This window comes from Panthera pardus, unplaced genomic scaffold (assembly GCF_024362965.1).
Source record: "Panthera pardus isolate Hobbes unplaced genomic scaffold, ASM2436296v1 HiC_scaffold_10, whole genome shotgun sequence".
Taxonomy (NCBI): Eukaryota; Metazoa; Chordata; class Mammalia; order Carnivora; family Felidae; genus Panthera; species Panthera pardus.
In genome coordinates, this window is record NW_026526655.1 from 10,999,824 (window position 1) to 11,139,264 (window position 139,441).

The window sequence follows — 139,441 nt, forward strand, 5'->3', positions numbered from 1 at the left end:
TTGGCACGTGAAATGGCCCTGACCACTTGTTAGCCAGTATAAACACGTGATTTGGGGTTCTAAGTAAGAAGGCACTGGCGATGTCATCTAGGTTCTGGACTTCAGCAACTGAGACAGCTTGAACTGGCTTGTTACCATGGCAGCATTGCCACATTGCCTCTAGTGGGTGATGGCTGGAGCAAGAGTTGAAGAGTTAACCAAAGAGGCTGTGCAAGGAGCCAACCCATCCCTGTTCTCTGGCAGTTTTTCCTCTCACCTCCGTGTCTCTTGAGCTGTATATTTTTCCACCCTCAACTGAGATCCCCAAACATTCCCTCAGGACATTTTCTGAGCTGCCTTCAACTCTTGATGTCCCTGCATGTGGCGTTTTCTTGCCCCGCATGAGCACACGGGTTGGTGATACGTAAGCACACTCTTTCCTGGGGCACGGAGCCCTGTCTTTCAGAATGTCAAGGGCAATATTGTCATCATCAGAGCCCTTCTGATTGATGAATAAATAACCTACAAAATTCAATGAATTTATTCCTGGAAGAAAATGAATTTTCCCAACTCGGCATGGAGGTTTTGGCAAACCCTTGAGCTGGAGGATAGTGACATCTGCTAATGAGCGTCTGACACAAGTCCAAGCATAGCCAACTTCCAATGATCCTGAAAATAGAGGACAGCCTTGTCCAGAGTCTCCCTGGTGTTAATTAGCCAACATTTTACTAATGATTTCTCCCTCGTGTTCCTTGTTCAAGTCCTTGTAATCCATTTGAATGGGAAAAAGTTATGGACCCAATTTTGTAGGTAAGGAAATTAAGATTCAAAATGGTGAAGGGACCTAATTAAAGTATCAAGAATAAGAAGAAAAGTAGCAACAAAAACCACTGACATTTATTGACCACTCACTCTACATATGCCAAGGAGTATTTTAAGGGCTTTATATGTTAAATTATTTAATCTCCACAACAGCCCAATGAGGTAGGTTTTATTGTTATGATTTTATTATCAAAGAATCTGGAACATGGAAAAAGTAAATAGCTTTCTTAAAGTCACAGAACTAGAAATGGGATTCATTTTAAATTGGTATAAATTGGAGGCACAAGAAGTGAGAGAGGTCAAAGGGTAGACCACACCGAGGGAAAAAGAAGCAGACTCACAAACCACTGATCATCTTTCATCAGTTCAATCATGTATTTTCTCAACTACACCATCACTCTCCCAAAACAGAGGAAGAACAATGAACAGAACTCTGTGTTTCTTTGACAACAATGAGGTGAGGGCTGGGAAAATGGAGTTGATGACTATTTACAAGGCTGAGATACCTGTTCGAGAATACCTCCACACGGGGATACTTCTAGATCATTCACAATAGCTGACTCCAGGCAGTACTCCATGTGAATGCAAAATGGAAATTTATCCTCAATCTGGGCAAATACTAGGTTACAAAGGTGTTTTCCAAAACTTTAAAATCACAATAAAATCTTCTTCACCAAGAGAAAAAAAAATGTTTGGCTTCTCTCATGATGCTTTTAGAAGCATTTTTCAAATGTTGTATTATATTTAACCTTTTAAAAGGTTACATTATATTAAACATTCTTAACCAATAATGAATGCTGTACCATTTATCTGTTCAAAAGGAAAGTTAAACAGCCAGCTAAAGGGCAGAATCGTTCAATGGAAGACAGAGGAAGTGCACGCCAGCCAAGTATCCAGAATGGAAAGAATAAACATCTCAGACACACTGGGAGGTGAATTTTAAATTCTGTTTTTGGAGCTTGACTCCAGGAGACAGCAAGAAAAAAAAGAAAGAATTGAATGGAGGATATTTTCAAAGTAACAAATTGCCGACATTCAGTCATGATGAGTCTGGGAGGTAGCCCAGTGGGAAGAGGGTAAGGATGATTAAGTGACCACAGCGCACAAGCCTGTTTGTCACCAGTTATATCCTGGAAGTGACACCTGTCCTTTCCCTATCTGGGCATGAGTGACTCCCACTGCCTGTGGAGAATGGAGGAGTCTCTCTCGGCATGGAGAAGCCCAAAGGAAATTGGCCAACACTACCCAGGGCCACAAAGGTCGTTGCCACGATGGAAGCAGATGATTATTACATATGGTGGCCCCCATGTAGTAGAGTCTGGGTGGCCTCAACGGCAGCATCCTGTCTCCCTTTCCTCCTCACCTGGTTTTCCGTAGATGTCCACCTAACTCACGTGATGCAGGAGATACCGATTCCATCTCAGCGACGAATACAGGCTGGACAAAGCCCATCCCAACAGAGCCCAGCCTTCTCATATTGGAATACTTATCTGTTCTGGGTGGGCATTTGCTCAAACTGAAGGGAAGGAATTATACAGAGGGCTCTCTTTCTCTCTCTCACTCCAACCGCCAACAAAAATTAAACAGCAAAGCATTACCCTGGCTGCTTTTAGCAGGCAACTTGCAAATGTAAATGGCTTAATCATCTGAATTGCGTGAAGCAAACAAAAACATAGTGAATTTTTAAATGTAACTATTAGGCCACCTGTGTTTGCCCCAATTTCTCTTTGCCACCCAATCATGCATCCAGGGCAGACGCCATAGTTGGCGGGTGCTTTTATGACTAAAATCTCCAGCCAGTCTAATTCCATTTACAGCCTGGTTCTTATATGCGATCTAAAAGCTCTTGTTCCCTTTCTGCTAAGCACCAGTCAGGCTGTGGCCTGAGGAGCTTGAAATGGGAAGAGGGACAGTGTCTGCTATTTTTGTCCTCTCTTCCCTGCCTTTTCTGGTTCTATCTTTCTCAGTGTTGGGCACTGGGAGGAGGGAAAGGAAACAGAGCCAATGTTTCTTTCTCTGTCTGGAAGAGCAACAGCAATCCTCTACTGATGGTGATTGCTTCTCTAGTTAGTACCATCCCCTTGGCAATGCCCCCCCTCCCTTGAAGCAGGAGCCCAAACATCTGTTCTCCCCGTGGGATAGGGTGTGAGTGTTTTGGAGGGCCCTGCGGGATCTTCTCTGAAGAGGGAGACACAACTCCAGCTTTGCCTCCTCTTTCTGCAGCCCGATGACCCACCCCCGTCCAAGTCTGGTTCCCAATACCTAACAGACAACTCTCTTGAACAGAGCACCAGCAAAACAACTAAAGCACAGTTACCTACCGCAATGCCCAGAGTAAGCTAAGGCAAAAAAAAAAAAAAAAAAAACAGTAAGAATCTTGTCTGCCCCAAATCTGTCCCCCTTCCCCCCTCTCTTCTAGGCTGTACCTTCTCTCTAGAATTTTGTTCTCCGCTCGGATGTGCTTCGAGTAAGATAATCAAGGCTGCTGTCTAAACGGGCAGCCAAACAAAAGAGTAAACAAGCCAGAATCCCTTGCTGAAGGGATGATTTTGCTGTTTCCTCTGATTTCAAGAAGAGGAAGGGAAAAAACGCCCTCTGCCCAAGGAGAAGGAGAAAGGCAGAGGGTCCTATTAGTCATGCAGCTGGGAGCAAATGATAATGACTGAAATGGCTTAAGATGTACAGATCTGAAGCCGTGTTCTTCCCATTTCTAGAGGCCAGTTTCGGCCAGAGAAACGGGGACAACCAAGAGAGAGGATTTCAAAACTGGACAGATAAGTAGCAGATGTGTGTTTCTTTCCTTTTCTCTCCCTTCCCTTCTATACCATCCTGTTGGAGTTTGAAATCAAGAAAGCAGCACCAGCCACATAATTTGCAGGTCTCATGCAAAGTAAAAACACAGCTCCCCTTGCTCAAAACATTATTAAGAATTTCAAGAGGGCGAGAGCAGAGCATTAAACCAAGCACGAGGCTTTTCTACGTGTGCTGTAGAAAGGCCCTGTGTGCTGCCCAGGTTGCATAACCCAGTGGGTCCAGAAGGCAGAGCATCAAGCCAAAGAGGACTATTCTTGAGTCTTAATCTCTCATGAAGTGTACCTTGTTCGGCTTTGGACTTGCTGGGGAGCCATCCCCTCACCTCTTCTTTCTTTTTCCTCTCTCCTTTGTGGAATGGGAATGTCTATTTTATGTCTGTCCCACCATTGTATTCTGGAAGCACAGAAATCCTCTGGTTTCGCAGGTTCACAACTGGAGAGGACTTGGCCTCAAGATGAATCTTTCCTGGAGTCTCACCCACATCTGATTTAGATCACATTTAGCTGGGACTTTGGATTTTAGGCTTTAGAGTTGATGGTGAAACGAGTTAAGACTTTGGAGGCTCTTGGGATGGAATGAATGTAACTTTGATGTGAGAAGTACATAGATTGCAGGGGTGGGGGACTAGTGCCGAATCCTAAGGACTGAATATTTGTGTCCCCTCGAAATTCATATGTTGGAGCCTTAATTCCCCAGAATGAAGGTTATGTGGAGGCAGGGTCTTTGGGAGTTATTAGGTCATGAGGGTGGATCTCTCATGAATGAGATTAGTACTCTTAAAAGAAGAGACATGAGAAAGATTATTTCTCTCTCTCTCTCTCTCTCTCTCTCTCTCCTTTCTCTGACATGTGAGTGTATAACAAGAAGATGGCCATCTGCAAACCAAGAGGCACACTCTCAGCAGATGCCAGATCTGCTGACGCCTTGATATCTGTCTTCCCAGCCTCCAGAAACACTGAGAAACAAATGTTTGTTGTTTAAGCCCCTAGTCATGGTATTCTGTTATATCTGCCCGAACTGAGGCAACTCCAGAGAACCTCAATGGCCCCCTCTGCCTTTCTGTGATCACACACACGTTCTGAGACAGAGAGACAGTACTGGACAGGAACAGAGTTACAGTGAGAAAGCTGGAGGGGTCTGTTAAGAAATAATGACTTTGAGGTTCCACGTGACCTGTGCTGTAAAGCACAGATCAAATTTGAAAAGCGGAATTGGAAGACATGTTGGAAAATATTTCTAAGCAAAAAGAAGAGTGTAGGCAATGGGATGGGTCTCAAAGCCAAGGTGGTATGGGATGCAGAACACAGAAAATGGGAGGATTTATTGATTTGAAAGCGGCTGGAGCCAAAACATAGAAGTCCTTGAACTACGATGGAGGGTTTGTTCAAGAAACATGGTGTTTCAGGTACATTCATTTTGAAAGTAGGTTACTTGTGTTTTGCATTATTCCACTATTTTGAATCTAGACAAGCTATTGCTGTCATTCCGGATACATGGAGTAGCTTAAAATATAATGTGGGTTCTGTGATTCAAGTTGTACTTTAGTAAGTTGGAGACTTCTGGTAATGTCTGCTTTATTCACAATACGAAAGAGCAACAGCCAGAGGAGTGAAGATTTGAGATAAAGGAATCTAGCCTTGCGTCTCACAGATATCTGTGTATCTCTGGGCACATCATTAAGATTTCTGAACCTCAGTTTATTCATCTGTAAGATGAGAATCAGTATACCTTCTGTACAGGGGTGTTGTAAGTATTTGGTTTAACAACATTTGCGAATGTGTTTTGTAAACAGCAAGGATCTATCCAAGGTATAACGTCAATGTAATTCCTGAATTTCTGGCTCTATTTTGGTAAGGTCGTCCCGACTGAAGCTTGCTTGAAAAATGACATAGAAGTCTGCAGAGGTAGAATTAAAACAGGCTGAAGCATTTATAAATCTAGTTTTCATCTGGTCGAAGCATACTTGGCATGCAATCACCTCAAGGGAAGCTCTCAAGTGTCAGGTTCATAGACCCATGAACAGAGCCTGTAATTGAGTGTAGTCAACATAGCTTGAAGCAGCATTGCTAGGAACTTGGAGAACATAAGATTTTTTAAAGGAAACTTTTATGTGACATTTCTGCATTTTCACTTCCTTGTTCTCTATATTTTCCCAGTCCTCCATCTCAGCTCCATAAGAATATACAACTTAATATTTTGAAATGAGCGTTGAGAGTGAGACATGTATTTAATCAACTTTCAGTGTGACATAATTATGGTCTGGCCCTTGTGGTTTAGTGGGCACCAACTTAAATGTTATTTACTCTAAAGTTGCTTGCCATTTCCCCACAAATGATCCATGACCTTGAAGACCCTTGCATAAGCTGTTTACTCTGCCTGGAATATATATTCACCTACCATGGACACTTGATAGTGGCTCTTCCAGTATGTGTTTGTCCCATCCCAATGACTCCTAACTTCCACCCTGCTTCTTAAAGGGAAACTAGCACCTTCCCAGACTCCAGAGGATTGCACATGACCTAGGCCAAACCAGTCATGACTTTCTATTTCCTTGGCCACAGTGGTTGATTTAGGGTTGGAAATATGACGGAGCCTAGAGAGGGAAGCAAAGGTTTACGGAATCTTGTGTTCTAACAAAATAGACCTGTCGGGATAAGTGGGCTGATTTTTTAATTTATTTTTATTTTTTTCATTTTTCTAACTTGTTCACTAAGCGTTTGTGGCAATTACACATGGTTTCCTCATACACATAATTGAGGTTTCTTGAAACCACAATTTATTCCTTTCTAAACATGGTAAAGATGATTCTGACCATCTTTCTAAGCAGTTTGGTTAATAATGAAGTTCAGCAAACAAGAAATTGATTAAATATCTCTTCAAAGACTTCTCTTGGAATCTTTCTTTGGAATGAAGTGTGCTTAATCCTGGAATCTCTTCTCTAGAAACCGGGAGTGCTATAAATCTATTATAATAGGTGCCCAATAAAGTGCCCTGGAAATAATATCAAACCAACTCGATTGAGTCATTGCAATAACCCATGTCCCTGGTTTGTAACCAGATTTTTAGTTTTGGAAGGTGAATTTTTTTTTAAGTGGCTACAAGTTAATTGACACTCCTCCAACTGGGCCATGTTCCCTGCACTTGAATCTCAATAGAGTTTTGACATTTTTGTACAGCAGTGTTTGGTGTAAGTGATGCTATGTGACTTCTAAGGCTAGGTAATTAAATGCTATTTAGATTCTGCTCTTGACTACTCACTGTGAGGGAATCCAGCCACCATATAAAAATCAGACTAGCCTGAAATTACCTTGCTGGAGAGAACAAGTGTAGACATTCTTGCTGACGATCCCAGTGATCTGGGCTCCACATCATCCAGCCCAGGCACACATACAATGAAGCAGAGACAAACCATCCCTGCTGTGTACGATCTAGATTCCTAACCTATAGAATTCTTTTAACATAATAAAATTGCTATGTGCCACTGAGTGTTTTGTTATACTGCATAGTACCGGGGAATTTGCCTCCATTCCTTCAAGGATGAACTGAAGGTTTTTCTTGGATGTGTTTTAGCTACTATGTATGAAAATACCATTTTTTAAATTATATTTAGGACGTAATAAATTTCTTGAATCTGTGATTGGTGTCTGAAACAGTTCCTGAAAATCCTCAGCCATCACTGTTTCTGTACCATTCAGTCTTATCCTTCTTTCCTTATCTCCCCATCTCATTAAACATGTTAGACCTTGACACTGTGTCTTCTGTTTCTCACACACTTTTCGGGTGTCCCTTCATGCTATGTAATTTCTTCTGACCTACCTTTCAGCTTAAAAATTCTGTCTTCAGACAAGTCTTCTGCTAAACCCATTCATTGTGTTTAAAGTTCTGGGGTTTTTAAAATCTGTTATGTCACTTTTATAGTTTCCTATTCCCTCCAGATATTTCCAGGTTTCATTTAAAAAAAACAAGTATTTCCTTGTACATAATAAATATAATTGTTTTATGGTTTATGTCTGATGATTCCTAGATCTGAAGTCACGTTGGATCTATTGCTATTGTCTATGGATCACACTTACGTCATCTCGGTTCTTTGTGCACCTTCTGCCTTTGGTAGCGTACTGAATATTTTGCTTGAAAACTATTTGTATAGATAATTTTAGGCCTATCATAATGAAGCCTTCTTCTATGGAGGATTTTTGCTCACCTGTGCAAACAGATGGCTGAGACATCTTTCAGAATTGGCCCATCTGAAGCATAAATTCAGGAAATGGTAGATTAATAGACATCATAGGTTCTCAAACCCTACAATGCATACAAATCAGCTGATATCATGTTCAATGGTGGCACTGTCAACAGGAATACCAATTCTCACCCAGTAGGTCTAGGGCAAGGTCCAGAATTCTGCTGATATCATGTTCAATGGTGGCACTGTCAACAGGAATACCAATTCTCACCCAGTAGGTCTAGGGCAAGGTCCAGAATTCTGCATTTTAACAAGCTCCCAGGTGATAGATATGCTAAACTTTGAATAACGTGTGTAAAGCTAGATGGAAATATTGAGTGGGAGTTGGGAAGATGACAGCTCATGATAGAATACATCCCAGGCACAACTTCTAAACAATATGCTACTCCAAATCAAATGTGTTTGGACCTTTTCTTGACAACATACTAGACATACAGCAACTGAGAGATTGAAGCACGTCTGAGAGGACCTGATACAGTGGTACTCCCAGTATGACTCTGATTTCAACAGAGATGATTTGCAAGAGAGAGAGGCTTATGGGTTAGACTGGAATGATGATAGAGAATAGTATATCTGCCCCCAACACCGCTTCCCATGATTGGGTATCTAAGGCCTGTGGAAGACGGGTCTGCAGATGAAAGCTGAGGGAACCAATTTCTTGGGAAACTATGTAAGACACAGGGATATAAGTAGGAGGTCATTTAACATCATCTGGGAAACTAACCTGTGGCCTCTCCTCAGTGTAACTGGTACCAAGTAGGCAGATTTGTCGGGTGGGTAGTTCCCCTCAAGTTCAAGGACATATTCAAGGCAGTCCGGGACAAAATACCTTAAGCAAATTCACCTGGAAAGAAATACTTCCAGGATATGTATATATGTGTGTATATACATACATACACACTTTTTAGCATCTAAAGACCATACACATTAAATGTCTACATAAAGGGTAATTCTTAATTAATGGAGGTGTACTGGAAAGTTGGCAAGATTTTTAATAAGCAGAACTTTTAGGGTTCAAATCCATGCTCTGTCATCACTGGTGGGGTCACTTTGGGCTGGTTACTTAGCTTCTTACATTCAGGAAGTTTGTGAAGCTTAAAAGTGACACCCATTACAAATCACTTGGTGCATATTAGGTCTTTAATGGTAAATGTAAATATCTTTACTTTTCCCTTTCCTCAATAGCAATAACTTACAAAATACATCTAAATCCCAAGTCACAGCCTTATCCACGTAGGACTGTGATGTAAGAAGATCTAGAATATTTGAACAAGAGATGCCCTGGAAATCAGCATCACTATTGCATAAGAATTCAAAGCAATGGAAATAGAAGACTTCTCCTCACTCCTTTTTCAGAAAACCAATGCACCAGGCAGGAAACAATGATTTATTTGGTCACACCATTTCAGAGTTAAGGGAAACAGACGTGGAATAATTAGCTAATAAATTTCATTCTTATTTAATAACCAAGGGAAAAGATCATTCTTCCATATCCTCAAAGCAGGTCATTCTTGGATTCTCTTAATAAAAATGTGGTAAGCATAATTGATCAAAAAGTTTTATTATTTAGAGAAGACATAAATACCAAACTATGAATATAATTATCCCCTATATTCTCACTCTGACCCGTTCAGACATATTTATTAATAATCACTTGTAGAAACAAAATCCACAGAACAGATCTTCCTAGAACAATAGTGCATTTACTTATCTCAACACTACCACATGCTGACACTTGTCCAGCTTTCCTGGAAATAATTATTCAGCATCAATATGCTAAGTTTAAAATCAGAATCTAATTTAAATACTGATAAGTACACTTGCAAATTAACCTCCCGCAAAATGTTCTCAATTACCAAAACTCTGAACTCAGAGAATATTTTTTATATTGGAAATTGTTAAAGTGGGCTTAGGAAAAAAATACATTTTATAACAGATACTCAGTCGTGCTTAGGGGAAAAAAAAAACACATATTTTATAACAGATGTTCAGTTGAGCATGCAAACACTGACGGCTCCACCATTTCCACATAGGAAGTGCAGTTACGGGGAAAAAATCTTATCTTACAGTGAAAACATACTGATTTTATAGATCATTTGTGTTTAGTTAAAAGGGTTTTGGGTAACGGTGGGAGCGTTCCAGCCCCTCAAGCCCCTTGCCATGCCAGGCCTGCAAATATATTTTCTTTCATGGAAAACAACAGGCCCTTTTGAAGAAACCTGGCCTATAGATGTTTCAACTCTCATCAGCTATGCCCGTAAAAAAGGAAAATACGTTAGAGTCGAAGCCTGACATTTGAGGGTCCTTTTCTGGTAATAAATAGAATTGTGATCGGTTTGTATGTGCCTCACAGTTCAGATCTCAACATGAACACCAAGAGAGAAAATCTGAGGATTGTTAGGCTCAAGCAAAAGCAGTATGGAAATGTTAACTTTCACAACCCCACATAAAATATCCTTTAAGGGCCCTGTAAGAATAGCTTAATCCTTTGACTATGGATTTAGCTGCCTGACAGAGTTAATTTGAATGCCACTTTAATTGTTAAACGAATACCTAAGCATCACTGTACTCAGGCATCCTGGGAACACCAAAACTAAGCCCAAGGACCCCAGAAAATCACTCTTGTATACCAAAAACTATAATACCCAAAGACTAGGAGTTCTTTTTTACCTACTTTTCTTCTTTTATTGTAGCCAATGAGATCTTTCTCTCTCTTTTATCATGTTCAATTTTATAATTACATGAAGTATTTGTTTGCCTGTGTGCACGTGTCTGTATACAAGTTTGATATTTCCTATAAAAAAATGTTAGTTCTTGGTACAAAATGACCCACGCCGGGGCACCTGGGTGGCTCAGTCGGTGAAGCGTCCCACTTTGGCTCAGGTCATGATCTTGCAGTGCGTGAGTTCGAGCCCCGGGTCGGGCTCTGTGCTGACAACTCAGAGCCTGGAGCCTGCTTCGGATTCTGTGTCTCCCTCTGTCTCTGCCCCTCCCAGCTCTCCATCTCTCTCTCTCTCCCTCTCTCTCTCTCTCTCTCTCTCTCTCTTTCTCTCTCTCTTTCTCAGATAAATAAATGCTAAAAAAAATTGAAAGACAAAACAAAACAAAAATGGCCCATGCAGAAGCATAAACAGCAGTTCATGAAAACATTTCTTCAAGCTGGAGACTTTAATCAGAAGACCCAAGCACAAAAGAACAATCTTCTACTGGGCCTCTGTGATGGCTCATTGGTCAGACCAGGCTGTATCTAAAATCCTGTTATTTATCTGTCTTCATTATTTTAAAACTAAAGACTTTAACCCAGATAAAATTATATCTTTCCTGCTGGCTGATCTTTTAGTAATATACACAAGCGACTGAGGATTTATCAAAAGAGATTGCTAAAGGAATTTAGAGCAGCTTCCTTTAAGAAATGCATTTCCTCACGATAACACATTTGTCATTGTGTTTGGACAAAGTTAAGTATTTAAATTATATTTAAAAATAAAAACTTCATATTTGTCAGACTAGGTCTCTGAAAAAACAAGCACCTCAGGCTAAAAATTTCTTTGAATCTACACTAAGCTTCTCTTTGACAAAACTTCCAAATTAATTAAATCAAAAAGACACGAGCAAGGCCAAAAAACAGTCAGGAAGCCCAAATGCAAATATCACCTACGATGCTTCATTGGTCTTGCCTTAATTTGCTTTTGTGTGGTGCCATTTTAGAAATGGCAAAACTAATTTATGCAAAAAAAAAAATCAAGTTTATGCAGCAAATCGGAAAAGTTAATAAGTACTTCAATCTTCCTTTTCTGTGACTAGGTGTTAAAAAATTCTCTCAAGGTAAAACAGGTTAAGGTTCAAATAGGCAGTAAATGAACTTGGCAATCGCTCCACAAATATTTGAGCATCTCCCACACAAAAACAGTGGGTAATAGTCGCAAGCCCTCGGACTACCTGGAGGTTGGCAGCCCCATGGCTCAAGACAAACTAGAGTCAGTCTACCCATAAAATGTAAGCCTCCCAAGCCAGACAAAGAAAAGGTTATCCAGAATCCAGAATACTGTTATCCAGCTTGACCTTGGCCTCTGCCTTGACTTGGCTACAGAATAACTATCATAAATCCACCTGACTGTGTTATTCAGAACTGACATCTTCAATATCTATCCTCTCCAATATGGTAGCCACTAGTCATTTATGGCTATTGAGTATTTGAAATGTGGACAATGTAACTGAGGGAGTGAAGTTTTGATTTTGCTTATTAATTTGAAGTTAATAATAAAGATTCATAGCGGGATTAATGAATTTAGTTAAAACTTGGACATATGTAATTTTGAAACAGATGCTTTTGCTTCAAGGCCAAATCAATTCCTCTAACAAAGATGAACCGGGTCTGTCAATGTGGGTGGTCTATGAGAGGAAAACGATTATTTGGTATTCAGTTTAGTTATTGGGCAACTTTCAAATATGGTTGGAAAATTTAGGTATGCGAGCCTAACTCTTCAATGGGAAATTTTATGAAATCTAAATCCAGAGCAAGTATTTCCAATGAAAATTTAACGTCTGGATAAAGATGTGTCTTCCCCAATGCTTCTCTGCTATAGAAATGTTCCCATTTTCCTTTGTCCTGGGGAGATGTTCATGGAAAGTTCACCCTCTGGGAGTCTGTTGGTGAACCTCTCTAACCAGTTGGCTACATCTCTCACAGGAAGGGCTAGGAAGTGCAGAAGCGTGCAGGTACTAGAAAGATCCTGGAGAGGCCCTGACTACAGGCCTTTTCAGGCAAGCCTCAAATCTTCAGATCTGGGATGTGCGGTGACAGGGCTGACCAGGGAGATGTATCTGACTAGAGAAGTGATCCTGGTTCTCCACAGAACCTAGTCAGGTTCATTGCAAATCGACTTTTTATGGGGGGGTTTCTAAAAGGTCTCTTGCCTTTCTGTTTGGTCTAAAAGAGAAAGTCTGAAGAGACGAAGGTCAGGTATCGCAGGGAGCTTCTCTTCACTGATGATGTCACTGCAGTTGGCGTCACAAAGATCTCATGGTGCCAGGTATCTGTTCTTCCACTCCCAGGATCCATGGGTTTGGGGAGCTGTAGACTACAGAGCTAGCGGGCTGAGAAACACCCGCCTGGAGAGGGAAAAAGTAGATCCGCTACCTACACGTACACAAAATCACACACAACATCTAAAAGAGAAGAAGATGAGGATGTGAATTCGCTGAATATCTAGTAAGCTCTTACGATGTGCCAGTTATTGGGCTAAATGCAGAGATATTAAAGCAAATCAACTAGATCTCACTAATGAGCTATCCAGAGAGAACACCTGCCCCGAACAGTTGCCTAGACCCATTGCAGAGTTTGCCTAAGTGAGAAATAAATTGCTGTCTATTAACCTCCTGAGAACTGAGGGTCTTTTTGGCTTGTTTGTTTGTAATTGCAGCTTAACCTTATCTATCCTAATTGATGATTAACTAACACACGGGACTTGCCCGTGATAGGTGTACAATCCAGGGAGGTAACTTCAGTGATCTCAGTGGCTGCGATAAGCCCACATATTTTGAGCTAAAATAATTATTTGTTTCTAATTTATGTAAGTATTTACTTCCAAGGATGATGAAAAGCTTATTTCAATATCAAAACAAGTATAAAGGTGGACAACTAGAATATTCAAGTTCGTTAGAACAGCTGTTATCAACTCTATGTGTTAGAATTACCTAGGGGTACCTGGGTGGCTCAGTCGGTTAAGCATCTGACTTCGGCTCAGGTCATGATCTCACGGTTCGTGAGTTCGAGCCCCGTGTTGGGCTCTGTGCTGACCTGACCGCCTGAAGCCTGCTTCAGATTCTGTCTCCCTCTCTCTCTGCTTGTCCCCCACTCACGCTCTCTCTCTCCTTCAAAAATAAATAAACATTAAAATTTGTTTTAATCAAACAAAGAATTACCTAGAAATGCCTTTCCAAAATGCCAATGCCAAAGCTAAGCCCCAGAGATTTCAATTTAATTGGTCCATATTAGGGTTTAGGCATTAGTATCTTTCATCAAGATTTCTGGTTTGAGACTCAGTGGATTTGATACTTGCATTAAACTCCTGGAATAAATTAGGTCTCTTACATCTTAAAATTGTACATTAAATTTAACTTTAAACTTCCAGCAGAGGAAAATAGAGAACCTTTTCTCCTTCCTGAAACTTATCATGATATTTTCGAATTATTTCTTTTTTTTTTAAGTTTATTTATTTATCTTGAAAGAGAGAGAGAGAGCACATGAGCAGGGGAGGGGCAGAGAGAGAGAGAGAGAGAGAGAGAGAATCCCAAGCAGGCTCTGCACTGTCAGGGCAGAGCCTGATGAGGGGCTCAAACTCATGGACCGTGAGATCATGACGTGAGCTGAAATCAAGAGTCAGACACTTAGCTGACTGAGCCACCCAGTCACCCCCGAGTGATTTCTTTAATGTTTTCCCCTGCAATGGTCAGTTTTATCTGCCAACTTAGGCCACAGTCCTCAGTTATTCAATCAAACACTTGCTATGAAGGTTGCTATCATGGTATTTGGTAGAGGTGATCAAAGTTCATAATCGGCTAACTTGAAGTAAGGAATGCTATCTTACATATGAATGGACCTGATTGAACAAGATGAAAGATCCTAAGAGGAGAACCAAGCCTTCTGGGGAGAAATTCTACCCATGGGCAGCAGCTCCAGCTTGGGTCTGAGAGTTTCGCCCAGCTCATCCTGATGGCCTGCCCTGAGCCTTTCAGACACTTCTTGTGATCCCTCAAATCCTGTGAGCCTCACAATAAATCTCTTAATATATATCTCCTACCAATTCTATTTCTCTGACTGAAGGTTAATTAATACATGCCAACTTCCATTAGACGGTATACTCTGAAGGCAGAGGTATCTGTGTTCTTCATTATGAATCCCAATAGCTAGCAACATGCATGGTCCATAACAGGCACCAATGAACACTTGCCAAATGACTGAGTGAATGAATGAACCAGATGGGGAATGAACCAGATGGGGAAAAAGCATGCAATATAAAGGGTGGGCCATAAAAGCACCATAAATGCTATGCAATTCATCATAAGGAGAAAGCATCCAGCCATGGTGACGAGGGAAGATTTCCACCATGAGCTGAAGTTGCAGGATGGAGAATTAGGGACCAAAAGTGTAGAGACTGGAAACGGCATTCTCAGATACATTGTATAAGCTGGCTGAGACAAGCTAGATGAGACAAAGAATTCATAAGAGCAAATAGAAGAAAGTAAGTTGGGAAGGTTCAATCAAGACCAGATTTTTCATGATGGAATGTAGCCAGTGGTGGCTCGCTCTCTCTCTCTCTCTCTCTTTCTCTCCTCCCTCTGTCTCAAACATTCAAAAACCTTTCTCTGAATGCATTTCACTTGCAGGCTAAAGTCAGGAAGAACAAAAAAGTTAAACTCTTCTGGAAAAGAAAGATGTGGAGGACGGAATTCTCACTCACCGGCATGGATGTCTCTAAGAAACCTCTAAAGAACAGCTAATGTGCCATAAAACATGTATTGAAAATCAGTGCCGAAGTAACAGGCCATGTCAATATTAGTTCACTCATTTAACCAGTCAGTCAATCATTGTTTGGGGCATTCTGCCACATTCTGGAGAAGCTCTGGGTGAAAAGAGGGTCCCTCCTGGTGGTGGGACCAGCATGAAAGGCAATGATGACTCTCCTGAGGTCCTGACAGGTGGCCTTCTAGGGCTCTGAGGTTTATTCCAAAGACAATCAGTCCCTGAGAGAGGAGAGGGAGTTTTGTAAAAACCACAAATAGGTGCTGACAAGGTTTTTTCCGACCTCATCTCTCCTCCGTGAAGTTGTGCCAGAGCCCTGGGGGAGAGGAGGCAGAAATGAACTACTCCATCATGAAAGTGTCGGAAGCCGGGGGGGAGGGGTGGGGGTGGGGGGGTAAGGCTGCTTCGTAGCCCGCACGACAAACCGCCGCACAGAGTGTCAGTGCCAGAAGCATCATCTTGACTCAAGTGGAACATCCTCTAAAAATGGAATGTGAGAGAATGCCACCTTTCAGGAGAGGGAAAGGTGAGGGTCATTGTGGACAGAGACAGGGTATTTGTCACCTCACCTAGATCCTGTCTTAGAAGAAAAGGGAAGACTGACAAATCCCAAGTGGCCCAGAGAGAATTCAGTCTACTTGCTTGGTTCATTCTGCGATGCAGACTTTCCATTTCCCCCCGACTTTCTCATTTCCAATGCCCTAGACTCCTTCTAGCCAGGGATCTTCTCATGACCCAGAAGGACTTCTGGGTTTTCTAAAAGACTCTTGTGCTGGAGGTTAGTCTCCCCATATTCTCTCTCTGCGAACTGCACTACCCCTACCTCACGGCCAACCAACAGAGCTGTTCTCCCTGGCACTCTCGATTTTGCTGCTGTCCTTTTGTCCTGGTCTCTCAGTAAACCCCAGGCCAGAGCCACGTGCAGGACATGCCTTCTCCACACCTGTGCTGTGCCACCAAACACCTTGGGAGAGAATCCCACAATCTCAGTACGATGCCTACACACATCCGTGGTCCCGACTGGCTCAACCTTTGGTGCCTGCCCATCAGCCTTTTGGATTTCCTTCAGTGACTATTGGGAGAAAAAAAAAAAAAAGGCAACCTTCCTCTCAGTCTCTAAGCACCAAATTCTCAGCAGACAGCCCTACAGAAACCAAGGTCATCAGGCATTTATCAGCCAGCTCTTGGTGTTGCTACTTCCTTGACATCAAGGCAAAAACAAAACCACTCCATTATCATGTCCAAACACAGCCAGAGTATTAGCATTGTTTAAGCACAAAAATGACCAAACATCCCCCTCTCCTGGCTTGTATGAGTGGTGCCTGTTCCCTCACCAATTACATAAAATTTACCAGTTGCAAAAAAATCTGAGTATATCCAATCACAGAATTGCACCCGCTTTCTGAGAGCAACCTGGAGTAAAGAGCAAAGTCCCTAAACACTCCCCCAAGAACCTAACACAGTTCCAAACCCTGTAATAAATCCTTTCCAAAATTCCCTTTGTGAGAGGCTCCATGATTCCTCAGGTGAGTACATTCTTTCCTCCAAGGAGCAATCTACCCAATCTGTCCTTTGTCAGGAGGACACTGATATTACTAAATAGGAGTTTTGTTATCACTGTCGTTAGGTTCTGTGCTAAACATGTGTTATTCTTTTAATCCTTTGATGACAGTGACAATTTTGCCCACTGAAGATATGGAAACACTAAGACTGAAAGGATTTGATGGGGCACCTGGGTGGCGCACCCTGTTAAGCATCCGACTCTTGTTTTTAGCTCAGGTCATGCTCTCACTGTTGGTGAGTTCTAGCTCTGCATCAGGATCCGCACTGACAGTGCAGAGCCTGCTTGGGATTCTCTGCCTCCCTCTCGCTTTGCCCCTCCCCTACTCGTGTTGTCTCTGTCTCTTTCAAAATAAATAGATAAACTTAAAAAAAAGAAAGAAAGAAAGAAGGAAAAGACTGAATGGAATTGAAAAGCCCTCTGCGTCACAGATCCAGCATGATGGGTAGAGGGATTCAGGAATCTGGCTCGAGCTCATGCTTTGCATGTTTTAGAAACAACAACCCACAAAATTAGGAAAATTACCTTCTTCCCCACATCCTCCCATCCAGAGTCAGAACATGAACTCTTTTTTTCTTTCAACATCAACCTTCTGTCTGTTCTTTGACCACCTCTTCTGTCTCCTTTAACACCAGGTTCCAGCAAGTTTCAGTTTCCTTCTAACTCTGCAACCTTCCTTTTGCCACTCGAACAATTTTATCAGTCTGAAATCAGGCATAAGCTTCATTCATTCTAAAACAAACGATTGCCTCTGATGACCGATGGCCCCTTCAACTTTTTCACCTCCAGCCCAAGTTCTTGAAACCCAGTCCATATTCTTAAGAATAACATACCTTAAAATTATAAAATAGACATGCACAAAGGGAATTTGGGATGAAGATCTTTCCCACCTTGGAGGGGTAAGGATGGGTGGGGGGGATCAAAGAAGAGGTCAAGGAAAAAATGATATCTGGGGTCAAGTGTAAAGCATGGGGTGGGGGGTTGTCCAGCTGCAGATACAAGAAAATGAGTTTTAGGGTAGATAGGTGCCCCCCACCAAATTCGTATGTTGAAAATTAACCCCCAGTGTGATAGCATTAGGAGGTGGGGCTTTGGGGAGCTAACTAGGTCGTGAAGGTAGAACTCACATGAATGGGATTATATGCCCTCATGGAACCCCAGAGAGCTCCCTTGTGTCATCACCATGCGAGGACACAGCAAGAAAATGGCCATCTATGAACCAAGAAGCAGGCTCTCACCAAACACTGCATCCGCTGGTGCCTTGATCTTGGATCTTCCAGCCTCTAAAACTGTGAGAAATAAATTTCTGGTGTTTGTAAGCCACACCCCCCAAGTCTGTGACATTATTTTGTAATAGCCAAGTGGACTAAAACAGGTAACAGTAAAATCACAGAGGGAGGAAGGTCTGGCATGTATCTGAGACCTGATGAGTGGTCTAGTTATCTACTGTATTAGTCAGCTCAGGCCGCCATAACAAAACACCACAAACTGGATGGCTTAAGCCACAGAAATGGGTTTCTCACAGTTCTGGAGCCTGGAAGTCGAAGATCAAGCTTTTGACAGGTTTGGCTTCTCCTTGAGCTTCTCTCCTTGACTTGGCCATCTTGCTTTGTCTTCACATGGTCTTTTCTCTGTGCGTGTGCATCCCAGTGTCTCCTCGAGTGTACAAATTTCCCCTTTAGACACCAGTCAGATTGGATTTGGGACCATCTTAGAGACCTTAACATAATCACCTCTTTAAAGGCCTTATCTCTAGATATAATTACACTCTGATTGCATTCTGAAGTGGATTAGGATTTCAACATAAGAATTTTGGAAAGATACAATTTATCCCATAACATCTTGGATATCAGAGAGCAAGAAAGACTAGGGCAGAAATTAGGTTAGGACCAGTTCCCCGATACCTTAGAACGTAAGAACGGGAGATTTGAGCCTCTTCTTTAAACAGTGAACTGTATGAACACCTGACATGACATCACTTCATTAGACTGTTCAAAACTGAAGGTGAAACTTGCGAAGATGATTCATGTACTAATTATCTATATAGGTTATAATGTATATTTTGCAGGAACTGACTTCCCTCCAAAGAGACTTGTTCCCAGATATATATGTTCATACTCTTCTATTTTTATCCTCCTTCTCAAACCAAGTCTAAAAGACCCTTGGGATATTTAAAAGACTGTCTGAAACAAAATGTTTACTTTCCGCCAATGCTTAAAAAGTTTTTGTGATTAATACTTGTAAGCATTAGCTCAAATGCTTAAGAAAGCAGCTGATGCTATTCTAAATATAGGCCACCTGCTTTTCCCAAGGGAGTCAGTAAACTCTGAGTGGCTAGAGAGAAGCACATTTAGGAAGGGAGGGTTCTGGCATTCAGAAAGGCAGAGAAGCACCCACAAGGGCAGTTCATGCAAGATCGTCATTGTCCCCATCACCCAAGTCAACACCGATTGCAACCCTGAGATGGCGCATTCTTAATGGAGTAACGCAAGGTCAAGGACACTTCTTACCTGCCAGCTATCCCACAGCCTTTGAGTTGGTTTTTCCTTGTGTGTATTATCTCATTTCAGTCTATTATTATATTCGTACTTTATAGATGAGGAAACAAACCCAAGAAGGTCAAATGACTTACGCATAATAATAAAATGATGAGGTGAGCCCTGTCTCATTCCAGAGGGCACACTCTGTGGCACACACCGTGTTAAGTGCGAGTTCTCTGCCAATGATCAAGGTCAAGATACCATCAGCCATTTTTGGAAGCCTGCCGTCTGCCTTCTGCAAGAGGAGGGCACCAGGCCACAATAATGGGCGTGGGCCGTGATCAAGGATCCGTCTGAGAACAAACACGGACATAAAATCTCTCACCTTGCACGTATACAGCAATACAGCAGGGTGACCCACACGAAATTACTTTTTGGAGATCAACATTTGTCAACATTGGCAACTGCGCATGACTCAACCTAGCTGATTATTCATGGTAATAACCCAAGAGTTAATAACTGTAACAGTTACTCTACTCCCTGTCGGAGATTTTCTGACCTAGAAAATAATTGCGCGTGTCCCTTTGCCTCAGGCACACCTGGGAAACAAGTCTTCTCCGGCGTGGGGAAAAACACCCAGTGTCATCTCCCCCTGCGGGAGTGTATATTCCTCCGGGAAAACGGGAAAACCACTTCTACCTGGAGCCGAAATTCAGCCATTCCTCCTTGAACTGCTATTTCCATAATTAAAGAGGAGAATGAGTCCAATACTAGCAACTGGCAGTGTTTAGGATGAAGAAAAACACTAAAACTAGGAACCACATCACAAAAGATTCAAAGGGGATTATTGCATGTTTGGCATTGAGTCCAAACCCGACACGTTGCCCATCACACGCCGGAGGTGACGACGGGAGAGTGTGCTCACTCTCACTGAAGGGACACTGGCTCCTTTGATCGACCAGTGTGAGTAATTAAAATCCAAATCTGGGGGCATTTGTCAACTCCTCCGACACATGCAAATCACTGACATTTTAATAGGCACATGAGAGCATCCTGGGGACTATTTCCACCTTTAAGATATTTCTGAGAAGTGTTTGATAAATCCCCTCTAATTTCCCTAATAAGAACATCTCCTCGAGCACTAAGAGGAGGGTTTCAGGAAGAATTTTGAAATTCCACTTAATTAATGGCATTTGCATCTTCTTCCTCTTCAACCGTGATTTCCGTGGCTGTGCAGGCTGGACAAGGCTTTACCTAAAACACAGCTTTGCAAAAGGGGAAAAATATAGAAACTCTGGGCTGATTCAGAGCTCTAGAGACAACGTGTGTGTTAAGCTGAACCGAAATTTTATTCACATACCTGAATCCGTGAGAACTCATGAGAGATGAGCCCTCAAGATATCCCTTCCTTATTAATTTCCTAGGAGAAGGTGAATTAGAAGGCTTTGTCTATTGCAGACAGGCCCCAAACCATCATGAATTAATAAGAAAATTCGCCTTGAATGTGCAAATTCTTTCTCAACTCTTAAATCCTTTAAATCCAAATCATTGAAGCAGCATCTACGAATAATATTAGCTTCCCCATTAATTGAATGTTTACATTGTATCAGTCTCATTATGTCTCTATTAATTTAATTTATTTAACGCTCACAAACTTGCCCATACTATTGCTAGTCCTCTCTTAAAGATGAGAAAACTGAGCTAAGGGGTGTTTGAATTCTCAAAGTCCCACATCTAAGAAGTGGTTGAACATGGTATTGAGACGGGAATTCTGATTCCTGAATTCATGTTTTTAATTACCAAAATGCTGTCCTTCATAAGAAACTGGCTGTCACAGCAGCCATCCCTCACCAAATAACGAATATAGTATGACAGTTTGAGGGCGATAAAGCATTCCCATTTATTCCAGGAAATAGCCACCACGGGGGGGGGGGGGGGGGAGAACCCTTTGCCCATAACATTGAGCAATCCTTCTTTTGAAATGTCCCCAAGCTATCTGTGTGCCCCCTTGAAACCAACTAAGGACTGCCTAAAATACCCGAAGACCAATTAGGAAGTTACCAGTTTGCATTCCCACCAAAAGTGCAAAGGTGTTCCCAAAGCGCCCATCCTAATAGAACACTCGTCAGAGACTCGGTGTTTCATGTTTTTACTCCATGAAACTGACTCTCCGTTGAACAGTTAAACTCCCGCTGGAAGGAAAGTGACAGCACCTGGCTCTCCCTCCCACAAGTTTTATGAATAAGCATCCGTTGTTAATTTAGTCTCAGACTTACTCTTGTCCTTCATAGCCCAACACAAACCAATTTGACCCTTTTGATTTATGGCCATGTTAACATACTGAAGTTCAAAGTATTCACAATTCTTAGACTCTCACCCAGTGAAATTACAGTAAACTTTATTAAAACATAAAAGGAATCGATGTTACACTCTGATCAGGTATTACCATTAAAAGACGTAAATGAAGGTTGGATTCCTTGACAGATTGATTGTGTTGTTTTAAAATGATTAATAGAGGGACCTAGAGGGAAAAAAAAAGAACTGTCTCCCATTCACCCTACTGGTCTAAGTCCTCATAGATAGAAAAATATCTCTACACTGCATCAAGATGTGTCGTTTGCCCCAGAGACGCCAGGATGGCCCTAAGCGTAAACCACACCAAAATCTGAGCATGGTTATATATCCCCACATAACCCTGATCTTTAAAGGACAGAGAATAAAAAGTTTACTCTTTTTACTCTCCATTTGTAGCTATTAGAAGCAACAATTCATCTGCCAAAAGATAAACACTGCCACCTGCTGAGACAAGAGAATAAAGGCAGGCAACCTTATGCACTTTCAAAACAGCAACATTTTCTACTTTTTCATTAGTGAGAAGGAACATTAATTACTTCCTTAAGATCTCACAGTCCCAAGAAAATAGTCGCAAAGGCAACTTTGTTCGGAGAGACGCATCCAACATTTCCCAGAAGGTAGAATGAATAGCAGTTCTGGTCTTCGTTGTATTTACAGCTTCCAGACAGCTTTTCTGAGATTTCCACCTCTTGCATTCTCATAAACTCGTTTGTCAGATCTAGTAATGAAACTGAAATTCCAAACTCAAGAGGAAATTTAGGAGTAGAGAGAAACTGATGGTTTTACCTTAATGTGCAGAATTTAAGGACCCCTGTGACACACACACACACACACACACACACACACACAACTTTATCATTTCCTCTCCATGTTTTAAGCCGATATCCTTTCTGAGGATTTCTTATAAAAACCAGAGTATTTCAGAGGGAAGGAGAAAAAGGTGGTGGAGGTGGCTAGTAAAAAGGAGTAGAAGACTGAAAGCTATAAAAACCCCCTGGTGGAATCTTCCAGATGTTACAATGAATAGAGGCCTGTAAAATTCCACCGTGTTCACCCTAAAAGAACAGGGCAATCCTAAAAGTAACATTCCCAAACACAGACTACTCTCATATAACCAAACCAAAGTCCGAAAGTATCAAAACATGAATTGTCATCAGAAGACATTTTGAAGGCTTCTGGATCTTGTAACTTCCAAAGCACAAAAACCAACTGAATACTCTCTTTCTGGGCCAGATTTTATGCAATAATAAGAAAGTGTTTTTCCCATCATGATTCAATCATTTCATCCTTTAGGTTTTATATCAAAGTATACTTCTCCACAATATACTTTTATTTCTAAAAAAAAATAAAAATGAAATTCCCGAAATTACATAGCCTTTTCACCAAAAAAACCTAATCAAGTTCTTTGCACCTAGTGTCTCAGAGACAATAAGTAATTGTTGAAAGATATAATCCAGCTATGACTATGTCTAAAGAATTAATACCCATGTCTTTACTGAGTATGTCTTTTTCTTCATGAGGTCAAGGTGTGAATTTCCTTTAAACAATATGCCTCTGACAGGCAAAAAAAAAACAAACAAACAAACAAAAAAACAAACAAAAAAACAAAAACAAAAAAACAAAACAAAACAAAACAAAAACACCCAAGTATACCATGCTGTGAAAACCAAGAAAATTAACAACTTAACTACTTGCAAAAGACTGGACCTAGATTGAACATTTGATATACTTTTATTGAGGTGAAATTCATATAACATAAAATGAACCATTTTAATGTGAACAATTCACCCTAAAATAAAACTCTGCTCCTGTAAACCAGGTGCTGTCCATTTCTCCTTACCCCCGATCTGTGGCAAAACCACCAATCTACATTCTGTCTTTATGGATTTACCTATTCTGGATACAGCAAATAAATGGGATTACCCAATATATGATCTTTTGTATCTGGATTCTCTTACTTACAGCATAATGTTTTCAACAGAGGTTTACCTACATTGTAGCGTATATCAATACTTCATTTTTATGGCTGAATAATATTGTGTTGTATAGATATACCACAACGTGTTTATCCATACACCCGTTGGTAAGACAGTTAAGCGGTTGTGAATAGTGCTGCCATGAATATGAGGGTACATCATGTTTATGTACCATTTTTCATTTTGGGGGGTAGGGAGCATATATACCTAGGAGTGCAATTGTTGGGTCATATGGTAATTTTATGTTTAGTCTTTTGAGGAATCTCAATATTGATGTTTAAATCATGAAAAATAACAACATAAAAGATGGCGCTTGCCAAAAGCAGAGGTGAATCAAGTCACAACCAACCATAATTGAATCTAGTTGGGCTCAGGGATCCCACCAGAATGAGTACAGCTGTGGAGAGGACACTTTTCTGTGCTAGAATCTTTACTCCCTTTAACCGTATAGGTGGACCTGGGCCATATTTAAGAATGATAAACTCATTCCAATGTAAGGGAAAGGAAAGAAATATATGTGAATCATAACCTGTCACTGGCTTATTGTGTTAGTAAGTCAAAAATCAGTACTTTGGATATCACAGACTGCATTTAAAAATGAGGTCCTTTGTGGGGCACCCGGGTGGCTCTGTCAGTTAAGTGTCCAACTTCAGCTCAGCTCATAATCTCAGTCTGTGAGTTCGAGTCCCGCGTTGGGTTCTGTGCTGACAGCTCAGAGCCTGGAGCCTGCTTCGGATTCTGTGTCTCCCTCTCTCTGCCCCTCCCCCCTCACGCTCTGTCTCTCTCACTCTCAAGAATAAAAAACATTAAAAAAAAAAAAAAAAAAAAGAATCTGAGCCCTTGCTCTTGTCTACTTCCAGAAGCTTTTATTTTTAATTTTCATCTGGTATCTGTAATGTTTGGCATAAACATTTCTACTCTGTTACGATATGATTGCTAGGAGAAATGTGAATTTAGGATTCCCAGGCCACAGGAAATTGGGACCCTGCTACTAAATAACTGAATGCCTAATAAAGGTCCAAACTCAAACTTGTATTAATTGGAAAAAAGAACCAGGCTTCATCATGTTTATTTTTAAAAAGTTATTCAGGGGGTGCATGGGTGGCTCAGTAGCTTCAACGTCTGACTCTTGACTTTGGCTCAGGTCATGATCTCAGTTTGTGAGTTCAAGCCCCACATTGGGCTCTGTGCTGACAGTGCAGAGGCTGCTTGGGACTCTCTCTCTCTCTGCCCCTCCTCTGCTCTCTCTCTCTCAAAATAAATAAATAAACATTTAAAAAATGAAAAGTTATATAGAGGATTCAAAGGAAATCCAAACAATTTTTAAAAAGTACATGCTAGGGGCGCCTGGGTGGCTCAGTCGGTTAAGCGTCCGACTTCAGCTCAGGACATGATCTCGCGGTCCGTGAGTTCGAGCCCCGCGTCGGGCTCTGGGCTGATGGCTCAGAGCCTGGAGCCTGCTTCCATTCTGTGTCTCCCTCTCTCTCTGCCCCTCCCCCGTTCATGCTCTGTCTCTCTCTGTCTCAAAAATAAATAAACGTTAACAAAAAAATTTTTTTTTAAAAATAAAAAGTACATGCTAGTATGTGAAACACACACTAACCATGTTGGAAAAACTCAGGCAACACACCATTATTTGAGGCCTCTCTTGGCCATATATAGATACACACACACACACATATATGATAATAAATGTATATATGTACATATATATGTATATATACGTCTGTGTGTGTGTGTGTGTGTGTATGTATACATTATAGCCTTTCTAGGCTGTGAGTTCATGTCTGGCTACTCCCTGGCCAAATGATCTTGGGCAAGCCACCCTCCCTCTCCTAAATTATGTGTTATCAATTCTAAATTTGGGCTCCAATAATTCCTACTTCATTCCTCTTTATCGAATGAACTGAGTTATGTAAAAGTCTTGTAAACCGTAAAACATATAAATATTTGGAGGATTATTTTTCTGTTCATTTTAGAAAGCAATAATCTGATAGAGCAAAAGGAAGCCAAGATAATTAACGAGAAGATTGTCTCAGTTTCTAGTACAGAGGTGATGAGATTACATATTACAGATAAAAATGGCACTAAGACTGGATAGCTAGAATTGTTGTTGTTTTTTTTAATTGAGGCAAGTGTTTATGATATGGTGGGCAGATAGAGAAAATAAAGAGAAAAAAGGCAAGATGGTTCCATCAGTGGCAGGAATAGAACTGCTAAGATGTTAGGGCAAATGAAAGTCATAGAAAGGGAAGTAAGAAGTTTTCTTTCTGGAGTTGATGAGATTAAAAAGATGGCAAGACACCTAAACCAAGAAAACATGTCAGGCATCTAGCAACAAGGAAGGATACACAGGACAAGTCAACAATAGGAAACAAAAGGGAAAGCCCTCAAACCCTGAGTCCTTGGGTCCTCTTGCCACTAAATAACCAATTTTGGGGGGGTGCACCTGGGTGGCCGAGTCAGGTAAGCATCTGACTTCAGCTCAGGGCATGATCTCACGGCTCAAGGGTTCAAGCCCCGCCTCTGGCTCTGTGCTGACAGCTCAGAGCCTGGAGCCTACTTCAGATTCTGTGTCTCCCTCTCTCTCTCTCTGCCCCTCCCACACTTATGCTCTGTCTGTCTGTCTGTCTCTCTCTCAAAAATAAACATTAAAATTAAAAAACATTTTTTAAATGTTTTTTTATTTATTTTTGACAGAGAGAGAGAGAGACAGAGAGACAGAGACAGAGAGACAGAGCATGAGCAGGGGAGGGGCAGAGAGAGAGGGGGACACAGAATCGGAAGTAGGCTCCAGCTCCGAGCTGTCAGCACAGAGCCCAACGTGGGACTCGAACTCACAGACCGTGAGATCATGACCTGAGCCAAAGTCGGACCGTCAACTGACTGAGCCACACAGGCGCCCCCCCTTTTTAAAATTTTTTTAAATGTTTATTTATTTATTTTTGACAGAGAACATTAAAATTTTTTTAAACAACCAACTTTGGAAATGACTTTGTTTTAATTGTGCATTTTGCTACTTGCCACGAAAATCATCCTAATCAAGATAACCGTGAAGTTGAACAAAAAAAATGAAATAATCTTGGTAAGATAACTAAAAAGATTATAGAAATTTTGAGCCAGTTTTTACAATTCTTTGTGTTTGAGAAGGAACACGTCTTTAATTATAGTAATTGCTTTTTCTTGTCATTACAAATTCCCCCCCTTTGGAGACCCACCAAGGTAAATTGTTTGAAGAATAACCACAGCTGTGGGGAGACAGGAGATAAGCCACTTGTAATTTGAAAGATTATGGATGTGTTTTTAAATCGCTATGTAAAAGTTGGGCGTATAAAAAGCAGTGTTTAGTTCAAAAAGCATTTATTTTGTCTCTAAATCAGGCATTATGCTAAACCATGAGCTACTGCAGTTTTAGACAGGAGTCGTTAGAAAAGAGATTTCATTTTTATGAGAATGATTCGCTTTCCTAAAATCCTATATTAAATCTGAATATATGAAGATGGGTTAGACATTAATCATTTATACTGATGATCACCTCACATCTCAGCGCTTCTGTCCAAGAGAGAAATCTTAACAGGACAATGATCCCAGGGCTCTTAAATTTTAATTGATAAAAATTTGAGTTCTATTTCTCCCCAGGATCCCTATAATACATTAAAGTGAGTTATGTTTCAACTATCACTTCTGAGTAAATAATGCTATGTTCTTTCCTGAGAAATACGCTCATGTATCAAAGATACTTTTTTTAAGGTGACTGCTAAGTCACTGTTTAAAAGAGTAATAGAAAATATTCATCATGCTTGCCAGATATTCCCAATCCTCAAAACAAGAATGATTATTATCACCATTGTCTAACTGAGGAAACTGAGGCAGCGTGGTGGGGGTAATGGTCCAACAATTCAAAGTTGAAATCAGAGTATTATGGCCAGGCAGGGGCGCCTGGGTGGCTCGGTTGGTTGAGTGTCCAACTCTTGACTTTGGCTCAGGTCATGATCTCATGGTTGTGAGATCGAGCCCTGCGTCCGGCTCCACACTGAGTGTGGAGCCTGCTTGGGATTCTGTCTCTCCCCTCTCTCGCTGCCCCTCCCCCCTCAAAATAAATAAATAAACATTAAAAAAGAGGAAGAACATACGTCCAGGCAATTTGACTCCAGACTCCACACACACTTCACTTCCTGTCTACAACACTCCAGATGAAAATTAAGTGAGTATATTATCGCTTCTCTTATGATCTTCAGTGTCCAAACATTTTTTTTAAGTAGTTTTAAAAATACTGCTGGAAGAAGTAAAACTTCCAGTTATTAAATAAGTCACAGAGATGAAAAGGACAGCATAAGGAATATAGTAAATACGGTTGTAGTAACATGTGGTGACAGCCAGTGACGACACTTCTGGAGGTGAGCACTGGGGAATGTATAGAATTGTGGAATCGCTATGTTGTTCATCTCAAAGTAACGCCACATTGTATGCCAACTATACTTCGATAATAAAAAATACTACTGGAAACCTTAATAAATATTCTATGAAGAAAGATTGCCTCAACACATAAAAATTAGAGGAGCCTTTTCTGACCAAGGGCTTCCTACAGCTAAATAGGTCAGTGAGACGTAGAATGACCTCCATGACCATACAATGGCTCTCTCTATTGAATGACGTAACAAAACAGTATTGCGACTTTCCCTAAAGCCATCAGAGTCAGAGGAAGAGCCAATGGCAGCTTCTTCTTCCTGGGTTCGTAAGAAGTAGCTAAGTTTTGGCCCAGGTTTTTCTAATCCGAGTTCTCCTTGGCTTCACCATCTCTGAAGGTCCTCCTTCCAGCAGCTGCACTGAAGTTTTTGTTTATGTTGTTCTGCTTTTGTTTTCTTTTTCTTCTTGGGTTCTGGACATCCGTGGATGATCTGAGGGGTAATTCTCAGCCCAAACCTTCCCACGGATACATCTGATACTCTTCTCCCATAAGTGTTCATTTAAGCACGGAGTATAATGGACGTGATGTCTTTGGTAGATTATCTAACTTGAGTGTGACTCACCCTCCTCATTTTCAGATCAGGACCGTCACCTGCTCGGAAACGGTTGGCTGGAGGGTTGCAGGGATGATGTGTGAGGTGGGTGGGCAGTGTCTGGCGGGCGACACCCTCAGCCACACTGACCACTCTTGTTATTATTAAGAAAATGACTCCATGAGACTCTCATGTGTTCTCCTGCTCCGGATTCAAGCATCAGTGGTTCTACCTTGTGCTTTATCTTTTAACAGTAACTTTTAATATGCATTAAGGCACGTTTACATAGAAAAACCTTTTTAAAAAAATAGCTTTCAGTATTTCAGCAGTAATCAGGTTGGTGTTGGATGAATTTTCCTGGTATCCCAGTTGCTTTCCATCCAGATTTTTTAATTCATTCATCTGAATGTCTATCCTGTTTAACATTTTTTTAAGAAAAACCTGCCCATATATTTTACATCCACTATGAACTCAATTCATATTTTCTATTAAGTGATATCCATTTTGCCTTCCTTATATGCGACCTTATTTTTATCAGTGTAGGTTGGCAGCTTCTTTTCTGGGGGGAGGAAGCATAGATACACTTTTGAATATGAGGGAAGATTAAGTTTCCATTCCAATTTTGCCTCTCATTCCTAGCTGCACAAAGTAAAATCACAAAATAAGTAATACAACTTCTAGTTAATTTCCAAACATACATGTCCTCCTAAAAACGTGGGAATGCAAACTGGTGCAGCCACGATGCAGGATGGACTTTCCTCAAAAAATTAAAAATAGAACCATATGATTCAGTAATTCCACTTCTGGATATTTCCTGAAGAAAATGAAAACTCTAACTGGAAAAGATCTATGCACCCCCATGTTCCCTGCAACATTACTTACAATAACCAAGATATGGAAACAACCTCAGCGTCCATCACTGGATGAATAGACTAAAAAATGTGGTATATAAATACAATGGCATAGTACTCAGCCATAGAAAAGAAGGAAGTCTTGTCATTTGCAACAATATAGATGGACCTTGAGGGCATTTCGCTAAGTGAAATAAGTCAGACAGAGAAAGACAAATATCATATGATCTCACTCTATGTGGGACCTTAAAAGAAAACCAAAACAGAAAACAAACGAACAAACAAACAAAAAACCACTGAGCTCATAGACACAGAGAACAGATTGGTGGTTTATGCCTTTATACCAATGCAGGGCGTTGGGGAGTGGGCAAAATTGGTAAAGGCTGTCAAAAGGTACAAACTTCCAGTTAAAAATAAATAACCCCTGAACGTGTAATATACAGCATGGTGACAACAGTCAATAATACTGTATTGTATATTTGAAAGTTGCTAAGACAGGGACTACCTGGGTGGCTCAGTCAGTTAAGCGTCCGACTTCAGCTCAGGTCATGATCTCGCAGTCTGTGAGTTCGAGCCCCACGTCGGGCTCTGGGCCGACAGCTCGGAGCCTGGAGCCTACTTGGGATTCTGTGTCTCCCTCTCTCTCTGCCCCTCCCCCACTCATTTTCTGTCTCTCTCGCTCTCTCAAAAATAAATAAACGTTAAAAAATGTTTCAAAAAAGCTGCTAAGACAGTAGATCTTAAAAGTTCTCATCACAAGAGACACATACATCATACATATAGATGGATAATTCATTCACAACTGCTTCCAAAACCTTTATTCAACAGATTTTATAAGAGCTTTCAAAGGAGAATCTGAGACACACTGTGAAATCACTCTGATTTCCTTTATCACTATCATGATGCTACTAAAAATAAAAACAAAGATCCAATCACCAGTGACATTGGCCACACATTGTGGTCTCTCCTACCATTTCCATCAAATACTATGAAGACGTGATGTAAGTTTATTAGTTTTAACGGTCATATCTGTGAAGCTAAGGACAGCATGTAGTTGACTTGCGGAAGAAGAGATGTGAAACATGAAAATAGCTTGCTTGACAACTGTGAAGCTCTACCTTCACCTCCATCACAGGCAAATCCGCTCACCAACCGGCTCTCTTCCGTCAACGCCATATCCTACACGTATTATCCTTGCTACCTAACGAAACAAATTGCACAAAGTTATTTTTCCTTGATTTCATTCACTAACTCTCTCTTTTTACAAATTAACATCTTCTGGGTCATTGACAATTATCAATACACTCAATGTGTCCAGTCGTGGAGCCTTTGAGCAGCTCGGGCATTTGGGGAGTGAAAAAAATTTTTTTAAATGATTCCTGTCAGTCACAAATTGGGCAAGTCTGTGTCCTACTCACAGGAGCGAAATTCACAGCATCTCGGAATTGGCCAAGACGAGAATGGAGCCACCCCAGGCATCCCCTCTGCTTATCCTCTCTGCTCTCCCCTCAAACGATGCCATCAAATGGAAAAACAGTGAACTTGAACACCCAGATGTGTTTCTCTTTCCCATACCTGTAATGATTATGTTGCCTTTATAGTTGAAAGCACACGAAAAGATCTCATCAGTGTGCCCCTCAAGAACCTGGAGACACTGACCAGTCTGAGCATCCCAGATTCTTGCTGTTTTATCAGTGCTGCCCGTTAGAAGACGATTCCCTTGGGGGTTGAAAGAAATCTACAAGACAGAAAGGAAAAAGGATCACAGGTTTGTGTAATATGATTCCCGACATATTTTTCACCAGCAAAAAGAGGACATTACTAAGCACCTGTCATCTTCCTAGCCTGGCATTTATTCTTACATAGAATAGTTCCTTCCTAATGGGAAAAAATATTGCGGGGATTAATACTTGATTATTATTAACACATAATAATGCTTCTAGACAGAAGAAATTAACTGGCTACACCCCCCCCCACCACCACCACACACAACAATTCTAAGGATAAAGACCAAAGCTCTCTTCTAATTTGAGTATTCCCCACCTAGCCTCTTTCCAAAGTCTTTCTAGGCAAACCAAGAGAGCCCTGGTGTGGATGAGGACACAAGTCAGGCTGCTTCAAATCCAACCCCCCATGTCATCCCCATAACCCAACTTTCTGTAAGCAAAAGTATACAGATCCTCCTTCAACCTGGCCACAGAATGAGTGAATGCCGTGCCTACAGGCAGGGACTTTCATTCTACTGCCACTCAAAGCAAAGCACATTGCATAAACCTGTGCTTAGTGCCTCCTATGTGCCAAGTGTTGTCAAACGTATCTGAGCAGCTGTCGAAGGAAATGGTCAGTTCACTATTCCTTTGGGCACCATGCTTCTAAGCCTCTCTAAATCATCATAACACAATGATTTGGGTCACATCCTCCAGGGCTAAAAATTTGATGAGGGAAAGGCTCAAGGCCATGGCTTTTTTTTTTTTTTTTTGTCCTTATGTCCCCAGTACAACGCCTAGCACAGTGGAAGCTATCAAAAAGCTTTTTGCTATCAAAAAGCCCACACAGTGGGCTCCTGGGTGGCTCAGTTGGTTAAGCATTGGACTCTTGATTACGGCTCAGGTCATGATCTCACTGTTTGTAAGTTTGAGCCCACATGGAGCTACATGCTGACCATGTGGAGCCTACTTGGGATTCTCTCTCTCTCTCTCTCTCTCTCTGTTCCTCCCCCGTTTGTGCTCTCTCTCTTTCTCTCTCTTTTAAAATATATAAGCCTAAAATGCAATAATACAGAGTTTGAGAACTCTTCATATTCACACATACGCAAAAACATGTGCACTTGTTGAGTAGGACACATCGTGCATGTCAAGTTATTAGACCAGCCACTCAGAAGCACAGTCTGGGCTCTCTTCCCAGGCTGTCTCCCACATCCACACTTCCCTCTCTCCCTTCCTGCCCATCCCCCCAGCCTATGGAGAAGATGTGCTCTGCGTGGCCTTAGAGACCAACCCTGAAAGACAGGAGCTCCTGAGCTCCGGGCCACCAGCAGCAGGTATGGGGGAAGGGGGGCGTGGGTTGGTGGGGAGCACCACAGGGACAGTTCCAGGGTCTAGGGGCAGCCTTCCAGGACCTGAAGCCATCAAAATGATACTTTGAAAGGAAGGAGCAAATCTGATCTCAGGTACAAGACCAAAGAACTGGGCTGAACTGGGTGGCAGTGGAGGGTCCCCATGTCCAGATCTTTCCAAAATTGTCACAGGACATGGCTAAACTTCAGGTCACTGATTGGAAGTCTCTGCTCTGTGAATCACGTATGGGTGAAGCTTATACAAAATCCTAAGCTACAGCTCTGAAGTTTCAAAACAGGTCATTTTAAACTCTACTAAGTATTGGGGCACCTGGGTGGCTCAGTCAGTTAAGCATCTGACTTTGGCTCAGGTCACGATCTCGCAGTCTATGGGTTCGAGCCCTGCGTTGGGCTCCCTGCTGACAGCTCAGAGCCTGGAGCCTGCTTCGGATTCTGTGTCTCCCTCTCTCTCTGCCCCTCCCCACCTCACGCTCTGTCTCTCTCGCTCAAAAATAAATAAACATTTAAAAAAAATTTAAACTGTGAAGTATTAAATATTTCCCGGACGCACTTTCTCAATTGCATTGAATTCACAGCACACTTGATACTTGCTGAACAGCATGTTATTGTGCATAATATACACCTGCGTGTCAGCCAAGACCGAGAAAAGTACTTCACAAGTTTCTTAAATGGCTTTAATAAGTATCGTCCGCTAACTCGATCCTTTGCTGACGGCTGAGAAAAAACGCTGTCTTAAACTGTCTTAAAGATTTTAGGAATCATTTATTATGCTGAGTTTGAGGTCACACTTAAAAATACCGTTTTTATGATTTCTAGAAAGAGTAGGATAATTGGACAAACCCTAGTGCCAACAGACCACTATGCATTCGATTCTTTTTAACTAAAGAAACTGCTCCAGATGAGAAGGCAACTCACCTTTGAAATTTCACCTTCGTGGCCTTCCAATCTGGCAATGCATTTCCTTGTGGCTGCACTGAAAACCCTTGCCGTTCCTTTTTGAAAGAGTGGAGATACATATGAATTCATGTGCAATACAGAACTTTGAACCATGTGCTTTGAATTATGTAAATATCTATCCTTCTGACATACAGGCTCTGTGTGTTTGTCTCCCTTCCTGCGGCGAGGGCCACCACCTGAAACTGTCCGTGCAAGCTGGTGCCACCGCGGGAGAAGAGGGGGAAGAGGGTGCGTCTATAGTCCTGAGCTTACTAGAAGAAACAATGGGTTCCAAGGTCGAAAAGGCAGGGAAGGAATCCAGAAAGAAGATCTTAAAGAGAAAGGGGAGAATCAAAACAAGTTTTGAGAAGTTGGGGATGAAATAAGCCACCAGACCAGCACCACACACCAAAAAGCGTGTAAGGGCACAGAAGGTTCAGGAGGCCTTCTTGAAAAGGAACAACAGCCACTACTTGCTGGGCAAAGAATAGGCATTAGGGATGCCTTTCTGCAGAAAGAGCTAGTAGAATGGTTTGTTCCCAGATGTTCTCCAGTGCCCAGAAGTGCCAAGCTCCCAGTAGACACCCATTAAGTGGATACAGGATAGGTGGGTGGATGGATGGATAGATGGGTGGGTGAATGGATGGGTGGGTGGAAGGAAGGAAGGGAGGAAGGAAGGAAGGAAGGAAGGAAGGAAGGAAGGAAGGAAGGGGGGAGGGAGAGGTATATACATTTCTTTAGAATTAAGGAGTGGAGGAGTTAAACAAGTGTAGAAGGAGAAAAACAGCAGTAGTAAAATTATCAGAAAAAAGTTAAAATTTATCTAGCCAGGTGAAGGCTGCTCTCTTATTGCAATTATAACTTTACACAGAGGCAAAATTAGTGCAATTAAAACATTAGATAGAAGCAAAATTAGCAAAGATAACAAATTTTGGTTACTTAATTTTCATTCAGAGAAGAACAAAATATCTTAGTAAATTTTGTACTTGCCCTTCTGACAATGTCAACTTCAGGAAGGAGTAGATGAAAAGTGCTATTGTACAATCAATATGACTAAAAATATAAAACTTGCTACTTGGACATTCCAAAAACCTTCAAGTGACCAACGTGTTTTAAGAATGTGTTAATACAACAAAAGTGAATATTCTACATAGAGTCATTCTCGAAATTTCTCAGAAGCATTTTAAACCCAGGCAAGACAGAAATAATATAGTCTGAAACTATGATTTTAAAAAGACAGAAATATGAATAGGACACCAAAAAATAATTCAGTCTTGAGAACGATTCCAATGAGGAAGAAAAAGGTGATATATATACACACAGATGTAGCTGCACAGGTAACTAACCCAGTTGAATGGATCCAATTTTAAGAAGGGGGTGTGGGGCAGGAACCAGAGATTAAGTAAACAAGATTTCCTAAGCATCAAGACTTCTTAGAAGGTACACAATGGGAAGAGGCTCACAACACACGCCAAAAGAGAAGAAGAAGATTTTTTTTTGAAGCAACGTCTTGTTGAACAGGGAAAGAATGGAATCACTGCTAGGGGGGCTTAACAGATGGTAGAGAAAACAAAAGGAGAAGAATTGAACGCGCAGTTCATTCTTACCCATCCCTCAGCATCCTGATCTCCAGACCCGGCTTGTTTCTGCCCCCCTAGTGCTGACAAAGTCCTGACATGCTTCCTAATCTGCCATTCTCTATAATTTAACATTCTTTATAATCTAACATTCTCTATATCCTCACATTCTATGTAAAACACATGTATGGTATTCTTCCTTGTCTCCCCCTCCACAGTACAGCTCCATGAGGGAAGGGATTCCTCTCTCTTCTGCTCATTGATCTAGCCCATGCTCCTAAAACGATTCCTGGCACAAAGTAGGTACCCTCTCTACTTGTGTCGAATGGATTTTTTTGTATAAGTGAGAATGGTATTTAAAATGAAAAGGGTAGATTAATTACAGTTAAGGGATGATTTTTAAAAAGCCAAGCTCTGTGATAAGATGAAAAAGTAAGTGGTTACTTTGAAAAAGTAGAACTCTCAAATTCAGGGTGTTTATAATTCCAGAGCATAGAAAGAACTTTATGTATGATCAAAGGATCACCTTTGAAAAGTCCTAGTGAGTAAGAGAATAAGCATGCAAATGTAATTTTTAAAAAGGAGACACAGGTGGCATAAAGACTGTGTAATTAAAATGAATCACTGGCAAAACTCTGCAAGTCATTGTAACACAAAAGATACGCGACTGCTTAACAGTATGTTAGCCACAAGGAGCAAATGCAGGAAAACTAAGAACAAATCACGCCCCCCCCCAAAAAGCCTTCCATCTTTGCTAGAATTCCTGAAATGGCTGTTAAGAAGTTTACATGGACATGACGTAGAGTCCCCTGGAGTCACGAAGGAATTGGACATGATAAAACATCATATGTGAATATCAAAGAGATGCCTTAGACACAGTGGAGGCTTATGCGTGTTGACATGGTGATGACACAATCATAGCACAGCATGCTACGCATTCATGGGAGCATGACACAGACGTAGTGTCCTATGTGGCCATCACAGAGACGAGGCAGACCTAGTATAGCATGATGTATGCTTGTCCAAAGAGATTAAAACACACAGCGTAGCAACATATGGGGTCATCAACAGGTGGCAAGATATATTGGAGCATCATACATGGTGGTCATCATGGACATGACACATACTGTCACACTTAGCATCACACTTAGCTGTCTAGGAGATGATGCAAAATAGCATAGCGCTCCCCATGGTTATCAAGGAGATGATATAAACACAGTATAGGATATCCAGCATATACCCTTACGAGGTTGTCAAAGACCCGAAGAATGGCAGAGCATTATGTATGTATTGAAACATTCTGGGGTAATCGCACACCCTATGATCCAGAGTGTGGCATCTCATGTTTTTGTCAAGGATAGGATGCAGACGTCAAGAAGCATCATTCACTGTCTTCAGGGAGTTTATCCCTGGTATAGCATCATCCATGGCTCTCGGGAGGTGGGGAAGTCACAATGTAGCATCGTATACAGTAGGTTAAAAGATGATACAGGCAGAGTGTAGCATGATTATCAAAGACACGATGCAGACATGTCATACTGTGGGATTTGCAAGAAGAGAAGTCTTCAGGCAGAAGACACAAGCATGCTGTATGTCACACATGCTGTTATTGGGCCAAACTGCGGTCCCCACAAAACTCATATGTTGAATTTCCAACCCACCGTGCCTCAGAAGTTGACTTACTTGGAGATTGGGTCTTTTTATTTTATTTCTTTTTAATTTTTAAATGCTTATTTATTTTTAAGAGAGAGACAGACAAAGTACGAGCCGGGGAGGGGGAGAGAGAGAGGGACACACAGAATCCGAAGCAGGCTCCAGGCTCTGAACTGTCAACACAGAGCCTGACTCGGGGCTCAAACCCACCAACCACGAGATCGTGACCTTAGCCGAAGTCGGACGTTTAACCAACTGAGACACCCAGGTGCCCCAAGATTGGGTCTTTAAAGAAGAGATGAGATTAACATGAGGTCCTTAGAGTGTGCCCTAACCCAATATAGCCAGTGCCCTTATAAGAAAAAGAGATTAGGACACAGACACGTGCAAAGGGAAGACCATGTGAAGACACAGGGAGAAAACTGCCATCTGCAGGCCTCAGAAGAAACCAACGCTGCCAGCACCTTGATCTTGAACCTGTAGCTTCCAGAATTGTGAGAAGAGAAATGTCTGTCTTTTAAGCCACTCAGTCTGTTGTACTCTGTTATGGCAGCCCTGGCAAACGAATACAGTTATCAAAGAGGTAATGCAGTTACAGGATGCCATCATGTGGGCTGGCCACAGACAGTGCAGGGTCGTGCGCGGTGGGCAAGATGACACAGATATCTCACAGCACCATACGTGATTGTCAGGAGATTCCTTATAATAGAGCATCACGCATGACTGTTAAGAAATATGCAAACAGAGTCTATAGCTTCATTCGCTGGCCAAGACATGATGAGACACAGCATGGCTTCGTACGTGGTCGTCAAGGAGATGACCGGAAATGGTGTAGCATCACCCTGGCTGTCAGGGAAGTGATGCAAATACGGCGTGGTGTCGTACATTATCAGGGAGAGGACACACAGTGCGGTGTCGTATGTGGTCATCAGAGGGACGATATAGGCACAACTTGTGTCATATGTGGATATAATAGGCTCGCCACAGACATATTGTAATGTCATAGGTGTTGATCAGGAATACAAGACACATAAATTTCAACATCACAAATAATAGACAGAAAAGTAACACAGAAATAACGCATCACCATATCCTGTTTTCCAAACGACACAGACATAGTGTGGCGTCATACATGATCATCACAGACATAATACAGAAATAGTTTAGTCGCATGGTGCAGGGTTGTTAAAGGGGTGATGTAGTAATCGTAGAGCATGACACATACTTGTACAGGGGGTTTCACATAATGTAGCATGGTTTTCTAGGATATGGTGCATATATCATGTAGCATCATGCACAGTCATCAAGGAATCTCTCCTAGTATAGACATTATACATGATTATCAAGAAAATGATATAGCTTTATATGTTGCTAGGAAGAACATGAGACATAGTAGAACATCATACATGTGTTTTAGGAGATAACACAGAAACAGCACAACACCTTACTTGATTGTCAGGGAGATGATGTAATTATCAGGGTATGACACACAGTGTAGCATTATATCTGGTTGCCAGGGAGATGATGCAATCAGAGTGTACCATCATTAAGGGAGGGTAGCGAGCACTTAAGCATCACATAACGTTATTGATTGTTGACACAGAGTAACGTTATACGAGCCTACCATTGAGATGACAGGCACTAGGGCATCACACGTAGCACTCAAGATGACACAAAAGGTATAGCCTGAGGAGCAGATTTCAAAAACACAATCCAGACATGATGTGGAATCATGTCGTTTTGTAAATGAGGTGAAGCAGACATAGCAGACCTTGAAGACATGTTTGCCGAGGTGATGAGGTAGAAATATTACAGCGTCGCACATAAATTTCTAGGAAGTGGTGAAGATATGGCAGAGGATCATACATGGTTATAAGTGATTAGATGAAGGTATAGTGTAGTATCATACAAGATTTTAAAGAGAATGACAAGGACTGTAAATTAAAACATAGCGGTCGGGTATATGATATAGACACAAGATAGCATCATACGTGGTCATTAGAGGGATAATGTGGACTTATGTGGCTCCCTTCATGGTCATCAGGTGGATGATATGGACACAGTGTAGCATCACATTTGGTCTCCAGGGAGATGACAGTTCAGCATCATACTTGGCTACCAAGGTGAGGTCTCTCATGGAACAGCATTGCATATGGTTACCCAGGAGATTAGGTAGACTTTGGATAGCACCGCACCAGCTTGCCAAGGAGATGAGGCAGATAAGAGTGCAGCGTCCAGTGTGGTCTTTAAATGATAACAAAGTCATGGTGTAACTTAAAACGTAATCCTCAGGTCTACGGTGCGGACACAATGTAGCATCGTAGGTGGCTATTAAAAGAATTATGCACACGTGGTGCAGCTGCATACGTGGTCATCAGCTGGATAACACAGGTGTGGGGTAGCATGACCTGCAGTCTTCAGGAAGATGACACAGTGTAGCATCATACTTTATTATCAGAGTGATGACTCAAAGAAGAGCATCACACATGGTTGTGTGATGTCATGAGATGACATAGACTTAGTATAGCGTCACGTATGCTGGCCAAGGAGATGGTGCAGATGTGTCATCACATGCAGCTGTCAAGGACGTGATGTGGACATAATGACAGGGTTGCCAGCAAATGTGCAGAAGTCGTGGAGTCTCTTACATGCTTGTCAGGAATACATAGTTATGAGGGTGACCTGTTGTTTAGTATAATAAATTACCACCCAAGACAGAGTGTATTCATAATGTTGTAATACCGATGTTTGTCAATGAGGGGGGACAGATGTCACATAGCATGATATGCAGCTTTCAGTGACATGTCAAAGACATGGTGTAACTTCATATTTATTTGTCAGCAAGGTGAGTTCATGGTAACCATACATGGTTATCAAGGAGAGGATACCTCCTAGGCAGCAATCAAGGAGATGATGGAGTGAAATGGAATATCGTGCATGGTTTTTAAGAAAATGTGAGTATGGTGTGTTATCATTTACGGCCATCAGGAGGGGATGTGGTATAATGTAGGGTCTTACTTGGTGACCCAGGGCTGGAGTAGACATACCCTGTAACTTGTGTCCTGGAGGGATGAGATGGACATAATAATATGCACGGTCAACAGGAAGATGACAGAGATGTATTGTAGCATCATATGTGGTCTTCAATGAGTTGAGGCACGCACAGTTTTCCACCAGTCCACGGTTACCAATAAGATGATGCAGATACAGTGTAGACTCATCAATGGTAAGGGAGAAGATGACGTATAGCACAGCATCATGTGTGTTCGTCACAAAAGTGCGCTATACATAATGGAGCAGCACGTGTGGATACAGGAGATAATACAGACTTATTATAGCTCTGTGGATGGTGGTCAAGTTGATGAGGTCAACACAGTGTAGCATAATGCAGGATTAGGGAGATAATCCAGGATATACCACCATCCACAGTCATCAAGGAGGTGTGAAGACCGAGTATAACACCAGACGTGGTTGCCAAGGAGGTGACGCAGATATCGTGACATGGTTACCAAGAATACCATACGGACATAGATACCAACATCACAGAGATGAGGCACATGTGGTTTGTACCACAGCTGGTCATCAGGTAGATGACCTATAGTGTAGAATTATACATGTTTCTCAAACAAAGCATAAATCCCCCCCCCCATAAATTAAATGTATGAACCGATGACCTACCATCGGCTGAAGCAGTAGCAATAAGTTTTCCAGTGTAATCAAAACAGCTGTCTAGTATTTCATCATCATGGCCTGTTAATGTTGCCACATATTTTCCATTTGCAGCGTCCCACAGCTACAAGTAAAAAAAAAAAGAGAGACGACTATGATAACTTCCTGTCTGAAGTGCAAAAACAGCAAGTAGTAGTCTTGATGACATGCGTACGGCTGGCTAAATAACTGGGCCAAGATCATGTGTATCATTTTCACATGTTCTGTTAATTCTATCTGGATTCATGACAAGAGACCACAGCCAACCAACTAACAAGGCACACTTTGGACCAGGAGAAGATCAGAGACAGACATTTAGGATGGGTAGTACAAATCTGCCACGATAGTAGGAAAAATCTCAAAGTGCCTGCTCCGCTGACTGGAGAGGAAGTGTCCTCTTTTCATAAGAAGGTCATAAAATGATAAGGAGCTTGATCTAAAACTGTAACGCCAGCACATGAAAAGTACACTAAGGTTATAATACATTGGATGTGTAATCAAATAATAATTCCAGAGCATAAGCTCTTAGCAAAAGAAAGTTAAAGGCAGGGAGACGTGGTGCTGAGCCTCATTGAGACTGCCTCTAATCAAAGTTCAACAAATGAACAGAGAGAATAAAGAAAAATAACATGCCTTTTATTTTTTTTTAAAGATCTTGTAATAATTAACATTGTTTGATCTGATTCAATTAACATTGTTTTACTACATAGTTTCTTTAAACTCGGGAGATCAGAAACAACATTTAAAAATGCCAACTATCCTCTCTGTCTCAAAAATAAATAAAACATTAAAAAAATTTTTTTAAAAAGGGGGCGCCTGGGTGGCTCAGTCAGTTAAGCGTCTGACTTCAGCTCAGGTCATGATCTCGCAGTTTGTGAGTTCAAGCCCCGCGTCGGGCTCTGTACTGACAGCTCACAGCCTGGAGCCTGCTTCGGATTCTGTGTCTCCCTCTCTCTCTGCCCCTTCCCTGCTCCTGCTCTGTCTCTCTCTGTCTCAAAAATAAATAAAACATTTAAAAAAAATTTTTAATGCCAACTATCATTTATAAATTAATATCTTAATTTTACAGTACCTTTGAGATTTGTTAATGTTGCAGGGAATGTCTGACACAGTAAAAGCAGGCACACAAGAACTGTAAAGCAAAGGTGTTTCTTGAGCTCACCATGCAGGTTTTGTCCATAGAGCCGGTTAATATCAGAGAGCAATCCCAGTTGAATAAAGCACTGCTAATCTCAGCACAATGCCCAACTAGGGTATACACCTTCCTGCAGAATGGAAAGGATGCATGCTGGTGAACGATGCCACACGTCAGGATATGTGCCCAAATAATGATGTCTAGCCCCCTGTGGGTGTAAGAATCTAAACTTTGGTTTTTACAAAATAACACCTTTGATGACCAAACAATGATGGCTTTACTATAGCTCAAAAAGAGTCAACTAGGCTACTCATTTCATTTCAGCAGAAATATACCAAAACTTTAAGCACTCAAAGATGGCAACGTTACTTAAGACAAGACCTCAGAAAGCCATGGGTAAAAAATAATAAAGATCGTCTGAAATTCTGGAAGCGGGATGAGCGGACCCCCTGGTAGTTCAGAAACTTCCCCTCGAGTGTCTGAAGGGCCCCTCCTTTTCTCTCATTTCTTGTTGTATCCATCTTGATTGCTACCCCTGATAATTAGCCCCCTTATCAAGATGCAGACAGGTCCAAGGTAGAGCTTTATAGAACAAATAGTCTAATTTAGTTAACATCTTAGCAACTAGAACCAAAAATAATTAGGGAGGAAATTGAAGTTCGTGGACTAAATTAAGTAGGGGAAATTAGCCATGATTTTATTTACTCCTGATACCCATGCCTACCGTAATGACAAGCCACTGAAATTTGATTACATAGTATACAGAATGAGTAACAGCCATACACCCAGGCTACTGTTAACATTCTCCTTGTACGTTGCTGTGTGGCATTATTTGCTCAGAATTCTAAGAAAATACACATGTTTTATGGATCGGAAATACCATTAAATAATGAATTAATTTATTTGTGGTGTGTCCTATTCCTATAGAATCCAAAGCACACTTAATAGATATAAGATTAAACTAATGAACGGCAAAGATTGTCTTCTTAACCCTCTGATTTAGGTGTTAAAAATTTTTTTAATGTTTTCTTATTTTATTTTTGAGAGAGAGAGAGAGAGCATGAGCAGGGGTAGGGCAGAGAGGGAGACAGAATCCGAAGCAGGCTCCAGGCTCTGACAGCTCAGAGCCTGATGTGGGGCTCGAACCACGAACCATGAGATCGTGACCTGAGCCGAAGTTGTACGCTTAACCGACAGAGCCACCCAGGCGCCCCACAGGTTTTAATATTCCTAAAGACACAGAATACCTTCCAGTTTCAGCTTCCCACACTGCAACTGTATGATCAAAAGACCCTGTGATGATTCTGTTTCCCGAGGTGTTAAAGGACAAAGAGATGATTTCAGCCGAATGTCCCTAGAAAGAGAGTGGATACTGTCATGCACACCTGTGGAAAAACTCTCCCTACAAATGCACAATATCCTAGTTGATAAGAAAATGCTAGAAAAGGCAAAACTCTATAGGGGGAAAAAAGATTAGTGGTTGACTGGGGGTGGCAATAGGGAGAGATTGCAAATGGGCACAGGTTTCCTTCCGGGGAAATGTTTGAAAACTAGAGTTTGGGGAAAGTGGCACTTGACTAAATTTTTCTCAAAGTTGACTTACACACTTAAATCAAGTCAATTTTACATAGTACGGCCGTTTGTTTGTTTTTTTAAATGTTTGTTTCTGTTTGAATAGACAGGGCGAGAGCATGATTTGGGAAATCAGAGGGCTTTTTTCACATTGTCTTAAAAACACTTTTAGAAGAGCTGTATGCAGGGAGCCTGCGTGGCTCAGTGGGTTAGGCATCTGACTCTTGATCTCAGCTCAGGTCATGATCTCACGGTTTGTGAAATCGAGCCCCGTGTTGGGCTCTGCACTGACAGTGTGGAGCCTGCTTGGGATTCTCTGTCTCCCTCCCTCTCTACCTCTCCTTCAAGCTCTCTTGCATACACACACACACACACACTCTCTCTCTCTCTCTCTCTCTCTCTCTCTCTCTCTCTCAAAAAATAAACTTAAAATGATTATAAAAAAAATAAAAGGGCTGTGCGCTTTATGGGTTAACAATAGGCAAGTTTGTGAAATAAAGTTAATAACTTAAAGAAAGGATATTCTTGGGGCACCGGGGTGGCTTGGTCGGTTAAGTGTCTGACTTCAGCTCAGGTCGTGATCTCGCAGTTCACGAGTCTGAGCCCCACATCAGGTTCTGTGCTGACAGCTCGGAGCCTGGAGCCTGCTTGGGATTGTGTGTCTCCCTCTCTCTCTACCCCTCCCTCACTCATTCTCTCTCTCTCTCTATCTCTCAGAAATAAACATTGAAAAAAAATTAAAGGATATTCTTATGATGACTTAACATCAAAAGGTTAATAAATATCTGGCCTTTGGCCTGACTTTCACCTGGTCCCTGTCTACGGTTGATGCATCAGACGTCCTGAGACAATCCGAAGAAGCCCTTCTCTGCAGCAGATTCTACTCTGCAGTGTCTCCCTTGTTTCTCTAATTATTGTAGCAAATTAACATGTATTACTTTTTTAAGTAGCGGAAAGGTTCATTTACAAATCAAATTTCTGGTTGATCCCGAATGGCAAAAAACTAAATGTGGCTGAACATTGCAATTCCGAACACACGAAACGAATGTGTTCTCTGGCGGCAGGCAGGTGTAGGTGTGCAGGGACAGATGCGTCCTTCGAGGACTGTCAGGCATGTGTCTGAAAGTGGAGGTAATGCAGAGGCAGCCGCCCTCGGACAGGATGAGAACGAAGAGCGAAAGAGGATGCTTACGCTAATTAAGGCTGGCACTCTGAATCCCTCGGCGTTAGTTAAAAAGGGTGCTTTTTCTCTCTCCGGGCCATTTTGTCACTTTCTTGGAAAAAGCTCTCCTAGGAGAGGGGTCCTGTGTTTAATGTCCGTTTATAATTTGGAAGGATAAGACTTGGGTTTTCCAGCTAGCAGTTCCCACTGATTGGCACAGAGAATCACCCTATTTTTGTACGGGGGTGTGGGCTGCGGTGGGGAGAAGCAGAGGCGGCCGGCAAGTGCTGGACGCCTCGTGGCAGTGGACAGAGGCCCCTGTGGGGACAGGCAGCACCGGGGCTATGGGCGGTGCCCTGTGGCCTTGCTCCTCTTTCCACTGGCCCCTTGTCATTTCAGACTTTGTAACACAGAAGGCTTCTAAGACTGGAGGGGGTGGGGAGTGGTGGAGGACGGAGCGAGCAGTCATCCGTTTAAGGAATCTTCTGGCAAGTTCTCCACTTCCGCCCCTTCCAGAAAGTGCCAGCCTCCTCCTACTTGGCTTTAAGCCAGGAAGACGGCGGTGGCTTTAAGTCACAGCTGGTATGCTTTAGAGACTAAAGCCAGTCACAGGAAAGAGCCCACGTGGCTTCCCCAGCTCTCCCATCAAAGCCTTTTGGAAGAGCCAGCAAGCCAACCGGGACACTCTTTTCACTGCAGAGTCTGAAAGCCCAAGAGGTCAGTTTGCAATAAACACAAAAATAGAAACAAACTCAAATGATAGGCCGGTGCTAAAGGGCGGCGAATGAAAATGCAAGGCTCCGGAGGCTGTCGGCATTTTGAACGTACCGTCAGAGTGAGCGCTTCCTCTCCGTTCTGAATGTCCCACAGTTTGGCTGTTGTGTCCATGCTGCCAGTGGCCACGAGGGTGCTTTGAGGATTGAATGACAAACACACCTGAATTACAGGAAGTGGAAGAGATTTGAGAGAGAGAAGAGTTTTACGCCGCCGTCAATTTTGCATAGAAAAGCTTCGGGAAGCAACCACCTTGGATTCAGCCTAATTCTTTGTAAACCACGCAGTGAAACATCAGGTCCGGGTGGCCTGCCTTGTGCCGGTTCAATCCCGAAGCACTCTCCTCTTGGGAAGAAGCTTCCTGCTCTCCCACGGCACCCGGCTCAGGATTTCAGGGGCACTGGCGTCCCTCCCCGCTTCCAGACCACAGAACACGAACAAAAGCGAACCCATCTCCTTCGAGATGAGATTCGTGTTTTCTGGCTTCCGGCTTCCTGGGTGTTAACTTCACAGTCCTTTCAACCCTCCCCCTCACTCACCAAGGACTTTGGCTACTGGATTTTAGTCTCAAGTCCAAGTCCTACGCGGCCTTCCTGTGAGGCACCAGTCCAGTACCCCAGACCCGTGACCCTGCTCTCCCTTTCATAATCACTCCCATGGCCACACCCTGGACTTTGACATCACTTCCCCTAGAAAATTCACTACCAATACATCAATCCCGAGTTACAATTTCCCAGGACTTCCGCTTCCTTCCTCACCAAGCCATCCCCAGGACATTTTCCATCTCATTCAGACCCCTGCCTTTTCCCGGGCCCTCATCCCCCACTCAGCTGACACCCTGAGAACATGGCTCCTGCCAGTATCCTCGATACCTTCACTCCCTGTCTTTCCACTGCACCATCCCTAAGACTCCCACCAACCGTAGCAACTGCCATTGCGTTCACTCGCTTGCCCTCCGTCACCACTCAGCTTCAGAAAACTGCACAGCAGGTTATGGCGTTGCTCGTTCGTGCCTTCTGTCCTCAGCTGTGTGCTCAGCACCCTTCCCGTCGTGAACGTGCCTCTGCCTCAGTACGTTGTCCCTTTCCCCACTCTTGTCCCCGGTCTGTTTCACCCCTCCTCCACAGATAGCCTGGCCTCCTACTATTTCCCTGAGAAAACTCATCTATGGGGAGGGGGGGACTTCCTCACCTGGGCCTCTCCTCCCTTCCATCCGTCTCAGGTGCAGAGGGATCCCTTCACCCTTCTGAGACACCCTCTTGCCCACATACCTAGGAGCCACGTGCCCACTGATTTTTCCCTCCTTCTGGACTAGATCCCTCCTAGTGGCCTAGAAACATGCTTGAGCTTTTCCCACATAAAAACAAACCCTCCCTTGACTCTATGTGCCGACTACTTTTTCCCTTTCACCACCAAATCCCTGACTGCCCATCCCCCACTCTTCAACTCTGCTGGAACCACTTTGGTTAAAGGGCCCATCCAATGGCTCTGTCGGTCATCCCACTTAACCTCCTTGACATCTGCAGTGTTGACCCCTTTCTTCTCCATATTTTCTTCCCTCTTGGCAGCCATGACCCTGCTCTGCTTTTCTTCTTTTGCTTCCTATCTGTTTTTTGTATCTTTCGGAGGGTTCTTCTCTTCCCCATCTGCTCAAGATGCCATCGCACTTCTCCCCGTACTGACCCTTTTCCTTTCAGAAATTTCACTTCCTCAGTGGAAGTGCTGCCACCCTAATACCACTGACTCACCCACATATCCGTGTCTCCTGCCCAGACTTTGCCACTCAATTCAGGCCCAAGGGGCCTCCGATGGACACCACGCGGGCAGCTTGGACCAATCAGTCTAAGACACGTGGGTCATATGAACACAGAGCTGCTTTTCCTTCTGTATAGAGAATTGGTGAACGGTACTGCCATTGTCTGAAATCAGGGAATCTCTCGAGGGGCCCTTTTTTCCTTCAGGTCTCACACCTACTTGCTGACCCAGTCCTACTCCTCCACCACCTACGCCTCTGTCATTTCTGCTTGGAAACAAGATGCCCGACCGGCCCCTACTTCCCATCATGCTGCACACTGCCAAAAGAATGATCTTCCCAAAGACTCAAAGTGACCACGCGATCCCCCAGCTTAAGAGTCCCAACAGCACGGCACCATCCACAGGATGAAGCCCTAATTCCTTAGTATAGCATAGGAATCAAAACTACGGGCCACTTCGATCATGCTCACCATGCGATGTGGCTCTGAATGGGTTGCAGGTGCCAAGATAAGGTGCCTCGAATCCAGGCAGCTGGGCAGCACAAGGGGTCCTCAGCCAGCACCCCTGCCCATGGGCAGAAGGCAGCTCCCCTCCGTGCGTTGCATGGCCACGTTGGCATATTCCGTGTATATCACCCCAGGGTGAGGCTGGGAGGCGCTGCTCTGGCCACACAGAGTCACCCGAGTTCAAAAGCACCCACCACCGTTGCACACCTCCTCTGGGCGTGCTGCTTCCTCGTCCTGAGTACACGTGCAAAGTCTCTCCTCAGCACCCCCCTACTGGGTGCTCCCCTCTGTGACCACACTAAACTCCCCACGAACTTCTAGCACACCCACAAAGCATCTTTGAACTTATTTGTTGGTGCCTCTACTCCCTCTACTAAAGTACAAAATCCCTGCAGGACAAGATCTATGTGTGATTCTATTTGGCATGCCAAACACGTAGGTCAGGGCTCGACACGCAGCCAATATTTAGTAAATATTTATTGGATTAATGTTGTTGACTATGAAAAAATCAATGTTTTCCTAGGAACCACATATTAAAAAAAAAACTTTTTCAAAGTTCCAAGGGAGTGTGAGAATGAGGATTATGTCTTTTTTATAACTTTGGGTAAATTACGTACTCTATGCCTCAGCATCTTGGACTGTAAAAGGGGGAAATATCTAGCCCTTAGGGTTGTTATGAGATGCAACTAAGCTAATATATGTGAAGGGCTTAGGACAGCGCTTTGTGCGCACTGAGTGCAATTAACGAGTCGGTTATAGTTTTTCGCTGCATTATCCCCCAGTGTCTAGCAAAGTATTAAACATAGCATGAGCCCTTATTGGATGAGTACACCATGAGTTTGAAGGATAAATATAAATAAATTTTACTCCTAAAATAAGCAGCTTGTTTATTTTTAAAAGCTATCATTTGTTCCATAGGGTGCCAATTATCTCACTAATTGTTATAAGCTGTAACACGGAATTGGCCAAGGTCAAGGCCTCCCAATAGTGAAAGCTATTTAGAGTATCAAACTATTTATGCAAATTTGAATTCTAACGATATCTGGGAAACAATCAGCCTAAATATATCCCGTGATATTATATATATATATAATATATATATAATATATATATATATTATATATATTTTTTAAAAAGGTACTTTAAAAGCTATGTTAAGAATTTTATCAACTCCCATCAAGTCAATCCTTCAAAAGCAAGTCAATGAAAAAGAAGAAGTCAGGTTGGATATTGCACTTAAATGTTTATCATATTACACATCTAATTGGTCAATGCAGGATGCAGGTTATTGAACGACATCTTTAATATATAAACACTCGAATAGCTTGTAATTTACATAAATGTCACCATATGAAATAAATGTAAACTAAAAATACTGGATAGAATTATAAAATTAATCATGAAGGTAGAGCCACCACTTTTATATAATGGACTCCTAAAAAGAAATAGTAATGATGTGTTGACATAGGTCCATCAATTGTAACAAAGGTACCATTTTGGTGGGGGATGTTCATAAAGGGACATGCTTGGTTTTGGGGGGACGGGAGGGAATATATGGGAAATCTCTGTACCTTCCACTCAGTCTTGTTGTGAATATAAAACTCCTGTAAAAAATAAAGTCTATTAAAAAAGAGAGAAAGAGAAAAGCGAAGAAGAAGAAGAAGAAGAAGAAGAAGAAGAAGAAGAAGAAGGAGAAGGAAAACAAGAACATAAAAAATATAACAAAATAAATATACTCACTATTTCTGCTGTATGACCTCTAAAGGTATGGTAACATTTTCCCGTTTCTACACTCCATAGCTTACAAGTCTTATCAAAGGATCCAGTGGCAATTTTGTCACTAAAATTTAAAACAAATGTAGATTTTGAAAACAAATTCAAACACACTATATGAGACACTGAATTAAGACAAGACATTAATACGTAGGTCTGTATCTACTCAGAAATTTACCTCGTTTTTAAAACAACAAACAATCTTATGTTTGTTTCGGTGGATAAAAATTTTAAGGTCTAATTTTTCAATAATATAAGATTATGCATTTAATTTAAAATGTTTTACATTGAAAGTATAAATTTATGTTTGGGATTACAATCAGTTTTTAAACTAGCACAATGAATATGGTAAATTTTTTAGTTTAGAAAACTCCTACCAAATGGAAATTAAAAATGTATGAGAGGCAGGAAACGGAAAAATTCTATTAGATCTACTGACAAGGATAACATTGAATTTAAAGGAAGAAAAATGAAAAGGTATAAATCCAATGAACCACATGGCTAGATGAGTTTTTGAGAATTTAGTGTCTCCTTGGGAAAATAATATTGCTAATATTCCCATTGTCAGCTCTTTGGTGAAGGAAGACGGTTTTCGGAGGAAATATGGTGAGACCTCAGTCCCTTTCAAACAAGAGGCTTTCCATGTACACTGCAGAGCAGGGTTACTATCGACACCAGACAGATAAGAGTAGGTTGGCCCGCTTAACCTTTGACCATGGAACTAAACCTTTTCCTTTACCATTGATCCCTGTCTTTTATAGCAACTAATTAAAATGCTTCACCCAACGGGGTCACCGGTTATACTGCAAGCTCATTGTTCAAGACCCTTATTGGGTCCAAATATATATCTTAAGGCAAATTCTATGTGCTTGGCACAGTCATAGGATTTATATTTTATCCAAACTAACATTAATGCCCTGTATCTCTCCTTCGCTCTCAGGCCACCCACATAAGTATTTCTGTGGTCTCTGATACTAAAGGAGTCAGGTCCTTTCTGTCCATGCTCCATGCTCCAGGGACAGACTGTTCTGGAGAACACCCACCCACCCAACTCGAGCTTCCTAACACTCAAGGCTGGTTGTCAACCCAAAGTCTGCACTAACCCCCCCCCCCATATGGTCTGAGCGTTTCTCATCAGCTGCTGATGTCCAACTTCTGTTCAGATACGCTGAGAGCACTGTGTGCTCTTTGTCGGCTTCTTCCCTCCACTTTCCAGCCCTCCTCCCCCTCAGACATATTGTCTCAAGTTGCTGCTGTTTCTCTCTCAGTTCCTGTTGGATCACACACTGCTCTCTACACCCATTCACCACTACATTATAAAAGATAACACTGATTTCATAGTTTTGAGAATTACTTTATAGAATCAAAGCTTACTTCTGACCCAATGTATAAAACATGTAAGAACTAACCTGGTTCTTCTATCTCTATCTCTGTCTTTCTGTCTCTCTGTCTCTCTGTCTCTGTCTCTGTCTCTCTCTCTCTCTCTCTCACACACACACACACACACACACACACACACACACACCGTCTCATTCTTTGGTGGCGATCTTGAATCTTGAACTCACTCTGCTGAAACCCCAGTGCCCCAAAGTGCTGTGAAAAAGGTTGCTTTAATCCATACATAAATCATCAGACTATGTAATTGGACAAGCGAGTTTTTTGTCAGGGGGTCTTGGTAGAATCCAATAGAAAGGCCAAAAGATGAAGAGTTCCTCCCCTCTCTATCCCCCCAAAACTTTGTTCTAAGATAGATATGCAAAAATATCCTGTCTTGTAAGTATAATATTATAGGATATTATATTATATCATGCAGAACATACTGTTAAAGTCCTTTAAATAACACTGCAAGTAAAGTAGGAATTATAGTAGAGGTAAAGCATTATCATTTATAATGTCAATTAAATCTCTCTCCCACAGGTTGGTGCAATAAGGCATTATAAAAACTATCATTCTCTACAATGCAAAACTGCATACATCAAAGTTAAGTTTTGGGTAATGTAATTGGAATACTTAATCATTTTAATGTACCAATTAAGTTTGATTGTGCCATCACAATTGATATGATTTAAACTGTGTTACATCTTAGAAAGATATAATGACATTAGCAACCTACATATCAAGTTTTTAACATATATGGTATAAAATTTCTACTTTAAGTGGATCAGATTTTGATAGGATTCCCTTTATCACCCCTGCCACTACCCTAGACTGTTCTCATCATCCCATGAATGTATCTTTTTATCTGCCTCCTAATTAAATTCCTTGCCTCCTGTTTCATCCCAATCCAAACCCTCCGACCCCTTCTCTCTGCCAGAACAGCCCTCCCAAAATGGCACTTGCATTGCGTCCCTCCTCTGTACACAAAGCCTTCATGACAACTCAGTCGTCCAGAACAGAGTTCAAACTACGCAGAACGCTCTGACCTCACCCACTTCTGATTCTCACCAGGAAACATCCACTAGAGAGCCAGGGGCACTGGGGGAGCCGGGCAAAGCCCCACCTAGGCCGTGGAGCTGCAGGGTGCCCTCCCCCAGGGTGCCCTCCCGCCTCCTTTATTTTCCACCTCCAAGCTTCTGCTGGAGCTACACATCATCCTCACAACCTCCACCAAGAGAAATCCCACTGGCCTCTCTCTTCTAACTTTCAAGCCATTTACTGTTGTGTTCTAGTCATCATACCACTATCATAAAAGAGACATATTTACTGAGACAGCTTAGTGAATGGAAAAAGTCACAGTGGTCAGTCATGAAAAAAGACACACATTAAAAACTTTTACTCAAATACGCAAGGCAAAGGCTTTTTCTTTGGCTACCTGGAGCTCATTATCTGCCTTACAGAAATCATATCCGACCTCTACAAGTTCCAATTTGAGAATTTAGACACACTTGTAGGACCATCTGAGTACAAAGATAGTTCGAAATGTTTCCATGCATTTTCTAATGTTTACACTGACCTCACCTACAACTTCACTCACTAGCAATTTTTCAAAGATTTACCTTAGCTACGTTTTCACGAAAAAATAACAGCTTTCTTTTCACATGCATATTTCATTAGTTTAAGCACTATTTAATTCAATTCGATCATTAAAGTTGAAACCACAACAAACATAAGCAGATTTATGGACAAATACAAGTAACTCATGGTAGACTTAGACCTAACCGATGGGAAGAAAAGCTGAGCACACCAGTGGATGGCCCCGTTTCTGCAAATATCCAGGGAGCCTTGGGTACCAGCAGTACGTCATGCAGAAGGAGAGCTAGAGAGAACATTGGTTCATCTGTTGAATCAGTTAACTAGAGGCTGGTTTAAAAATGCTATTATAGGGGCGCCTGGGTGGCTTGGTCGGTTAAGCGTCTGACTTCGGCTCAGGTCATGATCTCATGGTCCGTGAGTTCAAGCCCCGCGTCGGGCTCTGTGCTGACAGCTCAGAGCCTGGAGCCTGTTTCGGATTCTGTGTCTCCCTCTCTCTGACCCTCCCCCGTTCATGCTCTGTCTCTCTCTGTCTCAAAAATAAATAAACGTTAAAAAAAATTTTTTTTAAATGCTATTATATCTTGTGCTGTTATCTAGAATGCTACTGGATCCATTTTTTTTTTTTTTCAGCTAAGACTGTAAATTAACTTCTGAACAAGGTAAACCATGCTCTGGGGGTATGTCACATTCTCCAGAAGCCAGTGCTCTAAACATCAATAGGACATAAGTGCCTGTCAGAGAACTCCCAGGGGACAGGACTCAGCCCTGCTTGAACTTGGGACTTCAGCTCGCCTCTTAACTACCCCGTGATTTTGAGAAAGGTCCTTGAACTTTATATACTTTATGTGAGAAAAAGAAGACCTATCCCCAAACTCCTTTAAGCACCGAAAGGGGTATTTAAAAAGCTTTCAAAGCACACATCCAGGCACTTGGAAATTTTAGTTCTCTTTTTCTTTTCACCCCCCAAAAAACAGAGGAAGACATGAATAAATGGAGAGAAAATAAAGGATTTAATGCATTAATGAGGAAGAAGTGAATGACTGAATGTCTGTTTACCCATACGGATTGTTGAATGCTATGGCATAAACCACATTCCGGTGGCCCTCCAGGGTATGAAGCTCCTCTCCAGATGCAGTATCCCAAAGTTTACACGTCCGATCATAGCTTCCTGTAATAAAGCTAACACGCGGGAGACAAATAGATCACAAAGTGACAACAGCAGCGTGTTAATAAAGACCTCGTTTTTTTACCTACAAGATTATAACCCCATTTATCTTGCTCTTCTTTTTTTTAATCTTTCTTTATTTTTGAGAGAGAGAGCAACAGAGCATGAGCAGGGGAGGGGCAGAGAGAGAGGGAGACACAGAACCCGAAGCAGGCTCCAGGCTCTGAGCTGTCAGCACAGAGCCCAAGGCGGGGCTCGAACTCACAAACCATGAGATCACGACCTGAGCTGAAGTCGGATGCTTAACCAAGACTGAGCCACCCAGGTGCCCCTATCTTGCTTTTTACAAAATGAAATCGTGTATGGAGAACCATTAAATTGGGAACAATAGCTACATCCTTTTATTAGGAACTTTTTTAATTTTATCCCTAAACCAAAAAGGAGCCACTAAATCAAATTAAGAGTAATCCTGCCAATAATCATTCTTATAAATAATTATGAACTAAATAATATTAATCAGCAACATTTTCTGAAATTCTAACATATCTCAATAAACAGTATCGTTCTTCCCATTGGTCAGCCCATAAAATCTTAGCATCATCTTTGGTTCCTCTAATCCCCTCATATACCACACACAATCTATTAGTAAATTCTGTGAGCCCAATCTCAAAATACACCCCTAGTGTGGCTGCATTTCACCAGGTTCCATTGCCTCCGTCTCTTGCCTAAACAATGAAACCATCTTCTAATAGATCTTGGCTCACACATGGTCCTTACTCCTTATGAGTCTATCTTCCACACCAAAACTGGAGGTTTTTGTTTTTGTTTTAACTTCCCTCCAATGGCTTCCTAACAATCTAGAGGAAAATTCAAACTTTTGCTCATGGCCCACAAGACCAACAGCACTGGCTGTCTCTGGGACCTCAACTTGACCCCAAAGCACACCCTGAGCAGGCACATTCACCTCTTTGCTAGTCTTTCTTCTACCCATCTGGTTTACTGCCATCATCCCCAGGACCTGGAACGTGACTGGCAAACTAGTAAGTGTCAGTGAATATTTACTGAAGATTAGCAATCCTCTTACATGACCATTCTTCTACAGGAATAATTTGTACGTTGGCCTCTCATATGTAGTTTTTTATTTTAGAGAGAAAGAGCACATGCAAGTTGGGGGGGGGGGAGAGAGAGAGAGAGAGGGAGAATCTCAAGCAGGCTCCATGTTCAGCATGGAGCCCAATGAAGGGCTCGATCTCACGACCCTGAGATGACGAGCCAAAATCAAGAGTTGACCACACTGAAACAACTGAGTCACCTATGCACCCCTTGACCTCTAATATTTTAAAGTTAAAAATACTATCTTAGTTATTCCTTAAATATTCCATTAGGAAAGCTACTTCCCCAACACAGAAAAAAAAAGTGCACAGAAGTAAAAAGCTGGTCTGCAATAAAAAAGAATGAAATCTGGCCATTTGCGACAATGTGGATGGAACCAGAGTATATTATACTAAGTGAAAAAAAGTCAGTCAGAGAAAGACAAGTATCAGATGATTTCCCTCATATGTCGAATTTAGGAAACACAACAGATGAACATAAGGGAAGAGAAGGAACAGTAAGATAAAAACAGAGGGAAGTAAACCCTAAGAGACTCTTAAATACAGAGAACAAACTGAGAGTGGATGGAGGAAGGGAGGTGGGGTAGGGTTAGGGGTAGGGTTAGGGTTAGGGTTCGCTAAGTGAGTGATGGGCATTAAGCAGGGCACTTGTGATGAGCACTGGGTGTTATACAGAAGTGATGCATCATTGAGTTCTACTCTCGAAACCAATACTGCACTGTATGCTAACTTAAATTTGAATAAATTAATTGAAACAAATAAATTAAATCAAGAAGTAAATTAATAAATAAAATTAAAAAAAAACAGTCTGAGTGTCAAGTGGTAACGATAAAAGGTAAACAGATACATGATAAATTCTGACAAGGAAACTCAACCAAACAAAAGGGTTGACAAGGCAGAGTACCTTTGACTCTTCTCCAGACACTTCCTCTTAGCTTTTCAGGGATGTAAACTGGCACAGTCGTGATGGAATATAGGATGGTGGGTCCCCCAAAAAATTAAAAATAAAACTACCGTATGATCCCACAATCTCACTTCTGGGTGTATATAAAAAAAATGAAATCAGGGGCGCCTGGGTGCCTCGGTCGGTTGAGCGTCCGACTTCGGCTCAGGTCATGATCTCGCGGTCCGTGAGTTCGAGCCCCGCGTTGGGCTCTGTGCTGACGGCTCAGAGCCTGGAGCCTGTTTCAGATTCTGTGTCTCCCTCTCTCTCTGCTCCTCCCCCGTTCATGCTCTGTCTCTCTCTGTCTCAAAAATAAATAAACGTTAAAAAAAAAAAAGAAATCAGGGTCCCATAGATGTATCTGCACTGCCATGTTCTTTGCAGCGCTGTTCACAATAGCCAAAACACTGAAACAACAAATATCCATCAGGGAATGAATGTCATACTCTTTAGCCATGAGAAAGAAAGAAACTCTGCCACTTGCAAAAACATGGACGAACTTGGAGGGCATTATGCTAAGTGAAATAAGCCAGACACAGAAAAACAAGTATTGTCTGATCTCACACACAGGTGGAATCTAAAAAAAAGTCAAATTCATAGAAGCAGACAGTAGAACAGTAGTTACCAAGGACCGGGGAGTGGGAGAAATGGGGAGACATTGGTTAAAGAGCATAAATTTGCAGTTATGTAGGATGAATAAATCTAGAGATGTAATGCACAGGCATAATCACTATAGTTAATAATATTGGCCTGAGCTAGAACTGATCCATGAATTCAACAAAGTCACAAGATATAAAATTAGTGCACAGAAATTAGTTGCATTTCTATACACCAATAATGAAGCAGCAGAAAGAGAAATCAAGGAATTGATCCCATTTACAATTGCACCAAAAACCATAAAATACCTAGGAATAAATCTAACCAAAGAGGTTAAAAGTCTATACACTTAAAACTATAGAAAGCTCATGAAAGAAATTGAACAAGATACCAAAACAAAAAAAAAGGAAAAATATTCCATGCTCAAGAATTAGAAGAACAAATATTGTTAAAATGTCGATACTATCCAAAGCAATCTACATATTCAATGCAATCCATATCAAAATAACACCAACATTCTTCACAGGAACAAACAATCCTAAAATTTGTATGGAACCAGAAAAGATCCTGAATTTCCAAAGCAATCCTGAAAAAGAAAAACAAAACTGGAGACATCATAATTCCGGACTTCAAGATGAATTACAAAGCTGTTATCATCAAGACAGTATGGTACTGGCACAAAAACTGACACACAGATTAATGGAACAGAATAGAGAACCCAGAAATGGACCCACAAACGAATGGCCAACTAATCTTTGACAAAGCAGGAAACAATATCCAATGGAATAAAGACAGTCTCTTCAGCAAGTGGTGCTGGGAAAACTGGACAGCGACATGCAGAAGAATGAACCTGGACCACTTTCTTACACCATACACAAAAATAAACTCAAAATGGATTAAAGACCTCAATGTAAGCCAGGAAGCCATCAAAATCCTCGAAGACAAAGCAGGCAAAACCTCTTTGATATTGCCCGCAGCAACTTCTTACTCAACACCTCTCCGGAGGCAAGGGAAACAAAAGCAAAAATGAGCTACTGGGACCTCATCAAAATAAAAAGCTTCTGCACAGCAAAGGAAACAATCAGCAAAACTAAAAGGCAACCAACAGAATGAGAGAAGATATTTGCAAATGACATCAGATAAAGGGTTAGTATTCAAAATCTATAAAGAACTTATCAAACTCAACCCCCAAAAAACAAGTAAGCCAGTGAAGAAATGGGCAAAAGACATGAATAGACACTTCACCAGAGAAGACATCCAGATGGTCAACCAACACATGAAAAAATGCTCAACATCACTCATCATCAGAGAAATAGAAATCAAAACCACAATAAGATACCACCTCACACCTGTCAGAATGGCTAAATTTAACTCAGGCAATGACAGATGTTGAGGATGTGGAAAAAGAGGAATGCTGGTGGGAATACAAACTGGTGCATCCACTCTGGAAAACAGTATGGAGGTTCCTCAAAAAATTAAAAATAGAATTACCCTATGACCCTGCAATTTCTCTGCTGAATATTTATCCAAAGGACACAGACGTGCTGTTTCAAAGGGGCACGTGCACCCCACTGTTCATAGGAGTACATAGCCAAAGTATGGAAAGAGCCCAAATGTCCATCAACAGATGAGTGGATAAAGATGTGCCATATATATGTGTGTGTGTGTGTGTGTGCGTGTGTGTGTGTGTGTGTGTATGTATACACACACACACACACACGCACACACACACACAATGGAATGTTACTTGGCAATCAAAAAGAATGAAATCTTGCCATGTGCAACAACATGGATGGAACTAGAGTGTATTATGCTCAGCAAAATTAGTAAGAGAAAGACAAATATCATATGACTTCACTCATATGTAAAATTTAAGATACAAAACAGATGAACATAAGAGAAGTGAAGCAAAAACAATATAAAAACAGGGAGGGGACAAAACACAAGAGACTCTTAAATATAGAGGACAAACTGAGGGTTGCTGGAGGGGTTGTGGGTGGGGGGATGGGCTAAATGGGCAAGGGGCATCAAGGAAGACAGTTGTTGGGATTAGCACTGGGTGTTATACGTAGGGGATGAATCATTGTCTTCTACTCCTGAAATCATTATTGTACTATGTGCTAACTAACTTGAATGTAAATTACAACATAAATAAATAAAAAATAAAATAAAATAATAATTCTGGCTTGAATACTGGAAATACACTAAAAGAATAGATTTCAAGTGCTTTCTTCACACACACAAAAAGTGGTAACTGTGAGGAGATAATATGTTAACTAGCTTGACTGCAACAATTATTTCACTATGTGTATGTACGTCAAATCATGTGGTATGCCTTAAATATATATACAATTTTATTTAAAAAAAATTTTATCCTTGGTTGTTGAAAATTAGAAATGAAGAATAGAAAGGGAAATATAGAGGGGCACCTGGGTGACTCAGTTGGTTGAGTGTCTGCCTCTTGATTTCAGCTCGGTAATGATCCCAGGGTCATGGGATCAAGCCCCGAACCCAGCTTTGTCCTGGCAGGGCAGAACCTGCTTGGGATTCTCTCTCCCTCTCTCTGCCCCTCTCCCCTGATCACTTGCTCTCTCTCTAGAATAGAGACAAGAAGGGAGGGGGGGAGGTAGGGAAGGAGGAAGGGACGGAAGGAGGGAGGGAGGGAAGGAGGGAGAGAGGGAGGGAGGGAGAAGGAAGGAAAGAAGGAAGGAAGGAAGGAAGGAAGGAAGGAAGGAAGGAATATATAGAAATAAATAGATGGAGCACAGAGGATTCTTAGGGCAGAGAAACTGCTCTGTGTGATGCCTTAATGGTAGAGATCTGTCATTAAACATTTGTCAACCCATAGAATGAAAGAAAGCAAGTGCAACCCCTAATGTAAACTATGAAGTTTGAGTGATAATGATGTGTTTGTCAATGTAGGCCCATCAAATGTAGGAAATGCACAATCCTTGTGGGAAGATGCCAGTGAAAGAAGCTGAGGGTGTGTGGGGGCCAGACGTATGTGGCAAATCTCTGTACCCTCTGCTCAATTTTGCTGTAAACCTAAAACCACTATAAATAATAAAGTCTAATAATTTTTTTAATATTTTTTATCTCAAAAAATTAATAAAGGAACTACCCTGTGACCCAGCAATTGCACTACTAGGTATTTATTCAAAGGATACAAAAATGTTGATTCAAAGGGGCACATGCACCCCAATGTTTAGAGCAGCGCTATCAACAATAGCCAAATTATGGAAAGCACCCAAATGTCCACTGACTGATGAATGGATAAAGAAGATGTGGTTTATATATACAATGGAATATTACAGATCAACAAGAATGAAATCTTGCCATTTGCAACAATGTGGATGGAACTAGAGTGTATTATGCTAAGTGAAAAAAGTCAGAGAAAGATAAGAGAAAGATACATATCGTATGATCTCACTCATATGTGGAATGTAAGAAACAAAACAGATGAACATAGGGGAAGGGAAGGAAAACCAAGATAAAAACAGAAGGAGGCAAACCATAAGAGACTCTCAAATACAGAGAAGAAACTGAGGGTTGCTGGAGGGGTGTTGGGGGAGATGGACTAAATGGGTGAGGGGGCTAAGGAGGACGCTTGTTGGGATGAGCACTGGGTGTTATATGTAAGTAATAAATCACTAACCTCTACTCCTAAAATCATTATTGCACTATATGTTAACTAACTTGGATTCAAATAAAATTAAAAATTAAAAATTAAATAAAATAAAAGCAACTTTTCGACTTTGGGTGCAAGAAAATAAATAAATAATTTTTTCATTTAAAATTTTTAAAATTTTAGTTTTAAATAAATAACAGAAACTTACCAAGACCCCGATTTATTAAGTGCAACATTAGTCAATGGCAGTATATGTGCTCTGAGAACCTTCAATGAAAGAAAACAGCATTTGTTTTAAACTCAAAAAAAAAGTTTAAATCATTAATTTTAATTTCAAACCAAGGAAGATATTCAAGTTTATCTTAATTATACATAATAAGTGGACAATATTCACTATCTGAGCAGACGAGAAAAAACTACATTGTATCTCCTACCATTAAGACCAATAAAACATTTGGTAGTTAACATAATTACAAAAACAATATTGGATCTGTGTTTTCCATGAAATGGCTTTTAAGATAAATTACTGCTATTAAATAAGATACCAAATAGCATTAATTTATAATATTGTCTTTTAAATACTGCACATGATTTTGTCCATAGGCATAAAAAGCATATAGAGGAAATACACTAAATACGTTTCAAATGCAGATTTTACAATTAATTAATACTTCTGGAATCCTAACGCTCCTCTAGAGTCAGGATGCCTCTTATTTCATTTATCTTTCAATTCCTACACTGTCAAGCACAGAGTGGATACCTTAATATTTATCAAACGAACATACATAAATTGGATAGTCTGTTTACAGATGGAGTGATTGGCTAGGCTGGGACAGTCCCAGTTACGTCTGCTGCGGGGGCATGATTATCAATAGTGTCTGCTTTCACTATCAAAAATGTTCCCATTGGAAGATAAATTACAAGGTCACTGTAGTTATAGAGCTGATATTTGAAGTTAAATAGTGCCACCTGCTGGAAAAATAAATATTACAAGAATAACTTCCTCATCTTTCAATAATACATTAAAGGGATGACTACAAAAGATGTAATTTTTTTATGAGACAGAATATGCCACAAATATAGATAATAATAACATTTCCTTTTTAATCTTTTAATGTTTATTTCTTTTTGAGAGATAGAGACAGAGAAACAGCGAGCAAGGGAGGGGCAAAGAGAGCAGGAGACACAGAATCCAAAGCAGGCTCCAAGCCCTGAGCTGACAGCAAAAAGCCCGACCCGGGGCTCGAACTCACGAACTGTGAGATCATGACCTGAGCATAAATCGGATGCTCACCCGACTGAGCCACCCAGGCGTCCTGATAACAATGGCATTTCTTCAAAATTCATTTAAATCATAAAAAGAAAACCAGTGTGATATGAAGCAATATTAGAATAAACTATTAAATATTGTTAAATAATTAAGAAAAACTAAAAGCTATTCCTGAGTAATTGACTACATTTGTTATACTTTAAATTTAATCATCGAGAAAACTACAGAGAAAAATAGGCACATTTACATTGCATTAAAATTATTATATAAGCCGTATCAATAAATAATTTCCTGAAATATAGTTTAGTTCACATGGAAGCAGAAAATAGTAAGTATTGATATTCCATGAAACAGAACTTAATATTACTCCAACTGAAAAGAAACTTCAATTATTCAATAACTTGAAGCTACCTTAATGGTCATCCTTTAAATGGAACATCGTAAAGAATAGCTAAACTTACTACAAATCTTTTTTTAACTTCTCTTGAGAAACACGTTTCAGTTTCATTCAGTCAGTAAATAAAGACTTGCTGAGACTTAGTCTTAGCAAATATATATGAGACACCAAGGGAAAGAGAAAATATAATCTGCATTTTATCTCAGATTGATCGGATGTCAACCACTTCTTTGAAGTTCTTCTATTTGGTCATTTTAAAACATGCATTACCTTAAAAAGATAGAATTGGTGGTTGCTGTGCTGCCTGAGTTTGTCTTGTAATCTCCGTAGTAAAAGCTTTACTTGGTCTGATCGTGAAGCTGTGATTACCGGCTCCGCTTTCTGTATCTCCTCTACTAAGGCGTTGACGTCAGTACTGAAATTCCCACACACACAAGTTACTATTTTCTACACCAAAATTTGCACACACACACACACGCAACCCATGAAGAATGACATTGCATTTATGAAGCACATTTATAAAATGTAAAAACACCATCAGCTTTACTAAGAGATTTCTGGGGGGGGGGGGGGGGGTGGTGGAATACAAATCAATAAAGAAATCAAGTCTGCCTGAAAGTGGCTTGGGTTCTTCACAATGATTCCTCATTAATTGTGACTTCCCCATGGAAAGGGGAGCAAGGATATTGATTTGCTTACCTAAGAAGGTCAAGTGCAGACTGAGCTCTTTCTCTTTACTTTTTTCCTGCTTCCTTTGTCTCTTTCATGAACATATACAGAATGTTCCTGATACGACTATACTTTGTGCCTTCCATATGCTTTCTTGTTTAATCTTACAACAATCCTCTAATATAACGCTTTTATCATAATTACTTTGGTGATGAAGAAACTGAGATTTGAAAAAGGTTAAGTTTGAAATACTTTTTTTAGGGAAACAGCAAGTAGCGAACCAAAAAATGAACATTCAAAGAATGATGATGATTATCATTAATAATTCTTACGGGCTACAACATCATTTTCTTAAAAAAGAACTGTTGGGGATGTGCAGATTCGAGGTTTCCCTCCGTATTCAAATAACCTTTAGCGATTCTGGTAAATTTTGCCAGCCCAGAATAATAATTGTTCAAGACAAAGAATAGCGTCTATAAGCCACAAAGCATCCAAAATGGGGTCATTCTGCAAAACATGTCACGAACATGTCTCGAAGATGTACTGTCCAGTTCCCTCCCTTCAAGAAAGGACTCAGGGCCCCGCTGGGGGGCAGGTGTTTAGGTAGCTGACAGTCTCCAGCGGCCGCACCTTCGGGATCCACCTCAGCATCGGAGTCCGAGGCATGCTCTTCCCCAGCGGCCCCGAGCCCAGGGCTGAGCCCAAGGTCAGCCTGGCCATTTCTGCCCCGCAAGCGACTCTCGCCGATGAGCTTTACTCTGGAGCTCCCTCGTGGGCTTGGCAGAAAATGTTATCACCTCTGCATCATCGTGGCTGATGGCTCCTCGTGCAGAGCCTTGTTCTATCCCGTCTGTCACAGATGTCACTTCCCAATAAACCTCTCACCCACCTGCCTCCGTCTCAGCCTCTACTGCCCAGAAATGCAAACTCTGATAAGCAGGCCTTGGTCTTTGTAAATAAACATCTCCTGAGCTCCAGTCTTGTGTAAGGGACTGAGTTAGAAGACGATTCATCCCACCTACATTTACTGAGTCCCTACTACGATTGGGCCCTGGGAGTGTAAAAGATATCATCTCGGCTCTCAAGAAATACAATCTATCGGAATAGGAGTGAATATTTAGAACAGGAATGAATCAGAGACAGTTTACACTGATGAGTTGGATGAATTTCCAGAGTCTGTTGTCAAAGGAGTTATACTTTCGTAAGAATTAGAAAGATAATAATGCCTCTTGCAAAGGTTTCCAACAAATGTTGTAAAGCAAAACAGATTTCCCAGCAAGGTCTAAATTAACCAGATATTTAATCTGTCCATCCCAACCCTGTGGAATTCTAATTCTAATTCTGATACAGTAACCCGAGTGTGCCCCATGTCATGCAAATGTTTTTATATGCAGAATTCACTCAGATTCTTGAGCAGAACTAGAAATAAGATCCATCCTTTCTCTTTTTTACTTTGAGACATTTATTCACTACATAGGATGACTACAGCATCCCCAGGATCTACGCTTCTTTTTAATGTTGATTTTATTTATTTTGAGAATGGAGGAGGGGCAGAGAGAGAAGAAGAGAGAGAATCTCAAGCAGGCTCCCCACTGTCAGTGCAGAGCCTGATGCGGGGCTCGATCTCACCAACCCTAAGATCATGGCCTGAGTCGAAATCAAGAGTCGGGCACTTAACCAACTGAGCCACCCAGGCGCCCCAAGGATCTACAGTTTTTTAAATACAAAATCTGTGTTTTTCTGAATCTCTATCTGCAAGATATTTTCTCATATAGACATTTATCTGTGCCACTCATGTTTTATACAAGTCGTTTCTCTAGTAAGCTAGACAATAAATTCGTTGAGGTAGGGATTAAGATTAATATCTTTAGAACCTCTTACAGAACCTAACCTAGAGCTTTGCATGGAGGTGGTGCACAAAACATCGTTACAGACTAAATAAATGAATGTCTAACAAAGGAACTTTCAGCATGCTGGCGGAATCACACTTACCAGTGATATGTGCCAGTTACCAAAAGAACCGAAAATCGTGACTTGATCTGAGACTTTGTCTTCCCCGAAAAATAGATAGAGCAATGATTGTTGTGGATGACATTCGATGCCTTATCTTTGCCACCATTTCTTCTTTGATTAAAAAGCAAACAGTTGACCGCCTTCTCTGTGGGGTCACCTGGCGGTGCCAATGAACTCTACCTGGGCCGTCACCATCCGAGCCACGACCGGTCCTCACCACAGACTCCAGACCGCTCAAGTGGCCGTGGCCATGAGAGAGGTTTCAAACTGAAGAGCAGCTCGTCTACTATCTAACTGTGGTTCTGTGAGAGGTCCTCTTCGCTGCCCGTGTCTGTCCCCGCTCCACTAATCATGGCAAAGCAGGTCAGTCACAGTGGAAAGTCACTTATTTCGCTGGCCCACAACTCTGAAACACATATCGTGGCATTTTTGTTTCGCTCTACAATTTTCTTCCACTCAAAATATCTTCACCTTATCTGAGCCTGGGCTCCCACAGGATAATCACTGATCTGATCCTGTCTCTTGAAGTGGAGTTTTGCAGAGGATGATTTTTTTTTTTCTTAGTTTTGCACAGGATTTCCTAAAGGGAATGAATTCTGGGCAATATGCCCTCACAAGAGGATTTCCTCTGGGCGCATAACAAGCTTTGGAGACAAAGATGGGGTCCTCCTACTTCTGCCCCATGACAATTAATGAGGGGAGCGGAATACAGTCAGCCCCGTGAGATGTTTGTCTACCAGGGAAATAACAGGCTCAGTACTATTCTTAAAATTCCAATCACCAGCATTCCTCAAAAATGTTAAATGGTCATCAAGAAGAAGCAAAATCTGAGAGTCTGTCACCACCACCACAAGCCTGAGGAGACTTGACAATGAAATGTAACGTGGGATCTTGGACGAGAAAAAGCTAATTACGCAAAAAACAAAACCACCACAACAACTACAACAACAACAACAAAACACAAGTAAAATTGAATAAGATATGGTCTTTCGTTAGTAATAATGTGTGAGTACCGGTTCATTAATTCTGACCAACGCACCACACAAATCTACGAAGTTAAGAGTCTGGGATGCGGGGCATGGGGCGTGGGGGAGCTCCTGTCTTCACAGCTTTCTAAAACTGCTCTAACCTAAAAGATTAAAAACAACAACAGGTGTATTTAGGAAGAAAAACAAAGGGCAGACGGACGATCCTTTTCCCACCTCGTCCTCACCCAGCAAGGCACTCCTGCAGGTCTCACTGAAGCAAGCAGGAAATAATACACCGCAGAACATGTGTTGAGCACTGCACGGTGAGTCCACGCAGCCCTTCCACACCCCGCCCTGCGCCAGCGTTTGTCAATAACAAATCTGGCTCGGAAACCCAGGCTGCACCACACGGCGGGTTTACCTGGGACTGAGGTTGAGCAAATCGATGCATTTGGTCTTCAGTTCTCCACTCGTTTCATATTCCAACATAATTCCTGTAAAAATAAACAAACGTGGTATAAGACACTGGGGATGACACGCCAATGTCAGAAGTTAGTCTACTTTGCCGTAACCTTTTTTTCATCTCTATTTTTTTAGTTTGTAAAACTTCTCGGCATCCGGGGCGCCTGGGTGGCTCAGTCGGTTCAGTGTCCGACTCTTGATTTCGGCTCAGGTCATGATCTCCCAGTTCGTGGGTTCGAGCCCCGTGTCGGGCTCTGTGCTGACAGCTCGGAGCCTGGAACCTGCTTCGGATTTGGTGTCTCCCTCTCTCTCTGCCCCTCCTCCACTCAGGCTCTGTCTCTCTCTCTCTCTCTCTCTCTTTCAAAAGTAAATAAACATTAAAAAATGAAAATTTCTCGGCATAAAACATAATGCAGTGATGTCTGAGTGAACTTGCTTTTCCCTAGTCCTCCCTCTAAATACAGCTACATACCCTTGAAAGTCTTCAACAGGCGATGCTAAAATAATCACAAGCTGGGTAGAAGGTGGACCGGCCAGAGGCCTCGGGACTTGAGGAATGACAGCATGGTGAGTCTCCTGGGTTTTCTTTTTGTCTCCCACGTGTCCCTCAACTGGAGAGGAGCTTGACCTGCTGCCCGGAACCACCAAAGAGCACAGCCAACAAAAACCAAGCCGCAGCAAAGCTTGTTCTCTGTGGCCAGAGGACCAGGAGAAGGAAGTCAAACAAACAAACTCATGGGGAGCCCTAAGCCCTGCTCCACAGCTGGGGCCCCTTAGGCAGTCTGATTCCCTCAGTGGAAGCCCGGGGCCGCCCCAGTTCTCCTGCAAAGCTGGGCCCCAGCAGTGCTCTGATCTGCCTGCAGCAGCCCAGCGACAAAGCTCCAGGTGTCCTCGACCTCGGCTTCTCAGCTGGGGCCCCGGGGCACTATCTTATCTCTGCAACAGAGACAGAGAAGTCCCCGGACCACTCAGACCCCACTCCACAACCAAGCCATTGGTGGGCAGTCTCATCCACGTGCAAAGGGGGCGGCAGTGAAGTCCTGGGATATCCCAGACCCCATTCCACAACCAGCTGACAAAGCAAGTGTCTTCTTGCATTTTAACCAGCAGTGTAACCAGGTAAAGTCTTGTTCCCCGCCCCCAGAAGGTCACTCAGTGAGACCACGCATCCTGGGAAGTACCTCCCACCCTGCAGGTGGCACCAGCTAGAACTGAGCAGGAGGGCCTTAGCAGCACCAGAAAAACAAAGCAGACCGGAAGAGCATTGCGAGGGCTCAAAACACTAAGCTGCCGTTGGAACTAAAGCCCACAAAGTAGACCAGAACTTCTACGCTAAATCTAAACGTGGTGACAGTCTGCCAAAGTAGATTCAGATAGGATCAAAGAGTCTGCTAACATAAGAACCAAAATGTCCAGGATACAATAAACAGGAAAAGACAATTGACAAACCCCAATAGCCAGGATACCATAGGAAATCACCTCTCACACCAAGAACCAGAGAAAGATAATCAATGAACACAAACATGGAGGTGAATCGGAGGCTGGAAATATCTGACAAGGATTTTAAAGGAGAGGTCAAAAATGCTGTAGCAACCATTTACAAATTCACTTGAAACAAATGAAAGAAATTTTTAAAATCTCAGAAAAATAGAAGTCTTTAAAACACACTAAATGGGTATTATGTAACTGGAAAATTCAAAGTACAAAATGAAAAACTTGTTGAATAGGTTCAATAGGAGAGTGGAGAGGACAAAGGATAGAATCAGTGAACTTGAAGACAGATCAACAGACTATATTCCATCTGAACAACACAGAGATTAGTTATTGGGGGGGTGGGGGGGGGGGACCTGAACAGAACCTCTTAACCACTTTACTGTACTACCTCTATAAATGTGGGCCAGTGGATCTCAAAAGTTTTGGCCTTAGGACCACTTTACATTCTCCAAATTATTGAGGCCAAAGAAATTTTATGTCTGTAATATTTTCTGCACTAAAATTGAGAAAATTTAAATTCTGTATTAAACTGTTTTAAAATAGCAATAATAAAGTCATATCATGTTAATGTAAATAGCGTGTTTTACAGAAATAACCAAGAAAAGTAGCATCGCTTTACACTTTTCAAATCTCTTTAATATCTGGCTTAATTAAACACAGCTGGAGTCTCAGGGTGCCTGGGTGGCTCAGTCGGTTAAGCATCCATCTTCGGCTCAGGTCCTGATCTCACAGTTTGTGAGTTCGAGCCCCACAGCAGGCTCTGTGTCGACAGCTCAGAGCCTGGAGCCTGCTTCGGATTCTATGTCTCCCTCTCTCTCTTTGTCCCTCCCCTGCTTGTGCTCTGTCTCTGTCTCTCAAAAATGAATAAACATTAAAAAAAATTTTTTAATAAAAAATAAATAAATAAAAACACAGCTGGAGTCTCATCTCTGCTTCTGCGTTCAAGTTGTTGCTACATGGTATTTCAGATGAAGTATATGGAAAAAAATCTGGTCATATCCAGATATGCAGTTGGAAAAGGGACAAATATTTTAACTGCATTTTCCGGTAATCATGGATAATCTTCTTTAATACTACATTAAAACTTATCAAGTGTTAATTCATAAAGAGTGGTTGCAATACAGAATCTGAAACCACATCAATTAACTCTGCGTACATTACGTTAAAATCCACTGGTCTATATCACATGTTCAAAGGATATTTTATTCATGTATGGTTTATATACCACGCACCAGACATCTGAAAAATATTAGTTTACTGAGTTATGCACATTTTCTAAATGTTGACGTATAAAATCATACAATATCCCCCCCCCCCAAAATCACATTTGTTAATATCACTACCAATAACTATCATCAGAAAACTCTTTTAGTGTTGGTAAGCTACCCAGCTCATGGAGGTAGAGACAAGTTTTCTGAAATTCTAATTTTTGCTTGAAAGCTCAAATTTTGTCACTGGCAAGAAATGCTGACAGTTTTGCTTGTAAGTTTCAGGCTCACTTTGCCCCTTTTCAAGCAAAATGTCCTCCAAATGTCCGGGTCTGAAAGCTACATTTGCTTCTCAGTCCTTCAAGTAAAAATGGTGCTCCGTGAAGAAAATGGCTAGTTCATCTCTCAGCTCAAAGGACCGCACGGTGTTTTCCTCAAAACCACTACGGAACACTACTGAGCAGAAGTGTTTAATGAGTACTTTCTATTTCACCACCCAGAATGCAAGTACTCCTATGTCAGTGTCTCACTACATTAGTGAGCTTTACTGTTTCATCAAGGACATTCCTACGTGAAACTGAGGGGGTTTCTTCCTTGTGCCAGTGTGTGTCAGTGAGAAATACAATGACCACTCTGAGAGTTTGTGGCTACCCACCGCCTGATGTGTAGTAAGTTTCTAGCAGTTTCACCTCTCCTTGCTTTTGTACGAGTAGGGCAAATGTCAGTACAGCGAAAAAAGCAGATGGTATCTGACTGTTATTATGTAGAGGTTTGACCTCGAGGCCCCACTGAAAGGGTGCAAGAGACCCCAAGGGTGCTGTTACAATTTGAGAATCCCTGCTATCAGATATATTTGATATAAAAGATAGGATTTCTGAAGCATTTCAGATCAAGAGAAAATAGGAAATTCTATCAAAACACTGTATTTGCTTTCCAAAGCACTACACCATTGAAATGGAGTGTGGCAGGGTTGAAAAGGCATGTGCTTGGCATCAAAGAGGTCCAGGTTTGAGTTCCAGCTCGATTCCCTACTTACTTCATGATACTAGTAAAGTAATCCCTTTATACCCCACTTTTCTTATCTGTAGAGAATACCTTCAGTTTGCTGGTTGAAATTAAAGAATACGTACATAAAGCTCCTGGCGTATAGAAACTCATTAAGTAGTGCTTATTACCTAACGATTAATCAAATACTGCCTTGCGACATATCCGACATAGTCAGCTTGTATTACTCAAATTGCATCGATGCCTTCTCTCCCAGTGAGATTGTGACACCTTTGAGAAGGAAACTATTTGCTTCTTCATACTCCCAGGAGGACCCTCCCTGGAATGAGTCGTGATGGTTTCCGCACAATAAGTGCATGATTTGGCCAGTTTCAAGTACAAACAACACTGTCAAATGGATTGACGTTACTTCCCCTCTGTGATTTCCATTTCTCCCTCCATGGTGCCTGCCTACTTCATTGTCTTTACCGTCTTTCTATCTTCTGTCCTGGCAACATCTGACTCATTAGACTATGGTCTCATGGTCTCCTGGGTCTGCGTCTCTTCATCCCTAGCGTCTACCATGAAATCTGGTACACAGGAACTGTCCAAACAGTGCTTGTTGAATACGTGAACTAACGGACAGATGATTGGATGAGTGTCTTCAGACAGCTTAATGCAATTAACAGTCCCTGTCTTTATGACACATGGACTTTCAGAAATAATTGGCACGATGACCAAGTCCCTCCTTGAAATACGATCCTCAATAGGCTTCTATGAAATCCTTCCATCTTTTTCTCCACTTTGTTATTTTCCATTTCTCCTTTACTGATCTCTTCTGCCTGACCTTGAACTACTGATTTAGGGTGCCAGTCTTTTTCTCTGTATAAATTCACCTATCCTCACGGCTTTAATTGTCATCAACACCAAAAATAACTCTCCCGTCTAGACCTCCTCTGAGTTCCAGACATGTTGATATCTCACCTGCACCTCTCACAAGTCCAGGATCTTTCCCTTCCATCCTGTTTCTTCTGGAGAGCTGTTCCTCAGTGTCAGACATGACCACTCACCCAACTGCACAGCTACAGTCTCAGGAGGAGCTCATTTTCACACAGTCGGCTTCATGGATTTGCCACAACTAAGTAGGCAAACCCGAGCAGCCGTTGTGTAATGAAGGGTAACATTTTGTAACCGAAAAATCATTCCAAATGCTTTTAATAACCGAACAACTACAACAACAACAACAAACTGCCCAGAACAGCAAGACCCAGCAGGCAAACAGCTGTACCGAACAGGGTGGTTTGGTTCAGTTTTATTTTGTTTCTTTTCCCCAAGAAGTGATTCTTTCATATCAAAGACCTGAAGCCAGACTCTAAGAAGCAAACTTAACAAATTAAAAAAAGAAAGGATCCAGTGGAGAGCCAACCACTGTAAATACTGTTGTTTCCTTAGTGTAAAAACAGGCTTCATGTTCCACACCAACTTTTTCAACAAAATATGGATGTCATAACACTGTCAAAATCTTTCTAAAATCCTATTTGTATGCCATATGTTCTGGAAAGGATTTAAGAGAGCTTAGAAAAATAGAATACAAGAAGCTAAGATTGGAAGTAAGTAAGAATTAGATACATTGACAAGGGAAGATTCAAGAAAATGAAAGATCAAATTCGCAATTGCATTGAACACCTAAATATAAAATTAACAACAAATGTACAAGGCCTGGCTGTACTATTTTAAATTTTTTGTACCATTGAACATAAAAGAAAATTGTGATGAAATGGAGAGACACATTTCTAGATGAGAAAATGCAATATTATAAAGATGTTAAATTAATCTATGAATTAAAGTAATTATAATGATTTTATTTTTTGGAATTTGAAAATTTACCCCAAACTATAAAACAATAAAGTGTGGTTCTGACACAAAATTGGATCAATATAAGAGGATCATCTATATATGGGAATTTAAAAATGAAGTGAAGGTAATATTTTAAATTAATGGGGAAAGAATAAATTATTCAATAAATAATGGTGTAATAAGCAGTTGGATTTTGGAAAAATTGGTAAAATTGGATTTCTACAATATACAAAAACATATTCTAGGCAGATTAGAAATTTTAATATTAAAAACAAACTAGAAAATGATCAAAATATGAGAACATATTTACATCTTAGTATATGTAATTGGCTTTTTAAGTATGATGTGAAACTCAATGCCTAAAAAAGAAAAACCGATGCATTTGTCTGAAGCCGAATTTGAAGCTTCTCGCAGGAGAAGATACCACAAAGTTAAAGACAAATGATAGCCAGCAAAAAAATTTCAACTCTAAATGCAAAACCTGAAGAACTTAATATATAGGAGCCTAAAAATATTTTTTTAATGGCCAAAAGGCATGAATAGTCAATTTGCAAACATAAAAAGACAATGATCAATAAACAGACCAAACTAAAATGTACCCAACTCCATTAATAAGAAACACAAAATGCAACAACAGATATAATTTTCACTCATCAGATTAGCAATATCGCAAAGATTGACAATACTAACTAAATATTAGCAAGGTCTGGGACAGGTATTCTCACTTCCTGTGGGTAGACATATCAGGTGGCTCTCTTCCAGGGCCCGTCACACCTTCAGTGAGTTGAGCACGATCTCAGCTAACCTTTTATGTATTTTTCAGAATTTCGTTAAAAGTAAATACTACTTCTGTAATAAAAAAAAAAAAAGTCGGAGGAAAAGGAAAGAAAAAAGTAGGAGAAAAATTAGAACATGGAGAAAAAGGAAGAAAAATGACAGAGATTAACATTAGTAGAACATCAGGTCCTGAAGATCAAGATCCCTGAAAGGTTATTTGAAAAGTCAAATAAGATACAGAACTATAAAACCTACCAAATTGCTATCAATTTAATGCCTTCAGCTCAGCTCACGAACTCAAGGTTCGTGAGTTTGAGCCCCACGTTGGGATCTGGTCTGACAGTGCAGGACCTGCTTGGGCTTCTCTGTCGCCCTCTCTCTCTGCCCCTCCCCTGCTCATGTGCACTGTTGGGGGAAGAGAGGCACGCACTCTCTCTCTTTCTCAAAAGTAAATAAACATTAAAAAAAAAAAAATTACCACTTGACAGCCCACACAGCATAATCTATATCCTAAGGGAATGCACTTAAAAATTGCAGCAAATGTACAAAATTCTGTGTTCTTTATTCACAACTATCTTGTTTCTTATAAAATAAAAAAAAAATGTTAGGTCTTTAAGTTGACTACTAAAAATTAGTTGGTTACTATACAAGCGGATCTAGAAAACAAAGGGCAACATCTGAAACCTGAGCATTGGGCTATTTCACTGAGACAAAACACCAAGGTCAAATGCTCACCCCTCCCGTGACCACTGAGTTCCCGTACGAGCCAGAGGCTGGGTGGTGCGCAGTGAAGAGGTCAAGCGGAACACAGACAAAGATGCTCCAGGAGTACATGTGGTTCTTCAGTGACTGTTTCCCACAGTACCTTAGTCTTCTTGATCTGCCCCTGGTTGTGCATTTTCATGTAATAGGCATGATTCCCAAAACATCGAAGAAGCTGCTACCCCCCAAATTCTGCAATGTTCTCAAAGGCTAAGCCCTAAAAGATGTGAGCATTCCTTACTCAGATCACATTCAACCAACAGAGACCTTTAAAGTGCCCAGAATATTAACTAGGCTTTTTTTTTTTTTAACATCTTTTATTTATTTTTGAGAGGCAGAAAGAGAGAGAGTGCGAGCTGGGGAGAGTCAGAGAGAGAGAGAGAGAGGGAGACACAGAATCTGAAGCAGGCTCCAGGCTCTGAGCTGGCAGCACAGAGCCCCACGCGGGGCTTGAACCAACAAACCACAAGATCATGACCTGAGCCAAAGTTGGACGCTTAACCGACTGAGCCACCCAGGCACCCCTTAACTAGTTTCATTAATGTTTATTTAGTTCCTTCTCCTGACCCAAAACACCAGAGGCCTACACACAAGAAATAAAAGACAATGGCTGTGATGCCTGAGTCAGGTGAAAAGCACGTATGGGACACCCACTCTTCACAAAGCAAAGAGCTTATGAATTAATGAATAAGATAAAAAGAGAATGCCCATGTTTGATTAGCCGTACTACTGCTATGGACTTTTAGGAGGGAGAGAGATCATTCCATGGATGCCAACAATGGAATGCTCCTGACCTATACGATACTCAAAAGAAAGTAGGAGGATGGAAATCGGGGGATTAAGCGATGAAACAAAACTGCAGAAGGGATAAAGGTAACATGGGAATGATTCAGCGGTGAGCGATTTTTTTCCTACTTGATAATGTTATTCCAACACCCACCTGCTATTCAGAAGTACCTTGGAAACTTGCATATAATGTGTGGCTCACCAAAGACTGGAATTCAGAAATTCAGTGTCTAACCTGCTAAGTGATATGACTTCATTGTAAGATAATCATTAAGGCAATAGTTGCCAGTGGGAGACCACAGCCTTCCTGGAATGTGGCATTGCTGGAACCTGGACTTTCAGAGCCGGAGCGAACCCTACAGATCATCTCTCTGACTTATTCACATTTCAGGAGCTCCAGGTTTTCTACTCAATACCTATCATCCCATTAAACTCATTTACTCAACAACAATGTTGCATGTCTATTCATTCCCCAGTCTCTGTCTCCTCTAGGTGCTAGAGATACGGTTGTAAACAAAACAAGAGTCCCGTACCTCATGAAGCTTTTATTGTAGCAGGGGTGATTGAGGGAAATAAGTAAATTAGAATCATGGTATATTGAGCTGAGATCATGCTAAGGAAAAACAAAGCAGACGGGTAGGCTATGAAATATCTTGAGGAGAAGCGGGCAATTCTAGAAATTCTCGAAGGGAAGCTTCACTTTCACTTTTCTCACTGTACTTGCTTTTAAGGACAGAGCTATAAAAAAAAAACAACCACAAACCATGAGAGTGTTGATGATGTAGATGTCCAGGGAAGATGATTCCAGGCCAAAAGAGGAGGAAGTGCAGGGACCCTGAGTGGGGGTCATGCCCAGCTCAGCCAAGGAACACTGGGAAGAGCAGCTTTGCTGGAGGGGAAGGAGGGTGGAGTCCAAGGCAAAGGTAGGGAAGGGCCTGTAGGGCCTTGGAGATTATGACCTCGAAGACCATGGCCTTTTCACGTTAAGTGAAATGAAAGGCCATTGGAGGACTCAAGCCTAAGAGTGACATGATCAGATTTAGGTTCTAGCAGTCATCCTGCTGTTGTGTTGAAAATAAACAGGAGTGGGGCAAGGGTGACCGCACTAACAACAGGAAACATGGTAGGCATTGCTACCATGAATGCTGTGTATATTTTCGTTTCTTTTCTTTTACTCTATTATTTATTTTTTAATTTACATCCCAGTTAGATGGCCTGTAGTGCCACAGTGATTTCAGGAGTAGATTCCTTAATGCCCCTTACCCATTTACCCATCCCCCCTCCCACAACTCCTCCAGTAACTTTCTGTTTGTTCTCCATATTTAAGTCTCTTATGTTTTGTCCCCCTCCCTGTTTTTATATTGTTTTTGCTTCCCTTCCCTGAGGTTCGTCTGTTTTGCATCTTAAAGTTCCCAGATGAATGAAATCATACGATAGGTGTCTTTCTCTGACTAATTTCGCTCAGCGTAATACCCTCTAGTTCCACCCACGTAGTTGCAAATGGCAAGATTTCATTCTTTTTGACTGCCGAGTAATACTCCATTGTATATATAGCTGTATATATTTTAAAGGTGAACTGGTAAGGGGCTCCTGGGTGGCTCAGTCGGTTAAGCGTCTGACTTCAGCTCAGGTCAGGATCTCACGGTTCATGGGTTGGAGCCCCGCGTTGGGCTCTGTGCCGACAGCTTGTGCCTGGAGACTGCTTCGGATTCTGTGTCTCCCGCTCTCTCTCTGCCCCTCCCCTGCTCACATTCTGTCTCTTTCTGTCTCTCAAAAATGAATGAACATTAAAAAATTTTAAATAAATAAAAAAATAAAGGTGAACTGGTAGGATTTATTACTGGCCTAAACGTGGGGTGTGCAAGATGGGAGAAAAGAATGAGTCCAAGGTTGTGGCCTAAGCAAGTGGAGGAAGGAAACTGCCATTGCCTGATAGGAGACAGACCATAGGATGCCTCAATGACATGCACATTGCATATCCAAAGGAATAACCAGGCAAGCTGTGTGTTACTCAAGACTACTCAGGTTTTTAAACCTTGAGAATGGATAAGATCACCCAGTATAGACAGAAAAATCCAAGGACAGGGCTCTGGGACACTCCAACATCAAAGTCAGAAGGAAGAGAAGCCAACATTATGGACAAAGAAGAAATGACAATGAAGCAGGAGGGAAAAAAGTAGGTGTGGAAGCCAATGGACATGGACAGAGTGGCCAAATTCATCAAATGTTGCTCTCAGGTCAGGAAAGGTAGGACTGAGAGGTGGCCAGAGTGTTTAGTGATGTTAGAGGCCACTGAAGATCTTGAAAAGCAGTTTCAATGGAGCGGTGAAGGTGAAAACATGATAGGAGTGAGTCCCAGACAGACGGGAGAAGAGAAATGAGGAAAACATTCCTCCCAGGAGGTTTACTGGGAAGGGAAAGAGACAAATGGGTGAGCACCTGCAAAGGGTCAGGAGACCAGTGGGAGAAGTGTTATTATCACCATGTGACTTGGTGATCAAAATGGCTTGATGGCGCGAAACAAATTGCCCACGTTACAGAATTTGTATATGGTGAGAGCCAGTTATTATGACCCCAGAGCTCATCATGTTAACCTCCATTCCGCAGCAAAGGGGTGAAAGTTAAGTCATTCAGGTCTCATCGGGCCAGGATATTTGGTCACCTACTTGCTTTGTAGCAAGTTTTGCGGACTTTTTATTCTATATTCTTCTTATTTTCTATGGGAATTCTGAACCGGAACCAAGAGTTCTTCCCCTATGTCTGTACCTAAGGAGCCGATGACCAGTGGGCTTCACTTAATTCTTCAAAGATGCCCATGTCCTCACCTATGAAACAAGAGAACCAGGCAAGTTTATCCCTTTCTAAAACTATAGCGTCCTGTGGACTTCTTTCCAAATTCCTTAACTCATGGGCGTCAAGGGCTGTGACCTTCAAGCCCCAAGGCACAGAGCGCGCGTTGGCAGGCCCTCAATAAATGCACGGATCAACTGCTCTGTGTGGTCTGGAATGCGGTCACCCACGTAATATGCTCTGTTGAATATGCATTCTTTTCATATCCAACATACCTTGACGTGATCATCCTGGGACGTTTAAAATGAAAAGTGCCGTCCTTGTTGGGTGTCTTCCCCTCCGGAAACCAGTATCTTGGTCCCTCTCCCTCCCCACCTGCCACATTCCTAACTAGCCAGAAAAGCATTGTAACTTCCACGTTTAGAGGTTTCCTAAAAGAATCATTTTGAAAGTGTCCAGGAACAGAGCCCAGCAACCGAAGGAGTGGTGGGTTAGGTTGGGTAGTGCCCTGCTTCTTGTCCCCCACGTGGATCACCGTATAGGGGACCCCGCCCCCGGCCCCTGGGGTCCCCGCAGCCTCCTCCGCCCCAGACCCTCCCAGAGCCAAGGACCCCACGCGAGGACGGAAGGGGCCCGGCCGGTACCTGGAGGGTAATACCGGAGCAGGAGGCTCTTGAGCTTCATTTTCTCCTTCCCAGACCGCCCCCCCCCCCCCCCCGCCGTCAATGCTCTTCGTAGCCATGGAAACGGCCAAACAGTGGTGGGGCGAACTGCGCGCATGCGCGGGCTTCCAGCGCGAGGAGCTGGGCGCGCAGGCCGGGTCCCGCGGCCCCGCGAGGCGCCACCAGGGGGCGCGCCCGAACCTGCCTGCGTGTCCCCGGGGGCGGACGGGGGCTCCAGGGCGCGTGGCCGACGACAGGGATCGCGGCGTTGCTCCCGTCCGAATCTGCACCCTCAGCGCCCGGGCCGGACAGAGACGGGGTCCCCTCGCGTCCTCAGTCGGGGTGACCTCACAAAGGGAGAGGCGCGGCCCAGTAGGGCGAGGTGCGGGCCGCGTGCACTGTGGCCCATTAGGTTTCCCAGGAGGAGGGATGGAAGAAAAATCCCCTCCGGGTCACCGTTCCAGGGCCCTCCACAGGCCCGGTCCCCACAAAAGAATTAGGAGCACCACTGAAGAGGCTACGTTTCCTGACGCTGCGCCAGGGACCTTCTGCACCTATAGGGATAGAGACCAACCGAGGGAGGAGCTGTGCACCGTTTCTTACCGGCCCATGTCACGGATGAGACGACTGAGATTCAAAGGAAGTACAGCCGATCCCAGCTAGGTAGCGGCGGAAGCGGGATGAGAGGCTGTAACCTGGTGCCCCGGTGTGCCCTAAACCCTGGGTTTAAGGCCATCCGGACCTTCTGGTGGCCTGTCCTATTTCTTGCCAGCGTCTGTCCTTTGCCTGCCAAGTTGAGTTGCCGTTAGGAAAACTGGCCGGGAAGGGTCAGCAAGCCACAGTGCCCATTTCCTTTAAGGAATTTGGCAGAAGTTTCTAAGTCAGAATTTCCCCTATCCCTCCCATAACCCCCTCCCTAAAAGTTTTCTGTAAGATCTTACAATTTCTCTAAATCGACTCGCTTATTTTACTTCACGTTTTTAAATGTAAACTGAAAAAGAAAGGTGTTAATCCTGTAAATTAAAATTTGTACACGATTTTCAATGAGGAGCAGCAGGTAACTGTAAAAATAAATGTGACTATTGATTGATTGATTGATTGATTTAAAATGTTTACTTATTTACTTATTTTGAGGGGGGAGAGGAACAGAGAGAGGGAGACAGAGAATCCCAAACAGGCTCTGCACTGTCAGTGCAGAACCCGTCATGGGGCTGGAACTCACCAACCGGTGAGATCATGACCTGAACTGAAACCAAGATTCCCACTCTTAACCGAATGAGCCATCCAGCTGCCCCACATGTGATTTTTTAAACGCTATTGAATAAGCCTACACTATTGCCTACCAGAGACCAAGAACCAAAGGCCTCCCCTTTCTTAAACAAATTAAAAAAATAGGGAAAAATCAGCAACCGTTTGAAATTTTCAAGACAGCCTAGGCACCCAACTGAGCCTTTCTACTTCCGGGACCCAGGAGATTGGAGAGATCAATGACTAGGAGAACCTTTGCTACTGTGTGATACAATGTAGCCTAATACAAATGGCCAGCACATAGCATCCCACACTTGGCAAACAGAAAACCAGATGAAATCTAAAGATTCCTTCTAGTTCAAACTCTGCCTTCATTGTTAACACTGGAAAAGGTTTAAGTATGGAAGGGCCAAGAGTTCATCTATAGAAACGAGGTAGCCTTTAGTAGATTTTGTTCACCCGTTTATTGTTTATGCTTGTGACATTTAAAATGAGGCCTTTGGGGGGCGCCTGGATGGCTCCGTCGGTTGTGCATCCGACTTCAGCTCAGGTCATGATCTCACGGCTTGTGAGTTCAAGCCCCGCGTCAGGCTCTGTGCTGATAGGTGGCAGCCTGGAGCCTGCTTCACAGCCTGTGTCTCCCTCTCTCTCCGCCCCTCCCCTGCTTGTGCTCTGTCTCTCTCTCAAAAATGAATAAATGTAAAAAAAAAAAAAAAAATTAAAATGAGGCCTTTGGAAAAATAGTAAATGAAGACACCATATGTGATCAAAGTTAACCTCCCCAATATAGTGACAAACTGACATCCATACTTCCTATTACAAGCGCTGAAAAGGACACAGCAGTTCTCCGGAATTCCTGCCTGCAATACATACCTGTGTCCAATCACCAGGAAGCAGCAGGGCAACCCCGCTGAAGAAATTGTACAAAGTAACTGTCAAGGTCAAGAAAGAAAAAGACTGAACGCTACTTCAGATTAAAGAACACTAAAGACATTGGAACACCTAGGTGGCTCAGTTGGTTAAGCATCCAACTTTAGCTCAGGTCATGATCTCATGGTTTGTGGGTTCAAGCCCTGTGTCGGGCTCTGTGCTGATAGCTCAGAACCTGGAGCCTGCTTCAGATTCTGTGTCTCCCCCTCTCTCTGCCCCTCCCCTGTTCACACTCTGTGTCTCTCTGTCTCTCAATAATAAATAAACGTTAAAAAAAAACTTTTAAAGGACACTAAAGACATAAAACAATTAGAGGCCCTGAATGATCCTGGGTCCTGAACCAGGAAGAAAAGCTCTAAAGGACATGGTTGGACAATTGGATGAGATTTGAGTAGGAATGGTGGTTCAGATAACATTATGTTAATAGTATATCACTATTATGTTTCCTGATTTTGATAATTGTACTTTGGTTATATAAGTGAATGCCCTTTTTCTTAGAAAAAAATACACTGACTTATTTAGAGATAAAGGGATATGATATCTGCAATCAACTCTCAAATGTTTTTTGAAGACTTTATGTTTATGTATAGGTGTGTGTGTGTGTGTGTGTGTGTGTGTGTGTGTGTGTGTGTGTGTGTTTGGATAGGTGGGTGGATAAGAAACAAGCCAATGAGCAAAATGTGGAATCCAGCTAGGCAAAAGGGCTCCTTCTAAGAAGTTCCTCAAACAACTCTTGTAACTTTTTCATATGTTTGAAACGATTACAAAATAGAGTGGCCTTTGTTTTCATAAAACAAGCCAGGCTTCAGAATGCTCCAGGATATAGATAACAACCACAGCACTATTTGGCTGCACTTTTGTTAAGAGAGTCCCAAGTTCAAGTTCACTCCCTGTTTCACCCCTAATTCTACCTCCATCTTCCTCTAGTTATGAGACCAAGAGCCTTCACCGTTGTGACCTATCCTTCCCCACTCTCTCCATTTGCAGGACTCCTGGACTTCCTAAGTGGCTCCTGTATTTCTGTTCCAGGTAAAGGATTTCTCCTACTCCCTTGAACCAAACTTTAACAGCTTGTCCTTTTGCTTTTCAAAAAATAATGCCAGCTCTGAAGCTTTAGACATGCTTCCATTGGCTCAAAGAAGTTAAGCCAAGTTCTCCCACTTAAGTTAGAGAACTTCCTAGCCACATCATATCCAGAGCCCTGCTTACCATCCCTGGAGCACAGGCCTTTGGCGTTGAGGTCTGATCTTTCCACAGCCCATGGCCCCCAGAGGTCAGGAGCCCTCACCTCTGCTGTTGCTCGAGAGTCATTTACCTGGATGTCCAAGCACCCTGGCTGTCCTTCAGTTTCCCAAGTTCCCTCCCTAGACACTCTCCTGATAGGATGCTTAGTGTTATGACATGACAACCCATAATCCTGTCCCAATACCCAATGTAAGTACCCCATCCTCCTTTTTGGAAGGTCGTAGGGTTACATGCAAATGAAGCGGTGATCCAAAGAGAAGCAAGCAAAGTTCACGAGTGCCGGCAGATTTCTCTTTTTGGCCTTGGCTTCACTTGAGGTTACAGCTACACTTAACTGACTCACCGTTTACTCATTCCCAGAAGGTGCTGCATGAATCTCTCAACCTGAGTCAAAGTCTGTTTCATGCTAACTCAGCCCCAGTGCAGAGCTATGAGCATGACTGATCTACAGAAATTTGCAAAACCAGAACTCCTACATTGCCCGGGTAATGGGTTCTCATCTCAGTGTCCAGCTGACTAGGTGCGACTTCCTCACGGGGCTACGCAGGCACCTTCCTAAAAGTCGTATAATACTTTTCCTCAATTCATGCCATTCTGTGTTGATTTGGGCATCGGTGACTCACTAGATCAACAACGGCCATTCGTACGGATTGGTACCTATAAATGTCACTCTTGACTCTGGGTTTCTTCCCACTGGCATCTGCCTTGAACAACCAGAAACTTAAAAATTAGGAGCATCAACTTCACTCCCCCAAATGAATTCTGTCTGGTGGATGGAAGCCACTCTGGGTTTCAGTTCTCAGTGGGTCCCTGGATCCGTAGCATCAGTACCACCCATAATTTGCTAGAAATGTAAATTCTTGCCCCACCCTGCCACCTACAGGGTCACAGATGCTGGTAGTGATGCCCAACAGTCCATGTTTGAACAAGACTTTTTGGTGATTCTGATGAACAATGAAGAGCGAAAGCCACTCAGCTGGTGTAGTAAGTGGCCATGACTTGGCCAAGGCTGAGTGAAATCGGTCACCGTCCCCCTACTGTCAGGCCCGTTATGTATTCTGAACAGTCTTCCCTGATCGTCAGGGACAGTAAACTGGTCGCTCAGCCATGTCCGAGATTGTGAGTAAGACCCAGAAACAATGTGGGAAGGAACTGGAATTCTCCACATAATTGGATTTCAGAGGCTCAATGCCCTGAGAGACACCAATAGGTACCAGACTGCAAAGGAAGGCTGGGGGCGGGGGAATCTACAAGTGGGAGATGGAAAGAAGGAAGAGGAGAAGGACCCAGGAAGGGAGGCCGGAGAATCTGGCTCAGCACTGAGGTGAGACAGATGGGCAGGAATGGGATTCTGGCCCCAGTGGGGCTCAGGGGTTCCCATTTGACCAGTTCCTTCTGGAAGGAGCGATGGCATCGATGAGAAGCCTCGCTCACTGGTCTTTGGGGCATCTGCTGAAAGCGGTCCATTAAAAAGGGGCGGTGCCTTCCTGGCAAGAAAGTACAAAGAATGAGATCTGAATGTCCAGAGACTGGCAGTACAGGACAAAGCTGTGCCCCCACCAGGTAAGTGGACCCCAGCACAGTGAGCCCAGAGGGGCTGCCGCCGGGCTTTTGAACCTTCTTCCCATTCCTGCCTCCACACCACTGAAGGACTGATCTTAACCTGGAACCGGGAAACCTGCGGGGCCAGGGGCTACTAAGTGAATCATTCAGTAAGTACGCCTAAAAGACGTACCAGTGTGAGTCACCATTCAGGTACAAGGGATCTAATTCTGCAAAAAAATACCTGGGGGATGTCATTCCTAGAAAGGATCAGACTTCAGGTGGTTTGAAACTATTGTGTTCGAGGACGGGGACATGTCTCTAGGTGGGACCGCATTTACCTTCACTGAGGGGTCACCGTGGGGACATGTGGGCCACATTGACAGGGCTGGTGCACCAACAGCTTTTGCCACTAAGAGCAGGAGGCTTGACTTGAGGCCTGACCCTGCTGTCTACCAGCCGTGTGCACTTAGGCAAGGTCCATGACCCCTGTGGCTTCAGTTGCCTCATCGGAGAGATAAGAATGATGCCAGCATCTAATTAATGGGGTTGTTATCTCCGCATCTGGCTTGCTCAGAAACACTCTGTGTCAACGATGGGGGTGATAACCAGCATTTGTTTTCCTAAGGCTGTTTGTTTGAAATTGGAGAAAGGGTGTATGCATATTCCTGCCATTTAAACTGATAACCTAGATCAACTATTCGTCTAATAATCACCTACGTGCAATTTGGAGTCCTCTGTATACATTTCCAGTTATGTTAGTATGGGTATAATTCGTATGAATATGAAAACTAGTTTACATCCCTAGGGACGTAACTACTTTCTGTGCAGATCCAAATAGATTTGTCTTCTTAAAGAAATGGCCCGGGAGGATTTGGAATGGAGGAGAGGGCTACGTATCTTAACAACTCTAGAGACTGTCCAGAGAAGAACAACAAAAGTGGGTAAGGACCTGAGAACGTGTAAAACGTGAACAAGGGAGCCTAGCATGGGCACGATACCACCTTCCATGCCTGGCACAGAGTGAGTCCTCCATTAGTGTCTGATGCTTAAGAACTTAGAGGATCCAGGGCCCCGGGGTGGCTCAGTCGGTTGAGTGTCCGACTTCAGCTCAGACAGTGATCTCACGGTTCGGGAGTTCAAGCCCCGCACAGGGCTCCACGCTGACAGCGCTTCAGACCCGCTACCTCCCTCTCTCTCTGCCCCTTCCCCTCTTGAGCACTCTTTCTCTGTCTCTCTCAAAAAGAGATACTAAAAAAAGAAAAGAAAGAACTTGGAGGGTCCATTTGGAAGAGGAAGTAACCGACTGTGTGCAGGTAGAGGTCAGGGTTGACAGAGGCAGATCCCCAGAGACAGAGGGCAGCTCAATACAGAGCACTTCGTGCCAGCATGTCCAGTAACAGACCAGCCCGTCTCAGAAAATCCTGAGGATTTCCCAGCGTGGCAAGTTTTCACGGAGGCGCTTTGACCGGCTGCCGGCTTGTGACTGCGGGACACAATGTCAACGGGATGAGAGTCCAAACTACATAGGAGGTCTAATTTCCGTGTCGGTGCTGCCGTTCTTTGATTCTGCTCTGCCTGTGTGTTTTCACAAGGGAAGAAGCGCGGACAGGGGAATGGTGCTCGACTGGAGGTTGGAAGACGAAAGCTCCCATCCTGCCCTTCCCATCGGTGACCTTTGAGCAATCCTTTGTCCTCGCCCACTTACTCATCTGCAGATCGTTGTCTTTGATTCCATGCAGGTGCAGCCTAACGTGGCCCGCTTATTCATGCTCTGGGCTCTGGGTCTGGCATCCTTCCACCTGACAGGCCGCATGCTTCCTCTGCTCTGACGTCATACCAGGCTCCAGTCATGAGCATGATGCCCATGCTCAGCTCAATTTAACCATATGCGTGTGGGTTTCCCATCACGACGAGGGCAGTTCCCGCCTCGAGCCCCCACTCAGAACCCTGCACCCAGCCGCTTTCAGGTACGTTGATATGAGTCCGGAGATTCCTCTGGAAGCCATTTCGTGTTTAGAACCTCATTACATTCAGAACTGTATTTGTGTTGTGCTCCTCAGAGTTTACTCTAAACTCCCAATAGATCTTACACGATAGCCACTTGGCCTGGCTTGCAGCGGAGAAAGGCCCGGAAGTCTCAGTCCCGGTTACCCTTGGTCCTGCCCTCCTACTTGCGTTTGCAACCCCTCCCCCTACCTGCCAGGGTCCTCCCTGCCGCCTCTTTGCAGCCGGCTGCTGAGATGTGACTATGTCTTGCTTTGGATCCCAGCTGGACCATCTGTGCGTCACCTCTCCCTTTGCTCCTCGAGGCCAGCAGAACCTAGAAGGCTCTCTAGCTTTTCCTGTTGTTACCTTTCGTGCCCCGGTCGTGGGCCCTGAGAAGTTTCCGGTGTCTAAACTCACCAGTTGGACCATGAGAAATTAGGGGGTTCTCTCTAACCCACCTTGGGCTGCCAGTTCTACCCAGTTTCCACCCGTTGTGGTAACGCACAAAGGCTCCGCCGTGAGGCTTGTTGGATTCCAGTATCTCAGAAAAGGCTGGTATCGTTCTTCTTTGCTCCTGGATCCCAAACGCCAAAGAAGTTCTCTGTCACTCCCCCTCATCTTATAACAAACTGTCCCCATCTTTCCTTCGTCTACCCACGTGACAGGGTCATTTTCTAAATATGTTGGTGAGTGGTGCTGGTGAAGGGGGTCGGTTTGGAACTGATTTGCCAGTACTTTCTGCCGGACTTGTGAATCACCAACAGGCAGATAACACTCAGCAGTGCTTTCTACACTAGCACGAGCCATGCCTTTGGGGGATTATAAAAAGGTGTCACGTCTGGGTTGGAAAATTATAAACGATGCCCCTTCACCGTTCTAGGGTTCCAGGGCCAGGATTAATGGGGGCACCCCCATAGCAGGCCGACCTCAGCTGGCCACTGGCCAGGTTTCTGCACACTCTTCCTCCAGAGCAGGGCTGTCCTCTGCGCATGCCCAAGGGGGGTGTTGATTCTTCCAGCCCTATTCACATAAAAGCCTTTAGCCCCCCTAAACTCGCTTGTGTGGCTCATCCTCTAATGAAGTGCATTTGCCTGCAAGCTGCTTTTCAATGCAGAAGAGGTAAGGGCAGAGGCAGTGTAAGAGCGATTCTGTGAGACTTGCCAACAGTCAACCTTTTGATGCTGTGGACCGCTGTGTCTCCTTCAGGGAGGCATCGTGGCCTGGAAAGGACGCCCAAATGAGTCAGAGAAGTTTGAAGTTGAATGCCAGTTCTGCCGTGTATAGCGGGGTCACTTTTAGAACCTGGTTTCCCTCACTCACGGCAGGGGTAATAGTAGCGTTGGCCTCGTGAGACTCGTGCACCGATTAATGGCGTAACTATACGCAACGCACCGTTTACCCCTTTAAATCTGCAGGCATCTAACATTATTTTTCTTTAACCATTATCACACTGCAATTATCTGCCTCTACAGCTGAATTATCTAACTCTGGAACGTATCCATGACCATCCATTCAAACTAAGTATCACTTGGAGGGTTTTTTACACCTCAGTTGCGGTTATTTAGCTGCTAAATAGCCCACTGGCAGTAGGGGGCAGCATTATACATATGTTCCCTAAGAGCGGGGACCCTTGCTTTCCAACGTGCAGAGACCGCAGAGACTGGGTCACACAAAGGAATGTACCAACCCTCTTGCAGAGTGCACTCCCTCCGCCTGGATTCCAGAAACCTGTCCTTGCAGACCATTCCCTGGATATACCAAAACGGCACACAAGACAGATTCTTGTTCATCTTTTTGTAATTTTGTATCTGTTGAGGTTTGGTCATTTGAATGCGTGCTCCTCTTTGCTTGGAAAGAATGTTCAATGTTGGTGAGCTAGACTCTCTTGTTTTCTACCGCATTTAACTTTACTTATGCCTCACTGCTATATTCTCAGCCACAGTTTAATCTGTTTGACAGAAACAAAAGAAATCAGTTATGGAATGTATAATACCATAGTGATTACGGTAGGAGACAGAGCTGTAAGAAACCAAAACACGTGGTTTGGAGAGCCTTGCTAATAACATGCAAATATGCTGGCAATGGTAACCGTAATAATAATTTACATTTACTGAGCGCTTACTTTGTGCCAACCACAAAGGGGTGAGTGTATTACACAAATTATGACCTGATTTAATCTTCAGAACACCTCAGTGAAGTGAGGATCATTGTCCCCATTTTACAGAGGGAAACTGAGGCTTTCAGAGGGCAAGGTAACTTGAGCCTCCTTCCCCCGTGTGTGGCCTTTTTAAACAGTTGGGTTTTTTTTTTTTTCGCTTGCCTTTTTAGTCTACACTTTTTATTCAAAAAAATCTGAAATTCTATTTTCTCCTGCCTTTTTTTTTCTTGTTAGGTTTTCTTTAATGTTTATTGATTGAGAGAGAGAGAAAGAGCACGCGCGCATGAGTGGGGGAGGGGCAGAGAGCAAGGGAAACACAAAATTCAAAGTAGGCTCCACGCTCTGAGCTGTCAGCACAGAGCCCAAACGCTGGCTGGCTGGTGCTCAGGAACCTTGAGATCATGACCTCAGATGCTTAGCCACCTGAGCCACCCAGGGGCCCCCTGCTTTTCTTTCAAAGAATGTAGCCCTTTCCCCACCAGTGACGAACCGCCCCTTCCCCAAGAGGAGTCTGTGCGGACCCCAGAGCCACGGCCCTTGCAGGGCAGTGATGTCTGTCCCTCTGTCAGCCAGGACTGTGACTTCACGTGGGTCAATTCAACCCACGGCCTGGTCGCTAACAGCTCCTATTTCAAAATGGAAAAGGAAAAAAAAAAAATTCAAACTGCCCTCATCCTGTCTTCTTTGCCATGGGAATATACGCAGAAATACTTTCCGCAACACGGAATTTGAGACCCAGGGTGCTGTCCTTGTTGTTGTCATTGCTGCTGTCATCCTTTCCCCCGGAATTAAATCCCCTGGACTTCCCGTATGTCTCAGAGCAGCGGTGTTTGGGGGTAATCACAGGAAGGTGGAGAGGAGCGGAGCTCAGCTGCTCTACCATCAGTGGGGGTTCCAGATCTTTCCCCCCTCGCTCCCCTTTCTCTCAATGCCACCCCCTTCTTTCCCAAAGCGTCTGTGGCTTTCTCCTGCCTCTCTGATCTACTTGGTTCTTTCTTGTTCCAGTGCCGCGCTGCTGTCTCCAACGGGACCTACGGAACAGCATCCTTTTGCCAAACCGGCTCGTCTTCGGGCGCTTCCTCCGCTTCCCTCCCTCTCTGTCCTCCTGTTGAATCCGCCGGCCCAGATGAGTGTTTTGATTTCCAGAACTCCTGCGCGGCCCCTTTGGCAGACCTTGCAAGGAAGGCTCTCCCTCAGCTGGGTTTCATCCCCCCGCTAGGGGGCCTCGGGTCGGCTGGCGGCTGCAGATGGGGTCAGAGCCCTGGTGCACGTGGGGCCTGACTCCCACCAAACAGGCGGCGCCTGTGCCATCGGGAAGCAGAGCCACCGTCGGGCAGCAGAGATTGTGCTGCAGCCGCGGGCTCAGCCTCCCAGCCCGGGAAGGGCCGCAGCTTTTCGGCAGCAGCTTTAACAGACTTTGCCACGTCTGCCCTCTCGCTTCGTGGATGCTGGAAAGCAGGGCACCGGCCACCCGGAATGCCCACGGTGCTGTGGCCCCGGTGGCCATCCGCCGGGTGCTGGCGTCCTGAGTCCCTGCTTTCTGACCGAGGCAGAGCTGGCCACCCACGTGGTTCACCGGCTCCCTGGTGGTGTTTTCACAGACCCCACTGAAGTTTCCGCTCATCAGCTGTTCTTCTAGCCCTCCAGTGACTTGGAAACGTTCTCGTTTCCTGTTTTAATGACTTTTGTTTAAAATGAAGTCCTGGGGGCCCCGGGGTGGTTGCGTCGCTTAAGCGTCCGACTCTCGGTTTCGGCCTAAGGAAGGATCTCACGGTCCGTGAGTTCAAGCCCCGCATCAGGCTGTGCGCTGACCGTGTGGAGCCTGCTTGGAATTCTCTGTCTCTCTCTGTCTCTCTCTGTCTCTCTGTCTCTCTCTCTCTCTGTGTCTCCCCTGCTTGCACTATCTCTATCTCTCTAGAAATAAATAAACTTAAAAAAAATAAATAAATAGGGGTGCCTGGGTGGCTCCGTAGGTTAAGCATCCGACTTCGGCTCAGATCATGATCTCGCCGTTCATGAGTTCAAGCCCCGCGTCAGGATCTGTGCTGACAGCTCAGAGCCTGGAGCCTGCTTCGGATTCTGTGTCTCCCCCCATCTCTCTCTGCCCCTCCCCCACTCATGCTCTGTCTCTCTGTCTCTCAAAAACAAATAAAATGTTTTAAAATTTTTTAAATAAATAATCAATAAATAAAACAAAATAAAGCCCTGCCCAATCATTACTCGGTCAGAAAAAGTGATTGGAGAGAGCAGATTTTCAAAGATAGGCATCTGGGAGTGGTCATCTGATACGGTTGGGTCTGTAACCATTGTAGGATGAAATACTGAGAGTCCACAGCATGGGGGCACTTTGGCCATCCCAGTGGCCCCCGAGAGATCATGGTGGTTCACTAGGTAATGACAATACACTAATAAGATGGAGTGAGCAAGGGCAGGATACCCTGCTATACCCCATCGATGGAAGTGGTTCAGAGATAAATTCCGTTAAATGCAAGGATCTGCCACCTTCCAGATGTTTGTGGGAGACCAGTATTCTCAAGCTTGTTGGGACATAAGCTTCACAGAGAAGCATAAGATGTTGTACCCCGCACTCCATCCAATTAAGAGGCAAAAAGCTTGGTGGGAATATGGAAGGTCTCAACTCATTTACTGAATGACCTCTAAGGTGGCTGACTGAGTGGGACTGAGCTGGGAGCGCCCTCAGTTCTCCAGGCTGCAGTGTGAACAGCCCCACCTCTTGGTTCTTAAGGGTCAAAGCATAATGGATGATGGATAGAGCCTATAGAGAGAGACGCGAAAGAAAAATCACTGGGTTTCGAAGTACACCATGGCTTCTTGAAGAAAATCTTCTTTGGAAAAATAGTGCTTGGCTTGCTATGGAGCCCTAGTAGAGGCTAAACCCCTTACCAAAAGACCAGTTGCCTTGTAAATGGAGGCGTCCACCCCAAACTGGATGTTGCCTGGCTCTGTAAGCAATAAAGTCAGGCGTAACCAGCAGCACGCTATCAACAAGAGGGAGCACATTCGTGGGATCCCGTTGGAGCAGATCCTGAGGGCATCAGTTCGTTGCATGAACAAACCGTATACCCCTAGGGTGTCTATACTGCTCCCCTGACGTTTTCTCTTCTGCCCACACCTCTAGCCACGTCAGGAGCTTTGCAGTGGGCTGAAGAAGACAAAAAAATTAAACATGATTGCAATGTGCCTTCATGGGTCAGACATGGACAGCTGCAGAGTTACAATCCCAGTTAGAAGTAACCGTCAGGGACACTGGGGAGTGAAAAGCCATGTTCGGGACAGAACTCGAGACGGCGCAGCTCAACCTCCACTTTGCCTGGGGTGGGAGAGAGGGCCTGGTGTGTGAGCAATGGCTACCACTTGGAAAAATGTTCAGGGAACTGGAAAGAAAAAGTTGGAATTTGGAGACAAGGAGGTCTAGAGAAGACGAAGGCAGAGGGGATCTCAGAATGGGGCCAGGTCGTGAGAATCTATTACGTCCTGTGAATGTTGACCAAAGACGATCCCCCGAGCCCCCAAAATGAAGGTTCTCAATGATGAAGAAAAAAAAAAAAAAGAAAGTAAACCCACCCCAGAGCTGTCAGTCAGTCTCCTCCCCACCACCCCCGCTTTTCGCTCAATGGGCCATGAGTAAAGTGGCCGTAGAGGCAGGGGTGAAGGGGAAGCAGGGCCCGGGCAGGATTTCTCGTCACCACTGGCCTGGCCTGGCTGGTGGGTCCAAATCATCCGCAGCAGCAACCAACCTGGAACCCCATTCTTGTACCATTAGACCCTGAGGACCAGGCTGACACCAGCAGATTAATTATACGGAAGCTTCTCATCATGGAGGGGACGGAAAATCGCCCCCAGTGGAAAAGACACCTACAGTGGGTAAGAATTCTTCTCTGCCTTGCACGCTCCTTCACGCGTCACGATCCGCCTGTGGTGCTGCCGTAGGCCCATGTGATGGTACCAGGAGATGAAGCCTTCGGGAAGTGATTAGGTCATGAATGAGATTAACGCCTTTAGGAAAGAGGTCCGAGAGAGAACTCCCTAACCCTTCTCCCCATGTGAGGACACAATAAGAGGTCATCTGTAACCTGATAGAGGGCCTTCATCTCCCCACGCTGGCACTCTGGTCTTGGACTTCCAGCCTCCAGAAATAAATACATAAGAGAAATAAATGAGAAATACATTTTTACTTTGTCTAAGCTGCCCAGTTGTGGTATTTTGTTAGTAGCCTGAACAGACTGGGACATCATCCTGATATCTAAACAGTGTTGCCTCTGTGGGGCGCCTGGGTGGCTAAGTAGGTTAAGCATCCGACCTCAGCTCAGGCCATGAAGACCCGAGCCCAAGCCTTCCATGTCCTGACCACAACCTCACCACCTGGAAGCCACAGGCCTGTGGAGTACTCAGTTCCAGAGCTGGGGGGAAAGTGACACTTGGTTAGATTAGGGTGTGTTGTTCCTGATGTGGTTATTTGCTCTGAACCAACAACCACATTGGGTACTGATTCTCCCATTGTCAGAATGTATTACTCTGGGATCCATAGGATGGACACGAGAGTGGCATTTCTTAACATCCCATCTAATAATTCACTCATGAAAGTTTGCTTATCATCTTTTTTACCAGTTGTTCTACTGGTTCAGAGGTCTGAGATCCCAAGGACAAAACTATTCCACCGTTGGACAAAACTATGTTTCCATACCCAAGAACTGCCTTTGGCCCCTTGTGGATTCCTCATGTCCCTGGATAAACAGGTAAAAGAGAAAAGGAGGGTCACCACATTGACTGAGGAGATTAGGTTGGTTTTCAAGGAGGAATGGACTTCCTGTTAAATTAGGCACACAATGGGAGAATATTTCTCAAACCAAGAAATCCTGTGCAATGGCTCTAGATCATGCTCTAGATCAGGTGGTCAAAGTCAATGGAAGACCATGAGAATCAATTTAACAAGGACTTCCCTAAGATTCATGCCCCTCGAGAACCAAGGTTTCAGTTTCCCCCTGAATTAAGAACCCCAACCTGCTGAGGGGGGGACACAGAACTGGCAGTGGAGTAAGGAAGACAGAAATAGCAAATACTGAATAAAGCCACACAACCAGATGCAGAAATGAACACTGTGAGGGTGACATGTTTCCGCTCACCATGCTGTGTCGTATCTTACCTTGTCCCTCCCTTTTCCTACTATTTTACATGGGGCTCGGTTATAATTTTGCCAGTAGGTTATAGCAAAACAACCCAGGCAGAGATCGAACTAAAGGAGGAAAGGCTGACCTCCAGAGGCGATGGCTGACACTGGTAACATTTGGGTGTCTGCTTTGGGGGGCAGGTTGAATATGTTATTTGCATGAGCGATGGTTTCATGACAATAATGAGGGCATTTTCTGTTGTTGCTGCTGTGGTTTGAAAGTTTACGGGCAGGAAGAAGGGTATTCGTGGGTGTGGGGGGGCCAAAGGTGTGGTCTGTGGCGAGCATTGGATAATGGCTCCATCTAGTCCATTCCAACCCCTTGTGTTGGATCAGGCTTTACTGCAAGCTGGAGGCTGAGAATCCAAGACTGCATCTCCCAGACATCCTTCTAGCACACGTTTTTCCACACGACCTCGCCACCCTAGACCTCTCTCAAACAGAATGGGGGGAGAGGTGTCTAAACCCTGATTTGGGCTCTGTTTTCAGCTGCAATATTAAGTGCAGGGGTGTCAGAGTCAGAAGAATGAGAGTGTGAATCCCTTCATCGATTGCCGAATCCTGACCTTCCCAGAGCTGAGCCCCAGCATCCCGTACGTGGAAGGATAACCTCTCCCTGTCGTGAGAAATAAGTGAGATCATGAGTGTAAACCACCTAGTACAGTACCTGGCACACATCGCCAAATGCGGTTCCTCGTCCCTCAACAATCGACAGATCTGTTTGGCAGTTTGGCAACTGGTCGTATCTTTTCCAGAAACACAGTGAGGTTAAAAAAAAAAAAAAATAGCGCAACATCGTAGGAACGGTAAGGAAAGAATTCATGATATTATCTTAACAGGGCATGAAGCCAGGGGAACTATCATGGCAATCTGATTTCTTTTTACAGGTAGGAAGTTATCTGGGCCAAAGTCCCCTTTAAAATGGGGGGTTAATATCCCACTAAAACTTCGGGACCACACCACGGCTTTAACCAGATGTGTTCGTTAAGTGGTTTACAGATAACAGAACTGTGTTCTTGGGTAGCTCCCTGCTTCTTCTACCCTCTTGACTTATTTCCCTCTTGGAGTAGAACGTGCTCTTTAATACATAGCAATCGTCTACTGTTTTCTTTTCTTTTTTTTTTTTTTTTTTTAGCACCTTCCAAGTTAGAGTTCCTAAAATATGTTGTTACATGGTCTCCACTTTCATGTTAGAGCAGAACTGTTGGAAATGCTTGTTCTCAAAATTCACTCACCACGTTAACCTCCAGCAGTGAAAACAATAAAAAATTTAAACCACATTTCTTCACAGTGGAAACCACCACTTTTTGAAACAATGAAGTGAAGTTAGCTTTCAGGGCTGGCTGTCCCACTGATGCTATTGTCCTCGAAATGTTGGTACCTGATAAACCGGAACAGAACAAGAAAGCTATTCATTGGCGGGTAACAAAATATACAATGTGTGACATATTAATGACATAACCTGCTCAGTACTTCCCATACACAGAGCCGAGAAAGGAAGTTCACCTTTGGGAACTGGTTTAGAGGAAGCAGCAATCTGCTTTCTCTTTAGTTAAAATATTTCATAAGCCCAGTGAAAGTTATATGCAATCCTTGAATATTTGCAGACCATATTCACTTGATTCTTCTAATTTAACCCAAAATATAAAAACATTGAGCAGATATTTAGGTGTGTACCTATATAAATATAGTACATAGATATTCTTTAATATATGCATTAATTCCACCCATTAGCGGGTGATGGGATGGAGGTAAAGGAAAGAACAGGGAATAAAACAGAAAATAAAAAAACCAGAGTTAGATGGTTAAAAAGAAGGGAAAAGGAGGAATTAAAAGCAGACAAAGAGGGAGGGAATTATGTAGGGCATATGAGCAAAGGGAGAAAGAGAAGGAAAGAAAAAGAGAGACAGGTTGACTCTGAAATATAATAGGAAACGTGCCAAATAATCTGAATCCGAACAATGTGAATAGGTCCTGGGAGCGAGGGATCATGAGTGTAGGAATGAAGCTGCCATTTCTCTTTCCTCCCTACTTGCCACATCCGTGGGTTCACCACTGCGTCCCTCGTGCCTAGTTCAAGGACAATAAACCCTTGCTCACTAACTGAATAAGGATCAGGAATCATCACAGAACCACACAAGGCCACTTGCCAAGACCTTGGAAAGGTGCTCTCGTCCATAGGCATGGTTCGACTTACCTTGGTTCTTTCCAGGAATAAAGAATGCACTTCTCAAGGCAGTTAGAGATAGCTTTGTTCTAACAGGATAAATCTTCAGTGTCCACCAACAGTCCAGCCCTGGAGACCAGACTCAGCAAGTCTAATAAATCTTCTACAGGACAGCCCATGGGAAGCCAGCTCTATGTGCCCTTCAAGGTACCTCGAAACCCTGCACACCCTCTTCTCCTTTTCCAGGTATGGCTCCTTCTCTGCTTGTGGTCTGAACGCCACAAGGGAAGGGCTGCTGCCTCCCTCATTCTAGAGCCTACCAGTGCGATGCTGTATCTTCCATTCCGATGATTTTCTTTGGGCAGCCCCGTGGTAATTGGAAGAGCTCACCCTGGAAGGGCAGGTTACACTTTGCATGCCTCACGCTAAAAACAGTCTCCTTCCCCTTCTGAGGGTAGAAAGCTCTGGAAACTTGTTCAAACAGGATAAGAACCTTTGTCTTCGTCTCAGTCTCAGCTGTCTTCGTGCGCCAATTCTCTTTCCCACTAGGGATGCTCCAGAGGTCTCTTTTTCTCCTGTGTCTGCCCTTCACAAGGGTCCCACTGGACTCGTGCTAATTGCCAGGGTATCACAAGCCTCTACACCGGCCTCATGACTCCACAGCACGAACCCAGGCGACTGAATCAACCCTCATCCTCTCTCCTGTAAAACAAGGATAATAATGGTGTCAACCTCTTGGCATCCTTGTGCATTCTAGCAATACGTGCAAACCCTGGAACAGGACTGGGCACTCAGGAGGTGCTTGGAAAGCATTAGCTTCTATTACAACGCTTACTCTGCTTCTAAAAAAGCCGACGTGATTTATAAAGTCACACTGAAGAGTAGCTAGCTGACTATTGGCTACAAGTGTCATTTGCCAGATTCCTTAATGTTGGGCTTGTGAAAGGGCATGCAAAATTTTGTGGATACAAGCATTTATCCCCTCTTATTCTCAACTCTGGCAGCATATTAGAATCATCTGGAATTTTTTATGGTTTGCTTTTTTTTTGAGAGCGGGGAGTGGCAGACAGTGAGGGAGACAGAGGATCTGAAGCAGGCTCAGCGCTGACAACAGAGAGCCTGATGCAGGCCTCGAACTCGCAAACTGCAAGATCATGACCTGAGCCGAAGTCGGATGGTTAACCCACTGAGCCACCCAGGCGCCCCCAGATAATTCTGATACAAGTAGTCTGGGGTGGGGCTCAGGCATTGCTCCCCAAGCAAGTGTACTCATGGACATCGGTGAGAACCACTGATGCATAGTAAGGTCTTTAACTAGAATAGACAGCAGATCGTTTTGTGGTTTAAAACACAACAAAACAAAAACATACGTCAACCACCTCCTTTCCACAATCTTTGATCCCAGGGGGCTGAACTGAAGCCAAGTGCCTACACATTTCTAAAAGGTGATTCTGATGTGCCCTGGAGAACCAGGGGCCACCAAATTTTCATCACACCTGTGATGAAGAAAGGTTGGCTCCCAAACAGAAGTCTGAGCTGTGGTTTCTGCAGGGGATGAGGTTCGCCCCCATCCAGACCTCTACCTGGACCCAGAATACTTGCATTCAGCCACCCCCCCACCGGAGGTGGGGGGGTGGGGCAGCCCAGGGTGGAAGGGGCCACCAGGAATGGAGAGAGCCCTGGGGCCTCTGGTTCTTTCTTTCCCAGTTGGGCCAATCAACAAGAACTGCTTTCACCACTGAGGATGCAAAAAATCAGGAGAAATGGCTGGAGCCATGATGTCCCTTCTTTATCTTTATCCAGGATATTGTAGGTTGACCGACAGAGCCTGAAGAAAGTGGTTTCTATTTCTGTCAACATATGCATCTGAGGCCTGATTTCCAACAGTAACTGACACACATTAAATCCAGGAAGAAGAAGATTGTCACCTCGTTTCACGCCGCTTCAGATATAAATGTGCCAATCGACAGGCTTTTAACAAAGAAGAACTACACTCAAATAAAGTAAAATAAACAGTTGTGTTGTTCTGTATTTTTATCTGTTTGCATTCTTTAATATATTCTCTTTTTTCGAAGGGACATTTAGAGATCAACGTGATTTTACTCCCTGTGTTTTCTTGAGACGAGTGTCCGCTGCTCTGAAATTATTCTTCTCATAGTTATGAGGTGAAAATGTTCTTTATTAAATGAGATGATGGCATAGTTGCTTGTTCATTTGTCTTTAATTATTTTGCCTTGAAAAATAAAGAATTGATAACTCTGTGTTCCTCAATCCCCCTTCACTGTGAATCCCCTACGTCTTTTTTCAAACCAATCGGTGAAATCCCAGAATCTGGGAAACAAGTGGTTTCTACTAGGTGCTCATCAAAGTACTGAAACAATATTCAAATATACAAAGTATATGGAGAACTGAAGCAATATACAAATGGTAGGTGTGGAGTAGGACTCTTAACAAAGTGCCCCAGACAGGTTTTTGCATATGGAAATCTGACTACCAAATTAGAGATAATTGCATTTTTAAAAGGGAAATCTCTTTACCCAGATAGATCTATAATTAGTGACATACCATAATGAAAGGAGGAGCCAAATGATTAAATTGGAGGGAAGTGAGGACGAGTGAATTTGAAAAGTGCTTCTTTGGGGGCATCTGGGTGGCTCCATCAGTTAAGCAACCGACTTCAGCTCAGGTCATGATCTCACCGCTCTGTGCTGACGGGGCTCGGAGCCTGGAGCCTGCTTCCGATTCTGTGTCTCCCTTTCTCTCTGCCCCTCCCCCACTCACACTCTGTCTCTATCTCGCTCTCAAAAATAAATAAACATTTAGAAATTTTCTTTAAAAAAAAAAGAAAAAAGAAAAGTGCTCCTTTTGAATAATTAAAGAAAACAGGGAAGACTACACTACGTTGGATAAATGATGGATGGATGGATGCATGTGTGGTGGGAGGGAGGGGGGATGGATGGATGATGGAGAAAAGAATAAGGGCTAGAAACAGGAAGACTAGAAAGATTTTGGAATAGGGAGACAATGAGATGAAGAGAGGAGGAAGGGGACAAGAAATATGAAAGTGTATAGTAGATAGCATGGAGGAAAGAACACTGCGAGCTACTCTACAAGTGAATTAAATGGTCCTCGTGTCCTCAGTTTCCTCGTCTGAAAACAAGCGAATTGGTTCCAATTATCTCTAATATCCTCTCCAGCGGTGGCATTCTCTGTGTCTAAGGAGAGGTAGACAAGGAAGACAGAAAAGGAAGAAAAACAGAAGAGAAGAGGTTCAGTAGTTCCAAAGTACTTAATCCCTGTAACAAATTACCACAACCTTAGTGACTTAAAACATCGCTTTACTCCCTTACTGTTCTAAAAGCTGGAGGAGTCCTAAAATCCAGGCAGCCCTCCTGTGTAGTTCTCACGCAAGCTTTGATTCAGTGGCACAGTCTGCTTGCATGTTTCGGCACTAGCTTCTTCTATCTGTGGTTCCCAAGAATGCCTTGGTGGCGCGGCTGTCAGATTTAGCAAATAACAATCCAAGATGCTCTATTAACTTTGGCAGATAATCAGCCCATAGTACTTTTAGGTTAAGTCTACTCCAAATAATGCCTGCAACATAACAATGCTAAGAAAAAATACGTTGCGTATCTGGAACTCAAGATGAACTGGTTGTCCTCTATTTTCCCTGGCAACCTTCCTTGGGAGAGCGTACCCATTTCAAACAGGCAGATGGGAAACCAAGCATGGGTAATTACACTCTCAGAGAAGTTTATGGTCCCGGACAAGCTGAAAGTTTGTTCAATAGTAAGCAGCTTCTCACGTTGGACCTATGCTCAGACCAATTTCTTCCCCCTCATTCCGCCAGAGACTCGAGTCCCTTCCAACCTGCTTCAAATGTGAAGCTGAGCAGATTACCACTCTTTATAATTCCCGCAAACCCATGTTGCCGGAAAGTCCCTGCCCCCAACCTATTCTGCAGCCTTAAGTGTTACTCACTCCTCCTCTCTTCCCCAACTCCCTCCACACAGCCTTCCTCCAGCCTCTCACATAAGTCTTTGAGCCAAAATGGGGTTCATTTGCACTTGCATTGTCAACGACAGAAGGAGAAATGTCACCATCACCACGAAATGAGCTGAACATCTCCTAAGTTAACACCCAGGACCAAGCAGGAAGGGCTGCAAGTAAATCCTCTTACTGTCTGGTGAATTTCCTGTTCCTTTCCAATTCTCTGTGGATTCAGAGTCCGGGCTCTTCGTCGGGCTCAAGCAGTTTTTGTGAGCATCTCCAAAAACTTAGAAAAGAAACTGAATATGGAAAATAGTGCAAAATAGGAATTTGTTTAAAGGTGGGTGGTTTTTAGGCTTCCGTTTATAAAATGGTCTGACCCAGTTTTCAACTAGGTCAAGATGTGGTAGACTGAGTTAAATCATGAAAGGCACAAATTACCCTAGAGCAGAGGAAGATTTTTGTGAAGTCACTTCCTAGCTGCTCCTTTAGCTTCAGCGGAACTGGCCTTTCCAGTTGAGGGAGTGTCCTGCCCCCGGGAAAAGTGAACTCATCATTTTCCCATCCTCCTCCCAACTGTGACCAGGCTGCCTGTGCCTTCCTGTTTTAATGACTTGGAGTGACCCTAAATGATTGGCATTGTGGTGCTTTTGGTCTTTCATCTTTTGTTTCCTTTTTCTTTTTTCCTTAGCAAAGTAAGAAGTAAAGACACTGGAAATTTAGAAAATCTAACCATTTTCATCTTTTTTTCCTTCTATCTTCTCTCTGATATCATAACTCGTAAATATTGCCCCATTGACCTGGTCGTTTCCCCAAGCATCTACAAATGAGTAAATTAATTGGACTTTTCTCTTATGACCATTGTTGGCTGTTGGGTTTTTTTCCCCCTAACTTCTATTACTTGGTTTTGTTGAACTTTGAAATATAAGCCCTCTTGATTTCCTGTAAATATTTGTTCTTTTAAAAACTAAGCCTCATTTTATTCTTACCCCATGAACTTTTAATTTCCTGATTCCCGTTAGACATTTCTGATCGATTTCTCTGTTTTCTGTTAAAACTTTGTTTCTCAATTCTCTTTCATGTATCTTTCCCCTTCCTTCACCTGAGAGGAAAATGGTCTTAACAGCCTGCCTGCCTTCCTTTCTCTCACTCTAGTCCTTCCTCATGTTTTTAGTTTTTATACATTTTATAAATTTTTCCCTCAGATTTCCTCCCGACTCATTCCCTACCTGCTTTTCTCCTTTGTGTCTATGCCTCAATTTTCCCTTTGAAGTTTTCCTTCATTTCCTCTTTTTTCTTTAGGTCTTCATGTTCTTGCTTCATGACAAGAATGCATTTATTTTGGGGGAAAAAAAAGCTTCTAGTAAATCTCCTATAAGCAAGCGGGACATTTGTCATCTGACCTTCCTTGCCTGCCCCTTATGCTCTCACACATAAACCTGGAGTCTCAGCCATCATTCATTTTCCGGGATAAGTTTTACCTCTGCCCAGAATGCTTTCCTCTTTTCTCTAACTTATCTCCTGCTGTTCCTCCAGTGCCCGTGCAGGACATCACCTTTCCATGACCTTCCTAGCCTGGTTAGTCAAAAGTCATGTCTACTTCTGTCACCCCATGGGTTTAACTTCCTTATCAGTAAAAATTCAAGGTGGGATTATAAATTGACGTGTTCTTTTTTCCTCTTTATCTTTTTTGAGAGAGAGAGAGAGAGAGAGAGAGAGCAGTGGAGAGGGGCAGAAGGAGAGAAAGAGAGTGAGAGAGAGAATCTTGAGCAGATTCCATGTTCAGTGTGGAACCTGACATTCAGGTCAATCCCACAACCTTGAGGTTGTGACCTGAGCCAAAATCCAAAGTCATATGCTCAACCAGCTGCCTCCCCCGGGTGCCCCTAAATTGACCTGTTTTTAAATTTTTCAGATATAACAGCATAGGGAAAGAGTGCATAAAACAAATATGGAGTACATTGAATAATAATTTTTAAAAATCCAGAGAGCCTCCACCTGGGTTAGCACTCTTCAGGGTCTCACGTATCCTTTGTCACACAGACGGCTTACCCCTGAAGATAACTGTTATCCTCTCCCTTAAGGCTAATCATTTCCTCACTTATCCGAAGCAGGCTCCAGGCTCCGAGCTGTCAGCACAGAGCCCGCCGTGGGGCTCCGAACCCACAGACAGTGAGATCATGACCTGAGCCGAAGTCGGATGCTCAACCGACTGAGGCACCCAGGCGCCCCTCCTCACTCTACTTTAGAGTTTCACCACTTTCGTATGCCTTCTTAAGCAACAACATTTCATTTTTCCTGATTTCGAATTTTATAAAAATGGGGTCATCCCACGGGGTAGGGCACGAAGATCCCTGCCTTTTGTCTTGTTTCTTGCACTCAGTGCTGTGTTTGAGATTCCAGGCTATTGCGTTTAGCTGTGGTTTTGCTTATTTTCCCTTCCGTGCACATTTTCCATGGCATGAGAGCCCACAATTTATTCATTCACTCTAAAGTTGATGGACCAGTTTGGAACTACTGTAAACATTGCTGCTGCAGACATTCTTATACAAGAATCCTGGCACATGTGTGCATGTATTTCTCCAGGTCAGAAATGGGACAGAATCCCTGAGTCACAGAGCATGCTCCTGTTCAGCTTTGGTAGGAAATGCCAAACGGTCTTCCAAAGAGGTGGTAGCAATTTATATTCCCACTGGCAGTCCGTGGAAATTCCTTTTGATTCAGAGCCTCACCTTCTTTGCCCATCTGATGAGCAGGAATGGGCATTTTCATCTCTCTGTGCCCAGAGCAACCCAATTGACTGGTTTCTAGAGGGTGTTCCCATGCATTTATTAGTATATGTGCTGTCGAAGCAAGAACTCCCATGGATTTATTAATTCATAAAACTCCCTTATGTTTTATGTTTCTTTCCAGACTTATGCCGTGTCTGACAATTTTCCAAGGACCTACCTTAGGAGAACTGGGGTTAAGCACGCATGGAATGACAACTACTCTGCAAACTTCTTTTCTTTGACACGTAAAGGCTTTGCTCCACCAGCACTGCTGGGGCATAGGAGGAAGTTTGTAAAAGCCTCTGTGCAGGGGACCTGGGCGGGGGCGGGGGGGGGGGGGGGGGGGGCTGGGTGCATCCCATGCCTCCAGCCCTGAGAGAAAGGATGGTCAGCACTCCACATTCCTGAGCTCAGGAGGGGCCTTTCCACCCTGCCTTTCCATCCCAGAAGTTCTGGAATCAAGAGATCTGGGCTTTCCAGGGACTTTCTGTGGAGTTCTGCTACCCCTGGAGGCAGGATGCCGGCAGAATCACTCATTTCTACCTACCGCCTGGGGCTCCTCCTGAAATTCTCGTCCCGTCTATTAATAGATGCTCAGCAGTAAATTTTCTAAAATTACAAGTCTATGGATTGATTTTTAAAATTGTTTTAATGTTTATTTATTTTTGAGAGAGAGAGAGTGCAGAGGAGGGGCAGAGAGGAGGGGGAGACAGAGGATCCGAAGCGGGCTCTGCGTTGACAGCAATGAGCCCAATATGGCACTCAAAGTCACAAACCGTGAGATAATGACCTGAGCCGAGCACTTAACCTACTGAGCCACCCAGGCACCCCAATTTTTTAAATTAAATAATGCATAAAAGAGACCCTTTGGGCCCTACCTAGCACTGTCTCTTCATACTTCTTCGGAGATTATTTACCGGAGAGGTAGTAGAAATGAAATGGAGTGAAGTTTAAAAATGTAAAAGACGGGCGCCTGGGTGGCTCAGTCGGTTGAGCGTCCGACTTCGGCTCAGGTCACAATCTCGCGGTCCGTGAGTTCGAGCCCCGCGTCAGGCTCTGGGCTGATGGCTTGGAGCCTGGAGCCTGTTTCCGATTCTGTGTCTCCCTCTCTCTCTGACCCTTCCCCGTTCATGCTCTGTCTCTCTCTGTCCCAAAAAATAAATAAAAAACGTTGAAAAAAAAATTTATAAAAAATTTATAAAATGACGTTTGGTTGGGGCCCCCATGAGAAGTTGGTTTAAAATTCTCATTTGAAAATCTTTTCCACATTTAACATTTCCTAACATTTCCTCTAGAAATACTTGGACAACGTGTGTTTGAAAAGGTTCCTCAAATTGAACGTTAAGTACATGCCCATCGGAGAAGTTATTTAAGAACTTCCTCCAAAGTTGGTAGGAAAAGCGAATGTCATTAGAAAATTGTGAATTTTTGCAACACTCTCAGAAAATGAGGTTTGGGATGGAAAGAAAGATTCTCCAGGCTCAACCCTCCCTGTTGTCAGCCCCTGGCAGCCTCACCCAATTCCTTCTTAACTGATGAATGAATCATTCTTAATGAATGATAGTTATAAGTCAATGAAACAAAAAATATATTGAAGCTTCACTCAGAAAGATTACATGTGCCCTCATAGTCAGCCATACTGTTTTTTAAAAGTCAAGAATAGGCAACTTTTGCAAGAAGAGAATATCATCAGTAAGGGGGGAAAACACATGAGCAAGTAGCAGGGACTTTGTAGAAAAGAAAGAGCACTGGGATAGAAATCTCATAGTTCACATTCTAGAATCTTCTCGATATCTACTTGGACAAGCTCCCTAAGCCTCATTTTCTATACCTAGAAAAAGAGTTAAATTAAATAACTTCTAACATCACAGGCAGGCTTTAATTTCTGTGAAAGATTGATACTGAGGCCCCAGAATTAATAAAGCAATTCAACTTTTTTATAAATCATAAAAGATCATAAAATTTTACACTCTCAAAAGATAAAACTTTTTGCAACAATAACAAAATCACCGCACACTTACCAGAATAGCTAAAAAAAAAAAAAAAGTTTTTTTTTTTTTTTATGGCATCATTAAATATTGGCAAGGATGTGGAACTTTCCTACATGGTTGGTGGGAATTTAAAATGTTATAACCATTTCAGGAAAAAAAAAATATGGCACTTCCTTATAAAACTAAATATATATTTACTCTCTGACCCAGAATTCCACTCTTAGTTAATTTATCCAAGAGAAATGAAAATGTATGTCCACAAAAATACTCTACAAGAATATTCATAGCAGCTTTCTTCATAAAAACCCTGAACTAGAAAGATCTTGGATGCCCACCAACAGGTGAATGGATAAACAAACTGTGGTATATCTATACAATGAGCTATTACTCAGTAATAAAAGAGAAATAAAGTATTTCTTTAATATTTTTTTCAATGTGTATTGAGACAGAGCTTGAGCGGGGGAGGGGCAAAGAGAGAGGGAGACGAAGAATCTGAAACAGGCTCCAGGCTCCGAGCTGTCCGCACAGAGCCTGACACGGGGCTCTAACCCACGGACCGCGAGATCATGACCTGAGCCGAAGTCAGATGCACAACCGACTGCGCCACCCAGGCGCCCCGAGAAATAAAGTATTAATACATACTTCAATCTGGATAAATCCCCAAACCTTGCTGAGTAAAAGAAATCAAACACAAAAGAGAATATATCTTGATAACAGATTAGATTACACAAATGTATGCATTTGTCAAAACCCATGGAATGGCACATTTAAGATGTGTGCATTTTGTTTCAAGTAAATTACTTTTAAAAAAAAACCTGGAGTACCGGAACAAATATCAAACCACACTTCCTGATACGCAGGCTGAAATAGTTGGGAGTGGAGTGTACTAATGTCTGCAAGTTATTTGAAATGCATCAAAAACATGTCAGATTGATGATGGAGATGACCAGGCTTAAATGTCTGTCATGATATCTAATTATCATATGGGTGTTCGCTGTACAATTGTTTCCACTTCTCTCTATGTTTGAAAAACCTTATAACAAATGCTAGAGAAACAAATCAACAAGAAAAAGGAAAAGGAGATAATTCACCTAGTCATTGGTCAAATTGATAACAACACAGAGAAAAACATTTATTTCAAGTGATTTGTAACACAGCAGTCTATATAAACCTAGTGGGATATATTCTACATAGACCTAAAAAAGAAATTATAAACTTCATTTATTGGTTTTATTGTTAAGAACAACATTGCTACTATTTTGAAACTATCTCATAAATACTGTAAGATAAAGCAAGTAAATACATCGTTATTATCAGGAGCCAAGATTGACAGTGCAAAAGGAGAGACCAAAACTAAAACCCAAGGATCTAAGTAAAAATTCTGCAATATTAATTACAATTGCAAAATGCAATATTTAATTGGAAATATCTATAGATACTCATATATTTTTAGAAACATATTCCCTAGTCTTTTTTCCTGGGAAGATATTAGAAGCAGTACACCCAGTTACAACCAGTACCTTAGAACAAAGATCTTGGTTTCTATATAGCGCCCCCACACCCCCAGACACAACTATGATTTCTTGGAGAAATCACAGATTCCAGTCCTGAGGCAGAGAAAGTGCAAGATAAGCCTGGGGTATCTTGCTGCTGAAACAAGAAATGTGCAAAGATCACTGGGTACATGTCAGACACAGGAGTCAGGTTTTAGGACACTATGGGCTCCATGAAGCCTAAGGGATTGTGACACACCGAGTAAGTAAATATCCATACTGTTACCCAGAGAAAGGAAAGGAAACGTTTGCCATCACTGGCGGTGTCTACAGTACCAAATCATTATCCTGAAAATTAATACCTTTTTGGGAAAATCATCCCCAAGTGCTGAAGAAAAGCTCTTCTTTCCAGAAGAACTCCAGCCAGTAATATAGAAGGAATAATAGGAGATTTATAACCACCGGAAATAATTGATTCATGCAGGGACCAGCAGTGGATGTAAAACTACTACGTAAGTTACGTCGGGGATATCGGCATGGTGTCCAAGTATCATCCCACAGATTGCTTACTATTTACAAGGAGAAATACTTCCTTTACAAATAAAGAGATGGCTGTCACCACCTGAGCCAAGTGACCAAATCAGCATCACTAATTGTGGGACAAACTGGCATTATGTGCTTTGTGAAGGGAAGCACATGATATTAACCTCACCTATGAAATCATGTCAGAAGATTTCACCTGCATCTAGTCAGCTCGTAGGCTTTGCTCCTCCAGGAAATATGGAGGACAGAGAATAAGTGAAATTAAAAGACACAATCACCAAATGCCCAGTGTGCAGTTTTATAAAATAATTATTCGAGCAAATTATTCAAACAAATAACGAGCGTAACTGTTCAAAAGAGGTATAATAAATCAACAAGCACAATGTGTGGACTTTGTTGGAAACTAATGTGAAAGAAAAAACTAGCCAAAACAGATATGTGGAGCACAATTTTGGGGATGTATAATATGGATTAGGCACTAGATATATTATAAAATGACTGTTAATTTTATCAAGGGTGATAATTTACCTGTTGATCGTGGAGGAGAATTTCATTGTTTTAGGAGGTGCCTGCTAAATTCTTATGATATGATAGCCTTATATCTGAAACTTACTTTGAATGATTCAGCTAAATAATTCTGGGAAAGAGACAGACAGACAGAGATTGAAAAAAGAGCAAGAGAACAATGAGGCAAAATGTTTAAAAGTGTCGAAACTAGTTATTCGATACACGGTGTTGCTCCCAGCCTTTCGAATTTTCTCCATATCTGAAAATTTTTGTAAGAAAAATGTTAACAAAAAGAAGAAACTGTAATGAATAAATTAATGTTTTAGAACTGATAATAGAGAGTATAATTTAGAATAAGGTTAAAATATGGGGCATCTGGGAGGCTTAGTCGGTTAAGCATTAGACTTCGGCTCAGGATATGATCTCGCAGTTTGTGGGTTCAAGCCCCATGTCGGGCTCTGTGCTGACAGCTCAGCGCCTGGAACCTGCTTCGGATTCTGTGTCTCCCTGTCTCTCTGCCCCTCTCCTGCTCGTGGTCTGTCTCCCTCTGTCTCTCAAAAATGAATAAATGTTAAAAAAATAAAATAAAATAAGGTTAAAATAATATTAATCGAATACAGTAAACAAAACCATGATTCCATCCACAGTGAGCAACACAAACGAAGACCTCATGCAAGGATCAGATCATGTTATTCACCCTCCAGTGGTTCAAAGTCAAGTCCCAAATTCCCTTCTGTGTCTCCTGCCATACTCCTGTTTGTAATCCCCACAATGGTCAGACAAATGACTTTGTTCTACCTGATAGAAATGACCTTTGTACGAGGTCCCTTTGTTCTCCCAGTGTGCCGGATACTGGAAATGGACTCACTCAGCCTCCCAGCTACCCTCCTTCTTGTCATCGGAGAGGTTGGAAAGCTAAAGCCACAGTTTTGAAACCCCTTGCGGCCAGGGTGCTGGGTGTGCCTGTGTGATCTGCCTGTTAGATGTACTCGTTCAAGATTTGGAATGTGGAAATAAGGCAGGGTCATCTTCACATTCCCCTTTTCTGGTTTTTGCTGTCTGGAAAAACCATGACATCGTGAGGTTTCTCTGCTAGCATCCCAAGTGCATCTCTACCCGCGAGGGTAGGGAGGGATCGGTGCCTCTTGATGAGGCTTTGAGGCTTTCTAATCCCTGGGTTGAAGATCCTGGCACCTATTTTCCAGTTTCTAGATAATCTAGAGGTGGCTGAAGTGGTGACACCAGGGCCACTTCCAGCAGTGGGTGATTTCAATCAATATTCTTGATTCCCACGGTGGGTCACTTCTTTATGGTTCTAGAATTATTCCTGGAGACCCAACTTTGAATGCATTCTGTCAACCCTTCCAATAATTTTCAAAGACCTAATTTCCTCCATTGAAACCTTTTTTGATTAAAATACCTACAGTGGTTTCCGTTATCCACACTGAACTCTGGAAGGTTTTCTGAATCTGAGAAACATGTATCTTAAAATACAAGATATTTGGAAATAACAGGAATTTACATTTGGTCAGGGATTCCAAAATCTGGAACATCAAACTACCTTGGGCACTGGGATAGAGTACCAGACTCCACCCAAAACCTACAGAATGAGAATCTCTCTGGGTGGAGTCTAGCATGTATTTTTAAAATCTGTCCAGGTAATTATGATGCAATCTGCCTAACACAGAAATCCATGGACAAGCACGCAGGATTTTAAGGTGTAAAGGTCTGTAGACATCATGAGATCTAATCTTCCGTCTGATGCAAGAATCTCCATGCTGACATTTTGATGTTTCCCAACCTTCCTCTTCTACAGATTACCTTATCGTCTTCAGCAGTTTATCAACACGGCAGGAACTCTGTGTTAGGAAAAGCCAGCTTTGCATCAAGAATGAAATAACTTCTTTCAAAACCATGCAATACAGTCCGTGCCCAGGTTAAGCTGTGACTTAGAAATGCACATTTAACCTTACAAAATTGCATATTAAGCTTATAATTGCATACGATACACTACCAAGCGCTTAAAAAATAGTTTTGTTAGCTTAAAGCGCATTTAAGATACTGTTTATTTACCAAAACAGGGTCTCAAAGTAGTACATTGCAAATTCGTGGAATTATAAGATACAAGATTAGAAGCCATCTTAGAGATGATTATTTTAAAACAGGGACCTGGAGTGAAAGGCACAACTTGAAAATAATGACATTTTTTTTTGTTTGTTTTTAGTGTTTACTTATTTTTGAGACAGAGGGAGACAGAGCGTGAGTGGGGGAAGGGTATAGAGAGAGGGAGACACAGAATCTGAAACAGGCTCCGGGCTCTGAGCTGTCAGCACAGAGCCCGACGCGGGGCTCAAATCCACGAACTGTGAGATCATGACGTGAGCCGAAGTCGGACACTTAACCGACTGAGCCACCCAGGCGCCCCAATAATGATATAATTTTTAATGAATGTGTAAATGAATAATGAAAGTACATTTTAGAAAGTGACCTCAGAGGCCTTTCCTTTGATCTTTTACTCCGTTGTTAACGTTAAGTGAGGAGTGATGTATTTCATTCATTTGGGGCAGCATTCAGGCCTCTTTTCAAATAAGCGACACTTTATGTTCACTTCTCTACTTAGTCTTTCTTTATTTTTCCCTGGGGCCTCTCTCACCTTGAGATGCTCACTAACCTTACCCGACTATGGGTCCAACTCCAAACTCAGCAGTTAGAGAGTTGATTAAAGATGGAAAGAAAACAGAGCAAAATAAAATAACAGAAGCTTCACAGAAATCTGCGGTTCTGAAAAAGATAAGAGGTCACGGGTATGTGTGCAATGAACTTCAATCAGAAAGCCAAGGCGGAGGGGCGTGTTTCTTCTAACATCGCCGGTGAGAGCCTGAGACATAATTGAGAATGGAAGCCCATCTGCTCTCAATATTCTGACTCTGACAATGACACTGGGTTGCTGCTTTCTTTCTTTCTTTTTTTAATGTTTATTTATTTTTGAGAGACAGAGAGATAGAGCACGAGCAGGTGAGGAACAGAGAGAGAGGGAGACACAACCTGAACCAAGGGCTCCAGGCTCTGAGCTGTCAGCGCAGAGCCTGTCGTGGGGCTTGAATTTGTGAGCTGGGAGATCATGACCCGAGCCGAAGTCAGACGCTTAACTGACTGAGCCACCCAGGCGCCCCCGGGTTGCTGCTTTCTGCTGATGACAGAGGTAGACCACAGCTATGCCCAAATTCCTTTTAATTTCTTATCCCTCTTTTGGGTATCAACTGCACTGAGATCTCTGAAATTAAAGACCTCATGTTAAACAAAAATCACCGATGTATGGTGTTGTACAGGAGCAGGCCAAGTTCACAATCATTCATTAATTTGGCAGGTATTCCTGGGTTCCCAGCATGTGGCAGGCACTCTGCTGAGCTCTGACATAGAGTGGTGAACAAGGTCCTCGGTTTCTGGGTATGTGACATGTGCTTGGAATGCTACCGTTAATCTGATGATGGTCTTATTCTCTTCAATAAAGACATGGGTTTGGGGACCAAGCTGACATGGGCTCCATTCCCAGCCTTATCTCTTGCTGACCATGTAATCCTGGGTATTTGTCCCACCTGGATAGCTCTGTCTTCCTGGTGCCCATGGTGGACAAGCCCAACACAGCACTACTTTGAAGCAGGGAGTGACCTGATCCCATTGGGTAGGGAGAGAAAGCTCACTTATTTCCTTTAGATGAAGAAGGCCAGCCCTTGGGGAAGAAAACATTTTTCTTGCTTTAATTGACTTTTCCTTAATCAACCTCCCAGTTTAAAGACCTTTTTAAGATAGGACTCCTCTAGGCTGACTTTAACCTCCACAAAGATAAACAGATCTGTTCCCTTACTCATGAACTTTTTCCAGGAACCAAATTCACTTCACCGTCGAGAACCAGCTGGGCACTTGTAGGAATAGAGATTCGTGGACCTCACTCTAGACCTAATAAATCAGAATCTCTAGAAATTTCTATTTTTAACAAGTAAGAGATGAAACCCAATAGTTATTTCCATTCTGCTTCTATTTTTAAGTAAGTCTAGATATTTCATCAAAACTTTAGATAACATTCATTTTTAAATTTTTTTCTGATTATGAAATTAATATGTGTACATGGTAGAGAAGTTTTCAAAAAGAAAATGAAATGTTAAGAAGAAAACAAAATGTACCCATTGTTCCAAGGCATAGAATTAAGAAAAATAATCAGATTGGTGTTTCATTTTTCAATTTTTCTATGAATATGCATATATATTTTTATAATATATATGATACATAAAAAGATATATATAATATATTGAAATATATATACAGATACATCTTTTTATTTATATTTTTATTTATATTTATATAATATGTAAGCATGTTTATACATAATTTGTTATTTATAAATATAAATTTATAATGTATTTATATGAATATATTTATATTTTATATATATCTTATAAAATATATATAAAAGATATATATAATACACATAAGATATATAACATATATGCAATATATATTTTTATAATTAATATAAAAATATAATCCTTATATTTTTATAATATATATAAAATCAAACAATCAATACTGTTTCTTGTAGATTTTCTGTTTATATGTATATATACTCTGAACACATGCCTGATTAGTATTTTACAGAAATAATTTCATTTAACTCTTATTTATTGAAAATCCCCTCTATGTAGTCACTCTTTTAGGCGTTGGGGATACAGTAGTGAGTATCTGGGGACACAAGTAGAAAGAAATGTGCACCAATGAACTTACATTACAGTATCAGAATGTGCTCAAGAAACTAGCCGACTGATACATCAATGGATAAATATCAATGATGCAAGAGGCAGGAATGATAATATTTGAGTGTCTATGCGGTGCCGAGAACAGTTCCCACTGTAAATTCATTTCATCCTTATAATAACCACTAGAACAGCACATAGCAAGCGCTAGAATTACCCCCACTTTATAAATGTGGAAACAGAGGCACTAACTGCTTGCCGGTCTGAGTAATTTACAAGCTGCTAAGAAATAGGTGGGAAGACAGCCTGGATCAGGTGGCCAGAAACGGGGTGACACATCATAAGGTTTCGGTTGGCAGGCGAGGAACGGAAGCCAGACAGGTTGAAAGAAAAGGTGGGAACCAAGAAATCAGAGACCTGCATGAAATTAAAGCACAGCAGGTGCACGGAAACGGGATTAGGAAGCCAGCGAAGAGGCGGCGTTCTCAGAGAGGAGGCAGTCAGCCTGCCTGGGTCACTCCATGCTGTTGGGGGTTTCTAGTTGGTTTTCCTGGGAGACAATATTTTTACCTGCCCCTCGTCCCCGCTCTGCCGCAAAGCGGAAAACACTCCTTCACGGCAAGTGACGTTTCCACCTAGGCTGACTCATCCGCAGGCAGGTTTCACATCTGGAGATTGTGGAGCCGATTTTGTACAGTGGGGCAGGGGGTCAGGCCCAGGCAAGGTCAGAGCCCAGCCGAGCGCGTGGCTGCGGCAGGAAGACACAGGCGGTGAGAGCAAACCTGAACCCTGCCCCGGGAGCCTTGGGGGCGGAAACTGAGGAAATGGAATCCCTTCCACTGGTGAAACGCAGCTTCCCAGCCAGAGGGGACTGCACCCACTGGGCCCAGCCCTGGAGCCAAGGCTTGGCAAACGGCCACCTAAGGGGAAAGAAAAAGCACAACGTTGTGACAAGCGTCTGCCTCCGCCCACATCACAGCGGGAGTTTGCTTCTCCAAGAAACAGACTTTTTAAGTCATTTTGATACCCCCTCCCCCCAAAAGTCTACAAGGTTCCATATTCTAACACTTGGATATATTCTAAAGTGGCAGAGCACATAAGGGACTTTGAAGACGACCAAGAGCCAGAAGAAAGAAGCAAGTTAGGAAGCATCAAACACCACGGGTGCTGCTGTTCTCCTTCCCAACCCACCCCCCCCCCCCCCCCCCCCCCGCCCTCGCTCAGGTCATGATCAGGTCATGAGCTCCCGTTAGTGAGTTCCAGCCCGCATCAGGCTCTGTGCTGACAATGTGGAGTCCGATTCGGATCCTCTGTCCCCCTGTCTCTCTGCTCCTCCCCCCGCCCCCATCCTCTCTCTCTGAAACAAACATTAAAAAATAATAATAATAATACCACTCGTTGTTACCATCTTCACTGACACAGAAACATCTTTATGCCTGATGCCTGCTCAGAGCCTGAGACCAGCTGATTCCATCATATCTCACGAGACTGTGTGACACTAGATGAATTCTTTAATTCCCTTGACCCTCAGTTTCTCTACCTGCAAAACAGACCCAAAGGTAGTCCCTACCTCTTGTTTAAATGAGAGAATACATCAGCAGTCTTAGCAGCCTATATTAGCACCTAGGCTTACTAGTCTAGATATTATTGATGATAGGACTGCTACCCAATCCCAAATCCTTGCATTCGTCTGTCCTTTCCCAGACCGCTCATGCTCCCACTCTAATTCTGTGTTGTGCCTCCAACTCATGTCCACGATGGCCCGCTCTGGCCTCTCCCGGCAACTCTTTCCTGTTCTTCCATCCTTCGCTCCTCTAGCTCCTTGCCTGTATTGAAAACTGAGTGTGGGGCAAGGACATCACTCCCCCTCTGGTCTTCTCTGACAAGCATAGGGCCGGGAGCAGGTTGAGACAAGCATTCCTGTGCCTCCATGATGGCACCTCTCCATTCCTCTACACTTTCCCCATCACCCCCTTTGAAGTACATGAGGTTAACACATCCCCTCTCCCTCACCACCCCCAGCGGCCAGCTGAAGGTCTGGAACAATCCTTCACATTCTGTGAAGACTCTGGCACAGGCCTACAGTCGCTTCTTTCATTCCTGTTGCTACATCAAGGTAGGCAACTTTATACCTGCCTGGCCCAATGTCACTTATAAAATGTCCCCCTCCTCCAATCAAGCTTCAACTCAGCCTCTATTTGTAACTTGGAGTTAGGGAACATGCTCAATGACACCATATGCAGGCAATCAACAAAATCCAGAAGGTAAGAAACTACAGAACAAATGTCCTGGTTTCTCCAAAACATCAATTGCAGAGGTGAGGGTGACCAGAAACATAGATTAAAAGTAAAAAGAAACAAATCAAACAAACGCAGTGGTGTGGCCCTTCTCTGGATTTTCTTTTTCTCTTTCTCTCTCCCTCTCTCTTTTTTTAATTTTGACAGGGAGAGAGAGCGAGAGAGAGAGAGAGGGTGTGAGCAGGGTAGGGGCAGAGAGAGAGAGGGGGAGAGAGAGAGCAGCCTCCACATTGTCAGCACAGAGCCCGATGCAGGGCTCAAACGCATGAACCGGGAGATCATGACCTAAGCTGAAATCAAGAGTCAGATGCTTAACCGACTGAGCCACCCACACGCCCCTGGATTTTCATTCAAAAAAAAATTCAACTGCTAAAATATGTATAAATAAATAAAAACAATTTTGGCGGTGGGGGGGGGGGGGGTGAACAAACAGGGACTTTCTTTTTCAAACAGGACTATTTCAGTATTGACCAGGTATTTGGTAATATTAGGGAATCAGTGTTGATCTTTAAATCTATGATCCTGAAATTGTTCTTGCATTTCAAATATATATTTATAGACAGAGTAATTTGGTGTCTGGGGATTCCTGCTAAGTTACTCAGGGGGTACGTAAGTGGAGAGAAATGAGTTCGATGTTAAGAGATGTGACAAGATGGCCGTTCGTTGGTTAAAGCTGTGTGAGGGGGGTTCCGTGTAGGATCCTCTGCCTTTGTACTTTCCCTGATACAAAGTGGGGAGAAGCAATCCATGGGGGTAGCCCATGCAACCGGAAAGCCTTCCAGTTCCCCACGCACCACACACCACAGTCATAACCCTGCACCTTGGCCCGTGGAGCCCCTCCAGCCCCTCCAGCCCACCCACTCTCCTACCCTTCTACCACATTGAGGCCTTTCATCTGGGAGCCTCTCCATTTTCTGCCAGTCTTCAGATACCTTCTGGCTTCATCTCATCTCTGGTCTACAGCCCATGGTTGAGGACTTCAACCTCTCTCTCTCTCCCTTCGACATTGACCGTCTTGCCCTCTTGTCCTCACGTTGTCTCTAGAGGCAAAGCCTATGCCTGGACTCGTCCCATGAGTTCTCTGCTCTCACACTCGCCCCACAACAGGCTGCCTGGCACATGCCAGTCGGAGGCACAGCACGTCGAGTGTCCCCGACCTCGGTAAAACCGCGACACCACGGAACAATCCTTCAGCCTGTCCCTGTGTCCTTCACTGGCTGTCTCAAAGCTTCCCCTTTCAGCTCAAAGCCCCAACTCTGCCTCTTCACTCGGCACTCTGAAAACTCTGAAAGGACAATGAGTGTTTCACTAAGAAAGGCAAGACCACCAGATGCAAACTCCGCGAACCTGTGTTCTGGAAACCCCTTCTCCCACCTCTTGAGGGAAGTTAACCACTATCTACCCTCCTCTTAGAATCTTCAACTCTCTGGGGCGCCTGGATGGCTCAGTCGGTTAAGCTTCTGACTTCAGCTCAGGTCATGATCTCACGGTTTGTGAGTTCGAGCCCCGCGTCGGGCTCTGTGCTGACAGCTCGGAGCCTGGAGCCTGCTTTGGATTCTGTGTCTCCCTCTCTCACTGTGCCTCCCATGTTCATGCTCTGTCTCTCTCTCTCTCTCAAAAATAAGTAAACTTTAAAAAAATTAAAACAAAAAAGAATCTTCAACTCTTTAATATCCTCAGTGCCTTCTCAACCTCTTTCTCCTTCTGTCTGTCTGTCTGTCTCTCTTTCTTCTGGATTTTTCAATACTTTCCCAATGTCAGGAAGAAAACAAAAAGCTGTCTTTCTAGCTTCCATGTCCTCTTCCTTTCGCTGCCAAACTATTTATCACCACTCATTCTTCAGCCCACTATTTCTAAAATCACCGATGACCTACAGAGTCGATTGCCAGAGTCAAAAGGCATTATTACCCCATCCTGATCTTATGTGGCCTCTTATTGACATCTACACTAATGGGAGGCACTGGTGAGGTACAGAAGAACTTGGAGCCACCCCTGAGGATACAAACCAAATCCACATTTGCATTAGCAGTTTACACAGAGACATTTGGAAAAAGTAGGACTGAACAACTGAGACGCATTCAAGCGGTCAGAGATTAATCCCGGGGAGAGAAGACTCGACTCTAATGGTAAATTAGTGGTGGCGATCTCTGTTCTCAGGACGACGGCACAGACAGAAAGGGCCACTCGGAGTAAAACAAAGCAAACTCCATCCTGTGGCGCTGCCTCCGGAGAAGGAGGGGCCTTGTTGGAAGTTGAAGGAGGCTTTTGCTGCTTCTCGATCACTGGAATCTAAGAAGGAGAATGGATTCGTGTATTACGTGTATAATTAAAAATCAGTTAAAAAGACAGAAGAGGCTAGTGAAAGAAGCCAGACACCAGAGTACATTCTGGGGCATTCTACTCGTACTAAACCCAGAAGAGGCAAACTCATCTAATAAGAAGTGGATCAGAACAGCTGTTATTCTGGGGCCGTACAGACGTGAGGGGGCATGAGAGAACCTTCTGGGTGCTAAAAGCATTTAACATCTTGAATGGCCCGGAGTCATCACACAGGCGTGCACCTATGCAAAGCTCAGATTTGTATATTTTACTCTGCGTCAATTATACCTGAATTAGAAATTAAATAGAAAGGTACACATTTTCCAAAATGAAAAAAAAAGGGGGTGGGGTGGGAGAAGAAGAGCTATGTAAAGGGAGCGACCTCCCTGATCCACCCACGTGGTTAGTGCAGGGAGACTAAGGAGTTCAGCGTTCAGATTGTACGGCTGGGACTCAGCTGTGCACTGGGATCCCAGCTTGAGCAATGGGACTTTGTGATTCCAACTTGACCTCATAGCGGGGAACGCGCTGATCCACCCATGTGCTCATGGCCGTGTACTTGACACTGGAATGTTTTCACTGTGATTAATCAATTGGCATCCTGGGCTGGAAATTTCAGTCTCCAGAAACTCAGCTAATAGTTACTAGCACTCCTAGTCTTGAGTCAGACGCCTTCGGAGCACCCATGTGCTACTTTCCTGGCTCCTCGAGGGTCCCTTGCCCAGACCACTCAGGAGCCAGCCTGGTGCGGGGCTCCCTGACCATGGCCTGCTTTCTCTGTGCTGTTCCAAGAGAGGGGAACGGGTGTGGGTGGGAAGGAGGTCTAGAGCGATTCTTAGAAACCGCCCGCTCAGCTCTTCTGCCCCTGTCTTTCCACACTGGCTCTCACTGAGTTCTCGTCATGTCTAACCTTACTCACTGCTACTCTCTTCGCTACTTCTTCTTCCCTTTCCCATTCCACTTCCCTTCCCCCCTGCTTGGACTTTTTCAATGGTTCTTCAGGGCTCCCATGTTCAAGTTCAAACCACTAGATTTGGCGGAGATAACCGTTTCGCCTAACTTGCGACTACTGCACCTCCACCCCCACTCCCTGCATACTTTCCACTTCATCCAGTTTGCCAAATTGGTGGCATGCTTGACATTTTGGATGGGGCAATTCTTTATTGTGCAGGACTGGCCTGTGCATTCCAATCGGTTTAGCGTTCTTGTCTTCTGCCCACTGAATACCTGCGATACCCCACCTTCAGACATTCTGAGAACTAAAATATGCTCCCAGATATTTCCAAACAGCCCCTGCTTTTCCAACTGGGTGGCTCATACTGGCCCTTCATACCTCAGCTCACGTATGGAATCAGATACAGTTGCCATCCTCATGGTTCAAGAACACAGAGTGTTGACTATTTAATAGGATTCAACCAAGTATTCTTTCTTTCTGGAAGCTCTCACTACTGATGCCCTACCGCACTCTGTGCTTTTCCTTACCCAGGTGTTCACACCATGTGTGGTCAGAGCTGATTGTCTTGTCCCCTCCCTCTCAACTCACTGCTCAGCCCTAATTACCTGGGAGCAAAGACCAAGTCCGAACTTAATCTCTCGGTATCTCAAGCTTTACTTGGCTCAGTACCTGTCACATCATAAGTAATAAACTCATATTTGATGAATAAACAAACAGGATATTGAGCATACTTTCCCTGATGACTCAGTGTTATTATTCCCGGGCACAGAGATGACTTCCAGGCTGACTGAGCCACTTAGAGCTTTGGGCTCTACACCAATGACCCCCATCACCCTGCTTTGTGGGTTCGTGGGTTTGGATTTTGCATCAGACCATCAGTGTGCTTGCCTCCCGTGATCCCTTGGGGCCTTTGATATCTGAGGCAGACTGTCCCAAGTGCTGTGTCCAGGCACTCCATGAACTTTGCCCCCTGAACATTGCAATAATAACCACTCTGGTTCAGGACCCTTTTGTCCTATGTCTGGGTTCTTGCTAGATTTCACGCCCCAGAAGTTCTTTTCTGCTTAGTGAGGCAATCAGTTTCTAGAACCCTCTCCATAGTCATTTTCTTTTTGGAAACTGCTTGGAGACGACCCAGGAGGACTTTTGAAATACAGAAATGTTTCAGTGCTGAAGTGCCCATTCGTAGGTCCCTAGATGGACAAAGGAATTTCTCAGGGTGTTTTCAAAGTAGTTGTTATATCCCTGTAGTCTCAAAGTTTATGGGTACACTTTTTTATTTTGAAAAGTTTTACATCAGTAAACACTAAGCTATAGATCTCAGATTTAGGATTTTTCTAATTTTTGGTTTGGATGACTTTGAATAAAAAAATAAAATAAAGCACCTTTTCATTATAATTCATATAGAATGAAAGCCAGGACCATGAGGAACAGAGTTAAGAGGAACAACCAGGCAGGAGTAAGTGGGGAAATACGATTCCTCCTCACCCCCAATTTTGGTATTTACCATGCCTTTAAATATTTTTAAAATATTTTAATATATATCTTAATAAGTGTTATATAACTCTATCAACAAATAATTTTTATTTCATTCTTTTATTTTCAATATTTATTTTTAATCATCATTTTTCTCTTTTACAGGTTAATTACAACAGTTTAAGAAACAAAACTATGTAGACAGAAGAACGTTAAATAGTTTTTTTTACAAATAGCTTGCAGCTTACAAGAAAGGCTATATAACCTCATTCCTCTACACATTCGTACTAAACCAAATAGCTTATAGGAAATTAGTATTAAATAGCAACACACACACAAAAAAACCATAGATATAAATAACATAAAATAGAGTTTGACTCTAATGTGATGCTTAACAAAGCAAACTATGATGCAATATGTATCAACTTCAACAATTGGACAGGTCCAACGAGGCACAAATCAGGTAAGTGCTGAACTCTCAACTGCCAACTCCAGCTAGATTCTTTTGTTCTTGGGCTCTGTCCAATTCCTTCGCAGAGAGCATCAGTTTTTACATCTTCTTGACTCTTTGGCTGTCAAGAGGAAGAGAAGAAAACAATAAGCAAAGACAGGGTGGACTGGCTGGTAGGAGTGCCTTTTGTACCTAAACATTACTTCTCATTAATCTCTGGGTGCCAGCAGCTCAGAGTCCAGATGAGGAAATCAAGGTTCAGAGAGGAAGGGCCCTGCCCAACACAAGTGAGCTGGCTAGAGATGGAAACAGGATTGAGCGCTTACGTTGCATCTTGAAATTCAGTGTCTATGGCACCTTCGTATTAGGTGGCTTCTGTTCATGTTGATAAAATGTTACTCTCCATTATAATCAATGGAAATCAGAATATTGATCTCTGGTTGGCTCTTTATTTTTTAGTTTTTAACAAAGAAGTATCACGCGGTCTGTAAATTCTATAAATAGGAGGCATCTTTGCACCAAAATGAAGAAGCTTGTGACTATTAAATGCATGGAGGACTAACACATCTCGTAAAACTCACTAAATTAAAAAAAAATAAAAAGGATGTAAGTGGAAAAAAATGAATTTTTGGTTTATGGTCCGACTCAAATTTCCCCTTTAAAATTCTACGGTGCTTAGGCGGAAGGGTCCCAGCGAGTCTATGATCCGCTACTCTGCACTTGACCTTTGCCCCAGACATTTGGAGAGGGACTGATGGTAAATATCTCATACCTGAGGATATGCACAGCCTGTTTCACCCAGTTCTTCTTTGGATCTGCGCACACGGCGAATTTTTTCTTTGTGTAAAAGCTATAAAAAACAAAAAACAAAAAACAAAAAAAACACAGAAAATTTTATTTGTGCTTCAAAAGTTTTGAACGGCTATGTCATAGAACACCCAATGGAAGTTTTGTATTCCAGCTGACTGTTCTACCCACTAAACATTTTAGTTATTTCAGAGGTGAAACAAAATACAAAAAAAAAAAAAAATTTCTGGTAAAGCTTGATGCAAGAAATGAAAGGGACTCTCTCCTACTTTCTCTGCAACTAAACAAATGGTTGAACAATGGCTGGAAAATAGTCTTAGAATGATTTAATTTTTTTGCCGGTGGTTACACTAAACATGACTAATTTATATCATTCCGAAGTATAATATCCTATATGAATCAAGAATATTATATGTGAAAATATAAAAGCCCCAACCATTCCCTGGTGGAAGATGCTCATTTCCAAATTGATGTCTTCCATATTTTCATGAGCTAACGCATTAGGTGCTTACAAGTTTATCTTAGAAAGAGGTTTTTGCCCTCGACTCTGTTCTTTTTCTAAAAAAAACAAGCTTTCACCTTAGTCCTGTCCTATTTAAACTTTGAAGTACATACGCCCTAACAAAACAAACGTATCTTTGCCACATCGGTTATTTCTGAATGCAACTCCAAAAAAGGCAAACATGTTTTGAGACACGAAATTCCCGTGTACATCTGATACAACTAAATTCAAGTCAGTTGATAACTTACATGATTGCATTGATATCACAAGCTTCGTTGGACAGCTGCTGCGTGAAGCCCACGATAAATCTGGGATGAAGGATGCGTTCTGTATACCGAAGGCAGCAGTCAAAGCTGCTTGCTGCTAAAAAGAAATTGCCAAGTATTGAGTCCACATGAATGAACGTGTCTTGTGATAGTATTACAGAACTACTTGGAGTTGGAGCTGTAGATGCTAAAGAAACTATTTAGAGAAAGAGTTCCAATGGCTTTGAGACCTGATTTAAGGTAGCCCCCAGCTCTCTTTAAAAAAAAAAATGGTTTATGTGCTGGGCAATTTTGGTTCGAAAGTCTAGAAGCACGTGATCTCCAACGAAAGGAATATCTTTACTAAGAAACACAAATGGACAGTGTTTTATTTTAAGTTCACTATAATCACTCAAGAATATGAGTACCTCCCACTTGAAGAAACTCTTATAGATAAGCTTCCAAATTCAGAAAATGAAGAAGTATGGAGATCTTAATCTATTATCTGCCACTGGGTACTAAGAGGAGGGGAATGGCAAGAAGTTATAAAGGAAAATGTGATTTATAGGAGCTGCTTATCCGGGCTGCAATTGAAATTGTAGTATTAATGGAAATATTTTAATTTCATTTATTATTTTAATGTTTTATTTTGATCATAAAAGTTCAACACGTGCATTTTCAGGGATGCACCTGTCATTAGACGTCATGTGCTCTGACAGTCATAAAGCAATTCTTGGACATTCCCCCCCAGGTTAAATTATAACCTGCTATACGGTAAGGAATAAATGTTGTCTCCAAGCTGGCAAAAGATGGCCCCAAAGCCACGTAAGGATGGAGAAGACAGGTCCCATCATCTGCCCCTAAAAGGTGAGCTTTGATCTTTACTATTTGGCTGAGAGGTGAGAAAGTTGGGAAGGTGGGGGTGTTCCCCACATTTCTGAATTGACCCCATTTACTGGTAATGTTACCCAATTCACATCACTCCCAGAAATAGCACTTTGGCCTTGTTGCAGAGCTTGGGGGTCTCTAAGAGCCCACCCACCCACCTCCAAATCTGCTGGGATTGCCAGCAGAGAGAAAAGCCCGGTCAGCAGCAGCAACCTTTCCCTCCTCACTCGCCAATGAGCTGACAACTCCCATCACTTCTGAAGACTTTCTAACAGGCTCCCACTCCTTGGGGACCCCCGGGTGAGCTCAAGGCTTAGCGGAAAATGAAAATAGTTCTTCCTCCTGCGTTAGCAGAAAGAGTGATACTCACCTTCTGACTTGCTGCACAGGTGGAGTAGCAGCACTGACATCAAAGCAGCCAAGAGCAAATTCTTGCCACTGTCCATCATTTTCAGCTCAGGGAATAGATATGCCCAGTGCTGGGTACCCAGTGTGCTAGGAGTGCTGTTGGGTTCTGGTAGCAGCCTGAGTCTGGGATGGCCCTACTTATAGCAAATATTGGGAATGTACACAGAAGGCGTGTTCTAACGTGGGTTTTCCCCCATTGATCAACCTGCCCCATCATGTCGTCACAAAAAAATAACCACAGGGAAAACTTCCTGCCTTTCCCTAATGTTGGGAAGCTGTGAAGGTCAGAGGAGGGGGGCGGCATTTGAGAAGGGGAAAATCCTGCTAAATCCTTTGGATTTGCAAAGAGGGAAAAGCTGCCCAGCCCTGTGGCTCAGGAAAGGTTTTCATGCAGTTTCAACTTAATGTCTCGTCTCTGAAAAGAGAGGACAAGGATTAACAATGATACAAAGGTCAGTCCTACACCTGGACGTTATAGGACTCTATTGTTCACACTGTATTTGCTTTCCAGAGTCAATGGGAGCAAGAGGATGAGACAGGACGCCAGGCATACTTGGGGACGCATTTACAATTGAATAGTTGGTGCTCAGCTATCCCCAAAGACCTTGTATTTCCAAACTACCACTCAGATTAGGTAATATGACAGTGGTGTAGTAGTTTTCCCAATTTTGGCAGAAGATACCAGACCTTAAGTGTGACTCAAGCCTCAATCTTGATGCCATGCCAATTCTTCTAAGAATCTTCTACATTTATATGACTAATCAATATCGCAGCCCAGAAAATACTCCCCGTCTGCCCTTAACTCTTCATGCGGATGTAGTTTTATAACTCAATACAAAGTCTCAGAACAGTTGAAGAATAAAGACAATCCACAAAATAAATGTCAAATAATAGTGATAATGATTGGGGCGCCCGGGTGCCTCAGTCGGTTGAGCGCCCGAGTTCGGCTCAGGTCATGATCTCGCAGTCCGTGAGTTCGAGCCCCGCGTTGGGCTATGTGATGACGGCTTGGATCCTGGAGCCTGCTTCGGATTCTGTGTCTCCCTCTCTCTGACCCTCCCCCGCTCATGCTCTGTCTCTCTCTGTCAAAAATAAACAAACATTAAAAAATTAAAAAAAAATAATAGTGATAATGATAATAATGTAAAATGAATCCCTGACCTATGATGGTATAATAAGAACTCTCCACAAGGGAGAATATCATTGTATGTTAGGGATTGGGTTTGTAGGAAGGGAGTTTTTGGAGATAATGGAATTATTTTCTATCCCATCACAGGCATGGTTACACCTATCTACATGTATGTTAAAATTCCTAGAACTGTAAATCCAGAGAAAAAAAATGAATAGTATTGTATGATTATTTTAAAAAATAAATTTAAAAAACACTGAAATCATTAAACAAAAACTATCCACTAAACACAAATATGTTGAAAGTAAATAAGTCAATTGACAGGATCGTATGGTTCTTATCTTTTCTTTTATTAATGTGATGTATCACATCGATTGATTTGCGAATGTTGGACCAGCCCTGCAGCCCAGGAATGAATCCCACTTGATCGTGGTGAATAATTCTTTTTAATATGGCCTTTTGTAGCAACGTGGATGGAACTGGAGAGTTATGCTGAGTAAAATAAGTCATACAGAGAAAGACAGATACCAGACGTTTTCACACTTATGTGGATCCTGAGAAACTTAACAAAAGACCATGGGGGAGGGGAAGGGAAAAAAAAAGTTAGAGAGGGAGGGAGACAAACCATAAGAGACTCTTAAAAACTGAGAATAAACTGAGGGTTGATGCGGGGTGGAAGGGAGGGGAAAGTTGGGGATGGGCATGGAGGAGGGCACCTGTTGGGATAAGCACTGGGTGTTGTATGGAAACCAATTTGACAATAAATTTCATATTAAAAAAAAAGAAAGTAAATAGGTCAAAAAAAGATATACCATGTAAACAGTAAAAAAAAAAAAAAAGCTGGGGTTGCTATGCTTCTATCTGACAAAATAAATTTTACAACAAAAATTACTAGAGATAAAGAGGGGGTTCCATTATAATAAAGGATAAATTCATCAGGAAGATACAAGATTTATGATCATATATATACCTAACAATACCCCCTGAAAATATATGAAGCAAAACTGACAGAATGGAATGGAGGAATAAACAATTCAACAATAAAAATTGGATACTTCAATACCGCATTTTCAATAATGAATAGAAAAACTAGATAGAAAAGCCACTAGACCTAACAGATATCTATAGAACACTACACCCTACAATAGAATAGGCATCCATCCTTCTTAAGTGCACCTAAAACATTCTCCAGAATAAATCACATGCAAGGCCAGAGGACAAGTCCTAATAAATTTAAAAGGATTGAGATCATACAAAGTATGTTTTCAAAACACAGTGGAATTAAATTAGAATCAATAACAGAAGGAACTTTGGGAAATTTACAATGATATGGGGATATTAAATGTTACACTCCTATATAACCAATGTGTCAAAGAGGAAATCATAAGGAAAGTAGAAAATACGTTGACATGAATGCAAGCGGAAACACAAGCGTACCAAAATTCATGTGGTGCAGCGAAAGTACTGCTCAGAGGGAAACTTACAGCAAGGATACATGAAATAATAGCAAAACAATAGAGGAAATGGGTGGAACCAAAAGTTGGTTCTTGGAAGAGGTCAACAACATTAACAACCTTTAACTAGACTAACCAAGAAAAAGCAGGGGAGGGGGGCGTGGGCCCTGAGAGACAAATTGCTAAACTCAAGAATGTAAGAGAGGTCATCACTACCAACTGTAAGAAAGAAGAATGACTATGAACAACTGTATGCAATAAGTTAGATAGTATAGATAAAAGGGACAAATGAGTAGAAAGATACAACGTCCTGAAACTGACTCAAGTAAACATAAAAAGCTCAAAAAGCCCAACAACAAACAAAGATATCAAATTGGTAACTAAAAATATTTCCGTAAAGAAAAGCCAAGTAAGTTCTACCAAATATTCAAAAAAAAATTGAAGCTAATTCTTTCAGAAACGTTTCCAATAAGTAGAAAAGGAGATAACAGTTTCTAACTCATTCTATGAGGACAGTATCACACTGATATTAAAGTAAGATAAAGACATCACAAGAAAATAAAACTAAACTATAGGCCAACAGCCTTAATCAATACAGACACACAAAAATACTCAACGAAACATTAGTAACCTATGTCCAGACATATATACAAAGGACCACGCACCATAACCAAGCGGGACTTATCTCATGAAATGGCACACATAAATTTAAAAGAAGTATGAAGGGCATTTAATAAAATCCAACACCCTATCATAATTAAAACAGTCAACAAACTAGGCAGAGTAAAGAACTTCCTCAACCCGATAAAGGTCATCAATGAAAATCCCACAGCTAATCATACTTACTGTCGAAAGACTGAATGCTTTCCTCCTGAGATCAGGCCCCAGACAAGGATGTCCATTCTCACCAATTCTATTCAACATTGTGCTGGAGATTCTAGCCAGGGCATCTGTACAACAAAAGGAGGAAGACACCCAGATTGGAGAGGAAGTCGTAGCTATCTTAATTTGCAGATGACATTATCTTATATATGGAAAATCTTAAAGAACCCACTAAAAAAAAAAAAAAACTATTAGAACTGATAAGGCCAGCAAGGTTGCAAGATTCAAGGTCAACATACAAAACTCAATTGTATCTCTACACACTATCAGTGTTCACTGATAATAATGCGCACCTGAAAATACAATTAAGAAAACAGTTACTTCTACAATAGCATCAAAAACAAAAACAAAGACAAAATACCTAGGTGTAAGTTTCACAAAAGATGAGGAAAATGAAACTAAAACTACAAACTATTATTAAAGAAATGAAGGAAGACTTCTAAATAAAGAGAAAGACATCCTCTGTCATAAATCAGACAGCCTTGGCATTGTTAAGATGGCACCACCCACCCACCCCCAAAATTGATCTTCAGATTCAACATAATTCCTACCAAAATTCCAGCTGGCTTATTTGCAGAAATGGAAAAGCCAATACTCAAATTCATATAGAATTACAAGAGATCCCAAATATTCAGAACAAACCCAACAAAGAAACGGAAGAACAAAGTCGGAGGACCTACGGTTCCTGATTCCAAACTTAATACACAACTACAGTCATCAAGGCATGTGATACTGGCATAAGTGTAGACATGTACATCAGTGGAATAGGACTGAGAGCCCAGTTAGAAGCCCCCTTGTATAACCAACTGATTTTTTTTTCATTGCGGTGCCAAGACCATTCAGTGGAGGAAAGAAAAATCTTTTCAACAAATGGTGCTGGGACAACTGGATATCCACATCCACAAAAATGATGAGAACCCTCTACCTCGCACCATGCACAAAAATGAACTCAACATGGATCACATACCTAAATATAAGAGCTAAAACAATGAAACTCTTAGAGGAAAATATAGGAGTAAGTCTTCATGACCTTGGCAATGGTTTTTTACAGACATAATACCAAAAGCTCAAGCAACAAAATAAAAAAACAAATAAACTGGACTATATAAAAATGATAAACTTTTGGGCTTCGAAGGTTATTACAAAAATGTCAAAAAATAACCCACAAAAAGGCATGAAATAATTTTCAACTCGTATATCCGATAAGTGACTTTTCCTCGTATCCAGAATATATGAAGAACTCTTGTAGATCAGTAATAAAAAGATAACCAACTCAATTTAAGAATGGACAAAATATCTGAATAGACATTTCTCCAAAGAGATGTAAGTGACCAACAACACATGCAAAGATCATCAAAGTCATTAGTCATTAGGGAAGGTAAATCAAAACCACAATAACATATCACTTCACACCCATGAGAATGGCTATAATCGAAAAAGATGGATAAGACATATTGACAATGACATAGAGACATTGGAACCCTTATATGCTGTTGATGAAATGAAAAATGATGTGGTCCCTCTGAAAAATAGTTTGACAGTTCCTCAAATGGTTAACCATAGATGATTCTGCAATTCTACTTCTAGGTATACACCCAAGATAGGTGATAACATATGCCCACACAAAAACCTGCACATGAGTGTTCATGGCTTCATTACTCATAATCACCCAAAAGTAGGAAAAATCCAAATGTCATCAAGTGATGAATAGCTAAATAAAATGTGTACATTTGTACCACGGAACATTATTTGGCAACAAAAATGAATGATGTGCTGATAGATACTACAACATGGATGAGTCTTAAAAACACTGTACTAAGTGAAAAAGAAAAAACAAGCACGAAAGGCCGCATATTATAAGATTCTATTTGTATGAAATGTTCAAAAGTGGTAAATTTATAGAGCCAGGAAGTAGGGGTAGGGTGGGGTGTCAGGGGAAAAGGAGGGGAATGGAGAGTGATTGCTAATGGGTATGTGGTTTCTCTATAATCTAAAAATAGGTGGTGGCAATGGTTGCATAACACTGTGAGTATGCTAAGTGTGCACTTGGAAAGAGTGAATTTTATGATACATGAATTATATGTCAATAAAGCTCATAACAACAGTAAAAAATTCTCTACCTACCTAGATCAAACTTTCACCCTATGCACAGATCCTCTCTCCCCTACTGTCTCCATTTTTTCCTTCTTCCTCCATTCCCGTTGTCTCTTCTCTTCTTTTCCTTCTTTCTCATCTCGGAATCACATTGTGTTTTTTGGCTGATTTTTTTTTTCTTTTGGCACTTTTTTATACTGATTGAAATTGTATTTCCCAATGCTTAGTTTGACAGATGTTGTCACTTAAACAGTTTTTTAAAGGTGACCTTCAACTGATTTTTTTTCGGTGGGGGGCGGGGGGTCAATAAACACGTTAATGGGAAGTTTAACATGAGATTATTTCAAACCTAGGGGCGCCTGGGTGGCTCAGTCGGTTAAGCATTCGACTTCGGCCCAGGTCATGATCTCACGGTTTGTGAGTTCGAGCCCTGCACCGGATTCTGTGTGTCTCTCTCTCTTTCTCTCTCTCTCTCTCTGTGTCTCCCCAGCTCACACTTGGTCTCTCTTTCTCTGAAAAATAAATAAAGTAAAAAAATTATTTAAAAAAAGAGTATTTCAAACCTAAGTTACTAGAAAGCTATTTACCACACTGGAATTTATTTTCTAGCTATTCTTTTTTTGTTGTTATTTTAGGGAGAGACCAAGTGCAAGTAGGGGAGAGGGGCAGAGGGAAAGAGAGGGGGTGAGAGAGAGAGAGAGAGAGAGAGAGAGAAGAGAGAATCTCAAGCAGACTCCATGCTCAGCTTAGAGCCCAACACAGGGCTTGATCCCATTACCCTGGGATCATGACCTGAGTGGAAATCAAGAGTCAGACGTTCAATTGACTGAGTCACCTAGGTACCCCTCTAACTGTTCTTTTCAAATATCTCAGATACACTTCTTCTAATGAGTCCTGATTCCTACATGTAGTGGAGTCTTGGTGTCTTTCTCTTCCCATCCCCAAAATTGACAAGCATCTTATGTGGCAAGTACTTAGTGGTATATACAGATGACTAGAACATGACTAAATTCAAGAGAACTTACAATAAGAGAATCAAACACAAGTAACTACAAGACACGGCAATTTGGGTAAGTGTCGTATTCATATTACATAAAACATTGTCATAGAAATTGTTCACAAAATGTGACCATTTAAAAGTTACTTAATTCCCCTTCCATTTCTATGACATCCTGACTAATGGAGCGTCCATCAAAAACCATTCTCTTTCTAGTAGAGTTCCATGCAAAGTCTTTTTTAGAAGATGGTAGGAGTTCCCTTTAAAACAGCATTTATTGAGCACCTATATGATGCCAGGTATTTTGGCAGGGAATGTGCTGTGAAAGCAAAGAAACCTGATGTTTGATTCCAACAAGGGGATGTGCACCAAAAGCCGGCAGCCATGGGCTTTCTGGGTTCCACACAGTGGACCCTGACTGTAGCTGAGCTCCGCTGACAGGAAAGGTTCTTACCCTGGTGTTGACTTGTACAAATTACAGAACTTCTAAGCTAGAGAAAGACAGGGACCATCTAATTCAATACCTTAATTTTAAAGATGAGGACAGACACCAAAGGCAGAGAGACGTTTGACTTTGTCACTGTGGAATCATGACCAGAGCTAGATCTAGAAATCAGGCCTCCTCTCTAAGTCAGTGGATTGTTCCTCATTTCCTCCTCAAACTTTGATTGTCTGATTATCCAATGGATGGTATTACCTATCGTTAGGCTTCACTTTCATTTCTTCTAGATAGTAATACAGGTTGTAGTTTCCATACAGGCTTAATCATACCCACCAAATGCTGAGGTATTATAGAGATCACTAAAAATGAAAATAATACACCACAACTCCAACGGAGGGTCGCAACGATATGAATTCGCACAATGACTACTTAAAACAAACCGAGGATCTTGTTTCTTGGCACCCTAGTTTGGATTTCCTAAAAGCAGAGCCTCCGGTGAAGGTCATTTATTTGAGTGATAAAGTCAGGAGACAAGAGTGAAGCAAGAGGGTGGAGGGAGAAAAAAGCTTTTAAGGTCATTCTGGGGACACCGATTCCATTAGAACCACCTGAGAAACAAACAGATGTCTTGGAATTATGTCCCTGAAAGATGGTGAATGGAGTATTTGGCAGTTGGCTCACATCCCTCATTAGTTGAGGGGTATTAGCTCCCCTACAGATTTAAGTTTTCCTTGGGAGGGGAAAGACAGGTCCAACATTTTCTCTCAGCCATGAGAATTTCCTAGAGCGGAAAGACAAGGTAAGTTGTTGTCAGTTGAGTTGGGATCTGGGGCTGAGGCTGAACTCAATGGTGGCTGAAAGAATGTGACAGGGGGTCAAGAGATGCCTGGTACAATTGGCTTAGAAAAGCTTCTCTAGAAGCAGAAATCTGGGGGTGGGAATTGTGGAGAAACGAACCATCACGAGGGCGAAGGTCAGCCGATTCCCCCACCGGCCCCGGGAGGACAGCTTTGTTTGGTAAAAAGTCTTCCCCGGAACACACTGCCGAGTAACAGCTCTGTTTTCTTGTGTCCCATTTATCCTGAGACAAATGCTTTGGCCTATCGATTCATTACGCAAAGGTGTGTAGTTACCCTAAGAAATACTTACGCATTGTACTCTGGAAAACCAAGACCTCATGGTTCTGAGATTCACAAAGAGGCCTCGTAAAGTCATAATTAGCACTAAAGGGATAGTGAAAAGAAGAGCAGCCAAAGAATGTAATGGGACTTTGACCTGCAACAAGCAACACCAGAGACAAGGTTCTGGGCATCAGCGCGAGCACCATGAGGAAAAGCCTCAAGACAAAGAAGTCTTCTCCATTCAGTTTCAGTCTCAACCTTAAACAGGATCTGCTCGTCAACGTGATACGTGATCAAATTCCTACAGGCACCAGGTCCGACATTAGTTTTCAAAAAATACATATAACGTTATCCTATAATTGCCCCCGACAGACTCATGCATAAACTGCTTCTCTTCAAGAGCCCAAAGAGACACCACCGAGAGATGGTTGAAGAATTGGTTTCAGTTAGAACAGGAAGCCAGCTCTCTTCTGAATTCCTGCAGGGTCGTTTAAGCCGAAGTAAAGAGCCTCTACAACTAGGCGGCTGAAAGCTGGCACTATTATCTCAGGAGAGTTTTGAGGCTCACCGTGTAAAGTTTTGAGTGAACGTTTGGACACCCACCTGAGCCAATGATCAAAGAGGGTGCTTCAGGCTCTATGTGTGAAAACAGCGTACTCCTTTTTTAGCCTCCTGAGAGTCCATCCAGTTCAGATTTAGTTGCTCTGTAGAGAGAAGAATTAACATAAACTTAAGCTAATTCCTCTCTGTATTGTTTATCTTGACTGCGAGGCTCTTCAAATGCCTCCCGTTTCCCAGGTCCTCAGTTTCTGTGTAGTCACAGCAGAGGAGTCTCTGTTCACGACACACGGGCAGGAATCAACAGGGTTGTTTTAGAACTCACACGTGCAACCAGCAGATGCAATCCAAGCCATAGCTCCTGTGCAGGGCCATAGAACGTCACCTTTCCCAAAGGCAGCAAGGTTAGCCTATCAAACAGCACAAAGATGGAATAGGGAAGCAGGTCAAAGATGATGTGAAGGCAGGCATGGACTTGACATCTTCTCCAAGAGTTAGAAAAACAAAACAAAACAAAACAAAACTGTATTTGATGGTCTGGCATCCAAGCCAGCGGTGGGCTCAACCAGACACAGGACAGTTGGATCTGTAATCACTTCCATTCCAATGCTGGTTTTCTTTCTGTCACCTCCAGACACACCCCAAATGAGCTGGTTCTCCATCTTGGAGTCCACTTTGGGTGCAGCTCTCGAATGATTTTATCAAATGTGTTCATTTCTTGTCCGACTGCTTACGTTTGCCAAAGGGCTGCTGAAAATCCTGTTTTCTCTTACCATCAAAGCCCCCACCATGTTACCATCTTGGACTTACCAAACTGTGGCACTTTTGACGTTGGCAGGTTGAGAGGTTCTATTGAGCAGAATATCTCCAGAGAGACAACAGGGCTCCTTCTTCACAGCCATTATGACTCACAAGGAGGACTGGCCTCCAATAGAAGGTCCCAGGGTAACATTAAGACCAGCGTTTCATCACTCCATGGACATCCTTCAGTATCTCCTTCTCAACAGCGTAGGAAGTCACTCTCCTCCATTCAATAGCAAATATTACGAAAACTTAACTCAGGTCAAATAGACCACATCTCAAAGTCTTTGGAGGGCCCACTAGGTGAACCATTGCTCCTTGTTATTGACATTGGGAAAATGAAAACGTTCTTCATAGACATCTAAAAAATCATTTTCTCCACCGTGCTGCCACGGGATGGAATGAATCTTTCCCAGAGAATTCTAAATGGAACTCTGACTTATGGAGCTGCTGACACCACTTCTTTCCTGCTGTGGAAAATCATCCCGACTTAATCTTGAATTTTAAAATATATACATGTACACACACAGGCATACATGCACACACACATGGACAGAGGGCAAAATAAGAAGGAAGGGACAAAGAATGCGAAGTATTATCACTCAAAAGAAAGATCCGGAGAGAATGCCTCATTTACGTGGACCCTACTGTGCATGAGGAGGAAGTAGAGAAATTCGTTCATTCATTCAACCAAGACTGAGTGTGCGTCTCAGAAGAGTGGTTAACAGGCTTGCCTGGCTTGCTCACACCAGATCTGTGCTTTGAAATCCAGGTTGAAGAAGGGTTAATGGCTACATGAAACATCACGAGATTAAAATTCCCATAAGAAACAAGATAAATACCATCCGAGATACCAAAATTTTCGGTGTTCACGCTGGTTGTGGGTTTGTACGTGGGTAACAATGAGAAGACATTAAAATTTTCTAGGCATACACTGTTAAAACATGCACGCTAATTGACAAGTTGTGCTACAAAAACTATTCTTGATTTTCTATATCTGCAACATGGAGGCTACCTTACATTTCCCCAGGCAAATATGAGGTTTGACTTCTTCCTTTAAACAGTCCAAAGCATTAATTGTATTTTCCTTAAAGGACTTCTCACTGATGAAATGCTATGCTTGGTTTAGTGGAGTTTTCTTATAACCATATTCAGTGGAAAAAGCAATAATGCAATTCAACAGTTTCATGATTATTTTAATATGATATTTCCCGTGCTCCAAATGGAAGTCAACCTTTTATGAAATGTGCCAAGGATTCTGAGGTTAAGAGCGGGGCAGTGAGGTATCATGATGTTTTAAAGAAGTAGCGTTCGTGAGGCAGGGAGATGTGAATGAGGGCAGCAAACTTGTGGTCCCTGGAGTGACAGCTCCTCCTGAATTGTTTGAAGGGTTTAATGAGAGGGTGGAATATTTAGTCTTTTCCTTGCAAAAATATTTTATCACAAAGTGTATACGTCAAGCTGAACACATAAATCTTCTAGTGTCTCTTCTTGAAAATTGGGGGGAAAATCTATAAGGCATAATATAGAAAGAACAGAGCTTTAAACATCTTCCTGCCCCTTTAAAAAAAATTACCATAATGCATATGCCATTGAAAAAGAAAAGATATTAAAGAAGTCAAAAGAGAAAAGCAAAGATTAATTAGAAACTCACCATCCTAGAGAATTAGAGAGGTAAAAAAAAAAAAACTTTTTGTTTAACTTTGTAGACTTGTGTTTATTCATATCTTTAACCTAAGTCAGATCACACGGCACATGTATTTAAAAACCTATTCTCTTCGTTTAAGAATACAGATATGGGGGCACTTGGGTGGCTCAGTCGGTTAAGCGGCCGACTTCGGCTCAGGTCATGATCTTGAGGTCCGTGAGTTCGAGCCCCGCGTCGGGCTCTGTGCTGACAGCTCAGAGCCTGGAGCCTGTTTCAGATTCTGTGTCTCCCTCTCTCTGACCCTCCCCCTTTCATGCTCTGTCTCTCCCTGTCTCAAAAATAAATAAAACGTTAAAAAAAATTAAAAAAAAAAAGAATACAGATATGGTCTAATGTTTATATCAAAAAATGTACTCTCTATTCTATCATTTTAAACAGTAGTATGGCTTCTCATTATTGCATGGTTATCCACGATTAAACGCCCTAGGTTTTTTCTAACTTTTTGGTTGTTGTAAATAGTACTATGAAGAACTCGGTGTGGATGAATCTTTGTACATATTCTTAATCACTTTCTTAAAAGAAGGCCGAGAAATGGAATTTTAGGGTCTAGAAATGTGTGCCTATTTCACAGTTTTGAGATTGCAAAGCTACCTACCAGAATTCTGAGTGAGTGGACCCAATTCCTTGTGTATTTCACAGGATCAACAAATAGAAATGCATGCATTTACTTAGGGCTTTGTGGAAGCAACAACTACTTCTCCATTAAATAGAAGTCTAAATGTGGCAAATGCCTGAATGCTATCAGCTCCTGTGATACATCCTAGCCTCTGCCACATTAACTGCTGTGGACTTTTTATTTATTTATTTGTTTGTTTGTTTGTTTATTTATTTATTTATTTTTACCCGGCACAAAGCCAACATGCTGTGAAGTGTATATGCCACGCCCTGAACCCTTAAAGTAAATATTTTGCCAGGGACATCGAAGAACCGGAAGAGAACCGATGAAAAGGAGGAGGGCAGTCCCTATGACTCCCGTACTTTCCAAAGGAACCTCTTGGTACTGAGTGTATTTACTTAACAGATTAGAGGTTTTAAATATCTAACTGAGTTATTGCTCTGATGGTGAAATCTCGGTTGCTCCCTATTGTAAACTTGAAAATTCCCCTGCGTGCTTTCTCAAAGCTGACATGAAGGAGCCAGCTATAATAGTCCGAGTAGGCAGGGAATAATTTGCTAAGGAATGTTGCCTAGTCAGGGCACAGACGGAGACCGATGCCACATGTTCCTACAAAGCACACAGTTTCATATGAGGGCTAACAACTGTCCTTCGGTCCTGAAGAATGGCATTGGCTAAACGACCAGCAGGGTCGACGTGGTGACATGTTCAAGTTCTAATATGTGATGTTTAGATCCTTCCGGATTTTGCCAGTTCACTGCACTTCTGGAGAGAGAGATTCAGGGTCCATTTGTTACACGTTTCTAGAGTTACCCTAGGAAAGACTAAGCCTCATCACTTATTTCAGGCAATCTGCATTTACTAAGAATACAATCATAAATGTTTGCAAAAAAAAAAGTCATAAATGACACACAAAACTGTTCATTGCAGCACTATGTAGAATAGGAAAGAAAATGGAAACACCCAATTAGTTAATAATAGAACAGTGATTAAAACAATGATAGGATTTCCATATGATTGAATAATATGTTGCCATTTAAATAATTTTGAAACATTTACGCAAGGGAGGAAATGCTAATGACAAAAAATAGAGAAAATTGTAAGACACAAAGTTATAAATCGTACGACACAAAGTTATAAGTAGTACGTTAACCCATTATGGGAAACTGTGTATATTTGTACTTATATATTAAAAAAAAAAAAAAAAGACTGGAAAGAAATTCACCAAAATGAAAACAGAAATTACCTGTGGTGATGGGAGGCTCTCCCCACTTGTTTTCATGTTTTTTTTCTATATTTGTCAGTTTTTTTTTTTGTTTTTTTTTTTTTTTAATTTTTTTTTTTCAACATTTTTTATTTATTTTTGGGACAGAGAGAGACAGAGCATGAACGGGGGAGGGGCAGAGAGAGAGGGAGACACAGAATCGGAAACAGGCTCCAGGCTCTGAGCCATCAGCCCAGAGCCTGACGCGGGGCTCGAACTCACGGACCGCGAGATCGTGACCTGGCTGAAGTCGGACGCTTAACCGACTGCGCCACCCAGGCGCCCCTGTCAGTTTTTTATAATAAACACATATTGCTTTTATAATCAGAGAAGAATAAATTATTTTCAAACCCACATATTAAAAATTCTCATTTCCTAGTAGAGTGAACTTATAAATATGATTTTAAAGGGCTACCTTTATTCATAGTTTTAATATTTTTTAGTAAAAATTGCCACCAGAAGAAAATGAATAATCTTATTTTTTGGAACACCTCATGTCAGGCTTTCATGATGATATTACAGTAAGTCTTGCAAAATTTTCACTGCCCTCCTAACTCCATGGATGGCCCTAGAAGATGCATGACTATTCCAGGAGAACATCAATAATCTATCTTGTGTTGGAATTTGCAGAATAAAATAGGTGAAAGTTAACCAGAAACTGTTTACACGAGCTAGTAGCTGTTTTAAAATTTAATTGTGAAGTTGATTTATTAGGTTAGGAAAATGTATCCATAAAAAAAAAAAAAAAAAAAAAAAGGATGGGGGGTGGGGGTGGTGCTTGGGTGGCTCAGTCTGTTAAGCGTCCGGCTTTGGCTCAGGTCATGATCTTGCGGTCCGTGAGCTTGAGCCCCGGGTTGGGCTCTGTGCTGACAACTCAGAGCCTGGAGCCTGCTTTACATTCTGTGTCTCCCTCTCTCTCTGTCCCTCCCCTCTCATGCTCTGTCTCTCTGTCTCTCTCTGTCTCTCGAAAATAAATAAACATTAAAAAAATATTTTTTTAAGTTTCAGAAACACAGATTACTTTGCTGGTGAGGGTTAACAAATAAGCAAGCATGCCAATAACTTTCTGTATGATTGGGCAAGTCAGTGTGCTCTCTGGGTCTCAGCATCTCCATCAGAAAATAAACAATGCACAGACACCTGCTCTCCAAATTCTCTTTGGAAGTAGTAAACTATTCAAAGGCAGAAAACAATTATTTTATAAATCTTATTAATTAGCAGGTTCATTTCCACTAAATAAGAAGAAATGTCGATAAAGTCCTGCAGTACTATAGCCTTACGATTTGTGTGTGTGTGTGTGGTAAGAATATTTCAGATTTAGTCTCTTGGCAACTTTGAAGTATGTAACATAGCATTATTGACTATAATTGCAATGCTATGATTCATCATCTGACTGCAAGTCTGTACCCTTTAACCATCATCTTCCAAATTCCCCTAGCCCCCGGCCCCTGGTAACCATCATTCGGCTCTGTTTTTACTAGTTCCGTATAGCCTTCTAGTTTTAACCAGCTTATAATAAGCCAGTTTAACCAGTAGGCTTATAAACACTTCCTTGCATTTCACAATGGTCTGATCCTAAGCAGGCAGCCATTTTGAATCTTGTTCTATTTCCGGACCGTGTTACATTTCACCATCTGAATCATCCTTCCTCTCATAGTAGAAGTTAGGCAAATCCTGAGGTATCTTGTCACTTCCAACCACATACATTATCGTTTATGGCACATTTCCTCAGAGCTCACAGGTGCCCATTGACAGAACCAGATAAGCCGCTGGAATGCCCCACCATGCCCTCCAGCTCCAGCCAAGAGCTACTGATCTGCCTAGAGCCTGTAAAAAATGTCTCGACTGCTAGTAGACCTGGGGGGAATGATGCAATAGCTGGCCAGGGAAAGAAACCAGCAAGGCCAAAGCTTTGGACTCATTCCTGAGTGAGTTCATTGATCTGCTTCTGTCCTACAGACCTTAATCCAAGCCCACCATATGTAAGGGGGCCGAGATGAGGCATGGTACATAGGCCAGAACAAAATGTGGTCTATACTGAAATAACAGTCAGTACAGCATCTCCAGAAGAAACCCCCAAGTAATCATGATGCTCAGCCAAAAGGATCCACCCTAATTAATATCATCATCACTGAATTTAAGCACTTTCTGAAATGTTTCCACCCTTTCTGAGGACTGACGTGTTCCCTAGGTAAAGAATCACAAGTGAAAACTGTCAGACTTTCAAACACCTGTGTCGTAAATTTTTCTAGTTACAGAACTTTCTCCCAGAGATGAGTCAAGGGTCACAGATGATGTTTCCCCACTCTGAAGGATGAGCAGGACCACTGGGAGAATAAAAAGTTGAGACTGACTATAGTACGATTTTAAGAAATTGTGTATCCCACTGTGAAAGTCACTGGAGACTTTTTTACCCTGAAACTCTGTGTTAATTAATCAGTAAAGATACATAATCACTTTCAGAAAGATGATTATAAAAAACAGGAATGAGGAACTCAAAGCACCATTGACCCCGGGAGCTCATTACATATTGACAAGTGTGTACCTGGATTGACTTCCCACCTCCAACCCCCCAAATAAAAACATATTTTGTGATCCCTCCACAGACTTTGGGGAGGTTAGAGTAAGTCGGTACAAGGCACACATAATTTTAGCCATTACAAATGAGAAAGTTTGTTTTAGAGTGAAGGCAACTAAGGCCTAATCTTTCTCCTCCCTCCAACTCCTAGGAATTTGGATCTTTGTTAAATGTCACAATGAATAAGAGAATAATTACAGGGGTCCAACTATTTTAAGCACCTGGAAAACTAAATTTTTTAATGTTTATTTACTTTTGAGACAGAGAGAGAGAGAGAGAGAGAGAAAGGGAATGAGCCAGGGAGGGGCAGAGAGAGAGGGAGACCCAGAATTCGAAGCAGGCTCTTGTCAGCACAGAGCCGGATGCGAGCCTCGACTCACGAACCGTGAGATCATGACTTGAGCCAACATCGTATGCTTACTTAACCAATGGAGTCCCCCAGGCACCCCTGGGAAACTAAACTTAATGAGAGATGTCATTGAGGGAGGAGTGGGGGGAGGAAGAGACCGAATGTTACACTTCCTACAATTTTCAGCAATCAAATACATTAGACTGAAAAACTTCATCTTTCGAGAATTTCGATCATGCCAAAATATACAAGAAATCAACACAAAATGGCAAAAAAATGGCCAATTACTTTAGAGAATGTGAAAGAAGAAACATATTAGAGACACACATAAACACAGGAGTACTGGTTGGACATGTGCTGTGTGGTCAGATTGGCCAGAGAAGACAGCACAGGGCCAGAGTCAGAAGGACTAAGTTCTCACGTCAGCCAGGTCACACGTTGGCCATGTGGCCCCGACCAAGCCACTGAGTTTTAACCTCTGCATCCACAAAGTGAGGATAAATATGTATCCAGGTATCACTTAGACGGCTGGCGAGGCAATCCAAGTGAAAGTACCATGCGAAGTATAAATCACAAGCAAGCTATCGGTGTAGATACTGTTTTCACCACACTAAGCAATGCGGTCAAGACAAAGATGTAAAAGAGATAGCCTTGGAGGTTGAGAAGATTATACCTCAGTTAAAAGGATAAAACAGGAATCAGTGAGGGGCACCTGGGGGGCTCAGTCGGTTAAGCGTCCGACTTCGGCTCAGGTCATGATCTCGCGGTCCGTGAGTTCGAGCCCCCCGTCGGGCTCTGTGCTGACGGCTCGGAGCCTGGACCCTGCTTCGGATTCTCTGTCTCCTTCTCTCTCTGCCCCTCCCCACTTGTGCTCTGTCTCTCTCTGCCTCTCAAAAATAAATAAATGTAAAAAGAAAAAAAAATTTTAAATAAAAGTTCCTAGATGTGAAGAAATTATCTCCTGGCACCTGTAAAAATTTCTCGTGTGCAGCTTCTCAGGGAAAAAAAAACGCACGCCCCACTCCACTGCTATCCTGTCATTCCAGAGGCATTCGCCGTCCACCCACAGTGTATGTGACACCCTCTGACAGAATTTTCTCTGGCACGTGTGCCATTCTGCCAAGAGGTTTGGCAAGGGCTCCACCAGTTTCCTCCACGGCTTCAACTCTCACAGTTTAAAGATTGCTGATCTTTTCACTCTTGCCTTTCTTGTGACCTATTTACTATTTCCTGTGTGCCAGGAAGAGACTTGATTTGGGAGTACCAAGTAACCTGTCAGCAGCAGTCACAGTAAATGGTTTAGAGCTTGAACCGAATCCAGTTCCCAGGAGTGACTAAGAACAGCTTAGCATGATCACACTTGAACTACATGATGCCCTTTTCCAGGGCCGTGAGAACGATGCTCACAGATTCAAACAGGGATTCAAGATGAGTTTCTCAGAACCAACACTGGAGGAAAAGCTGGTGGGATTCCAAATGAGAATCTGGCTGTGAAAAGGGAGGGAAGACATTGCTTCAGAAAGTAATCGCAACACCTCACGTCAGCCTCAGACACAGACAGAGTCAAGAGTTGGGGGGAAAGGGACCTGATGGTGCTTGCAGGATTGTCCCACCCCTCCTGGAGCCAGGCCTTCAGGGCTCCACCGATTAGGAAGATGGCGGCCACTAGACTGGACGACATTCACCATAATATCCACAGGTTGGGGAAGACTCTCAGAAGTTTGGAGGGTCCTCACTTTCGGGAGCTCTGCCCATACCCCTTGATGCACAATCAAGTCCCAAAAGGACTTTAGGAAACCTAAGGATCCTTCTGGCCTTATCTCTCACCCAACAATATGGACATGCTGATTCAAGGTCCTTTCCCCAATATCTCCCCATTTCTGGAATAATCCATTTACTCCTTCTACCTACACCTGGCCCATCACTGTTGTTGGATGTTCCCCATTTATCATTCAAGACCTAATTCAAAGGTTACTTTTATAGGACAGTTTCCACAACTAGATGAAACAGCTCTTTACTTGGAACTCCCATGGGACTTTGCTTTTCACACTACGTAAGAAGCTATATTTTCCTCTTTGTCTGTATAGCACCTGGCAGAGGGTAGAGGTTCAAGAATGTGTGACAGATGAATGAACCAACTGAATTCATTTTTTGTTATTCTCATTCCTTGTTTCCTACATCTATTAGTCACTAATTCTTCTACACATTTGGCTTCCAACTCGTTTTCTTCTCTCCGACCACAGCTGCCCTGGCCTCAGGTCTCAGAAATCCATGTTGGCATTAATATAGTTTCCCAAAGCAGGCTCCTCACCCATCAAAGAATCAAAGACTATTGTAATAATGACATGGAGACACTTATTCTCCATTGTTCCACTTTCTCTCAAGCTGGGATTTGAACCCAGATCAGTCCAGACCCACCGTCCACACTGCTTCTCCAACACTTGTCTCTTCCAAATTGGCCACAGAAAGAGAAAGATGGGAGTTATCACTGAATAACTTACTGTCAATCCCAATTTTGTGGATTCCTAGGACCAATGGACGGCTTTCAAGATATTTACCAACCCCCAGAAATTATATATAAAAGACTGGGTCCAGCCAATGCAATGTTGAAGGAGAAAAACAAAGCTGAAGGACTGACCCTACCAGATGTTAAGACTTACTCTAAATCTACAGTAATCAAGACAATATGGCATTGGTGAAAAACAGAAAAATAGATCAATAGCACAAAATAGAGAGTCCAGAAATAGACTCACAAAAATATAGTGAACTGATCTTTGACAAAGAGGTAAAGGCAATACAATGGGACAAAGATGGTCATTTCAACAAATGGTGCTCCAACCACTAGATATCTATCAAAAAAAAAAAAAAAAGAATCTAGGCAGAGACTTACACTTTTCATACAAATTAACTCACAATGGATCATAGACCTAAACATGAAACTACAAAACTTCTAGAAGATAGCGTAGGAGAAAATCTAGATGACTTTGGGTGTGGCAGTGACTTTTATACACACCATCAAAGATACAGTCCATGAAAGAAATAATTGATAAGCTGGGTTTCATTTAAATTAAAAACTTCTGCTCTGGGAAGGACAAGGTTAAGAGAATTAGAAGACAAACCACAGACTGGGAGAAATCATTTGCAAAAAAATATATCTGATAAAGGCTGTTATCCAAAATCCACACAGAACTCTTAACACTCAACAATGAGAACACAAACAATCCAATTAAAAAATGGGTCCAAGACTGTAACAGTTACTATCTCAATAAAGAAGATACACATGTGGCAAATAAGCATATGAAAAGATATGTCATTTGGGGAAATGCCAAGTAAAACCATATTGACATTCCACTCCACACCTATTCGAATGGCCAAAACCCAGAACATTAACGACACCAAATGTTGGAGAGGTTGTGAAGCGATAAGAACTCTCATTCGCTGCTGGATGGGAATGCAAAATGGAAAAGCCAGTTTAGAAGACAGCTGGGCGGTTTCCTACAAAACTAAACACCCTCTTACTAGTCCAGAAATTACACAGTCCCGAAATTGTGTTCCTTTAGTATCCATCCAGTGGAGTGGAAAACTTATATCCACACCAAAACTTGCTACACAGATATGTTATAGCAGCTTTGTTCATAAGCACCTAAACTTGGAAGCAATCAAGATGTCCTTCAAGAAACGGTGGTTCACCCAGACAATGAACTAAAACACTAAAGAGAACAGCACTAAAGACAAATGAGCTATCAAGCCACAGAAAAAAGACATAGACGAACCTTAAATACGTAGTACGAAGAGGAAGAAGCCAATGGGAAAATGGGGCGCCTGGGTGGCTCAGTCGGTTGG

The 139,441-nt window shown here is 42.5% G+C and overlaps 2 protein-coding genes and 1 long non-coding RNA gene across 6 annotated transcripts; 1 reads left to right on the top strand and 2 right to left on the bottom strand.

Moving 5' to 3' along the window:
• Positions 1–12,988: 12,988 nt before the first annotated feature.
• DAW1 (dynein assembly factor with WD repeats 1) lies at positions 12,989–76,823 on the bottom strand. Of its 3 annotated transcripts, none has more exons than XM_053904153.1 (13): positions 76,730–76,823; positions 65,387–65,459; positions 61,586–61,730; positions 59,857–59,915; positions 53,260–53,382; positions 49,198–49,297; positions 45,251–45,358; positions 42,936–43,042; positions 41,716–41,818; positions 40,524–40,638; positions 33,595–33,671; positions 31,179–31,341; positions 12,989–13,024 (listed from the first exon to the last, which is right to left on the bottom strand). In XM_053904153.1, exons 1-13 carry the CDS (start codon positions 76,767–76,769, stop codon positions 12,996–12,998), a joined length of 1,242 nt encoding a protein of 413 aa, XP_053760128.1. In that variant the 5' UTR covers positions 76,770–76,823; the 3' UTR covers positions 12,989–12,995. The 3 variants fall into 3 exon arrangements, with proteins under 3 accessions (XP_053760128.1, XP_053760127.1, XP_019301236.1); XM_053904152.1 differs by lacking the exon at positions 12,989–13,024 and adding an exon at positions 30,588–30,804; XM_019445691.2 differs by lacking the exons at positions 12,989–13,024; positions 76,730–76,823 and adding exons at positions 30,588–30,804; positions 76,361–76,464.
• Positions 39,300–41,187, top strand: LOC109264950 (uncharacterized). Its single transcript, XR_002078944.2, has 2 exons — positions 39,300–39,799; positions 40,629–41,187. It is a non-coding gene; the product is annotated as an uncharacterized LOC109264950 (long non-coding RNA).
• Positions 76,824–116,414: 39,591 nt separating the features above from the next.
• On the bottom strand, positions 116,415–119,729 carry CCL20 (C-C motif chemokine ligand 20). Of its 2 annotated transcripts, none has more exons than XM_019445263.2 (4): positions 119,568–119,729; positions 118,313–118,427; positions 117,528–117,605; positions 116,415–116,876 (listed from the first exon to the last, which is right to left on the bottom strand). In XM_019445263.2, exons 1-4 carry the CDS (start codon positions 119,644–119,646, stop codon positions 116,855–116,857), a joined length of 294 nt encoding a protein of 97 aa, XP_019300808.2. In that variant the 5' UTR covers positions 119,647–119,729; the 3' UTR covers positions 116,415–116,854. The 2 variants fall into 2 exon arrangements, with proteins under 2 accessions (XP_019300808.2, XP_019300809.2); XM_019445264.2 differs by having other exon boundaries at positions 118,313–118,424; positions 119,568–119,728.
• Between the last annotated feature and the right edge of the window lie 19,712 nt (positions 119,730–139,441).

Bases quoted from the DNA above. Each gene is read 5' to 3' on its own strand.
- CCL20 (XM_019445263.2), bottom strand. From the start codon at position 119,646: ATGATGGACAGTGGCAAGAATTTGCTCTTGGCTGCTTTGATGTCAGTG. The intron at 118,428-119,567 runs GTGAGTATCACT...ATTTCTTTTTAG, and splicing joins CCTGTGCAGCAAGTCAGAAG to CAGCAAGCAGCTTTGACTGC. The intron at 117,606-118,312 runs GTAAGTTATCAA...TGTTTTTTATAG, and splicing joins TGTGATATCAATGCAATCAT to CTTTTACACAAAGAAAAAAT.
- DAW1 (XM_053904152.1), bottom strand. From the start codon at position 76,769: ATGAAGCTCAAGAGCCTCCTGCTCCGGTATTACCCTCCAG. The intron at 59,916-61,585 runs GTAATGCATGTT...CTTTCATTGAAG, and splicing joins ACCAATTCTATCTTTTTAAG to GTTCTCAGAGCACATATACT. The intron at 30,805-31,178 runs GTATGGGAAAGA...TTGTTTCGTTAG, and splicing joins AGGCAACATAATCATTACAG to GTAGCAAGGATAATACGTGT.